Here is a 143373-nt window from a genome sequence, read left to right as displayed (position 1 = left end):
AATGTACTTTATATCGCTTATATACAGCATTCTGTGCAGAATTCAAATGAGTCCGATACCTTTTGTGGTCTGTGCCGATTCGCGCTCTGTGCTTTTGTGCCTCTTGACCAAAGCACTGTGCTCACGCTGCGGCGGTTCATGTGACACTAATGTGAAAAAAATATTTACACTGTCTGAACTGTTCCCTATTCTCTATATAGTGCACTATGTGCCATTCACCATGCAGAAACTAGTAAATGTGGGAACAAATGACCGATTTCAGCCACAGCTTCAGTATCTGTAAGAGTGTAGGAGGAGGTGGGACTTCAGACTCTAGAGAGCATTTGATTGGATCGAGATTTGATGAGAAACTGAAGTGCGATGTGATGTCATGAAAATCCGTGATCCATTTTAGCGGAAGTGAGAGACTATAAGATTTGAATGCTTATATCTCCTAAATGTGAATTTTGTCATTGTTTTGGAACACACCAGCTTATTCATAAACTTAAGGCTAACATATTCATACTAAAAGCTAAAAAACTCAAATTTTGATTTCAAGGGGACTTCAATACGGAAGTGCATTTTCAGTACAGATAATGAAGACTCTAGATGGCGATAGTTGTGTTTGTATATCAGACCACTAACAGTAACAGAAACAGGTGTGGTGAGAGTCCCCCCAGGAATTGTCAGAGATCATATAGAGTGCCCCAGGGATGACGCGTTTTGTAGGCCAACCTGGAAGTTAGCGGCGCACGGTTTCCCTCGATCGAAAGCCTATGCGTTTTCCCCATAGACTTTTGGAAAATCGCAGAAAATAAGCTCTGTGTTTAACAAAGGGTTATGAAACTTACACGTTTTGTCTATCAAGATAATATTTACAAGTTAACACAACATTTATAGATTTTGCAGCCTAAATAAAGTCGTCAGATATAAAAGGCTAACAGTAGGCTATAAACGGACTACAGCACAACATGGTCGTGGATCAACGTCGTCACCACCAAACTTCCTCAAACTGTATTTAAAAAACAATGTTATTTACAAACATGCTCGCTGATTATGATCTGTGCTGTTATGAATACTTTTCCACTTTTTCCATGAAAAATGCTGTCCAAATGTCCCGTTTTTAATGATGACGTCTAAAGTCGCCGCCAAAGGAAGTAGTCCCTTTTAGCAATTTGTTAGCAACCGCCGATTTTAAGACACAGTAAAAGTTTAAAAAATCACAAGTGGGTTATAACTGGTGTGTTTTATGTCAAAGATCAAAACGTGAAAGTATTTAGAGGCTTTTGTTAACCACAGACCTTATTTCAGGCGATTTAGCAAAAAACAATTCAAAAAACCCATAGACTCTACAGCGTTGGAACCGGAACTCCTAAAATGCTAACTCACTTCCGGGTTTTGCCTACAAAAACGCGTCATCCCTGGCACTCTGTTAATATAGGGAGATAAGAGGGTCTGTATCTCTTACCATTGGAGAAAGCGTAACGGCTAATTTAATCATGTGCGGCACCTCTCAGCCTATCGTGTCGCCGTTCAAAACTCCTTCCTGCGTACCGCCAATGCGTACCAAAGCCACTGGAAGGCAAGCCTGCAACATTTAGCCAAAAAAACGTAAGGGCTACTGCTAACGCCCCGCCCCTGGCTGTACGCAGGGAAGGAGACCAGAGGCTGTTTTTGAATGGATGTCAATGGATGAGAGGCTTCACTATGCTGATTAAACAGCTTTTGTGGGAAAACAGCTAATCATTTAATTAATTGACAGCCTGTTTGCTAATTTTCACCATGTTTTACACTAAACAATACTTTCGTTGGGAACTATATGTAGATTTTAGCATGATAAAAATTTATTTATTTAAGAAAAGGCAGACTAGGGAATGTTATGACGGATGTCACTGCCATTACACGATAGGCTGAGAGGTGCCACACGTGATTACGTTAGCCGTTACGCTTTCTCCAATGGTAAGAGATACAGACCCTCTTATCTCCCTATAATATACAATCTCTCTGCATACCGCCCGTACCGCCAGTTAGCATTAGCCATTACGCTTTTTTGGCTAAAGGTTGCAGGCTTCCTTCAAGTGGCTTTGATTGGATCTCCTTTAGGACCCGAGTGATCCCATTGGGTCAACGGACTTTTAATGGGTAGTATTCCCTGCAAAATCACGTTATGACGTACGTTTAAAATGCGTTATAATGACCATTAATGTATTTTAAATTATAGTTCATATACTAGTATATATCTGAAGCAAACAGTTCTTGATGTTTTTTAGTTAGCTTATTTACTAGCATAGCATAAATCTACCCGAATAGCCTGCTAGTTTAGCTTATATTAGGTATGTTTTTTGCTACCAATATTGTTCCCAATTACGTTTCAAATTAATGTTTGTGTGTAGGCTACTTAGCATGACAATTATTTAAAAAAATGTAATAGTAATATTATATACTATACCACGTTGCTATTATTGTGTACAATTTATATTAATTAATGAATTACTTTTACCAAACATACAGTAGGCTAGTATGTTGAATTAATCCTTATCCTTATATATATATAACATTTTTAGGCATGGTTGTGTTTCCAGTTTGTTTTATTCATTTTATATTTCAAGCATGTTGTTTGTGCAATTAATAAACACCATACAATAGTGAAATACGTTATAATTAGTCAAGATATCATTATAACAACTTTTAAACAGGCATTACCGTTGTTTGTGCAATTAATGTAATAAACATCATACAATAGTGAAATAGGTTATAATTAGTCAAGACATCATTATAACAACTTTTAAACAGGCATTACCGCCTAAAGGAGACATTATTCCTTGATTCCTGGGGGGACTCGATTTCTCATGTCTGGTTTCACACCTCTTTTATTGCTTTTATAAAAGGATTACACACAATACAAATATTAAAGGTGCCAACGAACGTTTTTTTTACAAGATGTAATATAAGTCTAAGGTGTCCCCTGAATGTGTCTGTGAAGTTGCAGCTCAAAATACCCCATAGACTTTTTTTAAATAAATTTTTTAACTGCCTATTTTGAGGCATAATTAGAAATGCGCCGATTCAGGCTGCGGCCCCTTTAATTGCTTGCGCTCTCCGCCCCCTCCCAAGCTCTCGACTGTTTCATTGCATAAACAAAGTTTACACAGCTGATATAACCCTCAAAATAGACCTTTACCAAGTGTTCGTCATGCAGCAGGTCTAATCGCGTAAGTATGGTATTTATTTGGATGTTTACATTTGATTCTGAATGAGTTTGATAGTGCTCCATGGCTAAAGCTAACATTACACACTGTTGGAGAGATTTATAAAGAATGAAGTTGTGTTTATGAATTATACAGACTGCAAGTGTTTAATAATGAAAATAGCGACGACTCTTGTCTCCGTGAATACAGTAATAAACATTGGTAACTTTAACCACATTTAACAGTACATTAGCAACATGCTAACAAAACATTTAGAAAGACAATTTACAAATATCACTAAAAATATCATGTAATCATGGATCATGTCTGTTATTATTTTTCCATCTGCCATTTTTCGCTATTGTTCTTGCTTGCTTACCTACTCTGATGATTCAGCTGTGCACAGATCCAGACGTTAATACTGGCTGCCCTTGTGTAATGCCTCGATCATGGGTTGGCATATGCAAATATGGGGGGCGTAGAGATTCGCCTGTTCTTTGGAGGTCTTTTAAACAAATGAGATTTATATAAGAATGAGGAAGCAATGGAGTTTGAGACTCACTGTATGTCATTTCCATGTACTGAACTCTTGTTATTCAACTATGCTGAGGTAATTCGATGGCACCTTTTAAGCCAAAAGATATAGCCTAGACCTATAGGATTATTATAGCCTATGTATTAATATGTCTTTGCAATTAAAACCATTAAAATCATTCAAATTTAGTTTGGAACAAAAATGATTAGATAGATTACGATAGGCCTAATTGAAATAAGCTACTTCCCGGAATACCCCACAAAACGTTCTGTGAATGTTTACAGATAGATCGACATCTACTAGTGTGTGTGTGCTTGCATATGTTATTATTTTGGATGAAAGGGGTAGATAATGAGGTGTAATGGAAGAAATGTGCTATGATGTTCAAGAGAAGCAGTGACTGCAGGCGGAGCGCATATGGAATTCATCAGAGATGAGGAGTGTCTGCAGTCCTGTGCTTGGCAAGGGATCTGCCACAACTACTGCCCCTGGACCCCGGGAGGGCTAGTATGTTTTTACTCATCCTGAGAGAGAGAGAAAAAGTGAAAATAAGTTCAATTTTCCCATGCGCAATGATAATTCGTTACATGCATGGCGCATTGACAGACAGCGTACATCCTACCGTTGATGGCGTTCAGTGTTTGTGGTTTGTGGGACTTCATGACACTAAAGTTTCTCAAATATTTTACAGATGAAGCTATGCTGTGCATTTAGTTAGTTTGTGTGAGATTCCTGACGATTTAACAAACCCTGTTTATCTCAACATTTAGAATAATTTTACATATACAGTAAGATTGTGTGTACAGCTGGACAAAGCAACGCAGGTGGGAATCAGGAAAAAGTAGATGAGCAAGCACTCGATATCAGTAGCTTACATTCCACAAGGGTGTGCTGTTACACTGTGAACTGTGGTGTTGAGTCATTTTTAAAGTTCAGATTTTGAAAAACAGATGTCATGGCACATTCTGGGAATAAATGAATGGCACAGCAATTTGTCCAAGACCATTCAATTAAAATGTGCTTGAAATTTCATTGTTAACTGATGACTAAATGATGACTAACAAAAAATGACTCTAAACAAATTGTGTAAATCTGTGGACAGCATGATGTGCCAAACATGCAGCATTAATCAGTGATTCAGAGCTTCCCGTTTGCAGACATCTGCAGACTATACAAATGTACTTTAAATAATTACAAGAAATGTACACTACTGTTCGAAAGTTTGGGGTCAGTAAGATTTTTTTTTTTTTTTAAGAAATCATTTATTTTATTCAGCAGGGATGCATTAAACTGATCAAAATTTAGAGTAAAACATTTATAATGTTACAAAAGATTTCTATTAAAAAAATGCTGTTCTTTTTAACTTTATTCATCAAAGAATCCTGAAAAAGATTATCACGTGTTCCACAAAAATGTTAAGATGAATAACTGTTTTCAACATTGATAATAAGAAATGTTTCTTGAGCAGCAAATCAGCATATTAGTATGATTTCTGAAGGATCATGTGACACTGAAGACTGGAGTAATGATGCTGAAAATTCAGCTTTACCATCACAGGAATAAATTACATTTGAAAATATAGTAAAACAGAAAACAATAATAATATATCACAATATTAATATATTTACTTTCAAAAAAAGAAAGAAAAGAAAATCAGCTTAAACTGACCCCAAACTCTTGAATGGTACTGTATATGATGGGACTTTATATATACATTTTTATTTGTTTGATTAATGAATGAAACATTTTTATAAAGTAAACGCGTATCCAATTCAATTCAATACAAATACATTTATATTATGTAATGTATAAAGGCTCAAAAAAAAAAAAAATGTTAGTTTTTATGTCATCCACTGGATCTGAAACCTTTTCAACAATCAACAGTGCTTTCAAAGTTCCAACCCCCAACAATAGTGTATATGTATCTAATCTGGGCCTATGGCCTACGGTATATCACTTAATTTCTGGATTCATGAGAATGTCATGTCAGAAATCATGCAAAACAGTCACTGATTGGTTAAGAAATTAAGTTACTAAATCAAAACACGTCAATTTGAACTGAGTACTATTTATCTGTTAATTATAAACTATATATTTTTAAATGTAAATATTTTATTGCCTTTCAGCCTTTCTATCTGATACTAAGACAAAGAAACTTTATCCACTGTGAAAAGGTTAAACTAGTTTGTTATATCCTTAAATTAGTGCTTTGTTGGCTGTTAAATGAGACTGATATTTCTTTAACCCTGAATGTAAAATGAAATTATCATCAGATACCGGTTTGGACTCTTTGGCCTGCTTTTACAGACGGGGCTTAGATTAATTAGGATATTTAAGTAGTTTTTTTAAAAGTGCCTTTGAGAAAAAAGAAGAAAAGAAAAAAAAAACATGACATATTTTAAGATGTGTTGCTTTCAGTTAAAACAGTTCACTCATGAATGTCTGTGAAACCAGGGGTTAAAATCTCATCCAAAACTTGTCCAACAAGTGAATTCAACCAAAATGTCTGCTGACATCTAGTGGTGAAAATATACACATCACAGGATAAATATTACTGCTCAAAATGTCTGTATATTGGAAGCAAGAACACTCTATGTGAAGGGTTTGACAAAGAATTATACCAATTAACTCTCACACTGTAATAAAATCTTGTCAACTAACATTTTGGCACTCATCAGTGCACATTTGAACTCTTAAACACCTCCCCAAAATGCCCTGAAATGAAAACAACAAAGTAATTTAAATGTTAAAGGTTATAGAGAGGATTTTTTCGTCGGCTGAAAATCCAAAGACTGTTACTGAGTTTTTGAAATGAGCGGCACAAGGAACGTCAAAGCAGTGATTGACAAGCCAGAGGGCCAATCGTTTACGCGATGATCGCGTAAACGATTGGCTGATGTTTTTAAGGCCCTACCTCGTGCACAGATGATGTATATTAATATTATTCCTTTCAGTGCGCCTAATAAATAGTCTTTTATCAGTTAGTAAAGACAGTTTCAAGTAATATTGCAAAAATGTATAAAACAAAACATCCTCTTTAGCACCTTTAATCTCATGAACAGCCATATCACTTAATTCACAAAAAGTCAAACAAAAACATTAATATGAAAAACAGGTTTATTTGTGTGTGCACTAATGAAATTGAGTTCAAATTCCATTTTTTCAACAAACATTTAATGAACAGATTTGACGTTCTCATACTGGGGTAGATCTTGTAGATTTCCACCTTAACAGCATGCTGAGAGAGTTACACAGGGTCTTCAGGCCTCACATTCCAGGAACTGGTTTACTGTCAAGCCTTCACTAATGTGCAAATCTACAAAAGCATGAGCTAAGAGGAGTCAGACAAGCTTTACCAAACCAGCACATTCAAAACGCTTCACTATTTTCACTCAGACACAAGATGTATAAAAGCCCTCAGCACATCAACAATTCAAAGACAAAATGTAGCAGAAACATCTTCTCAAAATAAGTACAGTATGCTCTGATCACTTAAACTCAAACCAGACGCTGCTGCTTTTAAAAAAAAATCTAAATTTATGTTTTTAACTTCCATTATTGGGCACAAATATGAATAGTGGTCCTTTAATTCAGTTTGAGATTTATAACAAAAAAAGCAAAATGTGAAAATCTGACTTTTAAATATGAAATGGTGACTTTAAATTCGATCTAACTTCTCACTAAGAAATTCTTCAACGCTGTCTGTGTTCCACTTGAGGATGCTGAGCTCTTCAGCAATGTTCCCGTTATCGTCCAGCAGCTTTAGTACAGGGTCTGAGCCTCTCACATACTGGAAGAAATGCAAAAAAAAAGGCATTTAGAATTAACCAGTGTTTAAGCCAAATATAACAACAATATTCTTTTTTTCTGACAAATATTATTATTTTTGAAACAAATAACACACACACTACCGTCCAAAAGTTTGGGGCCTGAAAGATTTTAATTGTTTTTGAAAGAAATCTCTTATGTTCAACAAGGCTGCATTTACTTGTTCAAAAATACAACAAACAGTAATATTGTGAAATATTATTACACATTAAAATAACTATTTTTTTTTAAATACATTTTAAAATGTAATTTATTTGTGCGATAGCAAAGCTGAATTTTCAGCATCATTACTCCAGTCTTCAGTGTCACATGATCCTTTAGAAATCATTCTAATATGATGATTTGCTGCTCAAGTAACATTATTTTCAATGTTGAAAATGAAAACAGTTTAGCTGCTTAAAATTTGTGTGAAAACCATGATACATTTTTTCAGAATTCTTTGATGAATAGAAGGTTCATGAGAAGAGCATTTATCTCAAAGAGCATTTATTTATCACTTTTGATCAATGTAATGAGTATTTGCTGAAAAAGCATACACTTCTTTCAAAAAACAATCAAACTTACTGACCCCAACCTTTTGAACAGTAATGTGTGTTTATATATATATAACATTTTTAGCAAAAAAAAAAAAAAAACCTTTTTTACCTTGATTTGAAGACCCCTGAACATCTTTGGCTTGTCACTCCTGACAAAAGCTGAAGGGAAATACAGTCACAAAAATTACTGCTTTGTAACAACTGTGCATAAGCAAACAAAAAGCAACAACAACAACAAAAAAATCCTTTGAGGCATTTCAAATAAACTTGGTTTATTTTTCTACATTGCTGTGCCATTTTTTTATAATCATCAACACAAGAAATATGGAGTTTGAAGCAGTTACTCATACTTGAGGCCAAATCATCAATCTACCTTGGACTTGAGGGAACCTCCCCAATTTTCATCCACAGACCTCAAGGATGGCTCCTGGGTAGAGCTGTCAAAGAAAACAATGACAAACGCACATTAATATGAGTTTAAACAAAAAGGTTGACAAAATTAGAAATAAAAACAGGGATGGTGGTGGTGGTGGTGGTGGGGAGCAAACAGCCGAAAACTTTCATTAAAGCTCCAGCACTCTGTGTTCAGTTGGAAATGACCTTGTGATTTGGCACAGAAGTAGAACTCACCTTCCTAGACTCCAGCTGAGCCTCCTCTTGGCAGCATTGTCTGCATGGAAGGTCTAACTGGTTCAGGCTGAACTGCCCCAGGAGGTCACAGGAGCTACACAGGAGATTGCTGGAGAATCCCAGCTCCCTGCACGCCTCAGAGGAGAGCTCTGCTCCATAAGACGCCAGCTGAGCCAGGAAGAATGAGACCACAATTTAGACACTTTTACACAGAAAACAAGCAGTAGATGTAATTCACCAGTTGACCTTTATGTCAACATCTCAAACCTGTTGGAAATTCTCAGCTGTTCGCTTTGATTTGAATGACCCTCAAATGCATTGTCAAAGAAAAAGGCAAATGGAGGGTAGAGCACAGGTGCATGAATTTGCAAGCTTTTTACAGCTACAATAACAACAAGAGTGTACCGTTTATAGCTGGTGATTGACACATCTCTCCTCTACACTTAGTGAACTTGCTTCCTTGTTATGAACAATACATTAATTAATAAATAAAAATGATATCTTTGTTGTTTCTATAAAAGAATAAGCACAATCAAATCAAGGAATGAAATTCTTTTGGGACTTTTTATTTGAATTCCAAAGGCTTAAGAATTGTGAAACGTGATTGAATTTAATTTGTTATACCTCATAATATTGTCCTTTCTAAATATATCAACAAGCCCTTTTTTTCTCCACACAAGACAAATCTTGAGTCCTATTTAAGAATGCCAGCTACTCTAGGAAAATTCCCAAGAGAGGGAAGAATTGTGTAAACATAAAGGAAAACTTATGTAATGTTCATTTTAAAAGCTAAGTAACTATGCTATGTAATTTACTCGTTTTTGTTTCGTTTGTTTTTTTGTTTCTGGGTGCAGGTAAAATAGTTAATAGTTTTAGATCATGAGAAAAACATTGACTTTTTTAGAGTAGGTGCAAAGTTAGTCAATGTCAAGGGTAGAAATTAAATATGCGATTTAATGAAGATTTCCCGTACATTATTTACACCATCAGCCAGTTGAGCCACGTCATTAGCTAACATTAGCGAACCGGCTAACCTTTGCCTTGGACGGAAGTAGTGCAGATTTTACAAAGACATGTGGATTCCTTATCACTATTGAGTATCTACTTTCAAAGATCAAAGTGTATAGATGTGTTTTATTCACCTACCGTTTGTAATAACGGCAGTAACCAAAGCAGGTACACTTCCCCCGCCATGAGTGAATCTCTTCCTCTCGCTAGGTTCAGCAGGAAGTGCGTCAAACACATCCGCTTCACCGAGCTTATTAATAAAAGTCTTAGCATAACCAACTAACTATTTGAAAGAATATAAGCCTGCGTCTCAATGTGCATCCTAAATAGTATATGACATTACTAATATTCAATACTATTTAGGGCGGATAGGGTGGAGAGTATGCACGTTGGGATACAGGGTCAGTTTTCCCTTGATTTAAAAAAGCTCAAACTATTTTAGCATTTGGCAACCAAGAGATTAAACAATTATAGGCTCATTATAGTCTTTTAAACTAAGCTGAAGGAGTTTTTTCATACATTTATCATGTACTGCCACGGGAATAAATAAATAAACAAATAAATAAATAATTGTTACGTTTCTATTGAATGAGCAAGAATGAAATAAGAATGTGAAGTGAAGTGATTCTCCTGTCATAGAGCGACAGCTGACCGACTGACGTCAAACCCGGCGAATGCGCATGCGCACTGACACAACGTGCCTATACTTCCCAGGATTTAACAACAACTGAACGTACACTACAGTTGCTACTCAAGTACGGGGATAGTCTGAGGCATTCTGATTTATTTAACAAAGTATACACTATTTTAAGCGTAACCGTTTTTGTTGGGGTAGTAGGCGTCCATTGTAGAGTAGTTTGTTGTGTTTATATTCGAGCACTGATTATGGGGATCATAAAATAACAGCAACTGCTCGTTGCATCTGTAGAACTGGGTCATAAAGTTGGTATGTCCTCTCTGTGCTGGATTTTTTGATGGGGCTTTTAAGGTTAAAGATGCCGCCGAAGTTTCAGCTCCTGGCTCTGTTGGCCTTCGCCATTGCGATGATCTTTTTGGAAAACCAAATTCAGAAGCTTGAGGAGTCACGGGGGAAGCTGGGTAAGAGTCTTTCCATTAAGTATTTTGAAATCATTCCTAGACTAAAAATCTGCATAGTCTGTCGTATCGCTCCAGTTTGTTAACATTATCATCAAGCATTTTTATAAAAGTGTGATTTGTGTCCTCAGTAGTGTTTTTAGGGAGGTATTGGGCATTCTTGTGTATGTTTGGACTACATGTTCCGTCTTGTGTCAGGCAGCAGCTGCATTTTCATTCAAGCAAGATCCAGTATCAGTCTTGACTCTAGTTGTGCAATGGGCAGCATGTAACTCTTGAACTGCACCACCGAACTACTGCATCAGAACTGATTCTAAAGACTGGGAAAAAACATGCTACTCAACTGAAGAAAAAAAAACAAAAAACAGCATTATTTTTGATTAATCTATTCAACATGTTTGGCAGTATTCTCCTGCTAGGGTTACTGTGCGATTTTTTTTTTTTTTTTTTCCCCTTGCCCGTCACTCAATATGGGTCAACGCTGTCAGATAAAACATGTCAGTACTGTTTAATTTATATATGTTTAATAATATATATATCTCAGTGGCCTGCAGTGGTGTTCTGAAATGAGGAGGCACATTTTTTATGAATCAAATATAAATTCATGTGCATTACTCTTAACGTTGACGCATCTTCCTTGTTAAATGAACATTACTTTACATTACATCAAAAAAGAAAGAAAAGAAACCAAATACAATTTTGTTATTTTACATTAACAATGTATTGTAATAAATGTTCTATTTATAAAAACCAACTCAATCTCATCAAGTTAGTGTTTTAAGCGTTTCTACATTCATTCCAAAATAATAACTAAAGGCTGTAACAATTTAAACAAAATATTTTATTTGTGTATTCATGTTTTTCTTTTTAATAGTCAACTTAGGCTATTTTGGATCATCAGTCATGCACGGAGCATGCAAACACCGTCACAAAGATCACCGACACAAAGATGTATTTTTAATTTCATCAAGCTGATTGCACTAAAAACCCCTGCAGTCATCATGCTTTCAGTCCATTTCAAGTTTGATTTTGATGTTTATCTAACTGATCTGTTTACTTACTTTTCACTTTCAGTCTTCCCATTGACACGTTCATTTTTTCATTCAAACTGACACGCGGAACGTGCACGTCAACAAGAGGTGGGATTTATCACAAAAACCAATCATATCCAATCATAACCAATTACATCCAATCATAGCGCGATGGAGACATTGCCTCCTCTCACGTGACTTTCCCCCATTCATTCTCAAATACCCCCTACAAAACCCACTGCACGCTTTAGGGGTCTAATGGTTTCCTATCAGAGCAAAGGGAGGCATGACTCCTGCTGTAACTTCACCTGCGGGTGTCGCTGTTGGGCCGTGTTCCTTTAGAAATATCTTTTTTGAGGAGGCACTGCCTCCCTTGCCTCCTCGGAGGAAACGCCCCAGATATATAATAGAAATCACTTCAGTGATGAATGAATTGAGACAACATGGTGCTTTCAAACTGTTTTTCACCATCTTGTCACAGTAAATAAACCTTACAGTATTGGCAAAATCACCGTAAACGCATATTAAATCTAATAACACTTTACTTTTGTTTAGTTCTGGTGTTTCTGGTTATTAACATAAGTGGAATTACCTTAAAGGGGTGGTTCAATGCGATTTCACTTTTTTAACTTTAGTTAGTGTGTAATGTTGCTTCTTGAGCATAAACAGTATCTGCAAAGTTACAGTGCTGAAAGTTCAATGCAAACAGAGATATTGTCTTTTAAAGTTATGGCAGTTTAATGCCTACAAAAACGACCGGTTTGGACTACAACAGGCTTCTTCCTGGGTTGGTGACATCATAAACCCTGCAAAACACGCCCCCGGGAACACGCAACAAAGTGGGCGAGGCCATGTGGCGCAGCATGTGGAAGCGGAAGAGTTGTTGTTCAGTTGTTCATGCTAAACAATACCTTTACAAAAATGCTACTACTCAGTCATGTATTCTGCTACAGTAAAGCTTTAATCAGGATAGAACTGTATATTGAAAGCTAACAAACAGCAGTTCAGCATATATAAACACTTTGACACAAATTCTAAATGAAATACCATTAATAAATGTCCTTTCGGGCTCAATTTGATACAGCAATATAATCACCATTATTTACATTTCCAACAAAGCCCATGTAACCGGTTACAAATGGTAAGCGGCGTGGTGTTTCCGGACTCTTCAGCGAATCACGATGGTTCTGGATACACTGGGCCAGCTAACCAATCTGAGCACATAGAGTGCCTCAGGGATGACACATTTTTGTAGGCAAAACCCGGAAGCGAGTTAGCATTTTAGGACTTCAGCCCCGGGTATACTTCACTTTCCGCGCCCGGACGCGTCATGCGCGCAGTCCTGTCCACACGTCTTTCAAAGTATACTACACCACGGATGCACGCGGATGATCGCGTTCGACACATGCGCAGTACATTTTTTCTATGCTCTACCAGACAGAGCAGCACTGAGTCGTGTCATCAACGTGACATTCACTGGGCATGATCAGAGAAGAAATGAAGTGCATCCTTTCCCATATTTTACTTATCCCCCTCCATGAATTTGCTGCCCTAAACACGTCTTTGTACTTTTTAAACATGAATTGTACAAATGTGGTTACTTTCTAATCTCTTTGCACAAACGTTGGTCAAGTTCGCTGTCCATTGCCGTGTTTTTCTCTTTTCAAGCGTGTTGTTTTTAAAGGTCCCGTTCTTCGTGATTCCATGTTTCAAACTTTAGTTAGTGTGTAATGTTGTTGTTAGAGTATAAAAAAAAATCTGTAAAATTTTAAAGCTCAAAGTTCAATGCCAAGCGAGATATTTATTTGAAAGAAGTCGCCTACATCGAACGGCCAGTTTGGACTACATCCCTCTACTTCCTTCTTTAATGACGTCACTAAAACAGTTTTTTGACTAACCTCCGCCCACAGGAATACACATAAAAGCGTGGTCTTGTTGCGCTCCCACGGAGAAGAGCAAGAGTTGCGTTTGTAGAGTGTGTTTGTCGCCATGTTGTCGAAACGCTGTTATTTTCATCCCGCAGTCCAATCACCTTTGTTTGGCCTTCCCAGGGACGCTGTGCTTAGAGATCAATGGTTACAATTTATGTTTAACTCTGTTCCCGAAAATTATAATTGTGGTATCCTTACTGCAATAGTTAATGTTGGACTGCAGTGCACATAATGGCCACAAGAGGGGACTGTTTATGTATATGGCTGTTTTCTGTATGAGGTACTCTTCTGAGTGAGTGCTAACGTTGTACATTTTCTGTCGCTGCTTGTGGAGATTAAAGAGTTCAGTCTCTCGGGAATTATTGTCTTTTGTGTTCATTCGACACAACACCACAATATTCCACATGTAAAACTATGTGCAGCACACGTTATGGGAAGAGGCGTGACCTTTCCGGGCAAGGAGCGCTAAGCTGCTGTCGAATCACAACACAGGAACCGCTGGCACAATCAGAACTCGTTACGTATTTCTGAAAGGAGGGACTTCATAGAACAAGGAAGTCATCAGCCCGTTTTTATGACAGTGGAAACAGCGGTATACAGATAAGTAAATTATGTGAAAAATACTGTGTTTTTTTACACGCGAAACATGAACACATGTTATATTGCACACTATAAACACAATCAAAGCTTGAAAAAAACACGAAAAACGGGACCTTTAAAACGGTCTTTTCACACTCTTCTTTGATGGCTGAACACTGTGCTCAATACTGTGCGTATTGCCACCTAGTGGACTCTTCTATACTGCTTGCGCATGCGCTGTTGCAAGCGGACTGTCCGCGCGGTCTCAAAATTTGGCCTGCATGCGGCCAGGGTGTGCGGCCAGCCGCGGACGGTGCATGAACGTGGACGGCCGAAGTATACCCGGGGCTTTCCGGTTCCAACGCCGTAAAGTCTATGGGTTTTTAAAATTGTTTTTTGCTAAATCACCTGACATAAGGTCTGTGGTTAACAAAGCCTCTAAATACTTTCACGTTTTGATCTATGACATAAAACACACCAGTTATAACCCACTTTTTTTCTTTTTTTTTTTACTTTTACTGTGTCTTAAAATCGGCGGTTGCTAACAAATTGCTAAAAGGGACTACTTCTTTTGGCGGCGACTTTAGACGTCATCATTAAAAACGGGACATTTGGACAGCATTTCTCATGAAAAAGTTGAAAAGTATTCATACACAGCGCATATCATAATCAGCGAGCATGTTTGTAAATAAAGTTGTTTTTTTAAATACAGTTTGAGGAAGTTTGGTGGTGACAACGTTGATCCGCGACCATGGTGTGCTGTAGTCCGTTTATAGCCTACTGTTAGCTTTTTATATCTACCGACTTTATTTAGGCTGCAAAATCTATAAATGTTGTGATAACTTGTAAAGATTATCTTGATAGACAAAACGTGTAAGTGTCATAACCCTTTGTTAAACAGAGCTTATTTTCTGCGATTTTCCAAAAGTCTATGGTCGAGGGAAACCGTGTGCCGCTAACTTCCGGGTTGGCCTACAAAAACGCGTCATCCCTGGGGCACTGTATTGCGTATTTTGGAGGGAGTGGCTTCATAGAAGCAGGAAGTGAAACGAGCCGTTTGAATGACAATGGAAATAGAGGTGTAGAATAAAGTTAAAATATATAAAAAATACTGCTTTTTTTTTTTTTTTAAATTAACCATTAAGACATGTTAAACTGTGCCCCAAAAACACAATCATGCCTAAAAAAAAACACTGAACCACCCCTTTAAAAAATTTCAAACATTTGGTGTCAGTAAGATTTGTTTAAAAAAAAAAAAAGAAATGAAATGAATTCAACAAGGATGAATCAAATTAATCAAAACTAACATTAAAAACATTTGTTACAAAAGATTTATAAAATGTAGAGCACAGCTATTTTCAATGTTTATAATAAGAAGAAAGTTTCTTGAGCAGCAAATCAGCATATTAGAATTATTTCTAAAGGATCATGTGACACTGAAGACTGGAGTAATGATGCTGACAATTCAGCTTTGACATCACATGAATAATTATTTGAAATTGTAAAAATATTACTCTTTAAAGAAATGCAGCCTCAGTGAGCATAAGAGACTTATTTCAAAAACATTAAAAACTCTTAACAACCTCAAACTTTTGAATGGTAGTGTTTGTGACAGAGCTTGCATATCATGGCTGCGTCACAGAAAATGTAGACCTTAGCACTTAATAAGAAATCCTTATGAATTTTATTTGATTTTTATTTTTATTTTTTATGTATAACTCACAAGAGCTGAGTGAGCTGGTGAAGCAGGTGAAAAATGGAATAAGGATCTTAAGAACGATGACTGACTTTTGTCAGATTTATAAAAAAAAAAAGTATTATAAATATATATATAAATATCTGACGTTGTACATAATTATCTAAGGAAGTTAATATCTTCAGCCTGGTATTCTTTAAACGCTTTTTGCAATTCTGTCTGTAAAATTAAAAGGTTTTCTGCTTGTTACATACAACTAATCAATTGAAAAGAACAAGATCAGTTATTTTAAACATCTGTGAAGTACATGCATCAGCTGGGCTTTTGTATTTTGGTTGAGTGCTGTAATTCCAAACACAGGCCACATGTCTAACTAGTGAGACATGTCAAACCCACATGCCTATAGAGCGATCGGATATGGGCTATTTCATGTCCCGTACAGGCTATCCTGAATGTTACTCCGTTTTGACTGTAACACATCACTTCTGCATCATATCTGTTTCACCGTACCTTCACAGAGATATATCTGTGCCATACTCAGGTTATTATAATGCCTTGTTTGTTTGAATAAGCAACGTTCTTTCCACTAAAAATTGGCAAGCTGTTGTTTAGGTTCCCACCATCCACGCTGAGTTACATCAGCTAACAGGTTTTTGCTCTATGAATAGTTGCACAACTGCATAGGAATAAGAGAGACGTGTTAACAGGCAGATAGGTGAGAGGAAGGTTTTCCATCTGGTTAGACCTGGAGAGAGCTGTCAGTCTTAGCACTGCATAAATTGATGATGTTTTTGAACTGTCATCCTGTTGCACATCTTCTCTGTGAACAAATGGGGTCTTCTTTAGTACATATCTAGTGGAAACTGTTTTATAAATTGTGACTCAATATTTCAGGAGTGTTTTATGACTATTTTTCATGCGTCACATCAGTTTGAAATGTTGATTTATTATTTTCCCATTTGCTCTAATGATGGCAGCTGACATGCACTTTCACGGTTCATCAGAATCGGAAAAGTTATTTGATATCTAACCTGGTAGTAGTTTGTCTCCATTTGCTAATGGAAGTTCTGGGATTCCCTTTAAACACACATCAAATTGGTACTGTTTTTAGCCCTGATGAGGCTTTGAAAGAACATAAGCCCATGTGTTATGGCTTGGCACCAACGCATTGACTATTGTACATTTTTAGATCCCAAAATAGCCATGTGTTTATGAAGCTTAAAGACTTTGAAAGCACTGTTAATTGTCGAAAAGGTTTCAGAGCCAACAGATGACATATAAACAAAATGGTAACACTTTGCAATAAGGTTCATTAGTTAAACATTAGTTCATGTATTAACTAACATGAACAAACCACGAGCAGTACATTTGTTTCTGTATTTACTAGTCTTCGTTAATGTTAGTCAATGAAAATACAGTTGTTCATGGTTCATGTTAGTTCATAGTGCATTAACTAATGTTAACAAGATTTTAATACTATATTAGTAAATGTTGAAATTAACATTAACAAAGATTAAAGGTGCCGAAGAACATGTTTGCAAAAGATGTAATATAAGTCTTAGGTGTCCCCTGAATGTGTCTGTGAAGTTTCAGCTCAAAATACCCCAGAGTTTTTTTTTGTTTGTTTTTTTTTTAATAATTTTTTTTAACTGCCTATCATTATAAATGTGCCGATTCAGGGTACGCGGCCCCTTTAAATCTCGTGCTCCACGACCCAAGAGCTTGCGCTTGCCTTAAACACCATAAACAAAGTTTACACAGCTAATATAACCCTCAAAATGGATCTTTACAAAGTGTTCGTCATGCAGCATATCTAATCGCGTAAGTATAGTATTTATTTGGATGTTTACATTTGATTCTGAATGAGTTTGATAGTGCTCCATGGCTAAAGCTAACATTACACACTGTTGGAGAGATTTATAAAGAATGAAATTGTTTATGCATTATTCAGACTGCAAGTGTTTAATAATGAAAATAACGACAGTCTTGTCTCTGTGAATACAGTAATAAACAATGGTAACTTTAACCACATTTAACAGTCCATTAGCAACATGTTAACGAAACCTTTAGAAAGACAGTTTACAAATATCACTAAAAATATCATGATATCATGGATCATGTCAGTTATTATCGCTCCATCTGCCATTTTTCGCTATTGTTCTTGCTTGCTTACCTAGTCTGATGATTCAGCTGTGCACAGATCCAGACGTTAATACTGGCTGATCTTGTGTAATGCCTCGATCAAGGGCTGGCATATGCAAATATTGGGGTCATACATATTAATGATCCCGACTGTTACGTAACAGTCGGTGTTATGTTGAGATTCGCCTGTTCCTCTGAGGTCGTTTAAACAAATGAGATTTATATAAGAAGGAGGAAGCAATGGAGTTTGAGATTCACTGTATGTCATTTCCATGTACTGAACTCTTGTTATTCAACTATGCTGAGGTAAATTAAATTTTTGAATCTAGGGCACCTTTAAAAAATGCTATATAAGTGCAGTTTATTATTAGTTCATGTTAACTAATGTAGTTAACTAATGAACCTTATTGTAAAGTGTTCCCAACTAAACAAACTTTAGTCTTTATATGTAATATAAATATATGTAAAATTTAATAAGTATATGTGTTTATAATAATCCTTTATTTATTCATCATACTAATAAATATTTATATATAAAGTCATCATATACACTGCTGTTCAAAAGTTTGGGGTTGGTAAGATGTTTTAAAGTCTTATATGCTGATAGAGTTTCTGTATTTGATCAAAAGTTAAGTAAAATGAGTAATAATGTAAAATATTATTATAATTATAAAAAAACAAAACAAAAAACATATATACTTTATTCCTGTGATGGTAAAGCTGAATTTTCAGCATCATTACTCCAGTCTTCAGTGTCACATGATCCTTCAGAAATCATTCTAATAATATGATTTGCTGCTCAAGAAACATTCCTTTTTTTCAGATGCCCAATTACAGTCAATAACAACAGACTATAGTTTTTGATTTGTTTTGGATATTATGTGTGAATAATGACTATTTAGTTGTTTCAGTTTATTTGCCTAGTAGTAGGCAATAACATTTTTAGTTTTAAGCAAGTTTTGATAGATTCATAAAATATTTGTGTTCTCTCTTTATTACAGGTAGTCTAATAAGTTTAGCACTGTATGTTTTCAATGTTTCAAGTACATTGGGCAGGATGTGCAAAAATGTGTTTTTTGTCATAAAAATAAAATAAAATTAGGATTTTTATCTGATTAATCGAAAAAATAATCGGCCAACTAATTGATTATCAAAATAATCGTTAGTTGCAGCCCTACTTCAAAGCCCCTTTGAATACCAAAGGCGTACAGCTGCCTGCATTTCTTAGTTGATTTTTATGGCCTCTTTGTACACAGGACATACTTGTTTTTCTTTTTTACTAAGGGTGCTTTCACACTAGCACTTTTGGTGTGCACCCTGCAGTGTTGGGTAAGTTACTCTAAAGAAGTAATTAATTACTACTTACTAATTACATCTTCAGCAGTGTAATTAGATTAATGTACTTATTACTCTCTCTAAAAAGCATTGCATAACTTATTACTAATTACATTCTAAATGCCATATCAACCTGACCAGTTGAACAAGGATAGACATTAAACTGCTCTTTTAATCTGTTTATCTTCATAACACAAATTAAGATATTTTTGATGTACAGCAATTTAATTACCACTGTCAAGGCCCAGAAAGGTAGAAAGGACATTGTTAAAATAGTCCACGTGACTGCAATGTTTCAACCTTAAAGGGATAGTTCACCCAAAAATGAAAATTTGATGTTTATCTGCTTACCCCCAGGGCATCCAAGAGATTCAGTAGAACACAAATGATGATTTTTGACTCCAACCGTTGCCGTCTGTCAGTCGTATAATGCATGTCAATGGGAACTCCATCTATAAGAATGAAAAAAAAAACATGCACAGACAAATCCAAATGAAACCCTGCGGCTCGTGACAACACATTGATTTCCTAAGACTCTAAACTATCGGTTTGTGCGAGAAACTGAACAGTATTTATATAATTTTTTACCTCTAATACACCACTATGTCCAACTGCCTTGAGTATCCGGTGTGTGAGGTCTGAATGCACCCTGACACCGGAAGTGATCTCTCGCGCTCATTGACGTATACGCGCGAGAGATCACTTCTGGCATCAGATCGCGTTTTCAGACCTCATACACCATCTTTCTTGGTGCTCTGTTGCGTGATAGATCGCTGTAGCGCTCGTGAACCAACCATCTCTTCCGCTTTGCTATTTACAACACAAATAAACATGATTGAACATCCAAAGGTATGTTGAAAGATACAGTACAACTTACCGAAATCTGTATCATGTCACATGCAATCAGTGTTTCAACTGCAGAAAGGTGTCAATAAAACAAAAATGTTTGTAAAAATGTCACATTTAGCCTACCTCAGAAAAGCCTTTCAGTGTCCAAAAACTCATTATTTAGCTACAAAAATGAACTTCGAGAAGAGCATTTTGCTAAATATATGCACTATAGGCTATGGCATATTCATTGATTGTATTTGTACTTAACATGTGCTTCGATATTGAATGTGTAAATCCGTTTTATGGCAGCCACCATTTAAATGTTTAGGCCTACATTTAAAAAAAAAGTAGAAAATAACGTTATAATAAAAACTTCCTTATGTGTATTTAGCCTATATGTAAGTAGCTTACAAATTAATTTTAACCTAATATTATAATGATGTACCAGCTGTGATTCCCTGTATAGATTACATCATTAGTTGAGAGAGATTTTTTACTTTGAGGAAATTTGCCATGTACTGTACCTGATAGCCCCCAAATTAATCAATACTGAATCAAGCTAATCAAATCAAATCGCAAACTTCTGAATCAAAATTGCATTGAATTTTGAAATTTGTCAATGTTTAATTTATGCTCAGTTTAAACAATGCTTCAATCTAGTGCCAATTTATTTTTTTTATTTTTTACTTGAAGCAAATGTTGTTGTTTTTCCATTTATGTTCTTGTCAGAGTGCACCAGAATGCTTCGTTTACATGGGGGAGGATGCCCCCAAACCCCCCTACAACTCTTTAGTTCCTACACATTACCTTTTTCACCTCTCTTCACTTTGCAGATATGTTTATAAAGTTATGAATTTCTAAAATATTTGGGAAACTGTTATATTGCACTTGTATAGGCTACTCATACTCGTAGGCTACTCTATAGAAATGCTTCAATACCAACGATCAATACCGACAACAGAGCAAACACTGAATAAATCACAGAAGGATGTCTATAAAGTAAATGTTTCGAATTAATAGACAAATTAAATATTTAACTAAGTCACTACGCCACCCTGTTAAACAGGCAATAAATTAGTACTTGTAGATTAATCCCCAACAAAAGTCACACAGGTACGTGGTTTTAAGAAGAGAAGGGCCTAGACGTGAATACTAAAAACAAAACTCTATTTCATCAATCAAACACTAATTTAAAAATCACTAAAAGACTGTAGGACCCGGACTACAGTCATGAAGCAGAGAAAACACAAGAAAGGGACAGAGTCTTACCAATGGCAGAAATAGCCTGGAAGGAGGTCTGGAAATTTGAGTATGGAAAAGTATGGAATTTTGAAATGGAAAATGTGTAGGAACCCTGGTAAACACAATCCAGCAGGGGAAAGGGGAGCAATCAAACTCTGGTTTTACCGGGCAATCGAACCAACTGTGAAAGCACCATAAGACACTACACTACTCCATTTCTCTCACTCAAGCCTTGTCACTCTACCAAGGCTGTAAATGTTGTTGTGGCCTGATAATGTCACTTTCTTCAAGCTTGAACATAAAAATGACCCCACAGTGACCTCCATTTTTGTAGAGTCTCTCAGAGGCAAATCTGACTGGATTTATTTGTTCTATCTAAGGAAAGACTGTAATCTGATTTGAATCATTGAAAAGACATCAGTCAGAGTATAACGCGTCGGGCTTGGCAGCTGACTGCAATAAATCCCCATCTCCTCCTGAGCAGCTTGACACTTGTAGATATTAAATTTCATTCACTCATCTTATTATTTTTGGCCTTTACTGGAACAAAACAATAACCTTTACCATTTAACATTTTTTGCACTGTCATTTCACATCATGAATTATGTTTTATATCTTTTTATTGTCTGGAAATGTATAATTGGGTCAATGTAAAAAAAAAAAAAAAAAATCGGATTCTTAACTTTTTAAATGTATGTTACAAATACTATAAAATTTCAAATATCTATAATTATGAATTTAAAAACATACTTATCTTAGTAGAGTTGTATTCAAGAAATTGTATGTATGAATTACTTTTTTCCCGCATGTGTTTTTGAATAACATAATAGATCTGGACCAAAAAATAAATGTCATAGGCCAACATTTTAATAAAAGCTTATGACTAGACTTTTTTTGTTTCATACTTATTACTATTCTTAAGGAAAGTGCAGATGTGAAAAAAAAAACACTTGAAAAACACTAGCAACTGCAAAAATTCATTTTAAGTAATGTTTTCAGGGTACAAGTAAAAAACCCCAGTAACATTAGACTTTGTACTTGTGAATTAGTCGCTTATCAGAGAATGCAGTGTGTAAAGGCCAATAGAAGTGAATATCTGCAGTCATCAATAGCATCAGTTACACACAGTCAGCCTGAGGGCTCTCTTGCCGCCTGTCGTTTTTAAATGAGTGCTTTCACTCAGCATAAAGCAGCAGTTGTGTGTCCATCAAGTAGGAAATAGGCAATGGTTCAGGGTGTTTTTCTCATTAACTTGCAATTATATTAGTGCATTAGGCTGGGTATTGCACCAGTAATGAGATGGTGAAACAGTCTGCCACATGCACGTCTACCCATAAATGCTTGAACCCTGACTCCTCTATTACCTCAGAGTCAAACATTTTCCATTACAGCTCATCACACACAAAACAAGTACAAGGTCAGAGGCACATTTCTAATTCTCTAGGTTTAGTCTTTGTTTCAGGAGTGTTTTTTTTTTTTTTCTCAGAATTTTAAAATATTAAAATGCTTTTTGCAAGAGTGAAAAGATATTCTCTGTTGTCGTGGGAGAGTCTGACATCATAATGTGGCATAGCAACAGTTGTCATGGACGATAGCAGTTGTCCACATGTGATGGCTAGAGACTAGGTGCTTTGACTGGAGAGCAGTGGGAGCTGAGCGGGAATGTGCTGTGGTGGTTGGCTTGACATCGTCACCTCACAGTAGCAGCTGCCCGGACTCCAGCTCACATTCACACAGTACTGTCACCAGATCGTGTACACTGTCAAATTTCCATCTCAAGACCTTTTCTATTTCAACCTCTACATTTTGTTCTCTCACTCACACACACACACACACACACACACACACACACACACACACACACACACACACACACACACACACACACACACACACACACACACACACACCCACACCTATATGTGTGTTTATATATATATATATATATATAAATATGCACACACATATATGTGTGTGTATATATATATATATATATATATATAAATACACACACACATATATACATACATTATATATATATATATAATATATATGTATATGTGTATAATATATATATATATATATATGTATGTATGTATGTATGTATGTATGTATATATATATATATATATATATATATATATATATGTATGTATATATATATTATGTATGTATGTATATATGTGTGTGTGTATATATAATATATATGTGTGTGTGTGTATATGTGTGTACATATATATATATATATATATATAATTATTCAGACACTACCTAATTTGTTTATATTTTTTTTACTTGTTGGTGCAGGACACTATAGTTAATTTATGTATGTGAGGATAGCAAAATAAAGTAAACTGTGACCTATTATACCCAGACATCACTTCATACAGTGGACTACCAGACATTGTGACCTGACCATGTTTTGCTTAAAGCAGAACTAAGTAACTTTTTTTTACCTTCAAAAAATGTTTTCTAAGCCCTTACGATTGTTAATTGACTTGTAGTGGTGTGTTTGAGGCGAGCACTAACCCCTCTGGCACGTCTACGCCAGAAAAACAGCACTTGCAAGTTGAGCTGTGCCGACCCGACACAATCTCGCCTCATGTTCAAGTTCACAAGAGAGTGACAAAATGCTTTACGGTAATTCAAAAACAATGTATATTTTATGACTTTATAAGACAATTTCAAAAAATACCCACCTCCAACGAGTGTACTGTATTTGCAAATTACCCACCTCCTCTTTCTTGTACTGTATTTGCAAAACTACTGCGCTGGTGAGCGTTGTAGTCGTTGTATACCAGAGTTGCGCTTGGAGTATTTACGACAGTGTGATTCACTGAAGGAAACTGTAGGGGGAGCTTCGCAAATCTTACTGAGTTCCGCTTTAAGTGTTAATCTGACATAATAGGTTGGTTTCACGTGACGTCACTGCAGCAGCGCGAATGTGTCCGGAGGGCAGGGAGTGATGTTTCTATATAGGAATCCTATCAAAAACTCAATATTCGTATGTTTTGCGTTGTTTATGGTTGCTCAAATCGTTAAAATCGAGAACCGGTGTTTTTATCGTTTACATATCTTATACCGTTTTTTATAACTTATTTAGTTTTTTTAACTTTAAAAGTTGTCGCCTTTTATAGCGTTCCCTTTCGATACTTCACTCGTACTGCGTATGGGGAAAGGTCTCCCTTTTTCCCCGCTGCTGAAGCCTTTTTCAATAACGCAGTGTAACTGCACCGTCATTGGTTCACTCATAGACAAGTTGTTGAACCAATGGCGGCGCGGCATAGCTGAGCGGCCTATGGCGACAAAGCGCGCGAATGTTCCCGGCGAAATGGGCGGGGTTAAGGGCTATATAATTTTTCTCCTTCAGCGACGACCTCTACTTCTCTTCGCTGATCTCCGCCTGAAGCCGAAGAAGCTCGCCGCCTTCCTGCTCTCGCCGCCGTCTGAAGAGGCTCCCGCAACTTCACCCGCGGCTTAACGCCGTTCTAAAAGAGCGATTTCAGCGGTTTTAACCGCTTCCAGAGCTTCCGCGGCCCTCGCCGCTCTAAAAGAGCCACCCAATTGCCGTTTTCACGGCAGCGGCGTCTTACGATGCCCCGCCACTCATGTGGTACGTGCAGGGCCCCCCTGCACGACGACGATGGACACAGCGAGTGTGTCGCCTGCCTGGGCAAGCCCCATGCGGACAGCGCGCTCGCTGGAGACTCATGCCCGCACTGCCTTGAAACCTTGGATGGATCCAGTATGGTTCGAGCGCGGAGTCCCCTTACAGGCGGTCTCACGAAGGACGGTGCTCTCAACAGACGCCTCCAACTTGGGCTGGGGCGCTGTGTTCGAGGGCAGACCGGCCTTCGGCTCATGGAGCCACGACGAAAGCCGTCTACACATCAACTGTCTAGAGATGCTAGCAGTGATGAAGGCCCTTCAGTTCTTTCAGGCTTACTTGACGGGACGTCATGTCCTAGTTCGGTCAGACAGTATGACTGTGGTGTCATACTTGAACCACCAAGGCGGTCTCTGGTCCAGCCGCTTATGCGCTCTGGCGAAACATCTTCTGGAATGGGCTCTTCCGAGGCTTCAGTCGCTCAGAGCGACTCATGTTCCTGGCAGGAACAATCTGGGTGCGGACATGTTGTCATGGAGCAACATCCCCTCCGACGAGTGGATGCTCCACCCCCAAGTGGTCCTCAAGATCTGGGAGTTCTTCGGGAAGGCAGAGATAGACCTCTTCGCCTCAGAAGACAACTCTCATTGCCCAATATTTTTCTCGAAGGAAGTAGATGCTCTGGCCCACACATGGCCCAGCACGCTCCTTTACGCTTTCCCTCCGATCGCACTGATCCCCCAGGTCATCAGGCGCATCAGAGAAGACCAGCACAGAGTCCTTCTGGTGGCCCCGCTCTGGAGGAACCAGGTTTGGTCCTCAGAGCTATTCAGGCTCTCCCTGGGAGCCCCGTGGCCGATTCCCCTGAGACGGGACCTCCTCTCTCAGGCAAACAGAACAATCTGGCACCCACAGCCGGAGCTCTTGGCTCTGCACCTCTGGTCCCTTGATGGGAGCCGACTAGCCTCCCCGGGGACGTCCTAAATACCATTTCTCAGGCTAGAGCCCCGTCCACGAGACGCCTCTACGACCAGAAGTGGTCAGTCTTTGTTGATTGGTGTTCGGCACGCAACATAGACCCTGTGGAGAGTGATGTATCTTCCATACTGTCTTTCCTCCAAGAGCGCTTGGGAATGGGGCGCACCCCTTCCACGCTTAAGGTTTACGCAGCAGCCATTGCGGCGTTCCACGCTCCTATTGCTGGCCAATCAGTGGGACGACACGGGCTTGTGATCCGTTTTTTGAGGGGTGCTAGGCGATTGAATCCTCCCCGCCCTCTCACTGTTCCCCCCTGGGACCTCTCGTTGGTCCTCAGGGCCTTAAAGGGAGCCCCATTTGAACCAATGGGTTCAGCCAACCTCAGGCCCCTAACGCTAAAAACCGCTCTGCTACTAGCACTAGTATCGGTTAAGCGTGTCTGCGATTTGCAGGCTCTCTCTGTGAACCCTGCATGCCTCGAATTCGGGCCTGGTGACTCTAAGGTCGTTCTGAAACCTAGGCATGGCTACGTTCCTAAGGTGCTCTCAACTCCGTTTAGAGCTCAGGTCATTTCGCTCTCTGCTCTTCCTCCCTCGGCGGACGAACTGGAGCTGGAGCTACTCTGCCCAGTCAGGGCATTGAGGACCTACATAGAGCGATCGCGGTCCTTTAGGCAGTCGGATCAGCTCTTTGTTTGTTTTGGCGGCCGCACCAAAGGGTCTCCGGTCTCGAAACAGCGCATCTCCCGTTGAATAGTGGATGCTATTAACCTGTGCTACTCCTCACTGGGTACTAACTGCCCCATAGGAGTCAGGGCCCACTCCACTAGAGGAATGGCTTCCTCGTGGGCTTGGTCCAACAGAGTTTCCATCCAAGACATCTGTGAGGCGGCCGGTTGGTCTTCGCCGTCCACCTTTGTCAGGTTCTATCATCTCGATGTCCCGACCTTACAAGCTCGGGTTCTCTTGGTGTGATTAGCGGCCTCCGACGAGTTCCGCTTCACTCCATCCCAGGAAGTATCTTCCTTAAGTGTAACCATGGGTTCGGTTAGGCTTTGCCTTCTTGCTTGTCTTCTTGGCCCCCTCTTGGTTGGCCAAATGCAAGCTATATCGTTCCCAGCCGTGGCACGGCGTGGTTGAATTTGTTCCCCATACGCAGTACGAGTGAAGTATCGAAAGGGAACGTACTTGGTTACTAACGTAACCTCGGTTCCCTGAGATACGGAACGAGTACTGCGTCACTTGCCGTGCCACGAGGCTGCGGCTCAGGGTCGTCGCTTCAGTCGATTGACACTGAAGTCCTATGGTGAAACGCCCGCTTATATAGCCCTTAACCCCGCCCATTTCGGCGGGAACATTCGCGCCGCCATTGGTTCAACAACTTGTCTATGAGTGAACCAATGACGGTGCAGTTACACTGCGTTATTGAAAAAGGCTTCAGCAGCGGGGAAAAAGGGAGACCTTTCCCCATACGCAGTACTCGTTCCGTATCTCAGGGAACCGAGGTTACGTTAGTAACCGAGTACGTTTTGCGTCTGCTGATACTGAAATGAATATGGATACCTTACCTTTTGTTTTTGAATTGGTTAAATATTCACATTCTTCATGCTATCGTTTGCAGGGAGGAGAAGATATTTTATCCTATTGAATGATAATTTGGTGTTTTAACTTCATTTTTGTAGAATTCCGTTCATGTTGATCTGGTTACCATGAAAACAGTCACGCGCTGCTGCTTCAGCCGTCGTATTGTAGAAAATGTCCAAATAAAATAAATGTTTAACAAGCTGACAGAAGTCGATGCATTTCTTTGTTGGAAGCGTGTAAATGTAACTAGTTTTAATGTTGTTTTTGTAAATATTCACTTTCCCATATGACCACGAAGGAGAATCGGAGGGTCACATTCAGGGACAGACACCGACACGCTGTATTTTTGTATTTATTTCAACAAATGACAACCGAAATCAAACCTAAAGAAGCTCATCAACAGTTTTGAAGTGGCTGTGTGCAAGTTATAAAGCGAGTGAGTCATACTCACAAACAATGTTAATTAAATATTACACAAAAACCAAATACAAAACTCAGCTAAGTACAGTATGTGTTTATTTTGAGTGAAAGATAGTGGGTTTATTTAGTGACATTATTACATTTGGTAGTCGTCTCACCTTCTCAACCAAGGCAAAAAATTGTATTAGCAGTTTTTTTCCCCCGAACGATATAGTGAGTTCCTATTACAGTTCTCGATTCAGCATAAATGACCAACAATGGTGACATTTTTCACAATCATGACAGAAAATTAAAATACTGCCCTTAACATCACTTGCAGAAAGGCAGCGCGATGTAAACAAACCCAGACTAGAACTGAACACGGCGTTACGGCAGCTTAACATCCTCTATATCTACCTCCTCGATGGCAGTCAAGTCTTTCAATTCAGTGGAAATGTCACTCCTCTTCATAACATAAGTATCACGTCCAACATATGTTGTGATTTTCTGCACAGAACGGACTTTTTCCCATCTCTTCCATTCTAATTTTCACTGCTTGCCCTCCACCGGAATTTCGCGCGTCTCGAGAACCACGTGACTGAAATGAACCTATTAAGATTTTTTACTAATAATGAATGAAATGTTCAAGGTGTCTGAAAAATTTTGGTTTGCCTGTATATTACCGGTGTAACCGTACATTTATTCATCCTGAACCGTATGATACGGACGTCATGGTTCAGTTCATGCAGTTAGACACCGAATAGTCAGTCACATGCGATCCACACTCCAATCCAGAAGGGGGCGTGCGGTATTGCAATGCTGTTTTATGCTGTAATCTCTCAACCAGTGTTTCAACCGCAAAAAAAGACACCAATAAAACTGCTTGAGAACTGAATCTCGCGTACCATTACATTTACCTCAGGCGAGTCATTTAGTGTCCACAGTTCACTAACATGATGTGGACCGTGTGTGTGTGTGTGTGTGTGTGTGTGTGTGTGTATGTGTATATATATATATATATATATATATATATATATATATATATATATATATATAAATATATATATATAATATAATATACTGTGCAAATATCTTACGCACATTAGTATTTTCTATTTTCACCAAAAAAAAATGTTTTTTAAGCCAGTTATTTATATCATTTGCTGTAATGTGTCAGTAGGAAATATCAGTTTACATTTTCAGACATTCCTTTTGCCATTAATTGTAATAATCCAGTGAGAGTTTTGTATGCACAAGGAGGGGAAATTAAGTGTTCTTTTACCTTTTGTCAAAAAAATAAATAAGAATACATAAATAAATAAGAATATTATTATTATTATTATTTTTATTATTGAATGTAAATTCCTTACCTGTTGATTATATGTAATATTATATAATATTATTTTATAATATGTAGAAATATAATAAGACATTTTCCTTTTAGGATATAATTATTCATCTATGCAATTCTGTTCCCTCAACATACAGTACTTGGAGTGTTCCTGTATGAATCTGATATATTGCAGGATTATTTGCAGTATTTTGTTGGAAAGTTATTGAAATGAATTATGCAAAAATGATCTTTTTGTCTTGGACATTAGTTTGAACATCTCTCCCCCTCCTTTGCAGAACGAGCCATTGCCAGACATGAGGTACGAGAGATTGAGCAACGGCACATTCAAGAGGGGGCGAAGGAGGCCCGGGTGGAGGAGGACGATTTGGTGGTCATCTACAACCGAGTGCCCAAAACAGCCAGTACCTCCTTCACCAACATCGCCTATGACCTGTGCAACAAGAACAACTACCATGTGCTGCACATCAATACCACCAAAAACAATCCTGTCATGTCCCTTCAGGATCAGGTCAGTTTTGTATCTCCCACAAGTGCCTCCCACTTGCAGCCATCCAAACAACAGATTATAATGCTAGAAGGATCCAAATGTTTACTGAAATGCTCCACACAGATTCTAAATGACACAAAGCATTTCCTTAATAGAGCAATACAGCAGATGTTATGGTATGGTGCCTTTATGGTATCCTGAGGCTTGAGAGGACTTAAAATTGGTACATTTCTATCATGAATCTCTAAGAAGGTTGACTTCTTTTTTCTTTTCTTTCTTTCTTTATTTATTTATTTATTGATGTTTCAGGTACGCTTTGTAAAGAATGTGACATTATGGAAGGAGATGAAGCCCGCATTCTACCATGGACATGTTTCCTTCCTGGATTTCACCAAGTGTGTATTATGCGCTCTTGTTGTTCCCTGTGCAATTTCCCTCAGTCTGTTGCGGCCAATGTATTTGCATGAAAAATGCTCTTTAGAGTTGTTTCAGGTTTTGCATTTGGTGCCAACATCACTGAGGAGTGATTTGCCAACATTCTGCAAAGGCATTGTGATTGAATGGAAGTTTTTTTACATCCCCAAAAAAATGTTGATGCTGCTGACTCCTGGTGGCTTTGAAAAGAATTGCAGCAAGCTTCTAGCAGCTGATTTTGAACAAAACAATCATATTGGTAGTTTCTGGGTCTTGCTATATTTTACAAATCTTATGAAATTGCACCTACTTGCATAAAGTAAATATGTAATCATGCCTTAATCCCAAAAGCATCTGTTAATCCTGCTGTAATAACACATTGTATTTACAAGGAATGATACATGAAATACAGAGCTTGACAGTTCCTTTCCCATCTCTTTATCAGATTTGGAGTGAAGAAAAAGCCTGTTTACATAAATGTTATCCGGGACCCCATTGAGCGTCTGGTGTCTTACTACTATTTCTTACGCTTTGGTGATGACTACAGACCCGGCCTACGACGCAGAAAGCAAGGAGACAAAAAGGTGCGTCCGGTGTCTTTGGTTTGGGAGTTAAAGATGTTTTGTTTACTTTTATTATTCCATTTTTTTAATTATTCTGAATGTCACGACTATAAGGTACTGAAGTTTAACTTCACAAAACAAGTCTATGGTGTTATGGTTCATGGTGTTAGTAAAAAATAGAATAAAATAATAGTAATATTATTAATATTACTATTTATTATTATTATTATTATTTTATACTACCATTTATTATTAATAATTATAAAATAAATTATAAAATAATTATATTATTATTATTTTATTAATAAATTTAAAATATAATTTTTTATTATTATATTATATAAAATGTTATATGTTATTTATTATATATGATTTTTAAATACAATTTAAATATTATTAATATAAGTCATTTTTATTATAAATGATGTTATTTTGGATAGGTTATAAGGTGTTAGTAAAGAATATTATATAATAATAATAATAATATTGTAATATTATAAAATAGTAATATTAATGTTATTAATAAATATTATTTTTTAAATATTATTAATATTATTAATAAACTTTATTATTCAATTTAGATTATTACTATTACATTTAAAAATAATTTTATATTGTTGTGATGTGGATGTATACATTGTAAACATATATCTTGTCTTTGATATACCAGATTGTATTTTGTTTAAAATGTATTTACAATTGCTGTTTACCATTTTTCAAATTATTATTATTATTAATAAATTTAAGATATAATTTTATATTATTATTATTTTTATTATTATTATATTATATAAAATGTTATTTATATGTTATTTATTATATGTGATTTTTAAATACAATTTAAATATTATTTATATAAGTCATTTTTATTATAAATGATGGTATTTTGGACAGGTTATAAGGTGTTAGTAAAGAATATTATAAAATAATAATAATAATATTGTTAATATATTAACAAATATTGTTACTATTAAATATGAATTATTCTGATTTTCATGACTATAAAATTCTGAAGTTTAACTTCACAAAAAAAAGTTATGGTGATAGTAAAAAATATTATAAAATAGTAATATTAATATGTTATTAATAAATATTCTTTTTGAATATTATTATTATTATTATTATTATTAATAAACTTTATTATTAAATTTAGATTATTACTATTACATTTAAAAATAATTTTATATTTTTCTATAAAATGTTATTTATATATTATTTACGATTTTAAATAAAATTTAAATATTATTAATATAAATAATTTTTATTATAAATTATGGTATTTTAGACAGGTTATGAGGTGTTAGTAAAGAATATTATAAAATAATAATAATATTGTTAATTAATATTTATATTAATAAATATTGTCACTACTAAATATTATTAATAAATTATATTTTAAAATAAAATGTTATATTTATTATATAAAATGTATTATCTCTTTAAGTTTAAAATAATATTATAAAATTATAAATTAATTTTATAAATGACCAAAAATTGTATTCAGATGTGTGCTTTTAAACTACCTTGAAAGCTGGCCCTATTAATTTACTTACTATATTATGTGCATTACTGTAACCATAATTTTTGCCTTTATTTATTTATTTTTTTTTGCTTGCTGTCAGTTGAGGTTAACTTTTAATCTTATCAAATATTGAACCCAGAACATACCTTTTAAAGTCTGTTTGTAAACTGTAAGATCTGCGTGCGTTTCAGACATTTGATGAGTGTGTAGCTGCTGGAGGTTCTGACTGTGCTCCAGAGAAACTGTGGCTTCAGATTCCCTTCTTCTGCGGTCATTACTCTGAGTGCTGGTAGGCAGTTCAGTGTCTTTACATGTATTTCGGGTATACCACATTTAGGGCTCTTGTAACATTTTCTTAATTATTTTTTTCAAAGGAACATTGGCAGCAAATGGGCTTTGGAGCAAGCCAAATACAACCTGGTGAATGAATATATGTTAGTTGGGGTGACAGAGGAGTTGGAAGACTTTGTTATGATGTTGGAGGCGGCACTTCCTCGCTTTTTTAAGGGGGCCACCGAGCTCTATCGGACAGGTATGATGCAATGTCAGTTCTTAAGTGAATACGTTAAGCACATTAAAACTAACAGGATCAACTTGTATTTGTCTACTTCTAAAGGGAAGAAATCACACCTAAGGAAAACGAGTGAGAAGAAGCCACCCACCAAAGAGTCTATAGCCAGACTGCAGCAGTCAGACATCTGGAAAATGGAGAATGAGTTTTATGAGTTTGCACTTGAGCAGTTCCAGTATGTTCGGGCTCATGCAGTGAGAGAAAAAGATGGAGAGCTTTACCTACTGGCACAGAACTTTTTCTACGAGAAAATCTACCCAAAGACTACCTGAGATTCCATAACGCTGTATGCTGTGGTCAGAAACACTGGAGGAGGACACATTACATTGATATGTGCATTCTGCCTGACTCTTCTCCATCTGGGTATGTACATTTCGAGCAGCTGAAACTAGTATGTGCCACAGGGAAGAGTCTTTGGGGCAATCAGCTGTCATGAGCTTTATCCTCCAATACATATCATTTCAAAGAAGGGTTAAATGCTCTCAAATGAGCAGTAAAAGTGACTGAGATCTTGTTCATGTCACCACCGCCTTTCTGCCATATGGGTTTTCTACAGGTGCTGTCACATTTCTTTCTTTTATCCTTATTTAATACATTAATGGTTATTGTTTTGATTAATTGTTTTGTTTTTTGACTGATTTATACTGTTTTGGGACTTTTTACATCCTATTTAAAGTGTAAAAAGAGTACAGATGACTACTAAACATTCTTGAAGTTCTTTATCAAGCTGAGAAAGTATAGTATTTTTTTCAGTATAGTAAAATGAGTACTTTATTTCTTGGACTTTTGCTGTTTATGCAATTTTTTGGAAATACATGTGATGTGGATGTATACATTGTTAACATATATCTTGTCTTTGATATACCAGGCTCTTTTTGTTTAAAATGTATTCACAATTGCTGTTTGCCATTTTTAAATCAGAACCTTCTGCCTGCCTGTTCATTTGTGCAGTTTTTCAGCTATTTCAGAAAATATATTTTTATCTAATATTTATGTAAATACTGGTCATTACAGTTACAGTTGGACCAAACATTGAAATGTGGGAGGATAAAGAATTGAAGATAAAAACAAACGCAAACATTTCTATATCTGCATGTGGATCATTATACTGTTACTGTTTCTTGGTAAGCAGTATTTTTTTTTTCTTTGAAATTTAATTTTATATATTTTACATATTAATTATCATGCTTTTTTTATACATATTGTTCAAACATACTTTATTTCAAAGACTTTTCAAGCCTCTCATGGAAACCTACCATTAGTTTGCTGCTTTATGATTTAGAGATCTTAGACTTTAAATGAGTTCATTGAAAGACTGTGCCTTTTTTTCCTATGACACAAAGCTGTTTTTACGGCCAGTGTAAATATGACTTGACATCTCAGCATGTAAAAAGGTGAGTAATTGTTTTACAAGGTGAAATGTTGGTATAGTTGCATAGATTGCCATTATCATGTGGAAATGGGCAACCATCATATGAAATTGTTTGCCTTGTTAATGGTACTACAAGAGTGGAACTGATGTCTTTTTGAAAATGGAAATTTGTCTCCTGAGTACATTATACAATTTCGTTTTTTCTATGTACATGACCTTTATTAACCACACATTTGTGCATGAAATGGGGGCTGGATTGCACATTTGCCACTAAAATCTCCAAGACAAAATATAAGGAGAACTGTAGGTCTTTGTTATTTTCACGTGCTGCTTCAAAAAATATATATATTTTGGGGTTTTACAGTTTCTTTTGAATGTTTTTAGAGAATCAAAACCAATCTGTACTGTATATGAATCACTAGAGTACCTATCAGTTTTACTATCTTTCTTTCACAGTGCCACCATGTGAGCCTGTATTTGCTTTGTTTTTCATTTTAAATAAATGAGACTCCAGGAGCTTTGCTCTTTTCTGCTGACAGTGCTGAGGTAGATTTGAAAACAGATTGATTTTTGGATATGTCAGGCATAATAAAAAGAGCTTTTTTTCTTCACTGTTATTCCCTTATCATAATTTTGATAAAATGGCACAGTCTGTTTCTCTAAAAGTAGTTTCTTTTTAAACTAAAAGGAAAAGCTCAAATATATGGAGGGCCTTAAGAAGTAGCTTTCATTATGAGAAAATTGTATTAGTCTTTTTGTTACTAACAACACAAACACAAATTAAACCTACACTACTGTTCAAAGGTTTGGCGTCGGTATTATTTTTTAATGTCTTGTATATTTTTCTCTAATTTTTGTTTGATCAAAAATATGGTGAAAACAGTAATCAATTTAAATTATTACAATTTAAAGCTGAATTTTCAGCATCATTACTCCAGTCTCCAGTGTCACATGATCCTTCATAAATCATTCTAATATGCTGATTTGCTGCTCAAGAAACATTACTTATCAATGTTGAAAACAGTTTAGCTGCTTAATATTTCTGTGGAAAACGTGATATATTTTTTTCCGGATTCTTTGATGAATATAAAAGTTCAAAAGAACAGCATTTATTTGAAATGGAAATCTTTTGTAACATTTTAAATGTCTTTACTGTCACTATTGATCAGTTCAATGCATCCTTCCTCAATAAATAAAAAAAAAAAAGCAAATCTTGTCTGTGCCGATAGCCTCGTGGGCAGCACGCCAATATATAGTACCGTTGCCTTCAAGCAACCTGAGTTGAGTTTAGGGGAATCACCCTAAACTTTTGAACGGTAGTGTACCATCATTTTGCTCAAGATGTATGACATTGTGACACTACTTAACACGTATGAAAGCATACTGGATGAGAACACAATCATATTCATGTTTACACTCAAATGTATTAAGTGGGAAAGCGACATCAATGTCAATCAGAATAAAGTACTTTTAATGCATCCCTGCTGAATAAAAGTATTTATTTAAAAAAAAAAAAAAAAAACCTTACTGACCTCAAACTTTTAAACGATAAATCTTTTTTTAACCACCACAAACTTCTTTGATATAGAATAACTGGGTGTAACCCATTGGTCTGTAACCTCTCTTCTTCCACAGAGGAGCTCACCGCTGACATTAACACACAAGATCGAGATATGCTCAAGCAGTGATGTGCACCAGCGCAATATCCATGTTATCTCATCGGAGCACATACATTTAATAAACATCAGAGGGGTGATATGCTTATGAGTCCATCTCAGTGGAAATGTAATCAGCAACACAATTAAAGCATTATTGAGTCATTCTTTCAATGGCATGGCCTAGATAATAGTGTAAATAATTAATTTTTCTATTAACTCATTGTTGTCTCTTCAGCTTGTCTCTCTCAACACACTGGGAACAGATACCAAGCTGCCTTTCAGAGATATAATTTTTCTAATTAGCACTCAAATGAAGGGCTGTCTGTAGCCTCTGATGGTCATTGTCGGCGGTTTTTACCTCCCCCCGGTTAGATCATGACGGGTGATTGAGCTGTCACAGCAACAAATAAAGGGCCTTTCAAACAATCCCTTTCTGTGTTTGATCGACAGTCGAGCTTCCCTTCATTTTTAATGAACATCATAATTGTTGGCTATAGTTGGTGCGGAAAGGATACATTAATTAGAGGAAATTGTTTGATTAAAATAACCAGCTAAAGTAATTTGGTAGATTTGTTTGGAAATGTTCTTCTAATTACCAGGACAGGAATGCACATCATCGTCGAATATTTTGCAGATTTAATTATTGAGCAATAATGAAAATCTTGTGCTAAAAAGACAGCGGTCATTTCCAGCTCTATATAATGAGGCCTCTGTCTCACGGTTTCCATGTTTATCTAACTGTATATGTTCAGACAGCTCACTCTATTTGTTAATGTGACTCCTGCGCTTTACCTGAAACATCACAACATGCCTCTGCTCAGTAAACAATTAAAGTAATGGAGCTGTGGAGAAAATGACTTATTTTCCATTACGCCCCCCTTCCTACACACATTTCAAACTTTGCGCTCCACCATTAGATCAACGACTGTGACCTCATTACATAAACATAATGATTCAGGAGATGGGGGGTTGCTAGTCTCGTTTACAGGAAATCTAGACAGGCAAAACCAACAATAGGGGCTGAAAAAAGTAATAGCTCATGCAGAACATTGATAATTACATTTATGCCAAGTTTAGTCTGGCTTCATTCACATTCAGTCCATATGTCTCTTTTTAACGTACACTGTAAAAAAATATGTTTGTAAGTTTGTAGCTGTAAGTGACCTTCAAAAACTAAACGCATTATATGTAATTTTACTGTAAAATACTGTCAAATGTGTAATTTACAGTGAAAAACAGTAAAAGGACATTCCCAGAAGTCCCTGAAGTCACATCACATCACTCTCAGAAAAAAAGGTACAAAAGCTGTCACTGGGGCTGTACCCTTTCAAAAGGTACTCATTTGTACCTAAAGAGTGCTTATTAGTACCTTAAAGGTACATATTTGTACCAAAAGTACATATTAGTACCTAAATGATACATATTAGAAGCTTTTGAAAGTGTCCCAGTGACAGCTTTTGTACCATTTTTTTCCGAGAGTGTAAACTCTAAAAAATGCTGGGTTAAAAACAACCCAAGTTGGGTTGAAAACGGACAAACCCAGCGGTTGGGTTAAATGTTTGCCCAACCTGCTGGGTAGTTTAATTTAACTCAACTATTGTTTAAAAATTACTGTATTGCTAGGTTAAAATGAACCCAAAATATACTGGAAATAACATTTATTAATATGTTTAATAAATGAACATTTATTAACAAGTTTAATTAATAATAATTAAACAAAAAACATTTATTAAATTGTTTATTAATAAATGTTCACATTTTTATTGTTGCCTCTAGTAATTATATGTCTGATTTTTAATTTCCAGCCTATTTTGGGTTAATTTTAAGCCAGACATATAGTAATTTTTAAACAATAGTTTGGTTAAATGAAACTGCCCAGCATGTTGAGCAAACATTTAACCCAACCGCTGGGTTTGTCCATTTTCAACCCAACTTGGGTTGTTTTTAACCCAGCATTATTTAGTGTATGGTTTTTGTACTCTAAAAAATGCTGGGTTAAAAACAACCCAAGCTAGGTTAAATATGGACAAACCCAGCAGGTTGGGATAAAGGGCCAAGTCTCTGGTCTGGTCAAGTTTCATCTTAAAATACCCCACAAATTTGACCATATTTGGGGGTGAGCAAAAACATGCCTTTTACTATATTACTATATTGCTGGCTACAAAAATAAATCCAAAATTGGTTGAAAAAAATGGCTGGGTGCAAACAACCCAATCACAGAGTTTGTCCATATTTAACCCAGCATTTTTTAGAGTGTATGAAGTTTTTCTTTTATTTTTGATATCAGTATTGTACATAAGGAGTTACATTTTCTGTTATGTGTGCTGCCCTGATGGTGTTTTGTTATTGTGTGTATGCACCGTCTACTGGCCACATTTCTTGGGCAGGCCACTTGTGATGAACTCGGATTCACTGTGTGGTTATCTATTGTTTTTTACATACATTTTAAAGTAAAAAGCAGATCAAGTCCATTCCTACATTAACATTACATCTCAATGCACCAATATGCCATCCCATCATACCTGAAACACTGTCACTGTACATTTGATGGTGAATTTCTTTTTTAAAAAGTAAATTAAACAGGATTTTATGGTAGTAAGCTATAATGCAACAGAGAGCAGTTGCAGACATCAGCAGCCTCAAAATAAAACCAAACCTTCCGATAGAAGGTTTTAATTCCTCAAAGCAAACAGCACATATATCAACACTAAGCCACCCTTACGGCTTTGTCATGTCATCAGAGACTAATTTTCTGCATTGAATAGTGACATAATACACCATAATGAGTGACAGAAACCAACAAACACAACCCTCTTTCCCCCCTCTCAGCTCCTACATCTGTGTAATCTAGAGTGTGCATGTCTGAATTAAGATAAACTGTTTTCCTGCGTTCCCATGACTACCACTTTTCAACCAAACTGCTTTGATTGCATTTAATCTGATGGTAATCATGGCTAAATGACAGACAGATGATAAGAAAGGCAGGATCCTTTTCTCACGGATGATTTTCTATTACCTCCCAATCAGACTGCTGTCGAGGTTTCTTTTCATAGTGATTTGGCCATGACGCTGTGTGTGTGTGGTGTAATTAGGTCTTTAATATGGGTGATTAAGGCTCCATTGTAAATGAGAAATGTGAGGCAGTTCTTCTAAACTTCAAGTCACTTTGACAATTCAATTTCTGGGAGACAATTTTGTGAATTAAAATTTAAATAGTACATCAAATATAGTCAAACGACGACTGCGCCATTCAGATAGCATCAATAATGCAGCATCTAAATACTGCATCTGAGAAGAGCAAAATTTAAGTGAGTGCTGATTGGCTGAAGCGCGCCTGACGTCAGCTCACGGATGTTTAAAGGGGATTGAAGTCTAGTTACAGAGCAGCGTAAAGAGCGCAGTTAACTTAAAATGCTCAGACCTCATGATGATATGCCAACAAGACGTAGTTTAAATGTAGGTAAATTAAGTTTTATCGGTGACATTTCTTTTTCCAAAAGACAAGATATGGTCCGGCGTCTGCGTCTATCCGAACTGTCAGACTGAACGCTGTCCTCGGTTTGTCGCGCGACCAATTGTTCTGTATTTATGAGCCTGTGAAATGATCTGGAAGTTGTAAAGCAGGTAAGTGCGCATGCTTTTGCCAAACAAGTATAAGTGTGTGAACTTGTTTACTTTAGCAAGATTGTTTATACAGATAGAGGCCCACTGGTTAAATGAATGTATTGCCCACTACGTTAACTGAAGACTGTCTGTGTTTCTGGTCCAGTTTTATAATTGAAACATCTGTTCAGTTTCACTCTGTCCTAGGTAGTGACCCATTTATTATGGTAAACACTGCTTGTAATACACAACCGCCTCATGTCAGAATGGGGGCCCTGGCATGGAAGCGGTGTGTTGGATGTGGATGCAAGATTTTGGACCGCTTCCTCCTGTTTGCTTTGGATGGATACTGGCACTGCCACTGTCTCAAGTGTTCCTGCTGCCAAGCCCAGCTGGCAGAAATTGGCTCATCATGTTTCACAAAGCGTGGCTTGATCCTCTGCAAAAGTGACTATATAAGGTCAGACTACAGAAACAACACTTTTGTTTTGTTATCTTCATCCTTAATATTTTACCAGCATTCACATCAAATGTACTAGATAAATGAAAGCAGTTATTTTGTTTGTCTAATGTAGTCCTATGTCACTGTAGTTAATAAAATATGAGGTTAGACTTAAAGAGATAGTCCACCCAAAATGACAATTCTGTCATCATTTACTCACCCTCATGTTGTTACAAACTTGTACGACTTTCATTCTTCTGTGGAACACAAAAAATATATTTTGAGGAATGATGATAACCAAACAGTGTGGATTATTCCTTTAAGGGAAAACAACATTGGACCCCACTAACTTTCATTTTATGATACTAAAAAATAAAAATATCTTTGTTTTTGTTCCAAGTGGGGTGAGTAAATGATGACAGACTTTCATTTGTGGGTGAACTATCCCTTTAGGAAACAAAGTGGTTCAAACAGCAATATGATAAGTAGGCTGTTAATGGCTTTCTGTGTTTGTGAAAGAGGAAAAAGACTAATGACTTGCTTATTAAAAGACATCTGTGATTCTGATATACAGATTATTTGGTAACAGCGGAGCCTGCAGGGCTTGCAGTAAGTCTATCCCAGCAAATGAAATGGTTATGCGAGCACAGGGCAATGTTTTCCATGTCAAGGTAATTTACTCTATTAAACGGACCTATATAAATACACTTCATTCATAAATTATCTACATTTTTACTCCTAGTTTATTGGCTGATATGCTAAAGTGTGTTGTTGGGGGGCAGGGTGCCTTGTAATGCGTTTTCTTCACAGTAATTTAATTTCTTTCTTTACTCTTGCAGTGTTTTGTGTGCTCTGTCTGCCAAAACCAGCTAGTACCTGGCGACCGTTTTCACTATGTGAATGGAAAACTGTACTGTGAGCGAGACAGGCCAACAGCTTCTGCGCGCAGAAACGACCACTTGGATTCACTCAGGGAGCACAACATATCCGAACAGGAGTCCTGAGCTCATCGTTTTTTTGCTGAGCTCTGAGAAAGAGACACTAATGGAGCACCTAGTTTCATATTCAAGACCTCATATAACCCAGTAGTTGCTTTGTCAGCTACAGTCCATTTTGTGAAGGTCTAATATTGTGGAAATTCAACGTATATGGTAATATCTGGCAGTTTAAATGAGGTTAACCATTGGAGCTGAAAAGTAATATCAGCGAGCATCCTTGCGTATCATAATCAATTATGAATTGGTTTTGCACAGAATGACCTTTCTTATATGTTGTGGACCTGCAATTTAGTTGTGGTGTCTGCTAGTTTTGAAATGGTGATGTGTGCTTCACTTTCAGGCAGTGAAAACACACCATCTTCCACTGGGGTGTGTGTGTGTGTGTGTGTGTGTGCGTGAGAGTGTGACATTTATCTTTTGGTAATGATACAGATATTGTTCCTGGTCTGCAATTACAGTATCATTGCACTTAACCTGTCCATAAATCAATTCTAGCAGCATCCAGGTTCTCCGCACTACAGATGATCTCTTGGAGATCAAAATGTTTAGTTTGTTTGTTTTAAATTAAGTTTGCTATAAAGGACCGATATTTAAAGTGTGTTGTGTATGAAGTAATATTTGCTTTGTTTAAAAAAAATGATTAAAAACCTTAAAAAAAAAAAAGTGATATGAGCTGTTTTCAGTTACTCTGATACATTTTAATGGGTTTCTATGATATATTGACAGAATTTATGGAGAACACCACCCTCTGTTGGCTGAAGGTAATTCTGTCACTCCATAATAACTCTAGAAATGTCTGTAAATAAGCCTTTGTTAAAAGATAAAAAGCATTTTCCAGTAAAACTGTGTTATATATGCTTGGGTCCATTTCATCATGTCCTAATCTGTAATTATATGAATGTTTTTCCTTGTGACCCAGCTAAGAATGATTAATGTACCTCCTCTTCTCTGACAGTCTGACTATTAGTCCATATTTCTGATGAGTATTATTGATTAATTTATCTAGATTCTATAGTAAGGATTTGTCCTTTTTATATGAGTTGTGTTCTGCCTATAAACTAAAATACATTGGGTGCTTCTATAAAATTGAATGAAATGAAAGTTGCTGCTCCTGCATAGTAAATCCAAATGAACTGAAATTAACCTATAATACTAATGAATGTTATTCATGCATCCATAAACAAAATTACAAAGGAATGAGTTGCACTGCTTCAACAGCACAAGTCGCTATAGAAGTCCTAATACATAATGTGGTCCTTGCCTTATAGAATCACAATGACTGTTGTGCTACTTCTTTAGAATAATGTCTATGCAATAAATGTTGCTAAACCAATAGAATAAGAAGCTTTTTACAGTCTATGATAAGAACCAATATAATTATATAATGTGTTGCTACTTCTATAGGCAAAAATCGCAATAGAATGAATGTTGTGTTTAGTCAAATAAATACTTGAAGGATCCTATTTAAGTCATTCTGTGATGGGGGGCCCCCTAATGGACCCCGGCCCCTAGTTGAGAACCGCAAACAATGTGTTACCGTGATAGAATACGTAACGACAGAACAAATTTTTGTTACTTGTACATAAAAAGTCTATAGAATAGGGTGACCAGATGTCCCGTTTTCTGGGGACAGTCCCGTTTTTTTGTGTTAAAATGTGTCTAAAATGCAAAATAATAGTTCAAAATAGTTAAAAGTGAAAAAAGTATAGGGCCTACAGTGTAAACAGCTTTTGAAAAGGAAAACATTAAAGCAGAACTAAGTAACTTTTTTTACCTTCATAAATAGTTTTCTAAGCCCATACGATGGTTAATTGACTTGTAGTGGTGTGTTTGAGGCGTGCACTAACCCCCTCTGGCACGTCTACGCCAGAAAACAGCACTTGCAAGTTGAGCTGCGCCGACCCGACACAATCTCGCCGCATGTTCACGTTCACGCGAGAGTGACAAAATGCTTTACGATAATTTAAAAACAATGTATATATTATGACTTTATAAGACAATTTCGAAAATTACCCACCTCCATCGAGTGTACTGTATTTGCAAAACTACTGCGCTGGTGAGCGTTGTAGTCCAGAGCTGTATTTACGACAGTGTGATTCACTGAAGGAAACTGTAGGGGGAGCTTCGCAAATCTGAGTTTCGCTTTAAATTCAATTATAAATGCTAACATTTGTTGAATGCCGTTTTATTTATCTTATGTTTTTATATTTATGTTGTTTTATTTTTTGTAAAGTGCTTTTGTAAAGTCATACTTTTGTTATAACATAATAGGCATATTATTTTGAACTGCTTTTATTATGGTTACTATTAATAGTTTTTTGGTGAATTGTATCAAAACCAGACTAAAAATCAAAAAATTATAATAATCAAACTAAATCATAATTATTAATGAAATAATAATAATAATAAAGCATTGTCCCGGTTTTTATAATTATTAGATAATAACAAATGAGATTTCTGCGATATTTGGTCACTTAAATAGGAAATGTCCCTGGTTTCCATTTCAGAAATCTGGTCACCTTAGTAGCCTATACAATGAATATACGGCTCCAATAAAATAAGCCCTCACACCCTACAGAATAAATCGCAGAACAATAAGTTGTATTATTTCTAACATAAAGTCCTTATAGAATAAATCCTAACAGAATTGGTGTTGCTGCTCCTATAGAATCACACTGTTGTGTTAGTTCAAGCCTCTGTTTTTGTGAAGCTGTTATTGATCACATGATCGAGGGTGGACTATCCGTGGCTGAACTGGGTGCGGGAACAGAAACTTGCACTTGGGTCGTTCTGCCACCCGCCTCCCCTTGTTCCGATATTAGCAGCAGAGCACTACGTTCACCCCAAATGCGTGGATCTCCTCTCTGAGCCCGGGTCTAAACCCCTACATTTACAACAAACCATCAGCTCAACCATGGGACCCTCTCCTTCTCCCGGCCATGCAAAGGATCGTACGCCAAATAAAAAGCTTTTCGCTTGAGACGGAAACATAACAGCCTTGTTTTTTGGGAGTGACTCACCTCCCCTTCCCCAGAGTTTGATTCAAAAGAGTTCACAACCAAGATGGCCGCCGATCCCATGCAGGTAGGAAAAGTTTTTTATCTCGTGCAATATTGATGTAAGGAATCTTAAATGATGTAAAGTGTGCAGGGCAACTTTTATGCTTTGGAAACATAGTATGCGCACTTTCAAACCACTACTTTTCTTCCTTTGGGACGAGATTCTTCCTCCGCCGTAGAGCTCATGACACGGGAAAACGGGGAATGGGGCATGAAAAACATTAATGACAGGAGTTCAGAGCATGTATTTTCTCTCCTGCAGTCATAGTAGTGTTTCCACATAAAATCGGAGTGATTTTATGCGGTGTTGCCTAGTGGAAAACACAGAGTTTTGATGGATTGGAGTTGAAATCACTGGCTGTGTCTCAACTCAGTGAGCTGCCTAACTAGTCTGCAAAGTAGGTTGAAGACAAAACCTGAAACATATTTAAAGAAAGCTAATAAACAGTAGTTTAGTAAGTCCACTGCCGCCCTCTACCATTATTATTACCACCACTCAGCATCCCTGCAGTGAGGCGTAGTATGGGAAGTTGTTGAGTATATGAAGTTCTGTTCTGTTTATTTATGCTTGTTTTGAGATGTGTTTTCTACAAGTTATTTTGTAGTTATTCGGTTGGGGCTTGTCTTGCTTAGTGCTGAACTGTAGTCTTGTTTCTAACATTTTGAAACTAGTTATCAAGATGAATGTGTTTACAATGTAGGCTACACTTGTCTTTTAACACCATGGTTTGTTAGGTGATAAAAACTAACAAACTAAACAATTTAGACTATATATTAACTGTTCTAATTATTTTATTTATTAAACAAAGAAACTCTGCTTTTGAGACATCATAAATGTCAAGATAATGTTTTTGGCAAATGGATGGCATTTCCATAACTGCAGTGAGCTGTCATCCATTATAACTCGAATTATAAAATGCATTATTATTTGCTCTTACTATAATAGTTATTTGTTTGAGTCCACCTATTATCAACTTTTATGTTGTTCACATACGATATCTGAGCATTTGAAAATTCTGTTGTCTGGTATGCAAAACCATGCCCAGGCAGACATCATTCTGACAGTGTATTCAAATTACGAACAGGATTATAGAGTGTTTTTCAGCTATTTTAAACTGGAAATGACACTGTTGTTACCAAAACATGTTTTGTCAGCATTGTTCCAAGAACTGATAAGTCCAAGAGAATAATGGAAAGTGGAAGAGACACTGCTGTATAATTTGTTTTATGTGGTGAATAATAGGTCTGGTGACATTGTTGTTCATTAAAGTGCTCTTCAGGATTCTCTTCAATGTATGAAGGGAGATTTTCACCCCATCAGTTTGAGTTTTAATAAGCAAAACACATTATTAATGAAACCATTTTTTGTCCTATGGCGTTTTAATATTGATTTTGTGTGTGTGTGACCGTTGTCCTGAGTGTAGCACAGCGGGTGGTACAAGGGAGGAACTGGAAGAGTTGAGGTGCAACTAGATTTTCCTATAAAATGAAGTACAGAAGTTGCTTTTCCATGACCTTCAGTTGACCCATGAATCAGTGCTGTATGTGTAAGCATAGTGTCAGTTATTTTTTTTATTTAATTTTTTTGCAGGCAGTATGAAGTCATGCATGAAGACTGTAAACAAGAGAGTCATAAATTCTAAAAATTTCAGAAGATTCACCCCCAGTTTTGCTTTTAGTTATAACGGACAGGAAAAACGTAGGTCCTGTTTCCACCTGGTATTAAGATGCGTTGTGGACGACACTAAATACAGGTGTAAATGGGGTGTAAAACGTTTGGAGCTTGTCCACTTTTGACCACTTCCAGAGATAGTCGAAAACGCATTCAACCAGATTGATTTTTTTGTAGTTAAAGGAAGCCCTCATGTGGTCGAATGTGTTCGAACAGCCACTGAAGACTGCCTACTCTCTACCTACTGACCTAATGCATAAACATTATGGAAAGCGCACTAGACGGACGGGATTTTCACTTTGTCGGCTGAAGACCCAAGTTTGGTTTGAAGATGGAAAATGTACAAAGCACAATGTTCTCTCACCATTCCTGATTTCTAACATGCACTTGCCGCATTCGGCCGTATGTTTTTCCGTCATCATGGGCGCGTTCATATGTAAATTGCGCAAGCTTATTTTGACCATTAGAAAAGATCTGAAAAAACCCTTACATTTACCCGTCCATAGACCCTCCCCTTGAAGAAATCAGGACAGAAGTGGTTGAAAGTGGACAAACGAGATGGATTAAAATACCAGGTCTAAATGGGTGTCTCCCTCGTCCACTTGTGATCCGATAGACCAAAATGCATATTATTAAATCCAGGTGGAAACGGGGCCTTAATCAGCATATTCAGATATACTTTGAATTAATGACGCATAATTTTTCTGTACCATATTGGTTATCTGCCGATATCAGATATATTATTTGATCTGTTGATTGTTTTATTTTTATATATATATATATATATATATATATATATATATATATGGGTCATTGATGAATAAGGTTTTTAAAAGTGTAAAAAAATATTATGGAGACATAATTAAAGTTTTATTAAATGTTAACATTATATGTTTTATGTGGTTTGTATGTATGATTATGTGGCTTTTATAATCATGTAACACTGCTTTTGTCATTTTTTTTTTTTTACAAGATGGACAAAATTCGTCACCAAAAAAGTCATTAGGTTTAACCAAAATTTTGGTTTTACCGAATGACACTTTTGAATACAGAATGCCGATATTTTCAAACAATGCTAACAGGCTGATATCTAGCTAGCTAGCTTTCAAATAGTTAAGAGAGAGTTAGTTACTTTGCTTCATGACTATGTGGTCCTTTGCAGGTGTCTGAATGATGTCACATCCTGTCACATGATATCGATCCAAAATGGTCCGTTTATATTGGTTACTCCAAATGACATCAATGAAATTCATTTTTCCAGACATTCTTTCTCATAACAAAGCAACGACTTCTACACATAATTTTAATACCATTTTCCACTATGATGGAAAAATCATGCCAGAATAAAAAATATAAACATTTATCACATTTTAAGATATTTAATCACAAATGAAATGGCCTTATTGGCCTTTAAACTGAATAACCTTTTGACACTTCAAAATCTTTAAAATACCTTTATATGTAAAACCTTTTGGATTCAATAAAAGAGATCTAGTACATACTTCGAATATCATATCTTTGTTTTTATTATTATTAATAAGGCCTTTGGACAAAAAAAAAACAAAAAAAACATCACGTCATTGACCCATATATATATATATTTAGACAAAATAGTATTGAATTTTGAATATAAGTCGTTTATCAGTTATCAGCCATAACTGAAAATAAATTGACATATCAGTATCAGCCAGAATATTATTATCAGTGCATCCATATACATGTTCAGATTTAGACGTATTTGAATAATTCAGAAATATTTTGCCAATTTGTCTGTGCATATTTGACGAACCTCACCTTCACCCTTCCTTGGACCTGAATGATCACATTCTGCTGAAAGTTTTCAGTGCTTTGTTGTGAAATTTATTTATGGCTCCACTTTCCCCTGGAGGAAGATTAGAGGAGCCATGTCAGTTCTCTTACATGTTGTCATGAGCTCATGAAGAGCTGGTCTAAGCAGGATTTGGCTCACCCACTCAGACCAGTTATCCTCCCTGCTGATGTCAGTCATACTCTGTTTCTTAATGTGTATGTGTACCTGTTTTCGTTCATGCTTAGGTGCACTGGAAGATGTTAATGCAATAAAGAATGGCTCATGTTACTGCAAGCAACAATTAATCCTTATGAGGGAATTTCCTTAATATATTTTTGACTAATAATGTATTATTCTTTTATTTTTTGAATGGATAGAAGACCTTTATGTGAAAGTTGTAGGCTATCGACAGCGAAATATGCTAGTATATTTTGTGATGACTATAAAAGCTTTATTTTGTACAGGCTCACATGGTTTCGGAGCAGCTGGGCTTGGGGCACAACCTTGACCTGTCTGATACCATGGTGCAACAGAAGCTAGATGAAATCAAGGAGCAGATCAAGAGAGAGATCCGCAAGGAGCTGAAGATCAAAGAAGGGGTGGAGAACCTTAGAAAGGTCACCACTGAAAAAAAGAGATTGGCATATGTTGATAATATGCTCAAGAAGTCTAACAAGAAGTTAGAGGAGCTGCATCAAGAGCTGCAGGAACTCAACGCTCATATTGTGGTGAAGGATCCAGAGGATCTTCTCTTAGGTATGAGAAAAGCTATCATAAGTAATTCAAAGATCTGTAGCACTGAATAATATGACTATTATGTATTCAGATATTATAATTTTTTTTTGTGTATGTGTGTATAGTTTGGGGTAACTTTTTTTTTTTTTTTTTTAAAGAAATGATTACTTTTATTTAGCAAGGATGCATTAAAATCGATCAGAAATATTTTTGAACTTTCTATTCATCAAGACTCCAGAAAAGGAAATGTATCATGGTTTCCACAAAAATATTAAATATTGATAATAATAATAAGAAATGTTTCTTGAGCAGCGAATCAGCATACTAAAATGATTTCTGAAAGATCATGTGACACTGAAGACTGGTGTAATGATGGAGAAAATTCAGCTTTGACGTCACAGGAAGATGACATTTAAAATGTATTAAAATAGAAAACCTTTTAAATCTTTTTTTTTTTTGTCATTTTTATCGTCATGTTTGTCATTTCGTAGTCATCGTATTTCACAATATTTACAGTTTTTTCTGTATTTTCAAATAAATGCAGCCTTTGAAACTTTCAAAACCAATAAAAAAAATATGACCCTCAATTTAAAATATTACCACAAACATACAAATATATATATATTTTTTTATGTTAAGAATGTTTCAAAGGCTGAATTTTGTCAAAAAAAAAAAGTTTTCTTTTTTAATTGGTGCAATTTAAGATATTACCACAAACATACAAATATATGCAGGTTATATATATATATATATATATTTTTTTTTTAAAGGTCCCGTTCTTCGTGATCCCATGTTTCAAACTTTAGTTAGTGTGTTATGTTGTTGTTAGAGTATAAATAAAATCTGTAAAATTTTAAAGCTCAAAGTTCAATGCCAAGCGAGATATTTTATTTAACAGAAGTCGCCTACATCGAACGGCCAGTTTGGACTACATCCCTCTACTTCCTTCTTTAATGACGTCACTTAAACAGTTTTTTGACTAACCTCCGCCCACAGGAATACACAAGAGTTGTGTTTGTAGAGTGTGTTTGTCGCCATGTCGTCGAAACGCTGTTATTTTCATCCCGCAGTCCAATCACCGGGTCTGATTCCGGCTCAAATTGATAGGGTAAAATTAAAGACATGTTCACAATAACACTGAGCGCGTGCATCTCCACGTTATGGTAAGAGGCGTGACCTTTCCGGGCAAGATGCGCTAAGCTGCTGTCGAATCACAACACAGGAACCGCTGGCACAATCAGAACTCGTTACGTATTTCTGAAGGAGGGACTTCATAGAACAAGGAAGTCATCAGCCCGTTTTTATGACAGTGGAAACAGCGGTAAACAGATAAGTAAATTATGTGAAAAATACTGTGTTTTTTTTACACGCGAAACATGAACACATGTTATATTGCACACTATAAACACAATCAAAGCTTCAAAAAACCAGGAAAAACGGGACCTTTAATGTTTAGAAAGTTTCAAAGGCTGAATTTTGTCAATTTTTTATTTTTATTTATTTTTTTAATTGGTGTAGTCTTGGTGTAGTCAGTTTCCAGTGTGCCATCCTTATTGTTGCTATTTTTGAAATAATGTCTTGCTCCACAGTGTCCACAAAGACTTTTTTTTTTGCTTTGAGGATAATAAATAGCTATTACATGTGAGATATGTGAGCACCGTAACACAATACAGGTGTAACGGGTGTAGCAGTTCATCTAAACCGAATGATTACAGAGCAACCCTTTTTGAGCTATAATATATTATGAAGATATCTGCCAGAAGTTTGATTAAATCTTTTGCCCTGCTAACCACATCCTTATACGGGACAAGATTTAGCCTGGCATGGAAACATCTGATGTGAAGGGGTTTTTGTTTGGTGACTCAGCGCAAGAGGAATGTCGCCGCGTGTCACACCTCTGTGTTGACCTCCTCAGTCTGTGTCCGCTGAGCAGAAATCAGCAGATCTGCTTCCAGACGTGACTGGGAGACAACAGCGCTCCAGTGCCAGCGCCTCAGTGATGATGTCATAGGGCTATCTGTTGCTCAGCACTTGTTAGGAGTCCAGACAGTACACTTGTGAGGCTGTTGCCCTCACTGCTGACCCGGGTCAAGCCTTCTGCACCTCATTACATTACTTCTTACTTCAACGGCATAGACACAGTTGGTTGTTTTTGCGTGTCGCATGTACACCACTGGTTCAAAGTTTGCAATAATTAAGTTTTTTTAAAATGTTTTTCTGATCACCAAGGCTGCATTTATTTGATCAAAAATACAGTAAAAACATTAATATTGTTAAATATTATTACAATTTAAAGTAACTGTTTTCTATTTTAATATATTTTAAAATATAATTTATTCCTGTAATGTCAGCTGAAATACTCCAGTGTCACATGATCCTTCAGAAAACATTCTAATATCCTAATTTACTGCTCAATTGTTGTTAGCAATTATTGTTGGTGCTCAAAAATGTTGAAAACATTTTTGTTGCTTAATATTTTTGTGGAAAAAAATCTTTTGTACAATTTATGTACAATTAATGTGCCTTGCTGAATATAAAGTATTCATTGTTTTTAAAATGGTATTTGCCTCAAAGTTTTGAATGGTACACTCTTTAAAAAAAAAAAAAAAAAAAGCAAAACAATTGGGTTGTTTTAACCCAGCAGTTGGGTTAAATGTTTGCCCAACCAAAGTATGTTGGAAATTAACATTTATTAATATGTTTAATAAATGAACATTTATTAATAAGCTTAATGATTAATAATTAAACAATAATCATTTATTAATTTGCTCATTAATAAAAATTCACATTTTGATTATTGTTGCCTCTAGGAATCATGTGTCTGATTTTTAATTTCCAACCTATTTTGGCTTCATTTTAAGCCAGACATATATTGTAATTTTTAAACAATAGTTGGGTTAAATAAAACTACCCAGCAGGTTGGGTTAAATGTTAAAACAACTCAATCGCTGAGTTTGTCCATTTTCAACCCAACTTTGGTTGTTTTTAACCCAGCATTTTTTTTGTAGTGTATCATGGTTTCCACAAAAAATATTAAGCAGCACAACTGTTTTCAACATTGATAATAATAAGAGCAGCAAATCAGCATATTAGAATGATTTCTGAAGGATCATGTGACACTGAAGACTGGAGTGATGTTGATTTGCCACCACAGGAATTAATTACATTTTAAAATATATTAAAATAGACAACAGTTATTTAAATTGTAAAATTTCATAACATGATCGTTTTACTGCATTTTTGATCAAATAAATGCAGCCTTGGTAAGCTTAAGAGACCTCTTGCAAAGACATTAAAAATCTTTTGACCTGTAGTGTAAGTACAAAATAAATTGCTAGTCCAGTATGTTATAGGCCTATAATCTACTTTTAAGCACCTCTTAAGTCCCCTTGTAATAGGTTAGTAATACCTGCTGTGTGTGTGTGCGTTTTTCTCTTAACCTGCGGACTCTGTTTATAATAACCACAACAGAGGCATCTGTATTTATGCCTTGTGTAATGATGTGACTCAGGATTCTCCAGGTGCTCAACAAAAGACAATTGTTCCTCATTAACATGTGCTTCCCACACTAAGGTGCTCTGTGAAGATTTATTAATCACAGACAACCTTCTCGCTTCCGCTCTGAACTTCAACCACCTTCAAATTTTATATGTGCTGCCTATGAAGTAGTTTTGTTTAGATCAGTGCATTTTTGGAGATCTATTTTGGAGATCTATTTTTAACTACAGACTAAATGGTTTAACTCTCATTGATGGTTCATATTGTTTGAGGTTGACTGTAGAGCCATAAATAGAGGCACATATATGGCCAGGTGATATAAACAATAATAATAAAATTATAATAATAATTATATGTCAATATTTTTTTCAGACTTTTAAAGGTGCCCTAGATTCAAAAATTTAATTTACCTCGGCATAGTTAAGTAACAAGAGTTCAGTTCATGGAAAAGACATACAGTGAGTCTCAAACTCCATTGTTTCCTCCTCCTTATATAAATCTCATTTGTTTAAAATACCTTCGAAGAACAGGCGAATCTCAACATAACACCAACTGTTATGTAACAGTCGGGTTCATTAATCTGTACGCCCCCAATATTTGCATATATGCCAGCCCATGATCAAGGCATTACACAAGGGCAGGCAGTATTAACGTCTGGATCTGTGCACAGCTGAATCATCAGAGTAGGTAAGCAAGCAAGGACAATAGCAAAAAATAGCAGATGGAGCGATAATAACAGACATGATTCATGATATCATGATATTTTTATTGATATTTGTAAATTGTCTTTCTAAATGTTTCGTTAGCATGTTGCTAATGTACTGTTAAATGTGGTTAAAGTTACCATCGTTTCTTACTGTATTCACAGAGACAAAAGCTGTCACTATTTTCAATTTTAAACACTTGCAGTCTGTATAATTCATAAACACAACAAAAATCTCTCCAACAGTGTAGCATTAGCCGTTAGCCACGAAACTCATTCAAAATCAAATGTAAACATCAAAATAAACACTGTACTTACGCGATTAGACGTGCTGCATGACGAACACTTTGTAAAGATCCTTTTTGGGGGTTATATTAGCTGTTTGAACTTTTTTTATGTTGTTTAAGGCAAGCGCGAGCTCTTGGGGCGTGGAGCACGAGAATTAAAGGGCCAGTAGCCCTGAATCGTCTCATTTCTAATTATGCCCCAAAATAGGCAGTTAAAAAAATGAATTTAAAAAAACCAATGGGGTATTTTGAGCTGAAACTTCACAGACACATTCAGGGGACACCTTAGACTTATATTACATCTTTTAAAAAAAAGATCTAGGGCACCTTTAATGATATGAAATATATACACCACTGTTCAAAAGTTTTAGGGTTGGTAAGATTTTTTTAAGGCTTAAAGCCGTTGGAAATTAACAGTTTTTGTGGTTCAATTAAATTTAATATGGAATACAATGATAGTGAGCTCCCATTTCTGGACACCAACATTTTAAAAGTTGATCAAGTCTTATCGACAACGCTATATAGAAAACTGACAGATAGAAACAGCCTATGCATACCTCAAGTAGTCATGTGTGACCACTAAAACAGGGTTTACCCTACAGTCAGTTCCTAAGAATAAGACGTATCTGTTCAAATAGAACAGACTTTGATATTGAGTCAAGAAAATTGTATGATAAATTTTTAGCGCAAGGATATAAGAAACAATGGTGGGATTTGGCTTTGGAGAAAGTTAATATTTTAGACAGTGTCTCGATTTAAACATTCCAAAAAAAAGAAAAAATCACTGTTATGATGTTATGTTGGACCACATATACACCTAATAGCAAGGATGTCAAAAACATCATTAAAAAACACTGGAATATTTGAAACATAGATGAGAAATGTAAAGAACTGTTTAATGATGGACCTCTGTTTGCGTATTCTAGGGGAAGAAATTTGTGTGATTACTTGGTACATGCCAAATGTCCAGTGGGCTTTTTTCCATTCAGACATTATTTGGTTTGTCGTGACATAAAAAAGTTAATACGTTTTGAGCTGTTCTTAAAAACAGGAATTGGAAATCAGACATTTTATTTTTTGTTATTCAGCAAATGTGATATATTTACTTACTTTCCCTTTTGGCCTTCAATATGTGGGTAAGACCAGAGATTCCGTATTAGTGAACACAGAAGTGCTATAAATAGAGCTGATAGTAAATCACCAGTTACTCGACATTTCACAGAGGTAGGTCATACAGGTAATGAATTGTTTTCTTGTGCAATTACAAACTGAAATCAAATGGATTTTTCATCTTAATACTTTACTTTACAATGGTTTGAATGAAGACTTTAATTAGTCTAGTTTTTATATATTGTGAAGCTGTTTTTCCCCTCCTTCTTCCCCTTCAGATATATTGTTTAATTGTCAATTGAGTGAATGGACTATAATTGATTGACTGAATACACGTGTTGATATGTAAGAAACTCTATATAAAGATAAAATATTTCAAAAGAATGTGAACACCGAGGAAGGTCCTGTGACCAAAATATTTGAGTTTTTTTAAATGCCCTGAGCACTTTTTTTAAGTTTTTATTTATTTATTTATTTATAATAGAACATAAAAAAACCTTCAAGGTCCTTAAATAACATTATAAATGTTTTTACTGTCACTTTTGATCAGTTTAATGCATCCTTGCTGAATAAAAGTATTGATTTATTTTTCTTTTCTTTTTTTTAAAAAAACTTATTGACCCTAAACTTTTTTTTTCCTTCTCTCCAATCATTATTTTTAACAACCATTCATTGTTGCCAAGCAGCTTTAAAAAGTTTAATGTAAAACAGTAAAATATAGTTTAAAAATAAAGGCTTCGATTAATGAGCAGGAAGGAAGAAAAATTGTTATGCACCAACAGTGATATTGATTAACATTTCTTCTTTTTCAATTTATTTAGCCTTTTATTATATAGAACCTTGTTGATTCAACATAAAAGTAGAGGGAGAGAAAAGTGCTTCATGTAAATAAATTGACTATACCAACTGATTTGCTATTATTTCTGTTGAAGTTTAAATCAAAGATGCTATCAAAAACATCTTTGTGTGTGTTGCCAGCCACTATATTTTTTAATATTACCCAGCTCTGCAATCACATAAAGTGCCTTTGTGAGAGCTGATGTTTTTGTTTGTTATTAGCAGAAGTCTAACTGGTTTCATTTATCTGTAGAGGTGGGGGAGTTTTTTTTTCTAGTCTGGACATGTAAAGTAGCGCTGTGCTTCACTGAAATTATTTCAGTTTTCATAGTCCCTTATCACAGCCACACAAAAACATTCCTGGAAAACAGCAAGGCTTACGCAGTCACACTCATGAGAGTGCTCGCACCATATGGACAACTTATTTAAACTTGCTGCACCAATAAAAAATAATGATATATGAATTCAAAGCATAAATATTCATTTTTCAATTAGTGCAGCTTCTAAATGTGACTCTTAATGGTTCTCAAAGGTCAAACAAAGAATCAGGTACTTTTGTTGCAATATCCTTCCTCTTATTTGTGGTTGAGGCAAAAATCTGGATCTCGGCAGAGAAAACCGTATGAACTTAAAGGGTTAGTTCACCCAAAAATTAAAATTCTGTCATTAATTACTCACCCTCATGTCATTCCACACCCGTAAGACCTTCATTCATCTTCAGAACACAAATTAAGATATTCTTGGTAAAATGGCTCAGTGAGGCCTACATTGCCAGCAAGATAATTAACACTTTCACATGCCAAGAAAGCTACTAAAGACATATTTAAACCAGTTCATATGACTACAGTGGTTCAACCTTAATGTTATGAAGTGACGAGAATACTTTTTGTGACTTTATTCAACAATATCTAGTGATGGGTGATTTCACTTTTTCATGAAGCTTCAAAGTTTTACAAATCTTTTGTTTCGAATCAGTGGTTCGGAGCGTGTATCAAACTGCCAAAGTCACGCACCCCAGTGGTGAACCACTGAAATTTCAAAACACTTGTGACTTAACGAAGCCTCCTTTACTGAAATCACGTGACTTTGGCAGTTTGATACGCTGTTTTAAATATGACTTTAGTAGCTTTCTGGGCATCTGAATGTGTTAAAGGTGCCATCTAATTGAAAATTGAATTTACCTTGGCATAATTGAATAACACGAGTTCAGTACATGGAAATGACATACATTGAGTCTCAAACTCAAATTGTTTCCTCCTCCTTATATAAATCTCATTTGTTTAAAAGACCTCCGAAAAAAACAAGTGAATCTCAACATAACACAGACTGTTACATAACAGTCGGGATCATTAAGATGTACGCCCCTAATATTTGCATATGTTCATATAGCATATAGCTCATGTTCAAGGCATTACACAAGGGCAGCCAGTATTAACGTCTGGATCTGTGCACAGCTGAATCATCAGACTAGGTAAGCAAGCAAGGACAATAGCGAAAAATGTCAGATGGAGCGATAATAACTGACATGATCCATGATATTTTTAGTGATATTTGTAAATTGTCTTTCTAAATGTTTTGTTAGCATGTTGCTAATGTACTGTTAAATGTGGTTAAAGTTACCATCGTTTCTTACTGTATTCACGGAGACAAGAGTCGTCGCTATTTTCATTTTTAAACACTTGCAGTCTGTATAATGCATAAACATAACTTCATTCTTTATAAATCTCTCCAACAGTGTAGCATTAGCCGTTAGCCACGGGGTACTATCAAACTCATTCAGAATCAATGTAAACATCCAAATAAACACTGTACTTACGCGATTAGACGTGCTGCATGACGAACACTTTGTAAAGATCCATTTTGAGGGTTATATTAGCTGTGTGAACTTTATGCAGTGATAGAGTCGAGAGCTTGGGAGGGGGCGGAGAGCACGCGATTGAATCGGTGCATTTCTAATTATGCCTCAAAATAGGCAGTTAAAAAAAATTATAAAAAAAAAACGATGGGGTATTTTGAGCTGCAACTTCACAGACACATTCAGGGGACACCTTAGACTTATATTACATCTTGCAAAAAAAACGTTCGATGGCACCTTTAATTATCTTGCTGGCAATGGAGGCTTCCCTGAGTCATTGGATTTTATCTAAAAATATCTTAATTTGTGTTCTGAAGATGAATGAAGGTCTTACGGGTGTGGAACGACATGAGGGTGAGTAATTAATGACACAATTTTAATTTTGGGGTGAACTAACCCTTTAATTTTTGTTGCTCTCATACTACTCACTTTCTTTGGATCGGGATTCAGAAGCTATTACTATTTAATTGGTCCTTTCTAGTGGTGGTTGTGTGGTGAAATGGGTTCAAGCCCCCACAGGGGTCATCCATCATCACATTTGTGCCCTTGAGCAAGACACTTGAATAGATAATCCACCCAAATGAAAGCCATCTTCATGTCGTTCAGTCCGGTCTGACTGTCAAAAGAAGAACGTTGGCAAACAAACAACATTGTTGTCCATTGACTTCCATTGTATGGAAAAAACAAAATATATATTTCTCAAAATATCTTCTGTGACATGCATGTTCATGTTTGAATGATAAAAGGTGAGTAAACGATTATGGAATTTTCATTTTGGGGGGAAACTATCTTTTAAACTCTAGGCTGCTCCTAGGTTTCTCTTCAGATCCTACTAACTTTCTGTCATGTGTTTCCCAGAGTGCCCTCTTACGCTGGACAGCCCTAAAAGTGAAGCACGAACATGCACTAGCAGCAGCAGACTAGCGGCCCTGAAAAAACAGAACGACATTGAATTGAAGGTGAAGCAGGGGGCCGAGAACATGATCCAGATGTATTCAAATGGCTCCTCAAAGGTATAGTACCATTTGGTTTTATTTAATGACTCTTTCTGCCTGAGTTTTTTTCTTTTTACCAGTGATGTAGAATCAGTGATTCTGTTGTTTTGGCCCTTTTTTGAAAGAATTCTCTTATGCTCACCAAGGCTGCATTTATTATTCAACAGTGAAAACGGTGATATTGTATAACAGTATTACAAATTTTAAAATAACTGTTTTTGACTTGAATATATTTTAAAATGTAATTTATTCTTGTGATGTCAAAGCTGACTTTTCAGCATCATTACTGTGTTCTGTGTCACATGATCTTTCAGAAATCATTTGCATATGACAATTTGATGCTCAAGAAACTTTGCTTATTATCAATGTTAAAACCAGTTGAGCTGCTTAATGTTTCTGTGGAAACCATGATACATTTTCCAGGATTTTTTGATGAACAAAGTTCAAAATAACAGCATTTATTTGAAATAGAAATATTTTGTAAAATTATAAATGTCTTTACTCAAACTTTTGATGAATTTATTGCCTCTTTGCTAAAAAAAAAAAAAAAAAAGCATTAATTTCCTTCAAATAAAAAAATCTTACTGACTATAAACTTTTGAATGGAAGTGTATGAGCAAAAAAAAAAGGCCAACATATAAAATACATCTAAATTCACTTTGTTCGAAACGCAGACCCCAGAACTTCTGCTTTTCTTTAATGACATGTTTGAGTGCAGCTTGCCTGAGAGGTTTGGCCACAGGAGTGGCGCTGACGGTGAGCTTATTCCCTTTGGCTACACGCACACACACACACACACCACCGTCAGGATGTGGAGTGTTAACAGGCCTGAAGCTCAGTGTAGCCCTATGGGAAATTAAACAAGGGCTGATGTCAACCAGGAAATGACTTGTAAACGGAAGCCTTTCCTTCTCACAGTCTCTCAGACGGGACACAATCCCTGGAATATGTTTAGCCTTTGACCAGCCTGCACGAGAGTCCTCTCAATGTTAAAAATATTATTATAGGTGTCTAAATGTCTAATAAAATGAAGTGAAAATTTCCTGTCAAACATTTCATCACATAAAATTTATATTTGTATTTGCATGACTTCTATGACTGTTGTTGACTTCACAGGACAGAAAACTGCTTGCTACAGCACAGCAGATGCTTCAAGACAGCAAAACAAAGATCGAGTTCATCCGAATGCAGATCCTCAAAGCAAGCCAAACCAGCGAGCTCAGCTTTGACAACAATGATGTCATTGGTAACACTCAAACGTAGATCCTCCAGCATTAGCATTCACAGTTCAACAAAACACAAACTAATAAATGTATTTGTGGCATTGTGGTGCAGCCAAACCCATCATCAGTCCACTGGACCTGCGGGTGGAGGAGCTCTGCCATCACACACGGATAGAGTACGCTGTAGCCGAGGGGGCCAAGAATGTCATGAAGCTGTTGGGCTCTGGTAAACTGGCCGAGAAGAGGGCGCACTCAGAGGTATTTTCAACTTGTGTCATCATCGTCTAAAAATGGCCTCATGGTGCATCTGCACTATTTTTAAGTTTTAACATGTTATAGCTTTCACCTTCTGACCCTTGCAGTCTTTGAAAACAAGGTGGTCAGAGAGACCACCAGCACTGTACGAGCTTGGAGTTTGAGTTTATTTGACATGAGAAGTAGCAATACAACCACGTTAAATCTTCTTTGTTAAGGATAACGCAGTAAAGTTGCATTCAATTATTTCCGTTGTGGTGTGAGTCATTCTCATGACGACGGTTTTGTTTGCATCTCCTCACATACAACCAATTCATACACACAAAAAATAACTTCAAAAATACATATACACAACAACAACAATACAAATACGTTCAATTAGACATCCTATCTAAAAGCTTGACATAAAATAAATTCTGTTCTATATTCTATAAATCTACTCTATTCTATTTATTTGTATTTTATTTTACACAAGTAAGGAAGATTACCTTTTATTATAGGGCTGCAACGATTAATCGCGATTAATCGTTTGCAAAATAAAAGTCTGTGTTTACGTAACATATATATGTGTGTGTTCTGTGTATTATAATTATGTATATATAAATACACACACATACAGGTATAAAGTTTAGAAATATATGGATGTATTATAAATATATATATATATATATTTATATATTACATATAAACATAAATATTTTATATATAAATATAACATTTTTCTTAAATTTATACATGAATGTGTACGTAATTATATACAAAATTATTATACACAGAACACACACATATATATTACGTAAACACAGACTTTTATTTTGCAAACGGTTAATCGTGATTAATCATTGCAGCCCTACTTTATTATAAGATTATTAATTTCATTTCTGAGCTTACTTGTGTGAAATAAAATAATTTAATTTCTAAGCTTGTTTGTAAGTTTGAAATAAAAAGCAAATAAAAATTATTTATTTCTGTCATGTTCTTTACAAACATGGTCACTATCTCCTTGATAGTCGTGACGTAACAAATACTGGTAATTAGTAATGAACCGCACTTCTACAGGATTTATTCATCTTTGTTTGTTAATTTCAACATGAACAAAGTAACAAATGTATTGCTCATGGTTAGTTCATGTTAGTTAATACATTAACTAATGTTAACACATGAACCTTATTGTAAAGCGTTAGCCAAATACTCTTTCTGGGTCCAAGCTTCTACACCATTTCAAGTGAGAACAGCTGTATATGAGCACTATTAAATTATTTAAAGCACAAATTTAAGCTAAGCTATAAAAACTCACAATGTACACACTATTGTCTCTGGTCTCATGGCATCCCAGACACCAATATTTTAACGATTCATTAAGATGAATCATTGTCTGGCCATCTGAGATTTCAGTATGGAGATAAAGGTTAGGATTGTTTTTTTTTTTTTTTTTTTTTTTTTTTTTTTTTGATAGTACTACTGCACGCCATGAGAGTGTATATCAGCATAGTGTTTGTTTGATTTTGGGATCTGATAGACTCTGTGACGTGATGTCAGACTTAACAACCGCATGAAGAGCTGTATGAAAATTCCCTTTTTGTTTTTGATGTAAAAAATATTAAACAAGTTTGGAACGACATGAGGATTAGTTAATAATGACAAATTAATTGTTGGTGAACTGTTCTTGTAATGCTGTTGTTTTCAGTTTAGCATTTACAAAGTAAGGTTCATGTATGCATCCATCTAACTGCCGTTAATCTCTCCACTGTAATTCTGTGAAATCCAGGCCCAAGCCAGATTCAATGAGTCCAATCAGAAGCTGGATTTGTTGAAGTATTCCCTGGAACAGAGACTCAATGAGCTTCCTAAGAACCATCCCAAGAGCAGTCTAATCATGGAGGAGTTATCGCTCATGTCCTCTCCGGCCCTCAGTCCCCGCCAGAGCTTCATATCCACACAGAACCACAACAGCACTGTCAAGAACCAGTACAGCACCAAACCAGCTGCACTCACAGGTGAAAATAAAATTGAACATTTATGATCTTATAAAAGCTTTCTATTTCAAAATGCTGTTCTTTTGAACTTTCTATTCATCAAAGAATCCTGAAAAAAATGTCACAGTTTCCTCAAAAGAAATTAGCTACTGTTTTCAACATTGATAATAGAAATGTTTCTTAAGCAGCAAATCAGCATATTAGAATGATTTCTGAATGATGCTGAAAATTCAGCTTTACCATCACAGGAATAAATTACATTTTAATAATATTCATAACATAAGAGACTTCTCTCAAAAACTTTTTTTTTTTTAAATCATACTGACCCCAAACTTTTGAACAGCAGTGTATTTTAATGGTGACTGTTATTGACTAAAACAGGCAAATTAGAGGTTCGACTCATGGGATGTCAGGACCTGTTAGACAGTGTTCCTGGCCGGTCAAAAGCCACATCGGTGCCGCTGCCCGGTTGGAGCCCCAGTGAAACACGCTCCTCTTTCATGAGCCGTGGGAACCGCAGAGGAACCAGCGTTCGAAATCTCTCCAAAAATGATGACTTGTCCAGTTGAGTAGTTCTTAGTGCTTACTTTCAAGTGGCTTTTCACAAACCTTTTATTTGACTTTATGCAATTAAAAATAAAAGCACTGTGGATTTGAGGAGCTTAATATGTGTGTCGTGTGTGTATGTGTTTCTGTTTGTCTCCAGATGAGATTAGTGCTGTACTGAAGCTTGACAACACTGTAGTTGGTCAGACCAGTTGGAAACCTGTCAGTAATCAGTCGTGGGACCAGAAGTTTACATTAGAGCTAGACCGGGTAAAACTCGCAGTACTTGTTTATTTATACATGATACATTCATAACACTCCTGCATCTTATTGTATATGCTATGGCAAATGTTTTTATTATACCATAGTCTCGTGAGCTGGAGATCTCAGTGTATTGGAGAGATTGGCGGTCTCTTTGTGCAGTGAAATTCCTGCGACTGGAGGACTTCCTGGACAACCAGCGGCACGGAATGTGCCTTTACCTTGAGCCACAAGGGACTCTGTTTGCAGAGGTACCTTTACAATATTGTCTCTCAGCGATCAATACTTTCTCACAAAGAGCCCTCTGATTAGCAGCCCGGAGCTCTGTGAGAAAGTCAGAGGAATTCCTCACGCTCAGTGGCCCCTGAAACCCCTGGGCAGGTTTTCCCACCTTTGCTTCTTTAAAGAAACTGAGCCTAGTAGATCTGAAGTGGAATTTGATTAGTTTTAAGAGCTTGATCTAAAAGCCATTTTTGTTACAGGTTACCTTTTTTAATCCAGTCATTGAGCGAAGAACCAAACTCCAAAGGCAGAAGAAGATCTTTTCAAAGCAACAAGGTGAGGGCATCTACTCTACATAGTATCATGGTATTATGATATTTTTGTAATTGGGCAATTCATCAGACACTGTAAAGGAGTCATTTAGGGTTTCTTGCACCAAAAACAATTGGATTAATCCGTCATTGAAATGCCTTATTTTCAAAAATGTCACTTTAGTCAATTCATTGGTATTTAACAAATTTGACTGTCTTTTCTGGCAAAACCAGCTAAGTCCATGTGTGCTACCTCTTTGGACAACAAGACATAGTAAAACATCAGTTTCTGTCAGTTTTACAGCAGCAAAACTTGCAAAATCCTGTCATCGCCAAACATGATGATAACTTGCAGCTCGGCAATTGAAAGCCGGCTCATACGCACACCGTCATCTTAAAATCATATGATTTGATGCACGTCTTCCAAATGGTTCTTCTGCGGAGGCTTTTGCTGACAAAGTGAAGTGGCGTTTAGCAGTTCCTGCCAACAAGCCGGTATTTCAGAATGGGCTGTAGCTGGAATTAACAGATATTTAGAATTAGGTGGTATTTAGTGACCTTTGCATCTGAACTCTTCAAATGTTTTTACACAAAATTTGATTAAAAATGCAAAATAACCTTTTTTTTTTTTTTCTTCTTCTTTTTTTACACAAGTTGACAACTGGACGCCACTAAAATCCTCATAAATAGATGGGGTAAATATTAAAATTGCCAAAAAAATAACTCATAATGGGCCAATTATAAATGCAGTGTCTTTTTCATGCTGGCGCATTGCTTATAGTAAAGCAAAACAGTGATTTATTCCCACCTGTCAACAGACCTGGGCTTCAATCCCAAATCTGCACCTGCCCTTTCTTCCTTTATTTTTCTTTGTGAAACACCATTTGGTTCAAGTTATGTTATTGTCATTGTAGCTTCTTGTTTATATTACCATTTATCTCTGTATAAAGTAGTTTATAGGGGTCTGATGAATGTGTTTCTTCTTGTCTCCCGTGTCTGCAGGGAGAACTTTTCTGCGGGCCCCTCAGATGAGCATCGGTACATGGGGCCGGTTGGTGAGGAGAGCCATCCCTTCTCCCAATAACTCATTTACTCCTCAAGTGGCTGAACTGGCAGCTGAGACTGGACACAGCAGTCAACCAGGAACCCCTGCTTTGAGGAGGTATGAACATACAATACACGCTTACACTGGTAAACAAGTCACTTTTGTCAAAGCAGTGCTTTTATGTGTTTGTATTTGTCTGCCCTCTCTAGTGACCCAATAGTGACAAAACTGGTCTTTGACAAAGACACTACACCAAAGCATTACTCTCCTGTTAGTATAAGAGAAGTCCTGCCTGAGAACCAGATCCCCAACAAAGAGCGAGAACAGGTAACATCACACGCTCTCATGTGGTTGTTGTAGAGATAAGCCACACGGGCATCTGAATTGATGCCATCTGTTTCCTTGAAAGCACAGTTAAAGACTCTGAGGATAAAGATCTGAAGCAAACGTGTGATTCATGTTCAGTCTCTCATCTGCCCCCTTGCATTTAAAGGGAATAGGAAATGCCTTCACCGTTACTTTTATTAACATAAAGATAACAGCTATCCAGTCTCATCTTGTATAAACAGTGGCAGCTGAAAGGCTTTTTTCCTTTTACAGGACACTTTGACCACATTTGACTACCGAAATGACAGGAATAGCATCATTGTTCAGTCTGACCTTGAGGAAGTCGTGGAACGTGAGACTCAACCGTCAGCATTACAGCTCATAACTGTCCAAAAGAACACAGAAATAAGGTGAGCTGTTTATAAGTCTTATGTTTTTTTTTTTGTACTAACAAATACACTTGGCTTACTGAAGGCCTTTTGTTTTTTAGGGAAGAAGAAGAAGAGGAAGAACAGTTTCATTTCAGTCTTAAAGACTTTAAATGTGTTGCAGTGTTAGGACGGGGTCATTTTGGAAAGGTACAAGGCAGTTTATGCTTATTAGTTTAATAATAAACAAATAATTTAATAACTGTTAAATGTAATCTTTATCCAATCTCAGAATGAATATCTTATATGAATATTTTTCATACTGAACATTATAATTTTGTGTTGCCTAAATTCAGTTTGTGTGTGTGTTTATTTACTTATTTTACCATTTATCGGTTATTGTCCATAACATAATAAGTGTCAACTTGTCGGCATCTGTTTTAATATTGATAAATCCCAAATCTTTTGCTATTAACCTCTTTAGTAAGTGCTTTCCAGGTTTTTTTTTTTCTGTGATAGTTCATAAAAGAGACTTGTGGATGACTATACAACAACCACCCAGAATCCCCTAACAACACCTTAGCAACAGATTTGGTGCCCTGACAAATAGCCTAACTAGTTGCGGCGACTTTTGCAAAGGCAAACACCATTTACAGAAAATGTAAACATCTAGTTTTCATTACATCTGTATCACTTTACCTTTTCCCTCAGGTGTTATTAGCAGAATACAGTATTACAGGTGAAATGTTTGCCATCAAGGCCCTTAAGAAGGGAGATATTGTTGCCCGTGATGAGGTTGAAAGGTAAAATGTTCTATATATGATCATTTTTGAGCAACACTTATCAACTACTAGCTCTTTGCTCTTATTTTATCATGTTATATTTTCTATTTTCCAAGTTTGATGTGTGAGAAGAGGATATTTGAGACTGTGAACAGCGTGCGGCACCCGTTCCTGGTCAATCTTTTTGCGTGTTTCCAGACCAAGGAGCATGTGTGTTTTGTGATGGAGTATGCAGCAGGAGGAGACCTCATGATGCACATTCATGCCGATGTGTTTTCAGAGCCACGGGCCACGTGAGTGACACAAAAGTTCTGCTTTTTAGATTATTGTAATCAAGCCTTTATCAGTAATACATCTGTTTTTCTTGATTGTTGCAGGTTTTATGCAGCTTGTGTCGTCCTGGGGTTGCAGTTTTTACATGAGCACAAGATTGTATACAGGTGTGTGGAAAAATTGGTGGTGCCCTGTAGTTAAGACCCGATATACTTCAAGGGAAATCGAAGAACAAACTGGTGTGACTTAATTTCAAACAAAATCAGGTCAAAACAAAGTTTGTTTGGAGTTTGTTTCTGGAGTTGAAAACAGCATGCCGAAGCGAACTTTCCAGAAAAGTTCACTCCGGCCTGTAAACGCCTTCCAACTCCTATTGGTTTGTGCCAATTATGTAATGGGTAGGTGTGCGCTAAGACCCATCTTCTTCTCCGGTTTATTTCTTCTGTTCAGTCCATCAGGGTCAGATGTCCTGTAAAAATTTGGGTTATGTATATGCTTTATTTTTAAAATTAAGTTTTTTCCCAAGGCATTGTTAGATGCAAGTGTTTCCTGTCATAGCTATACAAAGATTTGATTTCAAAAACAGTATCATAGCTATTACTTGTTATGATTTTAAATCTGTATCTAACCTCAGAACAATCTCAAAGTAAAAAGGTGCTAAAGTCTGAATTTGTGGTTGCTGTGCTTTAAAATTAAATTCATATAATCTTAATTCAAGTGATGAAGGATTTTGAAAGTCTGACAGTAATCAGTGTTGAGTACTACTGTAAGGATAACCCTGCCTGGTTTCAACTCAAAATAATTAAGTTGAAAATATTCATTAGAAAAGTAATCAAAAAGTAATCACATTTAATCAGTTACATTACTTTAGTTAAGTAATTGAAATAGTTACACTACTTATTACATTTTAAATAGGGTCATTCAAAAAGTAATCAGAAGTAATCCGTTACATTAATAAATTGAAATAGTTACACTACTAATTACATTTTAAATAGGGTAACTTGTAATCTGTAACCTATTACACTTCCAAAGTAACCTTCCCAACAGCACATGCAGTGCACCGCATAAATGAGTACACCCCCTCTGAACAAATACAAAAGATGTATTTTCTTTATGATCACTAATACAATTCATGGAAAGATGGCAAAACTAAAATGTATATTAAACATATACATAATAAAACTATAAATAGTAAAAATAAATAGTAAAAATATATGTCATTAATAGCCATAAAATAAGTAAATTAACCAATTTTGTTTAAATTAATGATTGCAGAAATGAGTATACACTAGATTTAATTCAACAAATGTATAATATTCTAGTACTTAGAATGCCCTCCATAATTTTGAATATACTGCTCTGACCCTTCTTGGCATGGAGTGTACAAGTTCATGACATCTGTCTTGTTTAACTCCTGGATGATGAGCTCCTTAAATGCCCTGATCTTTAATGGGGAGTGTTGCTCAACTCATCTCTACAGAATCCCCCACAGGCGCTCAAGAGTTTTAAGATTGAGTGCAATACATGTCCACAGAAGGTTTTTCACCTTGGGAGAATGCATATCCTCATTGTCATGTTGAAAAAATGCCAAACAATGCCGGGAATGAGGAAAGGGTAACATCTTTTGTTTCAAGTTTGTGTATTAAATTACACAGTGGTATGGGAATTCATGAAAGCATTGATAAAGCACAACTCTCACACACCTTCAGCACTCATACATCCCTATATAAGAGCTTTAGTACCACTGAACTTTACTGTGGGAACCAGGCACTTCTCACTGTACTCCTCCTCTAGCAACACCATAACATTTTGGATGCTGTTAGATACAAAATGATGGATTTGGTCTCATGAGACCAGAGTATTGATTCCCAGAGTCTATATTTTGTAAATATGAGCTTTGGAAATGGCTAACTGACTTTATTATGCTTTGGCTACAGTAGGTAGTTCCAGTGAGAACAACAACCATGCATGTCATTTCTCCAGGCTGCATCTTACTCTCACTCTTTTCATAGCTTTTGCTGGCTCTGAGACACTCACTTGATATTTCTCCTGCTCTTTGTCTAGCAAAAAAATCCCTCATCACTAAATGAAAGCTTAAAATGAAGGCCTGATTTTTCAGGGGCCTTGTCACAAGTCCATTGTTTTTGAATTTCTGTGTTACTTTTGCTATATTTTCACACTTAAAACAATGATTTGGTAATCCTCTAATACCACTGTCCTCTTTTGTGCTAAGAAATAAGTCTCCTGATAGTTCTCTCTCAAGTGATTCCACTGTTGTCAGCATTAAGTCTGAGAATGATTCAGTTGGCTATATAACACTTTTAATGGTCAAGAAATGACTTCTCTTTAAATGTTTTGGTTCAACATACTTACCTGTTGATCAAACATTGCCTTAAACTTACACCAGAAAATGTTTTATTTTGTTTTATTTAGTAACTTTTAAGAGGGTGTACTACACAACATTTTATCAACTTGAAAAGAAAATCTTATTTTCCTGAATAATTTTGACATGCTTCTTTGGTAATTGATTAATCAGACTTGCTGGAACATTATATCTCTAAAGAACCCTAAGATGTCTTCTAAGTAATTGCTGACTTTCAGAAGTTTCAGAGGGGTGTACTCATTTATGCTGTGCACTGTATTTACAAATTCATCTAAACGCTGCTCTTGTCAATGTGGCCGGCGGTAAGATGTTGCTCGCTGGTAACGTATTTCAAACTTCTTTTATACCCCCATGCGAAAAAGGAAAAAGAACTTCACCACAAGTATATCGGGGCCTTTAACTATTCAAATGTTGATACAAATGTTCATTGTTTCTCATTTAATTAATTTGAGGATTAATCAATGTATTCTTCAGAGATCTGAAGTTGGATAACTTACTGCTTGACACAGAGGGATTCGTCAAGATTGCTGACTTTGGTCTTTGCAAAGAAGGTAAGGGTATGTTTGTTGTTGTTGTGTTGCCCTCTGTACAAGCACCAGATGCACATGTTCTACCTGTTTCTGTGTTAGGAATGGGTTACCAGGACAGAACGAGCACTTTCTGTGGCACTCCAGAATTTCTGGCTCCTGAAGTGTTAACTGAAACATCCTACACACGTGCAGTGGACTGGTGGGGGCTTGGCGTGCTCATTTTTGAGATGCTTGTTGGGGAGGTCAGAGCTCATCCACTTCAGTTTTTCATTTCTTCTTCATCTCTCCAAATAAACTATTGTTTAAAAGTTAGGGGTCTGCAAGATTTTGTAATATTTTTGAAAGAAGTCACCAAGGCTGCATTTATTTGATAAATAAAAAATGATAGTATTGTGAAATTATTATTACAATTTAAAAGAACTGTTTTATAATTTAATATATTTTAAAATGTCATTTATTGCTGTGATGGCTGAATTTTCAGCATCATTACTCCAGTCTTCAGTGTCACATGATCCTTCAGAAAGCATTCTAATTTGCTGATTTGGTGCTCAAAAAACATTTCTTAAAATTATCAATGTTGAAAACAGTTGTACTGCTTAATATTTTTGTGAAATCTGTTATACGTTTTTCAGGATTCTTTGATTAGAAAGTTCAGAAGAACGGCATATATTTGAAATGGAAATCTTTTGTAACATTATAAATTGCCTTTTACTGTCACTTTTAAACAATTTAATGCATCCTTCCTGAATAAAAGTATATAAAAAAACAAATCTTACTGACCCCATACTTTTGAACGGTAGTGTGCCTCATAACCATAATTCTGATCAAGGCATATGGAAACAACATCACTATCAATCATAAATCATCTTTAGGTTCAAAAAGAGTTTGTGTAGCCATTCTGTGTGACTAAGTGGATTTATGTTTCCATAGTCTCCATTTCCCGGTGATGATGAAGAAGAGGTGTTTGACAGCATTGTGAATGACGAGGTTCGGTACCCAAGATTCCTCTCAACCGAGGCCATCTCCATTATGAGAAGGGTTGGTATCAAGAGCAGCTTTATCAGTGTGGATTTACCAAGTGTAGACAAATTTTGTAGTAGTATCAGTCTTATCAATTTATTTAACTTTTGCACAGTTATTAAGAAGGAATCCAGAGCGACGACTTGGAGCTGGTGAACGCGACGCACAGGATGTGAAGAAACATCTGTTCTTCAGGGTAAGTTCTGAACCATCTGGCTACATATTTTGAATCCTCCTTCCAAGAATTTTCCCCCCTCTTTCTGAATATAAATATTACTTGTAACTTATTCTTCCAGAATATTGACTGGGATGGATTATTAGCAAAGAAAGTGAAGCCACCATTTGTACCCACAATCCAAAGTTCCAGTGACGTTAGTAACTTTGACGATGAATTTACCTCAGAGGCTCCGGTGCTGACACCGCCCAGAGAACCCCGGCACTTAAACCAGGACGAGCAGGACCTGTTTGTAGACTTTGACTATATTGCAGACTGGTGTTAGCTATGTGTCGGCATCCCTCCCTCTACACACACAGATGCAGATAATGTGAATCAGACCATTTGCAGATATCCCAATTCTGTTTTCAGTGTTATTTTAGAAATACCACAACCCCTTCTCTGTTTTGACATTTCATCAGAAATGATTGGACCTTAGCAGTGATTGAGGAAAAACATGAATTGACCAGTATAGTTTTCAACTATACTGACAACTAACCACAGCTCATGATGAGAACCATGTGATCCGGTGTCTTACTGGCACCCTCTAGTGTTGTGGAGATCAGTACACCACATCCACATTCCCACATAATTTCATGTTACACTGAGAATCATGAGCCTTGATTTTGATATTTTTGTATTTGAAGCATTTACAATGTGAGTGGTTAAAAAAAAAAGTCTGTCAAATGTCAATGTTAATTATTTGGAAGTATTTTAAAGCCATAGACTGAGATGATAGGTATCCGATACATCCAGTGAATGTACAATTTGCCACCATTACCAAAACATCTAGCCATTTTTAAGCAATGGAGTCTATACTCTTCCCTACAGTACAGTATTAATGCATTATGATCCTAGTTACAATGAAAACTGCAAATATTTACTACCATAATTACAACTCTAGTCATATATATATATACACATCATAGTGCTCTGAAACAGGAAATGTATCTTCTTTTATTCATTAAGTTATTTTTCTGTCAGAGAGTCATGTTTTTTTTTTTTTTTAACCAGACTTAAGCTGTCAGTGGATTTACACTACCGTTCAAAAGTGTGGGGTCAGTAATTATAAATATATAGCACTTTAGACCGGAGTAATGGCTGCTGAAAATTCAGCTTTGCCATCACAGGAATAAATTATATTTTAAAGTATATTCAAATAGAAAACTGTTACTATCATCATATTACCAAATCTACCAAATAAATGCAGCCTTGGTGAGCATAAGAGACTTTCAAAAACATTTAAAAAAAATCTCACCAACCCCAAACTTTTGAATGGTAGTGTGTGCGTGTGTGATAAGCAATCACATTACCTCATTTGTTGAGTTAGCACTAGTTGTTCCCTACTGAAATTCATTTCGAGGGCTTTTGTTCACAAAAAACTCATAAATGATGGACATGAGTCATGACAGACTGGAATCCATGCTAGACACCAAATATCAACATGAATATACAAATAACTCTAGTTGTTCAAACATGCGCTAGAAGCATCATATGTCTAATGAGCAATCCAAATGGAGGGGTTGATGCTAGTTTGAGGTTTGGTGTGTTATATAGGTCACACTACATGAACACTTTCAAGCTGGAAGCACTAATTATTGTCTGAAATATCCGTGTTTTATCTAAATTGTGGGAAACAATGGAGTGTACAAAGGTTTTCTACCCACTACTTATGTCTAAGCATGATGCAAAGGAAATGTTTCAATGGTACAGTTGTGAAGTTTGACTTGACAATGGTGTAAATAACAGGTTTTGCTTAAACTGTCAGCCATCATGAATGCAAAAATTAAATGTTTATTATGTAAATTGTGAGCCTCTTTCTGAACAATTTGTAGAGGTTTTAAATGATGTCACTTCAAAAAGGATTCTCTGACGTTTCATGAAAATCTTTATAATAACTGAACTGTGAATACAGGAACAGAAACACAAACAGAAACTCACTTCATACCGTTTCCCTCGTGAAATAAAAAAAAGAGGGAATAAAACCATTTGTGAGCTACACGCTTTCAAATCTCAAGGTATTTGTAAACCTGATTTTGGGATTTCCAAGATGTTCATCATGCTTTTCTGAAAAGCACTTTTTATTAAGTTACTAAATATAATGCAAACAAGCTAACAAAATAATTTCCTACAAAAGAAAATGTTACAGTAAGAAATATGCCTAGTTGGAACCACCAATCAAATTCCCACTTGGACATATGTACAATATTATATACACACAAATGAAAGTACAGCCTGTAATCTGTGTTTAATATTGGAATGTGTCTTCTGCACTTTGCCGAATCCTGCCGTTGTCTTTTCAAAAGGCTTGTGCCTTCAAGGCAAATTTTAAAGAGAAAAGGGCAAAAATTCTGAAAGTACAAAGAGCGGTGAGCGTGGGGCACATGGGTGTTCACAGTTGAGGCAGTTTATCCACAGGTGTGTCAAATTTGAAGTCGGGAGGAAAGAGATCGGCAGCGCGAGGGTAAATGAGACGGTAGGACTGACGGATGGTGACGTCTGCCACTCCAGCAATGTCCCCAATCTCTGCGTTAGAGGAAAATAACGTCACATATCAAGGACACCAACATAACGCTATTTGTTTTTGATTATCACAATACACGACTGGATTGTTTTCCCTTACCTTTCTGTGTCTTCTTCTCAGCAGACGCTTGCGAGGCCATGTAAATGGCTGCGGCTGCCACTGAGATTGGACTGCGCCCTGGAACCAAGTCCAGTTCCACGGCCTTCCTGGCGATGTAAGTGGCCGCCATTTGCACCTGTTTGGGCAAGCCCAAGTTGGAGCAGAAACGTGACATGAAGTCGCCGGTTGTAATGAGGTCCACACTCGTCTCGAGAGCCTTCAGGATAAGCTTGAAGCAACGGCCAATCTCCTTCTTTGAGATCCGAGATACGGCACAGATTTCTGGGATGGAGGGAGGTATGAATTATTAAACAAACTTGAATGAGACCTGCTTAAATATTGATAGCTAAATCATCAAGCATAGTATTTTGAGTTACTAACATCCTAAATTTAATTTCTGCATTACTAGCATCACCAAATGAAGTTACAAAACTAAGAGGTTTTCTAGAACACTCCGTCTGCCTTCCATTGGTTGCACAAACAAATAAACTCACACTATTGAGAGCAACAGTGCCCGCCCACTTTTTCAGAGGCATTGGTTCCAGAAGTATTTTTCCCATAGGGATTTTTAAAAAGTCTTAAGGGTTAAGCCATTAACCAATCCAAACCAACCAGCTACGAGGTGAATCACAACATTACAAACTTTGATTTGAAACAAAAAAAAATCACACAATCACACAATATATATATATATACATATATAAACAAAATATATATCCATACAAATATTTAGGTAGTTTGAGTGTATGGGAACCGGCTCTACGTCATTTCGCAGTGCTTCATAGGAGTTGGTGGGCGTTACATTAACAATTCTCTAACTGGTGCAGATTATTCTGCAGAATCATATTTAATTAAGTTTTAATGAAATTTCACCAGGTGTTCTGCTGTTAAATTAAAAAAATAAGTTGAAATAATGCAGATTGATGACTTCAACAAAAGCATTTACCATCGATTAACAACCTTGTAGCTCAAAGTAAGGTCTGTCTTTAAAGTTTTATAATTTACTGCAAAAAATCAATTCCCCTAATGAGAAAATAAATGGGATTTTTACTTCCTTAACCCAACTGTAGCACTCTAAAGGGTTGAACCAATGTTGCTGTGTCGGACTGGTCACAAAGCTCAAACAAACAATGCAATGTTTTTTAGCATAACAAAGCCACAAAACTCTTTTCAGCAGAATTAACCTACAAATGGCTCACTTATAGTTGTATCTGCATATTATGATGGGATAAGACGAAGTGTTTTAACACTGAAAAAAATACTATACTTAACATGTCAAGGTCAAATGCTCAGTAGATTCAGTGCAGTCTGGTTTATGAATTAGGTTTTACCTTTAAATGTTCTAGGGACGCCCTCCTGTCTGCACGCTATGTAAAGGCAGGCCGAAGCGATCGCATCATTACTTCTGCCTTTCAGACTCTTCTGTTCGTAAACCTGTTTGAACAAGTTGTTTGTTCGGTCCTGTAACAGAGGAAACCATTTTTAAAACAGAGGCACTTCACTGATGCTGCATCTGAAATCAAACACTTCCCTACTATATAGTATGTGAAAAACAGTGAGGCCACAGTAGAGGATTAATGAATGGCAATGAAGCGACTCAACTGACGCTGGTGGGTCACGTGACATTAACAAAATGGTGGATGTAGTATGTCTGAATTTCATTCATACTACCCATATTTATACTAAATAAGGTGTAGTTTTTTTTTTAACTGTCATGAAGTAAATGACATATTTACAAGTGGGAAACTCGGAATTATAGATGATATCCGAGTTGCCGACGTCGTAAGAAGCGTGTCAATGTGAAAACACTGAATTATAATATATCATGTCGAAAATAAAACATCTATAAAGATCAGTGAGCAGAAAGCAAGTCTATAGTGAATGGAAATTAATCATTTTGCAAATTATTTTACATTTACATTCTGTATTTCAATCATTTTAATGATGTGATGTACATAGCAGCGTATAAACAACAAATCACTGAACTCTCAAGTTGTGTTTTATTTAAAAAACTAAGATTTTTGTTTTGATACCATTTATAAATATGTGATAGAAATGAATAGGTTGCATAATTGAGATGTAGTTATTTGGGTTTATTGTTCACAATATAATTCTTTGGTTTGGTTTAGGCTACTTCCATGTTGTGCATAATTACATTGCATTATTACATTACCCTCTAATTCAATAACAGTAGGCTAGGACACTCACAATGATGTTTCTGGGAAGGTTGATCCTGTCGGCCATGGTGCTGATCTCTTTGAAGGCATTCAGCATGGCTCGATCAGAGCTGCTCATGGTTCTCCGATTCTGGTACTTGGAATTTCCAAACTCATCAAAGCTCGCCGCACCTGTTCCCTAAAATGTCAAATGGAAAATTGATTCAAAATTAATGACACCAAACCTTCAAAATACAAAATCAGTAGGAGGACAAGTTCCTTACTTTGCTGATCATGGTGGTGAGGTCTCCTCCATTGAGGAGAGGGTTCTGAGCGTCACCAACACGAGACGGGTCTTTAGTTGCTTTCTCATTGGTGAACGTTCTCCACTCTGACCCTACATCGATTACACGGTCACCTGCAAAAGAAAGGAAATGTACGCTTATTGTCTTATTATTTAAGTAAGTGATGAAAAACGTCCACTCAAAGCTCTAATATTCAGGTGGAAACACATACCTACTACAAGGCCACATTCAGGACAGATCATGTCTCCTGCCCTGTAGTCCTCCACCAGCTGTGCATCGGGGTGATTGGGGCATTGCACCTTGGGAAGAGAGTCTCCACTGAAACACAGACAAGATCCCAAAGGTCAGGGAAAATGTACATGAACTCTGGTGACATGAGAAAACAATTAATTTTCTGTGGATTACGATATAGCAAACAATTCAGGAAGATGCCAAACAAACCAGCTAAAACAATCTAAAGCAGGTGCATATAAAAATTTTTTTTTTTTTTTTTTTTTTTTTTTTTTAAAGTGGAACTCGGTAAGATTTGTGAAGCTCCCCCTACAGTTCCCTTCAGTGAATCACTGTTGTAAATACTCCAAGCGCAGCTCTGGACTACAACGCTCACCTGCGCAGTAGTTTTGCAAATACAGTACAAGAAAGAGGAGGTGGGTAATTTGCAAATACAGTACACTCGATGGAGGTGGGTCATTTTCGAAATTGTCTTATAAAGTTATAATATATACATTGTTTTTGAATTACCGTAAAGCATTTTGTCACTCTCGCGTGAACTTGAACATGAGGCGAGATTGTGTCGGGTCGGCGCAGCTCAACTTGCAAGTGCTGTATTCTGGCGTAGACGTGCCAGAGGGGGTTAGTGCTCGCCTCAAACACACCACTACGAGTCAATTAACCATCGTAAGGACTATTTATGAAGGTAAAAAAAAGTTACTTAGTTCTGCTTTAATTACATAGATTAATTAGGGATGGTTCTTGCTGCATAATTTTGTTCAAACACAGCAGAACCACAGAGTACATAAATATGACAGATCCTTCTTGGCATCTAATATTTGAATTTATTAGAGATAAATAATTGATATTGGCCGATAAAAGCAAATTTTCACACTATCAGCCATCGGCCGATAGTTTAGAAAGTCAATAGTCAGGGCCGATATATCCTGTCAATCAAAAGAGGGAAGGAAAATGCACTGAATTTGTGCTTTATGTAAAGAAAATGCTAAAAAAAAACAGTTTGATGTTCTATATTAATAGTAATTATATGAATTAATAACATTCAGAAAGTTAAGAAATTCATTTAATCTTCAGAATTTAGTTAATGTGTTAATATCAATTTTAGTAATGTTTGTTTTAAACTGATAGTTACTCAGAAACAAGTTGATGAAATGGAGAGAATAAAGTTTTTATTTACATTTTTCAAAATATAATAACTAAATATATAATTTAACTAAAATTATAATGAAATTATCATTAATTTAAAAGAACGTATAAAAGGCAGAAACCCCAAACTATTGGTATTGACAGATATCACTCTGAATAATCGGGTACCGGTGGAGAAATGTAATATATACATCTCTAGAAATTGCTATTATCATCATTGTTATTTGAATTCAGCATATGCTCAGTTAAGGGCTTGTTCTATTATTTGCATATCTATACAAAAAAATCAAACTAAAAAATATCTGTTTTGAGCGTTTTCACAATTTATCAACACCACAATAACTTGTTAATTTATTATTAAAGAATCGCAAAATATAATCTCAGCTGTTCAATTTTTATTTTTTAAATAACAGTGGATTAAAGGGGGGCTTAGACTGTTAAAGCAGATAAATGCTAATAAACACTGATACTGTAGCCTCAACAACGCAGACATGAGTTACCTTACCTAAAAATAATTATTTACTGGATAAATAATAAATGGGAATCACTTCCTGAGAATTTTCAAGTGTCCCTCTTGTTACTTCTGTCCGTGCAGTTAGCGCTGTTAGCTCTGTGACGACTGTGTTATTTGGCTCGGTTTTGACAGGCATCTCAACCTTCCGCGCGGATTTAAAACAAATCTCTTACGGCTAGTCTTTCAAAATCACCTACTGCAATCAGCTCTCATTTGGTTTCGTTTCATGAGATGCGAAAGTCTAGCCGACATGCGCTAGCAGAAAATGACAGTGTTCATTATCTAAGACCTCCTTTATACGCATCAACTCACGATGACAACAAACTTCGAGTGAAATCCTATAGAGGGCCACACCGGAAAGATTCAAAGGTAGTCTATGCCATGCGTTTACAGATCGATATCAAAGGGGAACAAAACCAGAAGAAATGTAACTAACCGGCTCGTCGACGCCATACTGTTAGTATCAGTTGTCCACGGCAGTGACTCTCTGGTGAACACAATGGGCGCTCGCTACCCCTATTTATAGGTTTTCTAGGTCACGTGTACAGGGCGAAGACGGAGAGCCACAAGTGCCAAACTTACGATTTTATGATTCGGCAAATTTATTCATGATCAACAACATGTGAATACGTTTCAAATGGGCAATTTAAACCTTAAAATGCAGGAATTAAATTGTATAATTTCACATAAAGTAGCCTCTTCATCTGACATCCCAGGAGTGTCCCAAGGTGTCTACTTTTCACAATTGATTTGCTTTTTTTTCCCTTTAAAAATCTTTATATTAAAATGAGGTTTTTAATAGTTTAAAGCTAATCTAAAATGAGCTAGTGAAAAATGTTATTGCAAATATTATGCATAAACTACCCATATTTTTTAAAGGGACAGTCCCAGCTTCATCTGGGACTGTCCCTTCAATAAATATGGGTAGTTTATGTGTGTGTGTGTGTGTGTGTGTGTGTGTGTGTGTGTGTGTGTGTGTGTGTGTGTGTGTGTGTGTGGTTTGTTTTTGTGAACTGTGGGGACATTCCGTAGGCGTAATGGTTTTTATACTGTACAAACCAAATTTTCTATCACCCTAAACCACCCCTACCCCTACACCTAAACCTACCCATCATAGGAAACACACTTTTACTTTCTCAAAAAAACTCATTCTGTATGATTTATAAGCCTTTTGAAAAGTGGGGACATGGGGTAATGCCCTCATAAGTCACCCTCTCCTTGTAATACCTATATCGTACCCATGTCATTATACAAAGTTGTGTCCTGATATGTCACAAAAACATGCGCGCACACACACAATGTAAAATATAATTAAAATGTAACAAGTTATAACCCAACAGACATGTTAGTGTCTGGCCTAGTACAATATGACTCTAATTGTTTAATCTTTACCTTAAATTTGTTCTTTAAAAGTACATAATAATAAATGACATTGTCTGGACTGAAACATAACACAGGTGCAGATTATGACTTTATTTGACCACAATTGAAAATTCACGTGATTTGCAGTCTCATTTTAAAACTATTTATCACATTTCTGCTGTTTACTGACAAGGCTTTTAAAGTTCCAGCAATAATTACCCTATGCTTTATTTGAGACTTATATACCATCCCTAAATTCACTAATAATTTGTGCTTAATGTGTCATACAAAGTTATTATGGGTTTAATTCCAGTTGTAGTGCTCTCAAAAACCCAGGGTTGGGCCCTCTTATAATCATGCTCTTGTGAGAACACTCATATCTCTCTAAAGGGATCATCTGTTCCCTTCTAATGACACTCAAGAGCTCTAAAGAAGCAAAGTCACTGATAAACAGGTGGGGACATATACTTTTATGGCAAATGCATGTGTTGAACTTGCATAAAGAGTAGAAATGTAATTCTTATTGCCTTGGGCTTCTGTTCATTAAAGTAAGCATTCATGCCATGTTATTTTGTGAAAAAGAATGATTTAAAGCATTCAAAACACTGGTTGGAAAAAAAAATGACAGAAGAGGAAGAAAAATAAGCGTGTTCATGATTTCAGCCAGATAGCAAAGGGAAAAAAAACATGTTCCTCTTTCAAACTAGCTGAAACATGAAAATTAACATTTAGGTGGGTTGGTTTGTTACAAAGACATTTCCTGCACACTGTGCCAGCCAAACAATGCTGCACTATTCAAGCATCTGGGTCCTAGTTTCCTCATAAAAGAAAGGAAGAAGAAAAAAATAAGAAGAGCGTACGGGGTCTTAATTATTAAAAGATTATGGCTGTCAGAATTCACCTAGGCTCCACCTATAATTGAAAAAACACCTTTATCTAGATATTGCTTTTGGTTCAGGGCGTCTTCAGCGCTATATGACTTTCTGGTGATAATTCACCTTATCCGGCGGGTTCATAAACGCTGCGCTGTCATTGTCCAATGAAATACGCAGTTGACGAGCGGAACAACTCCGTCATTTTGACTGCTGAACTACAAGTCGTAGCAAGTCGGACGAAGAATCGCATGTTTTAAACCTCTTGCCGAGTTCAGACTTCTGTGGATAGAGTGTGCAGTGGTTGACGGACATTACATTTCTGTGCTGAAAGAAGATTGTTTGTTGGCGATTTTGTATTTGACTTTTGTAGTCCGTTTCCTGCTCAACGACAACTTTTGTCAAATCTAGCGTCTACAGCAATATGAGAATCGAGATAACAGCGCGTGCTCTTCCATCCCAGTGAAAACGCCAGCTGAGACAGTAAGTCGATCATTTTACTCTTTTTATCTGGGTCTTTGAGGGTCATTTCTTCCTACTTCCTAGAAATATATTATTCCCATGGGTTGCAGGTTATGTTAGTGCAGTTTCGCGTTTTAAGACTCGGTCTACCTTATATGTAGAAACTGACATCACATTACTGCATATGAATATGAATATTTCTATATTTAGATGTTTCATTAGCCTGATAAAAACCTTTTTAGAACAACCTGGAAACGTTTTCCATTTACTGGGTCATCGATTAAATGCATACATTTCCATTCTGAAAAGGTTATTTAAAAAAAAGTTTATTATTAATAATAATAATTTAATAAAATTAATGAATTCATTACTTAAAAGGGTTGTCATTTTAGCCATTTGTCCTTTCTCTTACTAATTAAAACAGTTTAGTTTTCTGTATTTTTTTTTTTAAATCACCCCTTTCTGAAAAATGTAACAAATATGAATTGAAGTGATGGAGGAAGCCTGAAAAGTTTACTATGCCTTCAAAATAAAGGCACATAAGACACTCATTTTGTGGAATGACCAGCTATGTAATCAAAGTCTGAATAATGGGATTCTTAGCTTATATATTTCTTAAAACCAGTAAATAGTTAACGTAGACAATTCTAATGACTAACAGCTGTTATGTGTTTCCAGACTCTATTTCTCACGCAACACTGAGAAAATAGCAGGCAAATAAAGCAGCACTCGAATTGTGTGCATGCCACTGGGAGTAAGTTTAAAAACAGAACTGGTATATTAATACCACATTGGCTGTTAAAAATGTTTTAACCTGGAATCAGGAAACATATCCAAAGTGGATGGACACATGTTTCTCTGGCCACACGAACATGTAAGACTTCGCAGTGAAGTGCCATTTCAAACATTGAGATGGTTCGGACCTTTCATGTTGTAACTTGAAGCCACATGTGGCTAGGAGGTATTTGACGAATAGTGCACACTGCTTAGTCAGTACATGCACTCTGCGTGGTTTAACTCACTCATTTATAAACACATTTGTACATAAGTCGCTTTCAAATAAAGAATCTGTTAAATGACTAAATGTAAATCTACTCTTTTAAATATGTTTATTTTATCTTGGAGTAAACACCCAAGACTTTCAAATGTGTACATCATTAACATTTGAGACATGAAATAAAAGACTCAAATTAGTTGTGTTCAAACATGCACTGGCTTCATATGCACTGACTGCACTCCTCTTTATTACAGGGATGTTTAGTCTCACTGAAGTTGCCTCCCTTAATGACATTCAGCCAACCTATCGTATTCTGAAACCATGGTGGGATGTGTTCATGGATTATATTGGGGTGGTAATGTTGATGTTAGCCATCTTTTCCGGGACTATGCAGCTATCCAAAGACCAAGTGGCATGTCTTCCCTTTCTTGAGAAAAACACTGAGGCAACACAAAATCCACCAGATTGTTTAACACCCCTTCTGGGGACTGGACCCACAACAACTACAGACCTTCCTGACAGCGTTGCACATGAACTTCTTAACACTCAACCTACCCCCTTAAAAAGAGAAGGTATGTGGTCTCAACCTGAGCCCAGAGGACGTAAAACAAACCTGGACTATCAGCAGTATATTTTTGTCAACCAAATGTGCTACCATGATGCCCTACCATGGTATAACAAATACTTTCCTTACCTTGCTCTCATACACACCATAATGCTGATGGTAAGCAGCAATTTTTGGTTCAAGTACCCAAAGACCAGCTCAAAGATTGAACACTTTGTTTCCATTTTGGGGCGGTGCTTTGAATCGCCATGGACAACGAAAGCTTTGTCCGAAACCGCTTGTGAAGATTCTGAGGAAAACAAGCAAAGATTCACAGGCGGTGCCGTTTTCCAGAAACATGTATCCTCAGAGGACAGCAGTCAGTCTACTCCTTTGATTGAAACTCCAACAGTGCAGTTTCCTACCGAAAAGCTCATTGCAGAGGCTCCCAGCCTGACCACCTTAGACAAAAAAGATGGAGAACAAGCCAAGGCTCTTTTTGAGAAAGTGCGAAAATTTCGAGCTCACATCGAAGACAGTGACTTCATCTACAAACTCTATGTGGCTCAGACAGCAATAAAAGCACTGAAGATCATTTTGATTTTGAGCTATACGTCAACATTTGCTGCAGAGATCAGATTCTGCCATATATGCAATCCTAAAATCGAAAGTTTGACCGGGTATGAACAATTCCTTTGTACGCACAACATGGCATTCATGTTAAGGAAACTTCTCTTCACCTTCATGGCTATGATATGTCTCTATGGACTGGTGTGTTTATATACACTCTACTGGCTCTTCAGGAGACCACTCAAGGAGTACTCTTTTGAAAAAGTCAGAGAGGAAAGTAGCTTTAGTGATATTCCTGATGTCAAGAATGACTTTGCATTTCTCCTACACATGGTCGACCAGTACGATCAGCTGTACTCCAAACGATTTGGCGTATTTCTCTCTGAGGTTAGTGAGAACAAACTGCGAGAAATTAGCCTTAACCATGAGTGGACGTTTGAAAAACTACGTCAGCATGTAACATCCAATGCTCAAGATGAACAAGAACTACACCTCTTTATGCTGTCAGGACTCCCTAATGCAGTATTTGACCTCACTGATCTGGAAATCCTCAAGTTAGAGCTTATTCCTGAGGTCAGGATTTCAGCCAAAGTTTCTCAGATGACCAACCTACGGGAACTACATCTATATCACTGCCCTGCTAAAGTCGAACAAACCGCTTTCACTTTTCTCCGTGATCATCTGCGATGCCTTCACATTAAGTTTACTGATGTTGCAGAAATCCCAGCTTGGATTTATCTGTTGAGGAGCCTCAAGGAACTAAACCTGATTGGGAACTTGAACTCTGAACACAACAAGATGATCGGTTTGGAGTCACTGAGAGATCTGAGACACTTAAGGATGTTGTATCTCAAAAGCAATCTCAACAAAATACCTACAAATCTAACAGAACTGTCACCACATCTCGTCAAACTGGTGATACACAATGATGGGACTAAATTACTGGTACTGAACAGTCTCAAGAAGATGACCAGCCTGGTTGATTTGGAGCTCCAGAACTGTGATTTGGAGAGGATCCCCCATGCCATCTTTAGCTTGGCTAGCTTGCAAGAACTGGACTTGAAGAATAACAATATCCGGACCATTGAGGAAATCATCAGCTTTCAGCACCTGAGAAGATTGGTGTGTCTCAAGCTGTGGTACAACAAGATCACTGCCATTCCACCATCGATAGGCCTAGTGAAGAGTCTGGAGTCCCTCATTATCTGTCACAATAAACTGGAGACCCTTCCTCCAGCTTTGTTTCATCTGCCCAAACTGAGGCACATTGACCTCAGCCACAACTCCATCTCAAGTATACCAGTGGAGATTGGACATCTTCACAACCTTCAACATTTTGCTATCACAGGGAACAAGGTAGAAGTTCTGCCTAATCAACTGTTCAAATGTTCCAAACTGAAGGTTTTACTTTTGGGTCATAACAGCATCACCTCCATCCCAGACTCCATTGGGCAGTTAGCTCAGTTGTCCCAACTTGAGCTCAAAGGGAACTGCTTAGATTGCCTTCCATTCCAACTTGGCCAGTGTCGCCTTCTTCGGAAAAACCTCCTCTTCGTGGAGGATCATCTTTTTGACACACTGCCTCTTGAGGTCAAGGAAAGTATGAGTAGTGACTAATGGAACTCTTCAGAATGGATTTAAGCATTATAAAGAGTACTTCACTCTTCTTGGTAGATGAAAATATAAAAAAAATAGCCAAAAATATTTCATAAATGAATGTGCAAGGGGCGGAATGTGTACACTTTTTTGAATGATGGATGTTTCAGTTCTTTGGAAAGAATTGCCTATGGGCCTGCTAGTATGTCATCAACATATATGGTCACAAACACTTGTTGCAAAATATAACAGGAACGTTGCAAACAACAGGTTTGGTTTGCTTCTGTTTGCCTACTAGAAGGTATGTTTAGTTTAAATTATGTTCTGTTACACATTTACATGTGTATATTGTGTTATTTATATAATACCATATTTAATACACAGACTGATGAGTAGGGACAATGCACACAAAAATGAAAATTCTGTCATCATTTACTCACCCTCACCTGTATCATTTTCTTACTGATGTGGAACACAAAAAGATAATATTTTAAAGAATGTTTCAACTGTTATTTTGTCCATAAATGGGCCCAAAACAACATCCTACCCCTCAGACTTTCATTGTAAGGACTAATAAAACACTAAGACATTTTTCTAAAAAATCTTCTTATATGTACCGCAAAAGAAAGAAAGTCATACCGGTTTGAACAACATGAGGTTGAGTAAATGATGGCAGAATAGGCATTTCTGGATGAACTATGTATAAAGGTCAGTAGTTATCCTAAATATCAAGTGTCCTAAAATTTCAAAAGTGTCTATCGGCACCATTTAATTATGGAAGCAAACTTAACTTAATTTTTCAATAAATGTTTTATATGTATCATGTATTTCATACGATTTTTTTCTGAGTTTAGGAGCAGCGCTTACCAACATTTAAACACTCTCAAAGACGTGATGTGACATGAGGAAAGATATTATGAAAGTTCACGTTTTCTCTTTAGCAATAACAGCACTATTGCAACACACATTTGAGTTTGAGAATGGTTTGTATTTCCTTTGTTAACACTGAAACATATAAAGTGTTTTTGCTGTATTGTGCTGATAAAAAGCATATCAAGGACTAAGTACTGCCAGATGGGGGGGATGTACATGCTGCACCTCATGATTACAACCACAGTGACCTTGTAAAGATGCTCGAAGTTTACTTATGCATTGTCGTAACGATTGTATCTTAGAATATGCCACATGCTTGGCAAAGAACATACTGCCCTTAATATTCTCTTCAATATAATTATTAATATCTTATTTTTTTCTGTTTTTGATTGTTATTCTTATTAAATGTTGTGTATAAGTTTGGATACATGTTACAGTGTTTTAAAAGTACAACGGTACAAAGGTTTTAACCTGTATTTTGAGTACTAGAAACTGATAGACAAAGAACAATACCTGCAAATATCACAAATTAAAAGAATTCGATTTACGAGATTGTGACCTCGTTTTTGTACTCTAATTGATTTTGGCTTGCCAGTCAAAGATGCACACTCCATTTGAGTAAATTCAGGGATTTACATATTACACTTTTGCTTACATAAATGTTTCAACTTGTCTGCCTTACTTCAAACATGTTGGTTTACAGAGCATTTGCCCACCTCCTTCTAGTTGGTTTTGCTGTCGTTTCCCCTAGACATTTCTACACCTTGATAACATTGTTTGTAGTTACAGCAAAATGCCCACACTGAGCTCTTCAGTTTAATACAATATGCCACTGTTTGTGAATGGAGGCTGCATTGTTCTTTATATTTTTACATCCTTCAGCAATGGGTGTGTCTGGAGCTGAATGTGATAATTAGGACCCTTCTGCTCATGTATCATTAGAAGAAAAATGGAGCCTATGGGGGGAAAACTACTAAGAGAATTTATATACCCCTAAACTTGATGAAACCAAACTTCTCAGGATCTGCTCTTAAAACCACTGATTTCTTTCACATAAGTGTAGGTGTACCTCAGAAAAGTTACACAGTAGAAGCTTTCTGCATGTATTCCAGTATCACTTGTAATTTAGCCTTTTTTTAAAAGTTTCTGTGAAGATTATCTAGGTTATTAAACTACAATACGTCTTGCTAGCATTGCTAGCAATATGCAGATTAAGTGGTATAAAATGACAAATCAAGTTACATTTTATAGCTTAACATAGCAACAAGCTGAAGACGACAAAAACATTTTATTCCGAACAGCAAAAATGTTTATAGTGATTTACATTTTTTCACATAAATTACCTAAAAAGGTTTATACACAAAAATATCTGAACTGTAAAAAAATGGCCTACACAAGTAACAGTTAATGTTTTTTTTTTTTTCTTTTTCTTTTTTGCACACGTGGCAAACTTACAGATTTAAGATAAAATCAAAACAGGGTAATAAGTGAAAACCAAAATGTTACCGGAGCGGAAATGGTGTAAACAGGGGAGTTATGACATGCATACTGTCTGAACTGCTAAATATCAATAGAACAGGATGTTTCACACAACGACTGATGTGTTGGCATGAGTTAAACTTCTGAATCAAGTAAATATATAGACTTACATTTTTACACATATGCCTTATATGTGCACCTTCCAAGGCTCATGGATGGGACAACAAAAAGACAAAATTGTGTTGGTTCTCAAATTAAAATGGCTTGTTATAAAATCCACATACAGAATTATTTCAGTTTTTGTAGAGCATAAATCTGCAATGACAGATTAAACTCAACGTGAGAAGCATCTGAGGTAAAGGTTGTCTTTTGGTGGTGGGTCCACTGAAATCTCAACATATTCACCCACCATTCGTACGTTCTTTGACCATGTACAACACCAGCACAATGTAACAATATCTAAAAAGCCGTCTGTGATAACAATGGATCCTCATTAAGATTAAAAACAGAAGTCCTTACTGATGGCAATATAAAATTTAAACCAAATAACCAAACAATTTACACACAATTGAAATTACAAGGACAATTTGTGTGTGTTCCTGGGCTCATGAGGATGTTTGCATCACTGAAGGTTGTGCCTGTGGTATGGTGTTGGAACAAGAGTCCGTGGGGAAGGAGCTGACTTCCACCATCCCTGCCCCTGTGTGCGGTACAGCGGTATTCATAATGTGCCTCTGTAAATGCTTTATCCAGTCCTCCTGCACTGACAAAGGGCCCTGGAAGACTAGATCACAAAACCTGCATGTGGAAACAATTACACAGTAGATTAACAATAATGCATTGACAAATGTGAATGGAATGGAAAAACAAGATTTTTTTTGGTAACACTTTATTTTACAGTGCTGTAGTTACACGTTACTACGTGTACTTACTATAGTAATAACTGTAAATTATTATTATTAAATTACAAGTAACTAAGCCTAAACCAAACCCTAACTCTATAGTAAGGACATGTAGTTAATTAATAGTTTGAGTTATTTGAGTAATTACAATGTAACTACAGCACTGTAAAATAAAGTAACCTTTTTTTATATTTTATAATTACAATATGTATTTAAATTAGATTTGAATTAGATTTTATATTATATATATATATATATATATATATATATATATATATATATATATATATATATATATATATATATATATATATATATATATATATATATAAAATCTTGTGTGTGTGTGTATATATGTATGTATATTACACACACATATCCATTTACTTTTATCTTAGATGCATTTAATCACAATTGACCAATTTGACAGGACTAATTGTAATATTATATTAATTATACATTTACATTTTGTAACGGAGGTTACCTGCAAGTAAGTGTATAGATTTCCTCTGGAGTGTGCAGCAGCGGGTAAGTTTTCTTCTTTGACCCAGACCTTGATCTTTGCTTTCTCTGTTTACAGTCATAAGCTGCAATAATGAACAATGCATTTATTAGAAACTATATAAACAATATATATATATTTGCATGCTTTTAATGTTTAGCAAAATATGTTAAAGCACCTATTCCATATATTACAAATAAAGTGTTACCCTTTTGGTGGCTGGCTCATGGCCGAATACCACTCACTTCATCTCAATAACGCTCTATTATTGGACATTTGATTGTGAATAAATAAAATCAACTGATAACAATACTTCTACAATGGCATCAAGCAGCAACTACAATTTGATAAACCATCAAACATCACTATAAATCTCTGCTACTAAAAGCACCTGAATTATCCTTAAATTCAGATTATCAAAAACAATTCAAAATGTTTAAGTTACTTCCATGTTACTTTTTATGAGAAATTCAAAGAGTTGAAGCAAAGTTTAGTAAAGGGAGTGAGCATGCAACATGCATTCTGTAAAAATCTAAGCCCAATGAAAGTAGAACAAGAAGCCTAACGCCAAGTACACAGATGCATTTACATAGGAGGAAAGAAAGGTGCATACTAGTTCCATCCAGAAGAGCTTTTTTCTTTCTATGTGCATATGCCCTCAAATGATTGGAGAGACTAACACCACTGTGGAAGGTGGCATTACAGTGCACGCAAACTTTTCTATTGAGTTCACTTTTCTCTGTAACAGAAACACAACACATGAAAATTAACCAATTATAGATACTGTAACACAACTATATGTACTCTTCATGTTCAAGTCACTAAAATATATAAATCTTTTCATGTTGTTTAAAAAATAGTTACCCTGAAAATTATAATTTTGACATTATTTACTCACCCTCATGTTGTTCCAAACCCGTATGCTTGTTCTTTTTCTGTATTTCAAGCATATGGGTTTGGTCAAACATAAGACTGAGTAAACAATCCAAGAATTTCCTTTTCTGCAAGAACTGTGCCTTCAAGGAGTGGGCCTGCTTTACTACAGCTGATCAGTGGTACAAATGAAACATTACCTGCTAGTGAATTTGGCACTGCTTTGAAAGGTTCTATCTCCAGGTCACAGTCTTTGCCTGAAGATAAATGGAGAGCCTTTCTCGCCGTGTGGGATGAGTGCTTTGCTTTGGTCTCTTCATGGGCTCTTCTTTTCTTCAAAATTCCAATCAGATCACTTGGTGGTGAACCTTTATTAATATCTATCTTTTTCTTTTCGTCCTTATCTTTATGCCGTTTGACAGTAGATGCGAAGGTTAGTCCGTTATTCAACCTAATAGGATGGAAAGAATTGGTGGCACGGCACTTCTTCTCAAGAACCTGTAGTTTCATCTGAAACTGTTTCTTGTCACGCATCAGTTCTTTCAATATGATCACTGGAGATTTGGACGCGGTGGAAGTAGGTTTGCCCAGTCGCTTCAGGTGGCCTCGTACATGATTGGACAGCCCAGTCCTTGTTTCAAACCACTCCCTACAGAGAGGACAGATGAGGTGTGTCTGTTGACAGTCAGTTGACATCTCTGCAGAATTATCAGTCTGGGATGTGTCCTCCTCTGTTGGGATCAGAAAGCAAAAAGGGAAACCACATGAAATTTGTAAAAAAAAAAAAAAAAGATTTGTAAAATTAAAAATTATGTAAATTAAATATGTACAAACTAAAACTGAAAGGATCCACAACCACAACCTTTTCTGACTGTAAACAAATCAAGGGGGGACCGAAAAACAGCTTGAAGAAGATCATAAACATCATAAACTGCAAAATAAAAGGGGCTATCACAGGAACACCTCAAAGAAAAATTGTATTTGCCAACTCTTCTACATTGTATTCTCAGTGAATCTCCAATGTTTCCACTTACAGTGGATATAACTAATGTCTTTTAAATTAGAAATTATTATATCCTTTATCCTTTGAATTGTTATAAAATCTTAATGATGAGTATGTCTGATTCGAGCACTTCACACCATACATGAGAGTGGTATAATTATTCTAAATTTGTTGTGGATGGTGTGCACAATTTTGCAAATTTTTTATTTTCTTTTATAAATCTTGATACGTGTATGAAACAGTTATAAATACATCAGGACTCTGAAATTTGGGCAATGCACACGATACATTGATTAATTTGTCATACTTTTTTTTTTTTAATAAAAGTATAATTTACCAAATGCACAACCAATTTCATGCAAATTGGGATGCGAGTCTATGAGGAGTATGAAAAAGCACTGCAGAGAATTCCCTCAGTGTAGCACTCCTATCTGGCCAATTATCAGAAAATTGGGTGCACTGCTTCCTGTAGACAAACTGTGTGTATATAAATATAATGATGATAGTCCATTCAGAAAAATTGGCATACATCTTTAATATGTTCTAACATGTACACCAAGTTTTGTTAGGTTTGGACTTCGGTAAAAATAATTTTGGAAATTTGGACCACAACTGAAAAATGCATTGGGTTGTACCTGCTAAATGACCCAAGTTCACCCAAAAATGAATTACTCGCCCTCACGTCATTCCAAAACCGTAAGACTTTTGTTCATCTTGGGAACACAAATCAAGATCTTTTTGATCTGACTACCACTCTGACGCTTCAAAAAGTTCATAAATAGATCGTAAAACTAATCCATATGAATTGAGCGGTTGAATCCAAATTTTCTGAAGAGACACGATCACTTTATATTATGAAAAGTTTGAATTTAGGCTTTTATTCACATATAAACATTCATCAACTCACACATCAGTTATGGTAAATGGAAGCTCACGCATGTTTGCTTGATGTGTAAGAACCAATGAGGTTCATTCTCGTGTGTTACGCATCACATTTGAGCCTCCGGAAGAGGTTTGTTCTCGCGCGTCATTCAGGTTCGGTTGAGCTTCGGCTGACCAATGTTTATATGTGAATAAAAGCCTAAATTAAATCTTATCATATAAAGCAATCTAATCTCTTTAGAAAAATTTTGGTCTAAACCACTCAATTCATATGGATTTGTTTTACGATTTCTTTATGAACTTCTTCAAGCATCAAAGTAGTAGTCGCGTAGCTGTCTATGGACGGACAGAAAGCTCTCCAATTTCATGAAAAAGATCTTAATTTGTGTTCCTAAGATGAGCAAAAATCTTACGGGTTTGGAACAACATGAGGGTGAGTAATTAATAACAGAACTGTCATTTTTGCGTGAACTAATGCTTTAAACAACTAAACTTCAAATGAGTAGCATTTGTCAAGTTCAGCTATATGCCTAGCAGTATACACAAAATATTCTAGAGATACTCCAAAATAAAAATTCAGACCTATACTGATCATTTTCATTTTATGGTTGCTAAATGGTAGAACCAGCTACTAAATAAAATCCCTAGCTTACAAAGTATTTTTTTGTCTTTTTCCTACCTTTTCTTTTTTTAATTCTTAAACCTTAAAAAAGAAAGTCTCATAATTAAAGATTTTGCTGAATAAATACTACCTAAATTGATTTGATTAAAAACTCTGTATAGATGCAAGAAAGTCTATCAAGCACAAGAGAAGCATCACCTGTTTTGATCTGTTGCAATGTTCGTCGTCGAACTGGAGGTACTTTGTCAGGAGAAGTCACCTTAGCTGCCGATACAGCATGGCGTACTTTTAGGCCCACTCTGTGCAAATGTCCTCTTATATGATTAGAGAGGCTAATTCCTGACTCAAATACAGCAGGACAGTACGGACAAGCCTTCAGATCTGTCTCAACATCTGAGCTCTGTTCACGCTTTACAGTGGAGTTTGACTCTGAGATCTCTTCTTCCTTGTATTCGTCTTTGACAGAAAACTTCCTCGGGGAACCATGATTTCTCTCAAAGTGACTAGATGAGGCAACAAGACTTGCCTTTGCAGGTGAAGTCTGTTTTCTTACAAAACGTGCATTAGCATTCTTATTGTTTTCACATTCTTCAGGTCCAAGATCATTAGAATCACAGATAAAGTCACCATTGTTAATAAAGACTTTTCTCCTCTTGGATGCTTCAGATTTCTTGAAATTTTGTCGAGATTTTGGGAAATCTAAAAGAATATCTTGGCCCTGCATATTGTGGAATGGAGTGGACATTTTCCTTTTGGAAGGTGACTTCTTCAGTGTTTGCTTTTCCAAATTTAAATGCATATAGTTGGTGTTTCCAACATCTTCTGAACAAGTAACGTTTCCATCAGACTTAAAAGTTCTTTTAGTGTTCCCTTCTTTAGAATGAGCTGATCTTTTCAGAAACTTTGAGGGGGACAAACTAGTTCCTGTTTCAGAGAATGTGGTCTCATTACTGTCAAGAAACTCCTGAGGCTCCTGATGAGTGTTGCATTCTGAGGCACTCTGGTCATTACGTTTCTTTCTAGATAAAAGTGTGTGAATTGATTTGTCAAGTCTTGATTGGCTTTGAACACTTTTGTGCATCCACATTTTTTTCTTTCGTGACAATTTTGGTGACTTTGCTGTTGGTTTTGCACATGTCGAAAGAGCAGAAGTCGGCTGTTCAGTCAGTGATAGTTCTTCATCACTGCTGTCAAGGGAATGTGAGGATGCCTGTTCTTCATTAAACTGTGTTTGACAGGAAGCCTTAACATGATTTCCAATGTTTTTAGTTTTTCTTTCAACAGAACAGGAGTAGGAATTTGGACATGTCGATTTATTGACTTTGCGCTCCTGAAATCCATCTGATTTCCAAACAGTCAGATCAGCACCACTGATGCCATGTTTATGAAGCGAATGGCGTCTCAGTTCAACTTCATTCATTTCAACAAAATCACACTTGTTACAACTATAGTACCGCTTGTCCTTCTCATGGGTCTTGGCATGTTGCACAAAGGTGTTCGGACAGTTCGTTCCAAAGGTACATTGGGGGCATTGCAACTTTGCATCTTTACCTTCATCTTTAATTTGATGCAACTCATTTTTTTCTTCCATAATTTTATGTCGCTTGTCCCGATGAACACTTATGTGATGCAACATCGAACTATGATCTTGATAACACTGCCCACATTCCTTACATATGAATGGCTTTGAACTAGTTGTATCTTTATTACATGTAATTTGTCGGTTTTCTTGTGATTTTTCTTTAAAACTGCTATTACGTTGAAAAAAAGAAGGTTCCTCCCTAGAACATGAGTCTGATGGCAAACTATCTCTAATCAGTCCCATCTTTTGTGTCTTGCTAATAGGTTTTTTGGCTGGTTTGGGAAACAGGTGTTTGACCGCCTTAGCAGCTCCATTTAAATACTTGGTATGTTTTACAATGGTTGACTGTAATTTGGATGGTTTTCTTGGGGAACGTTTCTTCTTAACAGGACTGCACTCTGTCCGGCTTCCTTCACCTGGATGATCTTTTTTTGAATCAAAATTCAAATCAGAGTATAGGTCCTCGGAAGGATCGACTTTTAACACCAATTTTTCTTTACGTTTTCTTCTTTTATGGCAGAGTGGTGACGGAACTCTTCTTTTATGGTTGATGGGTGAAGGAACGGGAGACAGTTTTTCCTCCATTTCGAGACCGTTATCATCATCCCACAGGAACTTCATAAATTCCCTTTGGGGATTCCAGGTAAGGTCATTTCCATCATCATAATTATCTAATGAACTTTCTGGAGATTCTGTATCAAAGCCCCATATGCCCCTATTCTCCACATCCTCCGCAGTCAACGTTTGCCTGATTGTTATTTCCCCCTCTTTTCTGAGTGGATCAGATCCTTCAAAGTGGACGTTGGTTGTGACAGAATTCTGAGCTTGTAATGATTTGGGAAGGAATACTGGTACGTTTTTTGAAATATCCAGCAAGATTTCATCTGATATATGGGGTGAGGTGGATCCATTGACGTAAGCAGCCTTGGCTGGTCCATCTGAACAAATGGAGTCCATAAACCCGACACTGGTCAGGAGGTCTCCTTGGTCATCGAGTAGTGCCATGGTTTCTTGAGGACAATGCGCTGATGGTCCTGGTGTAGCCCCCTCTACAGAGAATGTCTCGCTGTTCAAAAGGTCCTGAGAGATTCTTGACATTGAGGTGTCATTCTCCTCTACTTTGGCACTCTCCTTCAAACCAGACATTCCTAAGAGTCCTATGGACCGTTTCTGGGGACAAAACAAAAGAAGGAAAAAAAGAAAAGATGATAAGCATGAAAATCGATATTTAATTGAATTCATGTTAATGTTAATATTGTCAAGTTGTGAAGTTACCTGCAACCATAAATAATGTAAACTCTGCTTTGTGCCCAACAAATACCACTAGTGTTGTCAAAAAGTACCGACCGCAATACCAAGTCGGTACTGAAATTTTAAATAAACACCTGATTGGCAATTGTGTTCACACTCTCATCAGATATGTCGGTGATTGGCTACAATGATCAACACTTCAAAAACATGTTGTAAATAGACATCCGTGATACTCTTGACCGAGTGGATACACACAGGAGCGTTTGAAAGCAGGCGTCTTATCAGCGGAACGTCCACTGATAGATGCCTGCTTTCAAACACTCCCGCTCCCGCTTTCAAATTCAAACACTTCTGTGTGCTTTCAAACACTCCCACGCATTGATCATTGTAGCCAATTACAGACATATCTGATGAGGTGTTTACAAATCCGCTCAACTGTGCTCAAAGTGTCACATTTTGAAAACGTCATTACCGACAGTCAGTACTTCTGACAACACTAAATACCACTACTTATAAACCAATAGAATAAGTTCAGATTTATGATTTAAAAAAAAAAGTTAAAGTCTTGAAAAGATATAAGTAATGCATGCATTTTTTCTTAATTTGCGTTGAAACAATTGCTTTCAAACAAACATTTAATAGTGATTAAGGTTATGTTTTGTGCTACTGAACAAAGGTAAATTTCTATAACAGTACTGTTTGCTCACACTTTTGTCTTCTCAACAATAAAATGATACATTCTCCTCTAATAACATTTCACAAAGCACACAAAACAATATTAAACTAAATAAAAACATCTGCTTTTATTCTTCTCAAGGTCACTTTGGATAAAATTGAATTTGATAGTGTAAACAGTTTAAAAATAAACAAATTCTACATTTCTATAACTAAATAGAATTTCTATAACTATAATTAAACATACAGGAAATGCAAACTGAATTCAATGCTACGCTTTATGGACTTTGCCATTTACATTTGTACATATGATAGTTTTGCTCATGTTTGATAGTCATACTTACCTCGAGTATATATGATAATTAAACATCATAACTGTGACTTAGTCCTAACTGTATTTAACTTTTTTGTTATTATATAAGTGCACCTCCAGGTTTCTACAAAAATACTGCAATTATTATTTGTAAAAATAAAATATATATATTTCTGTAGCTGATCATTGCTGCTCCTGACTATTGCTGGTTAACAACCTTAATGCATACTGCCCTTGATAGATGGTTAACAATGTCATTAAAATTCAAAGCAAGTTTCAACATGTATAAATTTTGTATGATAATCAATTCCTATTGCACATGCAATTTTTGGTAAGCACCCCAACTAGTTGGTCTTGCATGCTTAAAGTGATAGTGGAAATGACATACAACTAGGAAGAGTTTTAGCTTAATAATGCTATAATAATATAAGAGTATGCATTATATATTATGGCTGATCCTGAGCAGGAACAGGGACACCAATTATAGGCACTACACTGTGCATACAAGATATAGCAAGGAATTCAGATTATGCTTATGTGCATTATGACACTGTGACTGTATAAATAAAATATAAAACACCTGATAATACTGTACAAAGAATCACCAACAGATAGCAGGGGAAATCTCTTCTCTTCATGTGACAACGGTATGTAAATCACATGCTCTCAGAAAAGAAAACATTCATTCCTAAATGTATAAATAACACATGAACAGTTTAAATAGCATGTTAAAAGTATTAACAGTTGTCATGATATATAATTGTTATGATGCAATTCCTGAAAAGCACATTATATCTTTGTGGATCAAGTTCTATATATTTCATAAGTAGTGGTTCACAAAACATCAAATGCTTTCAACCCTGCAGCCAATTTTTCAGAAACAGTCATTTTAATAATTCAAACTGGCAGTGCATACCAAGAATTGCGTGCATTAATAACTTGAAATATATTTCTGACATCTTTCTGTTTAGGCATTGCTGTTACTACATACTATGAGTGTGCTAGCAAGGTAGCAATCAAGCCCATTATGTTCAACATCAAGCTTAAAAACACTTGCCCCTAGCAGAATGTTGGGGACACTTTGATGGTTTTACCTTTCAATGCTGTTGGTAAATGCATTTTAGCCTACCTTTCTGCGGATGCGATTGTGGACAATAAAACTGAAGTGAAATCATTTCATTTTTGCTCGCTCAAGCTTTCCATCTATTGCGAAGCCGCCATATTTGCTCGATGGTCCACAGACAAAGGCATTGCACCTCATTGAGGGGGACACCAAAAACTTGACAAAGTGTCTTTAAAAAATGGTTGATATTATCATTGCCTAACAGCAACTACTTATTTATGATACAACTTTACACAAGAAAAACATATTGGATACGTTTATTCGGGAAAAAAATAACCATTTGTATGAGTCATGTAAATAATGCCCCCCAAACAAAAAGTGGACTATTCCAAATAGGTGGCAAGTAGAAGTACTGACGGTAAAGTGAACAGAAGAAGATAAGCAGAAAGAATGACAAAGGCACTCCCAGCCAGTTATTTTGAATAAAATAATGCTGATAGCACGGTATATCAGAGTAAAATGTTTTATCTTAAGTCATATGTACATCAAGTTTGAACTAGGGAAACAAGAAATTCCTTCAAAGGTGTTTCCCAAAAATACGTCTAGTCAGACAGCTATCAGTATCATACTGAAGAAGAGCGTAAAGGCGTAACATTTATTAATTTAATTAAAATATGGTGGCTTTCTGTTCTTTAATCCTGTGAAATACCGCGTGTGGAACCTTATAAGGGACACTCCCGTTTATATTATCTTGTTTCTGTAATAAAACGACCATGTTTAATGCCGTAATGATGATTTCCATGACCTTGCGCGCGATTCACACACGGTTCACAGCTCGCGCGGTCGATTGCCGCCATCAAGAGAGCGACAGTTACCAAGTATTCCTCACAAAGTGCAACCCAGGAAATATATGTTATGTTTTTAGACTTTTTATACTCACTTTAATATTTATGTTAACACAAAGTGTACCAACAGACCTTCCATTGCATACCTTAGTCGTTCAGCTAATAATTTTTAACTCAGAGAAACATTAGCTAACCGGCTAACAGCTAAACTCGAGGGTTTGTAACTTGCTTTACATCAGTATTTTGCTTAATAACAGCTTTATTTCTCAATGATATATATTACAGTTGTTCTTTTAGGATATCAATGACACCCACAGGATGTTAGACTCTGAAGAAGCCGTTTTGTCGCTGGACAACCTGTTTTATGACGGGCCAGTGATTCATAAAGTGTGAGTAGGCCTTTACACATGATACCTGATCAGAGACACGCCAGATATACGAGAATTAATTAATACACGTCGAGAAACTGGTTATTACTTTTATGACAGCATTCATCTATATGGCTCTGTTTAGGAAGCCATTATGTCAAGGACAAGGCGCGTGGATCTTTGATGCTCCACCCTCATTATCGCAAATACCTGCAACACAAGACATCCAGGGAGAGGCAGCAAACGTTCCCTCATTTAGTGAGTGTTGTTTGGGTTGAGGCTAAAATAAGGTTTGGCTAGTTGAAGCACATCATGTCCATTTTTTTTAAATCAACATCTAGATTTTAGGTTAAAGGATTAGTTCACTTTCTAATTAAAATTTCCTGATAATTTACTCACCCCCATGTCATCCAAGATGTTCATGTCTTTCATTCTTCACTCGAAAAGAAATTAAGGTTTTTGATGAAAACATTCCAGTATTTTTCTCCATATTGTGGATTTCAATGGAGCCCAAACGGTTGAAGGTCAAAATTACAGTTTCATTGCAGCTTCAAAGAGCTCTACATGATCCCAGACAAGGAATAAGGGTCTTATCTAGAGAAACCATCGCTCATTTTCTAAAAAAAAAAATACTTTTTAACCATAAATGCTCATCTTGAACTAGCTCTCTTCTTCTCTATTTGAATTCTGGCAGTGTATTACTGCCCTCCACAGGTTAAAGTTTGAACTAATTGTTATATACTTGCACAAGCATATTGTATATGACAATTTAGTTCAAATTTGACCTGTGGAGGGCAGTAATACACTTAGCAGTGTGGAATTCAAATAGAGAAGAAGAAGAGAGCTAGTTCAAGATGAGCATTTATGGTTAAAACGTATAATTTTTAAAATTTATTTTAGAAAATGAGCTATGGTTTCTCTAGATAAGACCCTTATTTCCGTCTGGGATCGCTGTAAACTGTAATTTTGGGCTCCATTGAAGTCCACTATATGGAGAAAAATCCTGGAATATTTTCATCAAAAACCTTAATTTCTTTTCAACTGAAGAAAGAAAGACATGAACATCTTGGATGACATGGGGGTGGGTAAGTTATCAGGAAATTTTTATTTGAAAGTGAACTAATCCTTTAAGTTTAAACACACACACACACACACACACACATCATACATATATTTATATATACACAAATTAATAAATACATGTAAAGAAACTGGTTATTATGTTTATGACATTAGTAAACAACATCTATCTGAATTTGTTAGAACAGGTTGCTACAAATTTTACAACGAATTTCACTGCCAGTTTAGTGAGCAATCACTCCCTTGTTTTTGGTACATAAAAAGTAAAGAAAATCTTATTAGAGACTCAAATGACAAAAAGGCTGTTAAATTTTCATTTCATTCCTTATTTATGAAGGTTACTCACAGAGATCAAAGAAATTTCTGGCTCCAGCTCAAAAACCATTTCACAATCCTAACGAAAGTGTCCAAGGGCAGACTGTGAAATCACATGAGCTGGAGGAATCTGTTTTGTGGACCCATGAACCCTCTAAAGAAAGAAATCAGGCTGTCAGCATGATGGGTTTTGTGGAATCGAGGCCTTTACCTACTGCCAGTGCTCCTCCCTTCAAGACTCGGTACTCTTTGCTACATCTTGATTGAGTTAACAAAATTTGCTGATGTAACAAGCAGTTCTTTGTGTTTAAAATGGATATTGGCATGGCAGAAGTACAATAAGTGGGTAAACAAAGTGCATTTATCTCCCTGTGGTCAACCTAGGTTGTTCAGAGCTCCCACAAGAAGGATCTCAGGCAGTGGTGAAGACGGTATCTCAAATCATATGATGTCAACAACAAATGACACTGGTTTCTTTGGTCAGGTTGCTATGACAACCAGCGGCCCACAGACTACACATGGTGTTGCTACCTGTAGTCCCTTTATTGGCTTGGGCCAAGCGGAACAAACATGTGATGTACCTGCAAAAATAAACCATAATCTCCATGTTGGTTTCAAACCTGCAGAATTTGAAGGTAATATAATACTATAGCTCTATTAGTTAACAGCGTACCATGACATAGAGCTAGTTCATGTGGAGCAGTCCATGTTTCTACAAATGTACTACATTAAACAGCTATTCTATCTGAAATTAAATCTTTGTATGGTTTAATAAAGTTAAATATGCAGTCTATTAGGGCATTCGTAAAAACTGCAAAAAAAATTCCATACATAGAGAACAATCAGTGTTAGATTGAATATTGGTCCTGTTTCTAATATTGATGCTTTTTTTAAAGGGTCGTCTGGAAAAGGAACACTTCGCTCAGTCTCTGAAATTCGTATCCTCCATTCAACCCAGCTAATAAGAAATACAGTTTAATTATCAAAATCAGAGTTTTGGGGTTTTAGTCCATGTTCATTAGCGTTGAGCTATATGCTAGTGTACTCCTAAACGCTGACAAAATTCAGTTTTAGATGATATTCACATAAAAAAAGATTTTCATCTGGGCATACAAATAAAAAAAAGCTTTGATGATTCATGTTGCACTACACACACCCAAAGTTTCTGTTTCAAAAGGAATTTTATTAACATAGGAAGGAAAACTCTGATTTTATGGGGACTTTAAATGAACAGTTCACCCAAGAATGAAAATTTTGTCATCATTTACTCGCCTTCAAGTTGTTCCAAACCCGTTTGAATTTCTTTCTTCTGCTGAACACAAAAGAAGATATTTTGAAGAATGTTGGTAACCAAACAGTTGATGGACCCCATTGACTTACACAGTATTTTTTTTCCTACTATGGAAGTCAATGGGGTCCGTCCATCAACTGTTTGGTTACCAACATTCTTCTTTTGTATTCAGCAGAAGAAAGAAATTCATACAGGTTTGGAACAACTTGAGGGTGAGTAAATGATGACAGAATTTACATTTTTGGGGGAACTATCCCTTTAAGTAATTTCTGTAAGTCTTCTTTAATGCACATTTATACTTTTTGACTGTGAATGATGTATTTATTGTCATGTTGATTGTTTTCCTTGATATACGCGTAGCTGCTAAATTCAGAAGTGTGTTTAAAGAATTCCCTTACTTTAACTATGTGCAGTCCCGGGCATTGGATGATGTAAGTCTTTAGCATTTATATCTATATAATGTAAAGTTCATAAACACAGTATGTGACAGTTTATTTCTCTATTTCAGGTCCTGTACACCGATAAAAATTTTGTTGCCTGTGCTCCCACGGGCTCTGGGAAAACTGTGCTTTTTGAGCTGGCCATTGTTCGACTGCTGATTGAGTCTTCGGAGCCCTGGCACAATGTCAGAGCGGTATACAGTGAGTTACAACCTATACTTAGTATTATTTGAGCTGAATAAGATAAATAATAAAAACTAAGTATTCTTTTATTCAGTAATTTATGGCAAATATTGTTTAACAACTTTTGTTTATGCTTTAGTGGCACCAATTAAGGCTCTTTGCAGTCAAAGATATGAAAACTGGAAACAGAAGTTTGGACCTCTTGGACTAAACTGCAAGGAGTTAACTGGAGACACAGAGATTGATGACATTTTTGAAATCCAGGATGCTCATCTTATCTTTACAACTCCAGTATGTTGCCACATATGGTACAGTCTAAACATCAAACATCTTTCCAACAGGTCTGAATATTTTTTTTCCTTCAAAGGAAAAATGGGACAGCATGACAAGGAGGTGGAAGGATAACTGTTTATTGCCATCTGTTCGTCTCTTCCTCATTGATGAGGTCTGATTTATTTACTCCCATGTGATTGTCATTACCAATATTTGAAAATAGATGGCAGTGTTTTGTTAATTTATCAATTACATTTTTGTCTATATACCCTCTCTAGGTACATGTGGTGAAAGACAAAACCCGTGGAGCCACTCTTGAGGTTGTGGTCAGCAGAATGAAAACCATGCACTCGTATCACCTGGCTGTAAATACAGAATCAAAAGCATCTGTGAGATTTGTGGCTGTCTCAGCTACCATCCCAAACATCTGCGACGTACGTAGTTTCATGAAATTTCCAAGTCATTCAGATAAATCTCTTTATCTGTGTTCAGGTTAATTTTGATTATTCCTGTGCTGTTCTCTACAATTTTGAAGCTATCTGAATGGCTTTCGGATGAGTCAGGGCCTGCCACTTGTCTGGCGATGGATGATAGTCACAGGCCAGTGAAACTGAGGAAAGTGGTGCTTGGGTTCCCCTGCGGAAGTAATCAGAATGAGTTTAAGTTTGATCTTTCTCTCAACTACAAAATTTCCAACGTTATTCAGACCTACTCTGATCAAAAACCAACCCTTGTGGTAAGGGAACTTTTGTGAATGCAAATGTGTTGGGTTGTGCATTTTAAAATAACATTTTGATATAATACATTTATTTGAAATTAACAGTTTTGCTCCACAAGAAAAGGAGTTCAACAGTCTGCTGCTGTGCTTGCCAAGGATGCCAGGTTCATTATGAGTATTGACCACAAACAAAGGTACTATAGTCACATTACATAGACCGTAAATATCCATTTTGAAATGAATGTAACATTGCCACTTATATCATATATCAATTTTGGTCTGGAGAATAAAGCTACATATACATCAGTATTAATCAGGGGTGTCCAATTCTGCTCCTCGAGATTCCTGCACTGTCCTGCAGAGTTTAGCTCCAACCCCAATTAAACACACCTGAACCAGCTAATCAAGGTCTTACTAGGCATACTAGAAACTTCCAGGCAGGTGTGTTGAGGCAAGTTGGAGCTAAACTCTGCAGGGCACTGGCCCTTCAGGACTGAGTTTGGACACCGGTGATATGAATGCATATTTGAGCATATTGTTGTTGAACTACCACAGATGTTTTGCCAGATATTAAAGGGTTAGTTCACCCAAAAGTAAAAATAATGTCATTTATTACTCAGCCTCATGTCGTTCTACACTTGTAAGACCTTTGTTCATCTTCTGAACACAAATCAAGATATTGTTGATGAAATCTGATGGCTCAGTGAGGCCTCCATTGTCAGCAATGTTACTGCACCTCTCAAGATCCATAAAGGTACTAAAAACATATTTGAAACAGTTCATGTGAGTTCAGTGGTTCTATCTTAATATAAAGCGACAAGAATACTTTTTGTGCGCCAAAAAAACCAAGATAACGACTTTTCAACAATATCTATATGGGCCGATTTCAAAACACCGCTTCAGAGATTTACGAATCGAATCAGTGAATCGGAGCGCCAAAGTCACGTGATTTCAGCAGTTTAGCTGTGTGATAGGAGATCTGAATCACTAATTTGATACAAAAGATTCATAAAGCTCAGAAGCTTCATGAAGCAGTGTTTTGAAATCAGCCCATATAGATATTGTTCAAAATCAGTTATTTTGTTTTTTTGGCACACAAATAGTATTCTTATCGCTTTATAATATTAATATATAACCACTGAAGTCACATGAACTGTTTCAAATTATGTTTTTAGTACCTTTATGAATCTTGAGAGGTGCAGTAACATTGCTGTCTATGCAGGCCTCACTGATCCATCGGATTTAATCATTATCTTTTTCATAGACTGGTGAAATATGCAAACTCTCTGCTTGATGCCAAACTCAGAGGTGTGTACATTAATGAGATTTCTTCTGCTGTACGACTTTGATGAATATATTGGTCACTGTTTTATCAAGGTAAACTAAACAATTTTCCAGATCTTTTTATTTGTGGGATTGGATATCATCATGCTGGCATGGATGTTTCAGACAGGAAATTGATTGAAGAAGCATTTACAGTGGGTGACTTGCCAGTGTTATGTAAGTTCTGCAAATATATTTTCACTCATTTACGTTTGTTCATTATTCAGTACCTAATGTATTATTAAACAAAAGCATATGTAGGAAAACCTTTTTTTCTCTTTAGTCACAACCAGCACCCTAGCCATGGGTGTGAATTTGCCAGCCCACCTTGTGATAATCAAATCCACATTGCATTATGTTGGTGGTGCATGTGAAGAGTACAGTGAAGCTGACCTGCTACAGATGATTGGGAGAGCTGGCAGACCACAGGTACTGCTAACAAAATTCAGAGCATGACTTCAGGAGGTCTCTCCTGGCTCTCAAGTCTTTATGTGTACATTGGAAGACACATACCTATGAAAACAATCTACAAAAACATGCATATATTACATCTAAAATAAGTGGCAGCTCCATAAGCATCAGTATATGAAGTCAAGCACTTTGGCTAAATCTCAACTGGCAATGCAAACATAGAGCTGTTACAGTATTAAGTTTGAGACTACAGCGCATACTGGCTTTGGTTTTTGTTTAGTTTGATACGACAGCAACTGCAGTGATCATGACCCGGACTCAGACAAAGGACAAATACACACATTTCTTAAGTGGCGTAGACAGCATAGAGAGCAGGTATGTACCATCTAAAACACATTTTGTTCAGTTTTAGAGGAATTTTTATATTCTTTAAACACGTAAATAGGCTATTTGATTTATGTGTTTTCAAAAGAATGACTATTTTCAGCTTGCATACAAACTTGGTGGAGCACTTGAATGCAGAGATAGTTCTCCACACCATATCTGATGTGAACATGGCTCTAGACTGGATCCGCTCCACCTTCCTGTACATCCGTGCTCTGAAAAACCCCAACCACTACGGTAAATCCTAAACATTGACCACTCTAAAGTTATAAACATCAAGTGCTACTAGCTGTTTTTTTTATTAATCTCATATTTTGTCACAGGCTTTCCCCCTGAGCTTGACAAATGTGGAATTGAGACTAAATTACAAGGTATGAAGAAAATGATTTAAATCGGTGAATCTGTTGATAATCATTCATTTGAAAAACCTACTAGACTGAGGAACTGGTGAGAATACGATTTACATGTGTGTTTCAGAACTGTGCTTGAAGAACCTCAACTCTTTGGCCTCTTTTAACCTGATTACCATGGATGAAGACATTAACATCAAGCCCACAGGTTACTGTTAATACTCTTTTTCCCATTAAAAAAAATCTAAAAGTTATATAGTTTTATGAGTATTTTAATTAATTTAACTCTACCAATCTTGACTTTGATTTGGCCATATAAATTAAATGTTCATACACAGAGACTGGAAAACTCATGGCTAGGTACTGTGTTGCCTTTGACACTGTGAGGCAGTTCAGTATGGTGACTGGAACAGAGACATTACCTGAGTTGGTAAGAAAAGCATTGTTGTTCTTCCAGCATTTCCTGATCCATTGTTATTTACTTCTTCAGAACAACATATACCCCTGGTTTCACAGACAAGTCTAGTCCCAGACGAAAATGCATATTAGAGCTGTTTTAACTGAAAGCAACTTGCACTGACATTTCTTAAAGACCCCTGTGGTGAAAATCAGATTTGTAATGTTGTTTATATATCTATGTGGTGTTTTAATATGCTTTAAGACAAACCATGTGCAAATTCATCTGTCAACAAAATTGCTGAGTATTTTCTCCTTAAAACTGCAGTTTACCAAAGACAGTCTCAGAAACGCGGTTTGAAACTGCACCTGTTCTCTATGTCTCAAACAAGTTGTAACCAATTACATTTACGTGTGAGGTGGGCTTTAGAATATCATTAACTATTCTGCGAAGCGGGGGGTCTCAAGAGAAGCCAGGTTATTGTAGTATATTTTTCTGTTGATATGAAAAATTGGGTACATTCCACTGACGTTCTAAGTTGAAAGCATTTCTAAGGATACTGATTTTTAGAAGGCAGCTGTCTGACTCTTAGATGGCGAATAGGAACATGGTTTGTGTAAAATTAACAACACATTATTAGCTGTTTGATAATGTATTCAAGCCAAAGGCTAATCATATCAAATCATATCATACCGTTATGTGTCCAACATAGAGAGGAATGCATAAAACTATTCTACCATTCTGATATATTGACTTGTAAACGAGCCTGTGTAATTTGCTCTTACACTTCTTCTGAGTGAAATTCTGGTTCAAACATATGTGACCCTGGACCACAAAACCAGTCATAAGGTTCAATTTTTGAAAGCTGGAATCTGAAGGTGCAAAAGAATCAAAATAGAGAAAATCGCCTTTAAAGTTGTCCAAATGAAGTCCTTAATAATGCATATGCCCTCACAAAAAAAAACATTTTTTATATATTTCCTGTAAGAAATTTACAAAATATCTTCATGGAACATGATCTTTACTTAATATCCTTATGATTTTTAGCATAAAAGAAAAATTGCTTATTTTGACCGATACAATGTATTGTACTGGCTTGATCTAAGCCCTGTTTGTGAAAACAGGCCATAATGACATATTTTTTTCTCACTTTATAGATTGAAATGATATCAAAGGGTAAAGAATTTAGTGATGTGCAATTGAGAGTAAATGAGAAGAAAACCTTGAACATGTTGAACAAGGATAAGAACAGAACCACCATCAGGTCAAAGTTATCTTTAACTATCTAATTCTCATAGTTAACGTACTGTGTAGAATGGACAGGTGGACTAAAGCATGTCATATATTTTCTTTTTAGGTTTCCTATGGAAGGAAAGATCAAAAGTAATGACATGAAAGTGAATTGGTAAGGTCTGGCTTGCTATTACTGTTTGAATGTACAATTTTACCACTTTTATGGTCTGCATATTTGTTTATTTATTTATTTATTTATTTATAATTTATTGCTGCATTTATAATCTCATCCTAGTCTGATTCAAGCTCAGCTAGGCTGCATCCCCATTCAGGAGTTTGGACTCATACAGGACACTGGAAAAATATTCAGAAATGGAAATCGAGTCAGCAGATGTATGTTACTTGCGTGATCTTGTGTAATGTCTTTCTTTGTGTGTTTATTCTGGTCTGATGACATCCATGAAATTGCAAATGTACAATTCTTTCTCATGTAACTTTTTACTAAGGTAAAATGTAAAATGCTGCTTTTGATCTCTGCCAGATCTGACCGAGTTTCTCAGTCATCACTCCAAATTGAATTTTTCTGCTCAACTCAACTCTTTAATTCTTGCCAAATGTTTTCGAGCTAAACTGTGGGAGAACTCGCCTTACGTCTCCAGACAGCTTGAGAGGATAGGTCAGGGAGCACATCTAAAAGTTTATATATCATCAATAAAAAAAGGATAAGTGGTGTCGTTCTATATTGAGACAAAAGTGAATTAATGGAACCTACTGATTAAAAATGTAGTGTATTTGTTCTAACGGATGTGTGTGTTTTTATATTTGGGGTCTTCTTTTCTAGGATTAACACTCGCTACTGCCATGGTGAATGCAGGGCTTACAACATTCAGCAAAATTGAGCAGAAGAGTCCCAGAGAACTAGAGCTAGTAAGCCAAAATATCCTAGATAATTGTTTAGAAGTTGAGAGATATGTTTATTCATGATGAAGTCATAATGTCCTTTTCTCTTGTTACAGTAGTAGTACTGACACATATTTATTTATTTGTTTGTTTGTTTGCCAGATTCTGAACCGACACCCTCCATTTGGGAACCAGATTAAGGAAGCTGTCAGCAAACTTCCAAAATATGAAGTTAGTTTGGAACAGGTAACTTTTATATATAATTACATTGAAGTCTCCTACTTGGGTAGTTGACATGGAATAAAGTTTTGGAAAGTGGAAAGTTGATGATATCCATATGAAATTATTTTAAATAGCCCTTTGAGCTAAAACTAATCGAGAGACTACATGAAATATTTGTACTACAAAATTGTAATACTACAATGAACTAGTGAAGACAAAAAGATGGTGAAATTTGGTGAAAAATGTCTCCACAAAAATAGCAACCTATTACAGGGCCGAGAATACCCAGAATACATATTTCTGCATATACTTTCACACCAATTTTAATCTGTTATCTTTATGATGATTAAAAAAACTCATTATAAAATCACAATTTTACAAGTTCATCTATTTATATTTTATATAATCAAATATTTTTTCTAGATTCCTCGATACAGTCTGTCCACAGCTGAGATTGTGGTCACAGTGAACCTGCAGAATTTCAAGGAGGTGGCATCGAAACGGACAGGACCAGACCACCATTATGTTACTCTCATTATTGGGGACTGTGACAACAATGTAGTTTTCCAGCAGAAAATAATGTAAGATCTATGTGATTTAATAATCATAGGCAAGTTATCTTTAAACAAATATAAAATATGTAAGAGATGCATAATTTGTTTTTCCAGGGACACACTGCTCTTGAGGTCTGGGAGCTGGTCAAAGAGAATCGAGGTGACAAGAACACCTAAGGGAGAGGAGCTCAGCATTCATTTGATCAGCTCTGAATATGGTTAGTGGTCATAGCATAGTGTCATTCAATAAAATATATAATATTTGTTTTTCATAATCATCTACATGTAGAGTGATCTGTTTATATCTGGTAATGATTTAGAATAATTAATAATTGTTGATTGTGTAGTGGGTCTGGACATACAGCAGGAGTACAGCGCCTATTACTCAGGCGCAAAGATGTTTGGAGCTGAGTCCTGCATCAGTGAGAGACCTACATGGAGAGTGCAGAGGATTCTCGACACAGCGAAGAGACAAGGCCCCATGTCAACAACTCCCTCTTCTTCAAACACAGGTCAGACTTCTTTGACAGTTTAATCAGACCTTAGATCGTTACAATCAGTGTTGGGGGTAACTCATTACAAGTAACTTGAGTTACCTAATCAGATTACTTTTTCCCCCAAGTAACTAGTAAAGTAACACATTACTTTTTAAATTTACAACAAAATATCTGAGTTACTTTTTCGAATAAATAACGCAAGTTACTTTTTCACATTTATTGACTGACAGCTCTCTTGTTCCCATGTTGAGAGAAATAAAGTGCAGAGGTGTTGTATGCGGCTGTGCGCTGTGTGAAGATGGTTTTTGTAGTTTTAGACTAAGAGCCCGTACACACAGAGACTAGTTTAGCTGTAAACGTCTGGATGGATCTGGTGTTTTGGGCACCTGAAACCGCTATTTTTTTTTAAACCGGGTCCCAGAGTGGATAAATCTGAAAACAACACCCTTGCGTTTTCCTGTGTACAACCAATCCGTATATTTTTTTGAAAAGATGATGATGTCATCACCCCACGTCTCAACCCTAGTCAGACACCGCTATGTCACGTAACAGCAACAACAACAATGGCGGACTACATACTTGTGTTCGTGCTGCAGAAGCTACTGAGCCTATTAGCTTTACTAAGGTAAAGCTTCATTACTAAGCTTTGCAAAAGTTTGTATACGGCACGCAAGGTTTATGCCCATGCTCCAAGTCTTCTTCTCCGTTTTTAGAGTATCTCTGTGACAGCACCACATACTGGTCTGGCATGTATACTACATCATTTTGAGTCGGTTTCAGTGGTTTGAGCTCTGGCATCCGGTGGATGTGGCCTAAATGTGAACATGCATTTACTTATCTCACTTGCCTCACCACAAACCTGTAATAATTTAACTATACTAAATTACACAAATATATTTTATGTATTTAATCTCACTTTATTAACCAGTGTCTTTGCTGCTGACCTTCAATGAACTAATTCAACCATACTAATAAGCAAAAATTACTTTAGATTAGATTTAGAAATAAGAGTGTTGAACTTCCTTCTCCTGTATCCCATTTTTCTTTAATCCAGAATGACAGCACAGCTGAAAGGTTTGTTTGAGCTGCGCCCTTTACTGTACAGGCGTAAATATGCATTTCGTTTAGCCTGGGGCTTTTTCATTTCACTTTTGATGTGAAAGGGCCTTAACATTTGCCAAAAATAGAACTTTTTTTGTTGTTATTAAAAAACAAACAAGCAAGCCCAGCCTAGGTAAGAAAAATTAATGTAACGCATTACTTTTTATAAAAAGTAACTAACAATTAGTTACTTTTTTAGGGAGTAATGCAATATTGCAATGCATTACTTTTAAAAGTAACTTTCTCAAACATTAGTTACAATGCATGTGAACTAGACTTTGTGACTTGTTTATACATGGTATTAGAATTCATCTCACAAGCAGGCAGGTGAGACACATTAATGATGCATACATGCATCTCAAAGACATCTTCTGTAAACACTTGTGATCTCCTGAGATGAATGTTAATACCAAAGATCTGATAAATCTGCTGAAACTAAATTAACTATACAAATGCTTTCAGCTCAAACACTGACACTTAATAAAAATTATGTTTAACTTAATGTAGACATTCTCTTCATGGATCAAGTTGCTCCAAACACAGTTAAGAGACAGTGCAATCATCTCTGCAAAAACAAGGAGCTCTGTGGACATGAGTGCTGTGAGTATGAGAAATTCTAGATGACCTTGGATTGTGCTGTCATTATCTCTGCTGCTTGATTCACCTAGTTTCCCTTTTAGGCAAAGTTGGAGTCACGAAAAGGGCTCAGTCTAGTGTCACCTCATACCTTAACAACCTAAAAATGAGGAATGAGAGACTTTGTGAGACTCCTGTGAAACGTTTGAAGGTCAGAATTCTGACTATCAAGGGTTACATGTACATATTTGTCAGAAAATAGGATTCAGTGTAGTCTAATAATAGTACACTTAAATAACTGGAATTTATTTTTGTAAGATATATTGTATTGTGTCAAAGTCTCAATCCAGTTTTCTTGATTTTCCCTTTAGATGATGATGAATAAGGGGACAGCAGCTGTAAGCATGCAGCAGTTCTCATACAAACCCAAAGACACACTGCCTGTTGCCAAGAAGTATTTTGGTTTTCTGCTGACAACAAAAGTTGTCCTATTAATGTTGTCATTATTGAGATTGTATTATTTCCTAAAGTAAATATTTATTCTTTAAGGTTACAGGGAAGTCAGTGTTACACTCAAAGTACATATGAAATCAAAGAGTTAGAGGCCAATTTTGTCACTCCATGCGAGAATTCTTCGTTTGAGTCATACCATGATGGTATGTTTACTTTCATTCACATATACTAAAAATTTGTTAACAGAAAATAGTTGCAGTTACAGTCAATGTGAGGTTAGAGTTTAATAAGAAATCTCAGAACTCGGATGTTTCAATTGTCAAACTGTAACGGGACGGGACTCAGGCAGAGATCCATTTGCAAGCTTTATTACAAAAGTAAGCGTGGTCTTACAGGCAGGGTCAAAGCAGGGGCAAACAGGGACAGCAAGGGACAGGCAGAATTGTAGTCAGGATACAGGCAGTAGATCAGGGCGGGCAGATATCGTTCACAGTACAGACAACAATAACCAGTCCAAAGGCAGAAGGCAGAGAACCACAAACTGGAAACAGGCAGTATCAATAACAGACAGGCAGACAGACAGGACACAAACGCCCAGAATTGCCACAGGGTGAACCAAGACTTCGCAAAGGGGTAGTGTGTGTGTAGGTCTTTTATAGTCCAGGTAAAGTACTAGGCTGTATGTGGGAACAGGTGATTGGTGTGGAGTGTGCATGTGACTGGCAGGGAGGATTGTGGGAAATGTAGTCCGGGAACTGACAGGAACTAATGGTGATCGTGACACAAACTCTACAGGTTTCAATGACGAGCTGGGAGACTTTTATTCTGAAATTGGAGACCCAGCATTAGAACATCCTCAACCTTCTGCTTTACCTCAAAGTATGGTACTTTAGAACTTCTGGTGTTTGCCTCATATTGTTCATATTATTAATAAAAAATAATAATTCCATCATATTTTCAGGGGTTTCGATATACAGTCAGCGTGAGCCACACAACGATGGACAAATGCACAGAGTCAGTCCTAAAGAAGCCAGTGTTTATTCTACCCATGCAAACCCAGACCACAGTACTGACATTGATGACCGCTGGTCTGGTTCCCTGGATGTGACCTTTGACCTGGGATTGAATGATTGGGATGATTTTGATGATGGTAACCTTGTTGATGCTAGTGAGGTGTGCTGTGAATCCCAAATATGTAACCTGATGACAGACCATGATCAACCTAATTCTGGTTTGTTTGTTTTTGTATATCAGATATTAGTAAAATCATTTTACATTTTTGTAATTCAGAAACATTTTAAATGCTAAAATTTTCTTTCTTTCTTTCTTTCTTTCTTTCTTTCTTTCTTTCTTTCTTTCTTTCTTTTTTTCTTTCTTTCTTTTTTTTTAGTTTCAGCCTCACAGTGTCCAGACCAAACCTTGCAAGTCTTGCGACAAAGGTAACTGAAAGGAGACTTTTTTCCCTCTTCATTCACACGCTTCAGTTCAGCTGGCATAGATGTCGTGGGGCATTTTTAATGTCACTCACAAAGTCACCCACTTCCCACTGACTAAAAGCTTGTTTAATAGGGATTCAAGAGCAGTTATTCTAGGGTCCAGAGGGTGCATTATTATATAATATCTGCTGAATTACTTGCTTTTGGCCTTATGCCTCTAAAAATAGGATCACTTTTTTCAGGATCCAACCAATGGCTGTTACACCTCAGACTGTAAGTATACATAAATACTTTTAACATTTCTCTAAATTTTTTTTAAGACAAATATGGTACCATGCATTTTAGTTACTCTATTTAGAAAGCATACAATGATTGTGTTTCAGTCAAAAATAGCTAGTTTTATAATTCATTTCACAGGCAGTGTACGTAAAAGGAGTTAGTATGAACTCCGTCTCAAACCAGAGTCAAGCCAAAACACCTTCAGTCCAAAGAAGATTTGATTTCTTTTCAAGGGCAGATGCAGCTCTAAAGGAAAATACTGTTAGCAGGTATTTGAAGAAATAATTACCTTTAGTTATCATAGTACCAGTTTACTGTGCTAACATTGATTAATAATTGCAGGGATCACACAGAGGAAATCAACAATGAGACCAGTGTTTTTCTCGGTATGTTTGATGGCCTTTTTTAAGGTTGTTATGAGGGATTCCTGACACATTTAGCACTATGTTGTAAAGAATTCAAGTTCCTCTGTCATTTGTTGATTTTCTGTTCTAAAGATGTTCTTGGTTTAACAGCACTCACTGTATGGATAATTTGCAGCAAACAACTCGAATGTGAAATAGAATGACAAAAAAGTTATTTTCTTTTGCATTGCAGAAGATAAAACTATATTTTGATGTTCAATATTTTAAGTCTTAAATATATTAAAAAAATTTCATTTTACCAAAAATATAAGATTGCGCTCACACATGAAATGTAAATGGACTGTCAAAATTGTAAAGTCAGGAATTAATGAGAAAAATGTTTTTAATTAGCTATATATAAAACAATAAATGTCTACTTTAAGATTAGTTTGTCAGGACACTTCTTTTTTTCACCCTTTCTTCTCCAGTCTAGGCCAAACAATTCAGCTGCTACATGTCAAGTACAGTTGTGGCAAAAGTTTATTATAATTCTAAACAGCAAATGATTTACAGTGTTTGACTGTTGAATCTATGACATTCCAACCTCATCTGACCGATTTACCCAATTATACAATTAAGACTTTTCAATAGAGACATTAAAAAGACAATGATTAACAATGACAATGACAAACATTTTTTTTTTACTGCAATTATTGAAAACAGCACCCCTCAAAAAAAAGACTTCATTTCATCAGTGCAAAGCATTACATAGGTCTGACATTATTATTATCTTTTTATTGTTCTGTTCTCACTCTCTGGACTTGGCACACTTCATCTTCCACCCTGCACTGGGCTGGGGCGTTGTAAATATATCCTTCTCTCGTATCAGTCTTGCTAAAATAGAACATGCTAGTTAGTTTACAACCCATGTATTTCTCAACTTAATATGTCACAGAACATCTATTCACATTGATTGATAGATCTGTTACACTTTCAAATGCAGTGACTTACGTTTGCATTATTTTGAATGCAATGCATTTCAAAATTCCTCCCAGAATTAACAAAGCTCCTCCTACCCAGGCTATATATAGGGCGGGACCAAATGTGTACCTGACCATTCAAAACAAAGATGGAGAAAACAGGAAGTGATGTGATCAGCACATAACACCATTGAACATTTGCCAGTGAAAAATCAGTGGTTTTTCATCTTACCTGGAAGCAAATGAATCATTTCCTCCTATGCCGATGCCAGTCCCACATTGTATCCCTCCCTTCTCTCCTTGCTGTTGATTGTATGGGGTAATCATGAAACTAGGCACAATTTGATCAGCATACACTGATGCTCCAGTAATACCACAAAGGCCTGAAAAGAACAATGATTGATATGGATCTTGTGTATTATAATGGGAATTATTATAATAAAAACAGTAATAATTACATCTGTAGCCTAATATAAATGAATAACTGAAAGATCAGTGGGTTTTAGATACTTTAGTTAGTGAGTAATGAATAAGCTTTTGTTTACCAGCAATGATAAACAAGATCCCTGAGCTTAGCATCAGTTTGGCCCTGGTCGATAGCTCCATACTTCTCATTTTGAGACACTTCAGGCAGAAGAATCCGATGAACACTGCGATCACACTCACTAAAATGGCTATTACCATCAAAGCTCTTATAGCCTGAAGGAGTCCTGAAAAAGAAAACAAACAGGATAGTTAAAAACACAGGATAGTAGAGGGTCTTTACTGCCTTTGAGTCAGTGCTTTTTGTTTGATTTCTAGTATTATTAAATGTTGACCAAAGCACATGATAACAAAATCGAGTGTATATTTATTTAACTTCTTATTGAAAATCATTTCACGTTTCTTATCGTCCTTCATTGTTAGGCTAGCAGTTCCTGAACAGTGCACACAATAAGAAATATTTGGTGAAAAGACCAACATTCTGGCACAAAGTTCACTCTCAATGTCATAGGTTCAGAAATAAACTATAATGTCCATTTTGGGTTTGTACAAAATTCAGTTGGATTTGTAGTAAATCTCCAAAAATCTCTATCTCAACCCACCTGAGTAGTTCAGATGGCTGTAGAGAGGTTGGCACTCAGTGAATCCAGAGCTGGACACGTCGCAATCCTTCCACAGGCCCTTATAAGGGTAGATGGAAGTTAACTTGTGCTCCTGCTGGTTCCTGGTGCACCAGACATCCATAAGCGTGGCTGCAAAAACCCCAACCATACCAATGGCTCCCGATACAAAACCTGTGGTTTGCAGCGCGTTGGCACTCATTCTGCTTCTGTCTTCGTTTCTCGGTTAAAGATCTGGTGAAGCTGGTGCTGTCAAGCGTTGAGTTTAACTGAAGCTGGATGGGGTGAGACTGCTTTTTAAAGTGTTGAGGCTCACATGCACACTCATAAATTGAGGCTCTTAAGCTTTGAGTGGTCATAGTTCCACCTACTTCAGAAACATAAAGGAGGAATTTAATCATCATAAGCGCTGTCTGAGCATTAACTAACACAAATTATTCCTGAGGTCACTTGATGTGTAATATCTAAGATCAGTTCAGACAGGCCTTAAATTGCACACCTAATTGTTTGACCATTTTGTTTGAGTGAGTAAACATTTAATTCAAGATGAAGTCTGCATTATTTTTTCTTCACCTCTGATTGTTCCTCCGCTGAATACTTTACTAACACTGATGCATGAAGAATCAGCAGATGATGAAAAGAATCTGACAGAAATTACTAATTAATTACATTTGTCAGGACAGAAAGCAAAACATGAGACATTATAAATGGAATGAGTAATAATTTAAAAATGTTTTATAGCATTTAAGATGCACGTGATAAGGTGTACTTTCCAATAAAATTATGGAAAAAACAGTGAACACCTCTATGATTGTGCGTGATATTATGCAGTTGTAGCTTCTTTATTATAGTTAATCACTGGATTTGTTCCAGACACAGCATTTTCTGTTGAAAGGTAAATGGTAAATACAAGAAATTCACATTTATATATATATATATATATATATATATATATATATATATATATATATATATATATATATATATATATATAAGGTAAGAATATTACAATGAGTTGGACATTATAACACAAAAACTAAAGAAAAGCCTATAAGAATCATATAAACGGTTAAGACCGGTGATTTTTCGCCTGCCCCACCTCTTGTTCCTCTATATTATTCCACCTATTACAATTACATGCATTTATAAATGATTAATACTTTTATGCTGAATTGTAGACAAATAACAAAAATAAGGGGTTGTTCCCAAAATAACCCATACAGAACTTTATTTAGGCTAAATGCATACATGTTACTGTCTATATAGAACATCAATATAAATGTATTATAATGGACAGGGTCGGAGGGCAGATGAAGGACGGAGAGAATGTGAAAAAAGGTTTCAGGACATGAGGGAGGAAAAAAGAATGGCGAATGCAAATCTGCACTGCATCTGAAAACAGGGAAGGCAAAAAACAGAACAAACAAACATTTACAAGACGATTTGTCTACATTTGAAAAGTTTTTTTTATTGATGCAATGTCTTTTTCTTTTAGGATTTCAATCACAGCTTTTGACTACAGAGGATTGTTGCTGAATATAATTCATGAATCATACAAAACCGTATCAATAACCAGCAATACTCAAATAAAGACAGCAGTGAAATTAAGACATTTTAAAATTAAATAAATAAACATTAAGAAGAAAATTCTAATAAGTCAGTCAGAAGCAATGAACAAATAATCAATAAATGTAATAAATCAATAAGTAAATAAATAGCATACATGACTACATTTTTAAACAAGAAATAAGAAAATAAAGACAATTTTAAAAAATAATAATAATAAAATACTTTGTACATTTGTAAGTAGATTCAGACAAGGTAAGAATATTTCTGAATTTAGTTTTGTCTTTTGGGTGACTCTCTTATAGTTTGTGGCAAGCTGTTACATATTTTGCTGCTGTTGTGATCAGGCTGGAGTTTTCACCCAAAATATGACTTATGATTTGTCTGAATTTGGAAACGCCATAAAATTTGGTGATTTTAATTTTGTGAAATGGGCAGATCTGTTTTGAGTAATCACAATGTAGCGGGAATTGTTCTTCTGTCTCTACCTCTTTCTGAGAGCACAGTGAACTCTGCAAACATACACCTGTGACTGCATTACATCAGCAGAGCAGCTTTTAAACAAGTTTTATCTGTGTATGCTGTAGGCATATTTGCTTTTAAAAATAGCCTACAGATACTGAACACTTTTACAAATAAGCAGGCCAAATGAAAATAGGCTTACACATGATCTTTTAAAATTTTTGTTGTTTTTGGCATTTTAGACTGTAGAAAATGTCTTTGAAAGAGTCTTTCAATTCGGGTGAAGGTAAAATTTCAATACACAAATTACGCTGTTCAAATCATCACATGATGTCTGGCATTTGACTGTGTTAAAATTCATCTTTGGCTCTGATCATTAAAGGATTAGTTCACTTTCAAATTAAAATTTCCTGATAATTTACTCACCCCCATGTCATCCAAGATGCCCATGTCCTTCTTACTTCAGTCGAAAAGAAATTAAGGTTTTTGATGAAAACATTCCAGGATTTTTCTCCTTATTGTGGACTTCAATGGAGCCCAAAGGTCAAAATTAGTTTCAGTGCAGCTTCAAAGGGCTTTAAATGATCCCAGACGAGAAATAAGGGTCTTATCTAGAGAAACCATCACTCATTTTTTTAAAAATAAAAAAAAATTATATTAACCATAAATGCTCATCTTGAACTAGCTCTCTTCTTCTCTATTAGAATTCCGGCAGTGTAGACACTGCTAAGTGTATTACTGCCCTCCACAGGTCAAAGTTTGAACTAATTGTTATATACTTGCACTAGCATATTGTATATGACAACTTAGTTCAAACTTTGACCTGTGGAGGGCAGTAATACACTTAGCAGTGTCTACACTGAATAAAGAAGAAAAAGAAGAAGAGAGCTAGTTCAAGATGAGCATTTATGGTTAAAACATTATTTTTTATTTTTTTGAGCAATGGTTTCTCCAGATAAGACCCTTATTTCTCATCTGGGATCGTGTAGAGCGCTTTGAAGCTGCACTGAAACTGTAATTTTGACCTTCAACCATTTGGGCTCCATTGAAGTCCACTATAAGGAGAATAATCCTGGAATGTTTTGATCAAAAACCTTAATTTCTTTTCGACTGAAGAAAGAAAGACATGAACATCTTGGATGACATGGGGGTGAGTAAATTATCAGGAAATTTTAATTTGAAAGTGAACTAATCCTTTAAGTAGGCTAATTCATCACTAATATCATTTTTAATTATTACAATAATCCCAAATCGGCTTCATAAATCAATGCGAAAACAAAAGTGAAATTCCAAAACCAACTAGCATAACAAACTAACTAAACAGACCCTTTTCACATTTCCGGGTTTCTCAGAAGCGGAAGTCGTCATAGTTGAGTAAACTTTTATAGCGGTGAATTAATTTAATATATTTTTTTGTGTGTTTCCCTTTGCCTCATATAGCAAAAGAAAAACTCCACAATAATGTTTTCAAAACTTTAAAAAAGAGGAAAAAAATAGAGAGCGATTGATAACAGTAGTTAGAGAATGGTGTCATTTTTACCCTCACAGGAGTTTTGTGTAATTTGATACAATGGTAATATAATACATTTTTAAAAATGAAAATTTAAAAAACTTTGCAGGATTTACGATACTGATGACCGTTAAAACACGTCATCAGTTTGTGAAAAGGGTAGGTATTATTATTGATATTATAATTAATAATCAAAGTGTTATCCACTTTTAATCAACATATTAAAGCTGCACTTAAACCTAAAGTAAGAAAAGACCAATCGTCTTCTCTCTTAAAAAGCTTTCCGTGATATATTAATCACATCTTAATGACTGAGTCACAGCGCTGAAGAGTTCATTGCAGTCTTGCTCATACCTGGAAACACTATGTAGGCCAGTGGAGGTGTGAGACTGGAAGAAGACCAGGGCGAACAGTTACAGGGCAGCAGGTATCCGGGGTTTACAGGTGACAGGTGAGTGTGCGCGTACTGACCGGGGCATCCCACACTCCCGATGGACCTGTGTCCACTCTGATAGCCTAAAGCTGGAGAAAAAACCAACGAGCCAGGGGTTACAGCAGGTTTTTCATGTTGGAAAGCAGTGGTATTGGGTCGGCTCGGCTCAGTGAAAGGATGTTGCATGGACGCAGCTGAATGGAGAGGTCCTGGTTTGTTCAAAGTTGAGATGCTTTGAAAGTCTCGCTCGCTGTGAAGCGCGAAAGACAACAGAGTGTCCTTCCTCAACAGTCCTTTAGGTTTGCGTCTCGGTCGGTATTTATAATCTGGATGCTCTCTCATGTGTTGGGCGCGAAGTCTTTTGGCCTCGTCGATGTAAGGTCTTTTTTCAGACTCGGAGAGCAACTTCCACTCGGCACCGAGTCTCTTGCTGATCTCAGAGTTGTGCATCTTTGGGTTCTCCAGTGACATCTGCCTTCTCTGACCTCGCGACCACACCATGAACGCGTTCATTGGTCTCTTGATGTGCTCCACGGGTTGCTTCACCATGTTCCTCAAGTTCATTTGCTGCTTTGCGTCACGGAAGAAAAAAAAAGTTGCTATAACACCTGAAAGTATATTGAAATCATCTATGGAAAGAGAGGGTTCCTCCTCTGGTGAAGAGAGATGAGATCTGCACGTCTATTTCATGGAGATGCAGCGGAATGAACGCCCTGTTTGAAGGGCAGGATTATTTCTTTGCAACTAACAGTGAAGTGTGTGTGTGAACGACCTCTTGGTTTGTGAGATATTTGTTTCAAATCTCTGTCAAGTGTAGAGAGTTTCAAAGAAAGCTTTGCAGCAAGGAGCGCGCGCTCTGACACATCACCTTCCGCGCCCAATCAGCGCGTGAGCGACAAATACAGTTACAATGACACCAGAAAACCTGTCATTTCTGCAAAAAGGGGACTAAATGAAATTAAAATGACTTTAAAGCTGTATATAAAAGTTTAGGTAAGCCGCTCTTCTTAAAAACACGCACGCGCGCGCGCGCACAGCCTTAATCTAACTTGATTTTACACTGCGAGGACACTATTAAATGCCGTCCTTGGTGCTGGATTAATTACAACAAAAGCTGTCATAGGCATAACACGTCCATGGACTTTTTTTTTAAAATCAACAGTTTAGCTTAAATGCACAAGGTAAATTGTAGATGCTAGCCCTTTTTTCTTTTAACCACCTTCTTGCCTTGGTCAGTTCATTTCAAATACTCCTGCAGAGGGAATGAGATTTGATATTATTTGATGATTAAATGGTGTTTTACAATTTTGACGCATTTGCTATTCACATCTGAACAGAATTATCTTTTGTTTTTAGATATTCTATGAAAATTGCACATTTTACAATTTTTTTACATTAATTTAATAATTGATAATACTTTATATTCATGCATGCATTCACAATTAATCATTCAACCTTAATTTTATGAAACCATAAGAATACTTTTTGTGCGCATAAAGAAAACAAAAATAATATTTGCGTCCCAAATGACGCACTATACACTATGCACTTATACACTATGTACTTGTGCATTATGCACTCATCCATGTAGTGCGTGAATTGTATAAGGTTATTTTGTCATTTAACAACGTAGTCCGATCCTCCCTTCTCCTCCGCTACTTAATTAAAGCTGCGACATTTGAGTGCACGAAGTGTCCAACATTCCACACTTCGTTTTTTCCGTTAATTTAGTGCATCATCCGGGTATTTAAAGTGCACTTTTTTTTTTTGAATTCTTCTGTGTGAATGCACTACTCGCACTATTTATACTTAAAAACGTGATAGAATAGTGCACAAGTACGCGAATTGGGACGTACCTAATGACTTTATTCAATCTCTTCTCTTCCATGTCAGTCTCCTACACACTTGACATAGTAAGCACAGTGCAGTGCTTCCATGTTTATGTCAAAATGCCAGCACAGTATTGGCCAACGCTGTACATGTGAGCACTGAGCAGCACGACGCATGTGTGTGATTCTGACACAGGAGAAGGCCATTAATGCAAGTACAGGTCAGCGTTCTGACGTAGAACACGCCACGGAAGATGAACGAAGGTTTGGAACAAGATGAGGGTGAGTAATCAATGACAGAAATTTCATTTTTGTGTGAACTAACCCTTTAAGGGGCTGTTTACAAGATACCGTTTTCAACTAAAATGTAAAACTTTTAATGTGTTTTGGCTGTTCATTAACACGAAGATGGCATTTTGGGTGCCTGAAAATGCACGTTTTTGAAAACGTCTCCATGTAAACAAAAACGACGACGTCATTCACATGCGTATTACCAAAGACGAATAACATAAGACACGTCATTCATATTATTTTGAATGAGAGGCCCTGTCCCAAATGGCACCCTAAAGGCAGGAACACACCGAGCCGATGGTCGGCCGTCGGGCAGTTTTTGTTCATCGGCCGACTAAGTTTTTTCAGTGTGTTCCACACCATCGGCTGAAGTTGGTCCTCGTCTGCTTTTTTCCGGCTGATTCGACATGTTGAATCGGCATCGGAGCTCGTCAGTCCGTCGGACCATCTGATCATTCTGATTGGCTGTTCAAATACTGCCACCTGCTGGTTCGGAAAGGCATTTCATCTTGCGCAGGCGCAGAACAGACGTGCTACTTGGCCATCAGCTATCGCACGTTGGTTTGATGTGTCAAGGCAGGAACACACCAAGCCGATGCCGGCAAACTAGTGGCGACGAAAGCAGACTGTGGGGTTGGCTCATGTCGGCAGCGTCTGTGTCCAAAGTTGGCCTGACACACCAAACCGACGCACGACAGCTGACAGCCAATTGGCACGTCGGTTCTGCACCTGCGTAAGATGAAATGCCTTTCCGAACCAGCAGGTGGCAGTAGCTGAACAGCCAATCAAAATGATCAGATGGCCTGAAGAAAAAATGTCAAATTGGCTAAAAAAAAAAGACGACGACGACCAACTTCAGCCAACGGTTGCGGAACACACTGAGAAAACTTAGTCGGCCGATGAACAAAAACTGCCCGATGGCTGACCGTCGGCTTGGTGTGTTCCTGCCCAGGCCAACTTTGGACACAGACGCTGCCGACGTGATCCAACCCCGCAGTCTGCTTTCGTCGCCACTAGTTCGACGGCATCGGCTTAGTGTGTTTCTGCCTTAAAATCTCACGGTCTTCCACTGAGTCCACACTTTCACAACGTAATGCCGCTTTGACTGCCGGGTAAAGTCCTCTGTGTAGCTCACAGTCTTACGGGCTCAGCTGAAGTGCGCAACGAGGGCGCATAGCAGCTGCAAAAGGGGCACTCACGAGCACCCTTCTTTAAGCTTAAATGACGAATGGGACACCCTACGGTCTTGTGGACTTAACGAACACGCGCACGCAGCGGCCTTTGTAAGTCCACAAGACCGAAAGAGCACATGAAGTGTGCCATTTGGGACAGGGCCAGAGAAAGCGCAATATGCGGAATAAGTCCCGCCTTCTAAATAATAGCCAATCGCCGATTGGTAAAGTAATTGCGTCACTGCAGCGGCTGTTATCCACCTGTTTCCACGGGGCGCTACTGTAAAAGAGAACGTGGGTACAACTTCCGGTAAGGCGGCGGAAGTAGCATACCAATGGTATTTTGTGTGCTAATTAGCGAAGAGGCTAAGTGTTTTTTGGATCATTGTTTACTTTGTAAAGTTGCAAATCTTTGAGACATGTCGTTACGGTGTTCAGGGACAACATCTCAGTTTACTACATTCTTAGTTAATAATATCACAATACAATAAACAGTTTTCGTGTCCTTAATTGCTCTTTACTTTACTGACCTTCCACAAAAGTGCTGCTGCATGACTAGAGCATCCTGACCCTGCAATACTTGAACAACCCGCTGTCTGTACTTCACCCGTCACTGATGCACCAAAGCGATGTGATATTTTACTCCTAATGTGTCGTGCGTGCCAGAGCCAGTCGCGTTTCCACTGTCATATATGCGATGCTAAAGGCTTCTTATGTTAACCACTGCGAAAATAAATACACACGTTTATGGAAAATATCAGAGACTGCTTGAGGAATGAAGACAATTCTTATGTTATTATAATCGTGTATTTATTTGGTTTAATGTTTTATCTGTCTCTTCCATGCCTGTTGATTCCTGACAAATGCATATCTTTCACACACTCCGGTTAACTCGTATAACTCATAACTCCTGTTGACTTCTCATGAGCTCCCTCTGTTGCTCTGGCTGAAAGGATCAGGATCAGGATAGAGAGATCCCGCAAACATCCTTGGATAGCAATCATCGCATAATTTAGAGGAAAAATTAAATAGAAATGCTCAGAAAAGTGACGTAAACATAGGGCATGTTATCAATATATTTCTAAATGTGTAAGCCTTTGGATTTAAAAGCCTTAGTGGAGTTGTTTTTTGCGTTCTTGTGATCGCAAATAAATGGAAGCATGCGCAACTGAATAGGTCTGTGTTTTCTTTTTATGTCAATATAAATATCAGTTAGATTTAGCATGATTGATGTGCACTCCTGACATAAATTAATACATTACTATTACTGTAACTTTTTTTATTGTAAAACATTGTTGAAATATTGATACCGGAATCTTAAATCTTTAAGTACAAAAACAAACGTTCGCAAGTTTGGATCGTTAAATCTTGAATGACTGTCAACTGTTGAATGAATGAGTGTCACGTCCAGCTTGTTTACTTCGAACCGGAAGACGCTCCCACGTTTGACGCAAGGCCTCATGGGGTGTAGGAAACTTGTGGATAAGCTCCGGTTCCTATAGAAACAGTCAGACGCGCGCCTCCGAAATGAGGCACGAGACGCGCATTTAGGACTGCACATGCACATTAGCTTGATCCAGCCTGAAAAATAAAAAAATCCAAAAAAAAATCCAGCCTGTTTTTTTAGTCATGATTCGAGCGTTTAGAAACAAAATTTATAAGAGAGTTGTTGTCAGATTTCATTTGTGACTTCAAATATGAAATTTAATCGAAAGCTTGGCAAACAGCTTTGGAGAATTTGATGTTTCCCCATTCAAAGAAATAGGAGATGCACTTGAATGCCCGAGAGGCGTTTCAAAGATGGCCGCCGAGTGAAATGACTTGTCTTAAAGCAGAACTCAGTAACTTTGTTTACCTTCATAAATAGTTTTCTAAGTCCTTACGATGGTTAATTGACTTGTAGTGGTGTGTTTGAGGCGAGCACTAACCCCCTCTGGCACGTCTACGCCAGAATACAGCACTTGCAACTTGAGCTGCACCGACCCGAAACAATCTCGTCTCATGTTCACGTTCACGCGAGAGTGACAAAATGCTTTACGGTAATTCAAAAACAATGTAAATATTATGTCTTTATAAGACAATTTCGAAAATTACCCACCTCCATCGAGTGTACTGTATTTGCAAATTACCCACCTCCTCTTTCTTGTACTGTATTTGCAAAACTACTGCGCTGGTGAGCGTTGTAGTCGTTGTAGTCCAGAGCTGCGCTTGGAGTATTTATGACAGTGTCATTCACTGAAGGAAACTGTAGGGGGAGCTTCGCGAATCTTGCTTAGTTCTGCTTTAAAGGGATTTTGGTATTACATGTTCAGTCTATGGTATTTCATCGCCATCTAATGGCCACAGCAGAATACAGTGTTGTTAGTCTTTTTCGCGGATCCGTGTGAATGGGGATCGTTTTGGCAATGGTGTCGTCTGTACGCAGAAAATTCTCCATTTTAAGCATATCGTTGTCGTGTAAATATACCCTGAGTTGATATGTTTGCCACAGCTGATCGAATGAATTTAATCACTGACCATGTTTTGTTTTTAAAAGTCAAGGTATTTTTGCCTTTTTTTTTTTTTTTTTTTTATCTGCATAGCTGTTAAAAATGCAAGTATGGCAAAAAGGAATTTAGAAATAAAGAACAAAAATACTTAACAATCAACAGCATATTTTTGTTTTCATTGATGCGCTGGAAACCCACCCACCCCACCAAAATATCAAGACATTTTCTGAATTTACCCCTTATTTTAACATGTAAAACTATTGTGATTTGGCAAGTAGGGAAAGTGCATGAGAATGACTGAAGTCTAAAGACATGTTTTTGCGTTATGTTCAAAAAGGAACATCTGCAGACGGACGCCCATGGTCCATGGATAACAATGTTAACCATGAACAATCTTTTCATGTCAAAGAAATGATACCTTCCTAATGTAGCTATGTCTCGAGCCCACTGCTTGTGTAAATTGTTCAGATAAATGAGAGAGAGGACAGTTAGTGATTTGCTGTGTCCAGCATGAGATTATATTTTCTGCACTGAGGGATTTCTGACACAGGGGGGCACTGGTCATGCTGTGAAGCTGATTGCTTTTTATTTGCCTTTTACAGGGAGATAATATGCCCATTGAAAGAGCTATCAAATCTATATCCTGCTTTTAGATGCCGTCTTTTACTGCCTCAAATGACAAGTAGGATGAAAAGAGCTTAGCATACACCTTTAAATATATAAAGACAAAATAAACTATCTATTGTAACAATGTAATTTATTTCAAATAAGTATGTGTGATATGTTTACTAAAAATATTTGACCATTGAATCAGGTAAATGTCAAGGGTCAAATTTATTATCATATACAAATATGGCTATATTCATATGTTTTGTACACTCTCAGGGAGTGAAATTAAGTGCCAGACAATATGCTCCCCATGGAGAGTGATTAGTGAGACTTGTTGACAAGTATGCCAAGAGCACAAATTGACCATCATAACCTGTGTTTCCTCCAAGCAAAAGTGATGCTGTACCCCAGGACTCAAAATACTATTTCTTTGATATATCATGTCAGAATACATTTAGAAGAATTAGATGGAAAATGCAGTGCTTTAGAAAAAAGAGATAGTTATGAAATTATTGTGATATCCACTGTACAGTTTGATATGCACCAAAATTCTTTGATTGCTCCAAATTATTTCAAGCAGTTGCAATTTTTCTTGCAAATCTGCATGTTGCATGAATTTGTAAATACACAGATATTTAGGCATGAAATAAACCTCTGTTACTCTCTGACCTTTTTCGGTGTGGTAAAGAACTGGTTGACACCTTCAAGCTGTGCATTTTGAGAACCTCTTCCAGAGCAATCCTACAGATTTCCTCTGCTCTGGGGGATAAAGCTTGTGCTTATTTTAATCATATTTGAGAGAAGTCAAGCTTTGCTTTAATAGCCTTTCATGGAAATATTGGTGGTAAAAATGTGTTGGAGGAATGAAGGAGACAGCTCAAATCCTGAGAGGTGTCATGATCTATCCCTAGCCACTCTCTCGCCCCTGTGAAATTAATACTGCAGATAAAGCTGGTAGACATTATTGCCTGCCTATCTGCAAGCCCCAAATCACAGCAGTCAGCAGTCAGTTAGAGACATTTGCAATAAGGCATTTCTGCGAAAAGCACTTAATGCAGGCTAAAGATTTCAAATGTGCCACAGCAAATTAAAAGGAGCTTTTACGTGAAAGGTGCCCTGTAAGCATGGCGATACTTACTCAGTATGAGTTGATGGGGGATGTACAGAATGCAGAGAGGCAGTTTTTTTGGTGGTCACATATCAGTGTCATATGTCATTACAATTAAATGTTTACTCCAGAAGGTCTTACCTTATTTTCACTACTTTTTTTTTTTTTTTTTTGCTTTAACAAAAGTTGTGAATCATGGAATGCTACTTGCTTTGACAAGACCTTGTTTTAGTTTAGTTTAGTTTTATTAATTTACATAATAATGAGTCGACCTAAGTTCTGCACAGACAAGTAAGTAATACCCAGGGATTTTGAGAGGATGTTAGCACATTCAGGACATCCAAAAACCAACACTTCAGTCTTGAAATTGTTTAAATGAAGAAAGTTTTTTTTACCAACTTTTAACGTCACTCAAGCAATCAAACAGTGACTGAAGAGATTTGTTCTCATGTGGTTTCATTGGAAGATAAATCTGTATGTTGTCTGTGTAACAGTGATGAGATCTAATGCTTACCAAAGATACTGGCTAAAGGAGGGAGATAAAGGTTCTATCCTTAAGGTAGGATGAGAACCACTTTAAGGCTGTTCCCTTAAAGGTGCCCAAGAATGCTTTTTCACAAGATGTAATATAAGTCTAAGGTGTCTCCTGAATGTGTCTGTGAAGTTTCAGCTCAAAATACCCCATAGATTTTTTTTTTATAAATTTTAACTGCCTATTTTGGGGCATCATTAACTATACACTGATTTTGGCAGTGCGCCGCCCCTTTAATTCGCCTGCTCCCTGCCACACGAGCTCTCGACTATATTACAGTGCATTTACAAAGTTCACACAGCTAATATAACCCTCAAATGGATCTGTACAAGATGTTCGTCATGCATGATATATGCATGCTTCGAATTATGTGAGTAAAGTATTTATTTTGATGTTTAAGTTTGATTCTGAATGGATTTGAGGGTATTCTCCGTGGCTAACGGCTAATGCTACACTGTTGGAGAGATTTATAAAGAATGAAGTTGTGTTTATGCATTATACAGACTGCAAGTGTTTAATAATGAAAATAGCGACGGCTCTGTGAATACAGTCAGAAACGATGGTAACTTTAACCACATTTAACAGTACATTAGCAACATGCTAACAAAACATTTAGAAAGACAATTTACAAATATCACTAAAAATATCATGATATCAGGGATCATGTCAGTTATTATCGCTCCATCTGCCATTTTCGCTGTTGTTCTTGCTGGCTTACCTTGTCTGTGCACAGATCCAGACATTAATACTGCCTTTCCTTGTCTAATGCCTTGAACATGGGCTGGCATATATGCAAATATTGGGGTCATACATATTAATGATCCCGACTTTTACTAACAGTCGGTGTTATTTTGAGATCCGCGTGTTTTCCGGAAGTCTTTTAAACAAATGAGATTTATATAAGAAGGAGGAAGCAATGGGGTTTGAAACTCAATGTATGTCTTTTCCATGTACTGAACTCTTGTTATTCAACTATGCCAATATAAATTAAATTTGATTCTAGGGCACCTTTAATACCAACATACTGTTCCAGACATTTCAGTAAAATAAAGTGATCGACAGTGTCGAAGGCTGCTCTTTGAACTAAGAGAACCAATAACAGATCATTTAGTACTTTCAAAAGAGCAGATTTTGTACTGTACTGAGCTCTGAGCTCTCTCATGTTTAAAACAGGATTGAACGTAGCCATTATTAAGACTACTATTAATTAAAAACTGGATACATGGACCAATAGTGTCCAATATCTTCATAGTTAGAGATGTGGGAATAGGATCTAGAGAGCAAGATGCAGGTTTCACATGACAAATAATATCTATTAGAAATGGAAGAGACACAGGCTCACAACTAGTTAAAGTAGCAAGATTGCAAAGATTGCGAAAATTAAAAAAATTGCATATTGCAGAAGATGCCCCAAATGTAGTCGTAATAGTGTTTAATACACTGTTAATGGTGCTAAATAAAATTTTAGGTCTACCAGCATTCCTGGAGATAAAATTGGAAAAATATGATGACCTAGCAGTCCTAACAAATTGCTGATAAGTGGTCAGAAAAACAAGAGTCTTCAATCTGAACAATTTGAAACGGAAATCCAAAAGACAAAATCAGAGTGTGACCATTTTTTTTAACAAAGATAGACTGGGAAAGATTAAAGGTGTGTTTTTTAAATGTTTTTTCACAACATGTAATATAAGTCTAAGGTGTCCCCTGAATGTGTCTGTGAAGTTTCAGATCAAAATACCCCATAGATTTTTTTAAAATAATTTGTTTAATTGCCTATTTTGGGGCATCATTAAATATGCGGCGATTCAGGCTGCGGCCCTTTTAAATCTTCGCACTCCCTGCCCCCTCAAATGGATCTTTACAAGATGTTCGTCATGTATGCTGCATGCATGCACCGGATCATGTGTCTTTAGTATTTATTTGGATGTTTACATTTGATTCTGAATGAGTTTGATAGTGCTCCGTGGCTAACGGGCTAAAGCTAACATTACACACTTTTGGAGAGATTTATAAAGAATGAAGATGTGTTTGTGCATTATACAGACTGCAAGTGTTTAAAAATGAAAATAGCGACGGCTCTGTGAATATAGTAATAAATGATAGTAACTTTAACAACATTTAACAGTACATTAGCAACATGCTAACGAAACATTTAGAAAGACAATTTACAAATATCACTAAAAATATCATGTAATCGTGGAGCATGTCAGTTATTATCGCTCCATCTGCCATTTTTCACTATTGTTCTTGCTTGCTTACCTAGTCTGATGATCCAGCTGTGCACAGATCCAGATGTTAATACTGCCTGCCCTTGTGTAATGCCTTGAACATGAGCTGGCATATGCAAATATTGGGATCGTACATATTAATGATCCCTACTGTTGCGTAACAGTCGGTGTTATGTTGAGATTTGCCTGTTCTTCGGAGGTCTTTTAAACAAATGATATTTATATAAGAAGGAGGAAACAATGGAGTTTGAGACTCACTGTATGTCATTTCCATGTACTGAACTCTTGTTATTCAACTATGCCAAGGTAAATTCAATTTTCAATTCTAGGGCCCCTTTAAAAGAATCAACAATTTGTAAAAAATCAGAGACTAGTGGTTTATCAGGGCAGCTCACATGAATAATAATATTGTTCTGTGAAATTCATAATAACCAACTGTCTACCATTTATCACCACTAGGCCACTGCTAGTTTTGTATCTGTGAGATTCTGAAGATCTAATCAGATCTAATCAGATGCATTGGATGTTTAAAAGACTGTATGCTGGCTGTATTATTTCTTAAACTATTTTTGAGTCCTATCATGATGATCATATGAGATTAAATTATAAAAACTGAAATTTATGATATGAAATCTGATATTGCATTCAGAGAATTTACTGAAATAAATGTTATGTTATAGTTGTTGAAAAACATTTTATTCATTTATAAGAAAATTTAGAGCTAAAGTATTAAAATACTATATATACAGTACAGTCCAAAAGTTTGGAACCATTAAGATTTTTAATGTTTTTAAAAGAAGTTTCATCTGCTCACCAAGGCTACATTTATTTAATTAAAAATACAGTAAAAAACAGTAATATTGTGAAATATTATTACAATTTACAATAACTGTGTACTATTTAAATATATTTGACAAAGTAATTTATTCCTGTGATGCAAAGCTGAATCTTCAGAATCGTTACCCCAGTCTTCAGTGTCACATGATCCTTCAGAAATCATTCTAATATGCTGCTCAAGAAACTGTAGACTGTAGGCAACATTTACAATCACATTGTCTTCAATACGGAACTGTGACGGGACTTTTATTTTGAAAGATTGAGACTTTTATTTTGAAACATTGAGACTAAACTTTCTTACTTCACACTTTTGCTTTGCTGTCGGCGTCAGGGAGAGTTCCGGAATCTCAGGAATTTGGGCTGTTCTTCTCCACAACCTCCTGCGGTACCGAAGTCAAGATTTTCCGCGCCTGAAAAGGTATATCTAAGCATTTTATTCAATTCATTTCTGTGTCTCAGATCACGGGTCAGGTTTTATCCGATGCGTGACTTCTGCTTCTCCGAAGATTAGCGCGTCACTCACTCGTAACCTCTGAATGAGCTCCGTTAACAGAGGTGTGTCACTAGTGCGCGAGAAAGATCAAACCACCACAATCGTGCATCATCCTACAACAATAAGCACTTTGTTATACAATACAGATTCATACTTTTTCCGCGATAATATTAAACATATGTGTGTTTTTCCATTGCCAAAGTCGTTTTCTGTTTGAACTAAGATGCTGTTTTCATGAACTGTAAAAAGCGATATACTGTACGAGTAAAACACTTTGAGTGCATCATATCAGTACTAACCATTTCATGTTTTTATAATGTACGTTTATTTAAAAAAAAGTGTACTCTACAATGTCTGCACATTGATTTATATGGTCTCTGTCTGTCCCCGAGTTCTTATTATGCCTGGGGTATTTCATCATAGTCCCAACCGTGTCTCAAACTAAGCTTCACTTCTACAATGATATATAGGTATAAATCAGTGATTCTCAGCCTTTTTGACTCCAAGACCCTCCAATGTCCTCAATGATATTCAAAGGACCCTTAAATACTTTCATTTTTTTTTCTTGCACTGCATTCAACAAAAATATATGCACCAAAATTTTGAATTTACATGACAAAAACAGTCTTGATTTTAGTGCTCTTACTGGTTAATGTAAAATGGCTGGTGCAGGTTTGTGGTGAGACTGATGCTCTCATACAGGAACTGACTTCCTGTTCCTGTAGAGCTGTTAAACCTTTCACTTTGTCGACAGCTTTCTCGTGAGTATAAGTTCAACTCGTTCTGCGACATAAAGATGGTCCATTTTTTTTAACACAATTTGATCTCTGATGTAATGTGGTTAGATCCATTTTGTAAATAAGCCTGGTTTTAAAAAAATATTATTTTTGCAGGTTTGGTTCGAGCTCAAAATGTCTCAAGCTGAAAAACTCAAGGTAAGGAAATGAGAGCTGACGGGTGGATGTTGCACTGGGTTTCAGTTTTATGTGGAGATTGATGTGCAAAGAAGGGGAGATGTTTAGATTTTAATTGCATTTGAGAGAATTTTAGAGAGCTTTGTAGTACAACTTTTTAAATAAGTGTGTTCATAGATTGTTCTGTTCTCTTGTGATCAGCAGGGACAGTTTACAAACCCAGAGACTCCTGGATATGTGGGGTTTGCCAATTTGCCAAACCAGGTGCACCGGAAATCAGTGAAAAAGGGCTTTGAGTTCACTCTCATGGTGGTGGGTAAGTAGCGTTGATGTGATATGTGATGTTTTGAATGTGCCTGATGAACTTTGAAACATGGGAGAAACACCAATTAGATTTTTGAACAACTTTTTTGTTTCATAATAATAATAATAATAATAGTAAAAAACTTATATATATATAATATATATAAGTTTTTCATTTTATGAAAAGCCATCTACATAATACCTCTAAGCTAAATATTACAAATTATTTTTTGTCAGTCATAATACAGTGGCACTCAGTCCCTAACCGAGCGTGAAAGGTGTACGAATGTTTTTGCAAACAAACCGTGATTCACCCGTAATTTTAGTACTAAAGTTTATTTTAAATTTACAAAATATAGGAAAAACTTTAACCACTTATCTGCAAAAATCACATTCTCAAATAAATTGTCACATCATGAATGAAATCTGTCACTTACGGAAGAGGATTAGGACCAAGCAATAATAAAAAAATAAAACCATCTCAAGATTAAAGTTGTTGACTTAATGAAAATTCTATCATTTATTACTCACCCTCATGTCGTTTCACACCCGTAACACCTTCATTAATCTTCAGAACACAAATTAAGATATTTTTGTTTAAATCCGATGGCTCCGTGAGGCCTGCATAGGGAGTAATGTCACTTCCTCTCTCAAGATCCATAAAGGTACTAAAAACATATTTAAATCAGTTCATGTGAGTACAGTGGTTTAATATTATTATTATTATAAAGCAACGAGAATATTTTTGGTGCGCCAAAAAAAACAAAATAATGACTTATTTAGTGATGGTCGATTTCAAAACACTGCTTCAGGAAGCATCGGAGCACAGTGAATCTGTGTATTGAATCTGCAGTTCAGAGCGCCAAAGTCACATGATTTCAGCCGTTTGGCGGGTTTGAACCGCGATCCAATTCATGATTCGATACACTGATTCATAATGCTCCGATGCTTCCTGAAGCAATGTTTTGAAATCGGCCATCACTTAAGTCGTTATTTAGTTTTTTTTGGCGCACCAAAAATATTCTCGTCACCTTATAATATTAATATTGAACAACTGTAACAACTGTTAATTTGTGTTCCGAAGATTAATGAAGGTCTTAGGGGTGTGGAACGGCATGAGGGTGAGTAATAAATGAGAGAATTTTAATGTTTTGGGTGAACTAACCCTTTAAATTTCGAGAAAAAAATCGTTAAATTTCGAGAAAAAAGTCGAAATAAAATGTTGAGAATAAACTCAATAAATTACGAGAAAAAAAGTTGTTGAATTACAAGAACAAATTCGTTAAATTATGAGGAAAAATGTCATTAACTTTCAGAAAAAAGTTAATGAATTTATTCTTGTAATTTAACGAATTTGTTCTCGTAATTTAACAACTTTTTCTCATAATTTAATGAGTTTATTCTCAACATTTTATCTCGACTTTTTTTCTCGTAATTTAACGACTTTTTTCTCGTAATTTAATAACTTTATCCTCAACATTTTATCTTGACTTTTTTCTCGAAATTTAACAACTTTATTCTCGAGATGGTTTTATTTTTTTTATTATTGCTTGACCCTAATCCTCTTCCGTAGTCACTTCTATGGTTTCATCGTGACTTTATTTAGAATCAGGTTAACAAATTAACTTGTGAATTAGGTGGAATGTTTTCCTTATGTTCTCCTGTGTTTAAAAATATGAATAATCTCTATAATAATTAGTCTTTGGCTTTTGCTCATGCTGTTTGTGTTTTGAAGACTATATAGGCAATACAGTATTTTCTTCTTCATGTGATTAATGTCCTGACCACAAGAAACCATGTTCTGTTTGTATTTTTTTTGGGTGACTGTGCTGTTTTCTTGGCAATAAAAATGTAAAACCATGCAATCAGAATTATCATAAATATAAGCTTCCTAGTTGGAAATTGGAAATGAATGCTCTCTCAAGCAGATAATTTTGATACCCGAGTTTACAAGTTTGGCTGGCCATAAACTTTAAACATTGCGGAGAAGAATTGCTGCTGTGACTGGTATGCTGTTTTATTTTTTTCACAACCGCTGCATTGCCTTGTCTTTTCGTTAAAGTAGTGCATATTAGAGGTCGACCGATTGATCGACTGGCCGAATAATTGGGCTGATTTTTGGCATTTCTTTTAATTAATCAGCATCGGCCGATTGTGCTGCAAATTAGGCCGATTAATAGGCAGGCACATCTGCGAGCAGCTAGTGTTGTTGTGAAACACGTGACGCTGCCTCTTGCGGCAAGCAGATTGCCATTCCACCGACAAAAAAGGCCTGGGTACACTTCATTTTCAGCGTTCCACTGCATCAGACACAGAGTTAAGCGCGCAAGCCTTTCAAAGTATACTTCTTTGACCAAGAACATGGAAAAACTCATTCGCCTTGTGGGCACTATCGAGTGGATTGCTGTTTTCAAGTGCTTAAGTCACACTCACTAAATCCTTGAGGTTGAGCCTTGAATACATATGGAAAATAGCCTGTATTTAAACGAAATTCAAGAATCATCAGCAAGCTGACTATAGAGACAACACAGTGAATGTTTATATGGTTGTCAACGAATGGGACATCATCACTAAATATCATTTTGGCTTTAATAAGATTTCCCCAATAAATAGGCAAGAATAACCCTGGTGCCCTCCTTGATTCCTGTTCTTTCCGACAACAAAGCACTTGAATGCGACAACCTCGAAATTACGACTTCAGGTGTGGAAAGTAGGAAATTTCCGATTGAATTATTATAATATGTTCATGTTCTATATTTTATAACTTAGTATTTCATGATTGAGTGGTTATTGAAGTGAAAGTGACTGTGGGAACAAAAGTGTTTGGCAGCAGCACAGCACTGATAAATCCTAGTTGTGTTTTTTTAAGGCGACTGGACTCTCCCCTCAGCCCTGTGAGTGTGTATGTGTACAGCTGTTGACACACAAATGAGATCTGCTGTGGGGGGAGGGTGGCCGTGAGCTGCCCGCTCAGCAGAGCCCATTGTACAGTCATCCCATCGTCTTAAAATAAATCACAGAGGAATGCAGAACCTCGGCCGCGAGCCCTTTCACTGCTGCACAGCTTCAGCAAATGATGGAAGACAGCCTTATTGAGACGCAGGAACAAAAACACTGATTAGAGGAACATATGATTGCATAAAACACTGAAGTCCGTAGTGTTTGCTTTGACGTTATGCCGATAGGGAAATACAATCTGCTTGTCGGAGTGTTTTTGTAGTTGATATGATTCAATGCTTCTTCATTAATACTTCTGCTGTTTTCAGGTGAGTCGGGTTTGGGGAAGTCCACGCTTATCAACAGCTTGTTCCTCACTGATCTCTACCCAGAGAGGGTCATTCCTGGTGCTGCAGGTGAGAGTTTCAACATTGATGATGAAATTACATCAGATGTTTTAAAATGTTGTTCAGGTTTTTAAACATTATAATGGGGAAGGGTAAAAGTAGTGGCCTGATATTTATGAGGCAGAAGTTTGGACCTCAGCCTTGTTTTTTGAGTCTTCTCTGAAGTATGTGCATGTGCTTTTGTTATACAGAGAAAATTGAGCGCACTGTGCAGATCGAGGCTTCAACGGTGGAGATCGAGGAGCGCGGAGTGAAGCTGCGTCTCACTGTGGTCGACACGCCTGGATACGGTGACGCCATCAACAGCCAGGACTGGTGAGGATTGCTTTGATGTTCATTAAAAATACATACAGTCATCATACATATTGTGTATGTCATTGGCTTGATTGGCTTTGGCTTGATTGAAAGTTTGCCAATCTTTATTTAAAGGGACATTTTACCCAAAAATAAATTCTCTCACCTCTGTGAGTCTATGTAATACACGAAATGTTGACGTTTAAAATATTGGTAATTTTCTTAAACACACCTAGTGTTTTGCTTCAGAAGGCAGTGATATATTCACTGGGGCTGTCATGATTATTCAAGATGGCTGTACATGCTTTTTTGGAGTCAATTCACTTGCATTTATATGTATGCTACATTCAAAAATTTGGGGTCGGTAAGACTTTTTGTTAAGTCTTTTATGCTCACCAAAGCTGCATTTATTTGAACAAAACAGTAAAATGGTAATATTGCAAAATAGTATTAACTTAAAATAACTGTGTTTAATATACAGTACAGTCCAAAAGTTTGGAACCACTAAGATTTTTAATGTTTTTAAAAGAAGTTTCGTCTGCTCACCAAGGCTACATTTATTTAATTAAAAATACAGTAAAAACAATAATATTGTGAAATATTATTACAATTAAAAATAACTGTTTTCTATTTGAATATATTTCACAAAGTAATTTATTCCTGTGATCAAAGCTGAATTTTCAGCATCATTACTCCAGTCTTCAGTGTCACATGATCCTTCAGAAATCATTCTAATATGCTGATCTGCTGCTCAAGAAACATTTAATGTGTACAATTGTACAAAATATTTGTGTACAATATTTTTTTTCAGGATTATTTGATGAATAGAAAGTTCAAAAGAACAGTGTTTATCTGAAATCTAATCTTTTGTAACATTATAAATGTCTTTCCTGCCACTTTTGATTGATTTTAATGCATCCTTGCTGAATAAAAGTATTAATTTCTTTAATTTCTTTTAAAAAAAATAAAAATAAAAACTTCTTACTGACCCCAAACTTTTGAACGGTAGTGTATAATGCTACAGAAGCTTTGTATTTCAGATAAATGCTGTTCTTTTGAACTTTCTATTCATCAAGAATCCTGAAAAAAAAAAAAAAAAAAAAAGTACACAACTGTTTTCAACATTGAACAAAATCATAAATGTTTATTGAGCAGCAAATCAGCATATTAGAATGATTTCTGAAGGATCATGTGACACTGAAGACTGGAGTAATGATGCTGAAAATTCAGCTTTGCATCACAGGAATAAATTACTTTGTCAAATATATTTAAATAGTACACAGTTATTTTAAATTGTAATAATATTTCACAATATTACTGTTTTTTACTGTATTTTTAATTAAATAAATATAGCCTAGGTGAGCAGACGAAACTTCTTTTAAAAACATTAAAAATCTTAGTGGTTCCAAACTTTTGGACTGTACTGTATATTTAAAATATTATTTATTCCTGAATTTTCAGCATTATTATTCTGGTCTTCAGTCACATGATCCTTCAGAAATCATTCTAATATGCTGATTTGATGCTCAAGAAACATTTTTTTTAATTATAATTGTCAATGTTAAATGGTTGTGCTGCTTAATATTTTTGTGAAAACTTGATACATTTTTAAAAGTTCAAAAGCGTTTATTTGAAATAGAAACCTTTTGGATCATTATATATGTCTTTACTCTCACTTTTGATTAATTTAATGCATCCTTGCCGAATAAAAGTAATAATTTCTTTAAAAACATCTTAATGGCACAAATCTTTTGAACAGTAGTGTATTCACACAGATGGATTGTTAGATTTGTTTTATTGAAATCCTCTTTTGTGTTCAACTGAATAAAATTCTAAGCATCTGGAATGGTGTGAGGGTGAGTAGATTAGAGGTTTGAAAGAGACACTTGATAGTGTAATTGGAGACGGTCTGTGGTAGGAGACGTGAAGACTAGAGAGTGCGTTGGAGGAATGGAGGAAGAGGTGTTTTTTTTTTTTTTTTTTTTTTTTTGCTCTGGGAATGCTGTTCTGCTAGTGGAAGTGGTGAGACAGGAAACATGTGTGACCTCTTCCTGACTGCTCCCTGACCCACTTGAGCGCAAAAACAGCAAAGAGAGGATATTCGAGTGCTCATGTCTGAAAAAGGAAATGTATGCCCTCACATAACTCTTATTCAAGTGAAACTTGACATTTTAATGCCCTGATTTTGTACCAGTCAATTAAATATATCACTAGATTGTGTATTAAAATCGCTTTAGCCTTTTTACTTGAAGGCCTTTTTCATGTTTTGTTGTTTTTACATAGTGCAACAGTGCCTAAAACACCAGCATTGGGAAAGAACTACAATCCCATGAAGCATTGGAATGACATATTTTAAAAACTATGGATAAGTTAAAAACGAGTGGTTGAAGATCCCTGATCATTCATACAGTTTGTTCTGCACATCTTTAAGCTTGTTATGTGGATGGAGCTGTTAAAATCTGTATTTGACAAACTTCTTAAATGTTTCTGTTGCTTATACATCTCTGTCTCTGTAAGTGTTTAAAGATATGCTCTGTCTTTTCCTGGACAGTTTTAACACCATTATCTCATACATCGATGACCAGTTTGAGCGGTACTTGCATGACGAGAGCGGACTCAACCGCAGGCACATTGTGGACAACCGTGTGCACTGCTGCTTCTACTTCATTTCCCCTCTGGGTCACGGGTGAGATCTTATACTTAAACTCACACTTATGACAGTGAAAGGTGTCAAAAAATGTCTTGAGTGTCACACTTGTCTGGATTTTCTTGTCTCATGCTCTAATTTTGTAGACTGAAGCCTCTAGATGTCCAATTCATGAAGGCCATTCACAACAAAGTGAATGTTGTTCCTGTGATTGCTAAAGCAGATACACTGACGCTGAGGGAGAGGGAGAGACTCAAGCGCAGAGTAAGCATTCAGATTTCTTTCCAAACATGGATTGAATGCAAGTCTGGCTTGTTGGCTTTATGCATCTCTTTACCTGCTCTAGATTTTGGATGAAATCGATGAACACGGCATTAAGATCTATCACCTCCCCGATGCTGAGTCCGATGAGGATGAGGATTTCAAAGAGCAGACCAGGATTCTCAAGGTATGTGGGCCTTATTTTTCTCAATTAATTTAAAAAGACTGGAACAAAATGATGAGAAATTGACAATTTTAAAGCTTGGGTGAACAAACTTTTTCTATGAGTCTTTTTCTATGGAACACAAAGGCAGAAATGTTTTTCTTTTTTTTTTTTTTTACTGATTTGAAACTTCAAAAAATAGAAAAGCACCATGAATATACACTACCATTCAAAAGTTTGTGTTTTTGGGGATGTTTTTTTTAAATTGAAAGTAATACTTTTATTCAACAAGTGTTCATTAAATTGATCAAAAGTGATTATAAAGACATTTATAATGTTACAGATTTCTATTTCAAAAAATAAATGCTGTTCTTCTAAACTTTCTATTCATCTAAGTGTCCTGGGGAAAAAATGTATCATGGTTTCCACAGTTAGCAGCACAACCGTTTTCAACATTGATAATGATAAATGTTTCTTGGGCATAAAATCATCATATTCGAATGATTTCTGAAAGATCTTGTGACACTGGAGACTGGAGTAATGATGCTGAAAATTCAGCTTTTCCATCACTGCAATAAAAATAGTTTCAAATAGAAAATGGTTATTTTAAATTGTAATAATATTTTACAATATTACTGTTTATATTGCTTTACTGTAATAAATGCAGCCTTGGTGAGACTTTTTTTGTACTGACCCCATACATTTGATTGTTTGCATATAATAAAAGTGAACCATATAATTTGTTTATTATATTCCAAGTCTTATTGTAGCTTTATGTGAGGAATAGACTGAATGTTGTGGAAGAATTTCTAGAAGAACACAAGTCAAACAATTTTTTTTTTTTTATTAAAATTTTTTTATTTTATGCTCATGTCCTGAAGAGTAGGAAACAAAACTAAGCATCCAAGCTAAGCTGCATTCTGTTATAGGTTTCCTTTGGTCTTTCTGTTGTAGGCCAGCATACCATTTGCCGTGGTGGGATCCAACCAGCAGATTGAGGCTAAAGGGAAGAAAGTGAGAGGACGTTTGTATCCATGGGGTGTGGTGGAGGTGGAAAACCCAGAACACAACGACTTCCTTAAACTCCGCACTATGCTAATGTGAGTAACTTTGTTATCTGCTGTTTAATGTTCTAAAATTCTTGATTTTACACAAATGAAAATGAGGTTATGAGGAAGTTAAATTAAATCTGTTAATCATAAAAAGTCATTGAGTCTCTCCAGAAAATTTGGACTAAACCACCCAATTCATATGTATTAGTTTTACGATCTCTATATAAACTTTTTTTAAGGGATAATTCACCCAAAAATGAAAATTTGATGTTTATCTGCTTACCCCCAGTGCATCCAAGATGTAGGTCACTTTGTTTCTTCAGTAGAACACAAATGATGATTTTTAACTGCAACCGTTGCCGTCTGTCAGTCAAATAATGGGAGTGAATGGGAACTCGAACAATAAGAGTCGAAAAAACTTGCATAGACAAATCCAAATTAAACCCTGCAGCTCGTGACGACACATTGATGTCCTAAGAAATGAAATGATCCGTTTGTGTGAGAAACCGAACATTATTTATATCATTTTTACCTCTAAAACACCACTATGTCCAACTGCGTTCAACACTCGCTTAGTGAGGTCTGATCACGCTCTGACAACGAAAGTAATGTCTCGCACTCATTGAAGTATAAGTGTGAGACATCACTGCCATTGTCAGACCTCACTAAGCGAGTGCTGAACGCAGTTGGACATAGTGTTTTAGAGGTAAAAAATTATAAATACTGTTCGGTTTCTCGCACAAACCAATTGTTTCCAGTCTTAGGGCATCAATGTGTCGTCACGAGCCGCAGGGTTTAATTTGGATTTGTCTATGCAAGTTTTTTCGACTCTTATTGTTCGAGTTCCCATTCACTCCCATTATATGACTGACAGACGGCGACGGTTGCAGTTAAAAATCATCATTTGTGTTCTACTGAAGAAACAAAGTCACCTACATCTTGGATGCACTGGGGGTAAGCAGATAAACATCAAATTTTCATTTTTGGGTGAACTATCCCTTTAATGTGTCAATGTGTTAGTTGCGTAGATGTCTATGGAGGGACAGAAAGCTGTCAGATTTCATCTAAGAGTCTTACTGGATTGGAATGACATTAAGGGGTGAATAATTAATGACAGCCTTTTTTGGGGGGGAACTATCCCTTTAAATAGACTGTACTTCTGTCCCTCTCAGCCTCATTTTCATTCATAATGTACTGTATCATCAGTCACTGTCATTATTGTCTAATGATGGTAATTGCCATCTGTGCAGCACTCACATGCAGGACCTGCAGGAAGTCACTCAGGACCTTCACTATGAGAACTTCCGCTCGGAGCGCCTCAAACGGGGTGGCAGGTTGTCCTCCCATGGTTACATTCTACCTCTGTCGCCTGCGTACGTACTGCTTTGCCTGTCTTTCTCCACCTCCTCCCTCAGCCTCTATGAAACAGCAGAGCTTTGTGAGTGTAGTCACAGATTATTTGAATATCCCAGAACTGGCAGGACTAAGCAGATGTATTGAAATAGCACAACTTTACATAGTCACTTCTCATTTTTGCTAAAGACACATGTAAACAGTCATTTGATAGCAGAAATAGAAGGAGAAGAGCAGCATTGCTTTGCCTCATTTAGTGTGATTTTAGCTGAATCAGTCTTCCATACACTCTAGAGAGATCAAAGCTTGAGTTTTAATGTGTGCTGTGTTGACTCTGTCTCATGGATCTGCAGCGAGCTGTGGGATCTGTGTTCATCAGAGGATAGGAGGGGGAGGTACTGCTGGGAGCTCAGTCACAGCTCCACCTGTCCTTCAGCCTGATGCTAGCACTGTTTCTGCTCACTAGCTCTTACTGCACACAGACTCTATTTCACTCTTCGCTCTCACAAATACTCGCTTACAAAGTAACTTCCTGCTCCGCTTATTACACGCTTGCACTGTTAACTCGGGTTTGTCTTTTTCTTGTCTTGCCTAAACTCTGCATCGCAAACTGGTGGTTTACTAATACAGTTTTTGTTCAATCACAACAATTTAGCACATGTAAATCTACAGTGTGTTTTTTTTTTTTTGTTTTTTTTTACAAGAAAATAAACAGTTTATGCCCCCTATTTTCCTATCATCGGAATACTTAAATCTTAAATGCCAGACATTTTCTTTCTTTCTTTTTAAAAAAATAAATAAAATTAGATTTATAAAAATTAGATAAATATACACTACCGTTCAAAAGTTTGGGGTCAGTAAGATTTTTTTAATGTTTTAAAAGAAGTATCTTTGCTCACTGAGCCTGCATTTATTTAATTAAAAATACAAACAAAAACAGTAATATTGTGAAATATTCAACATTGATAATAATCATAAATGTTTCTTGAGCATCAAATCATCATATTAGAATGATTTCTGAAGGATCATGTGACACTGAAGACGGAAGTAATGATGCTGAAAATTCACAGGAATAAATTACATTTTACTGTATATTGACATAGAAAACAGCTGTTTTAAATTGGAATAATATTTCACAATATTACTATTTTTGTTTGTATTTTTAATCAAATAAATGCAGGCTCGGTGAGCAGAAGATACTTCTTTTAAAACATTAAAAAATCTTACTGACACCAAACTTTTGAATGGTAGTGTATATATACATTAAAAAAAATCAGTATAATAAATATAAATTATATATATATATATATATATATATATCTATATATATATATATATATATATATATATATATATATAATATATATAAAATATATATATATATATATATATATATATATATTTATTTATTTATTTATTTAATTAATTAATTCTGACTTGAATTGCAAAATTAGCAAAAATGATCATTTCATACATTTTCATATCATCGGCTTAAATGCCAAGCATAATTCTGTGAGAAATTGTTTGTTTATAGTGATAAAGTGATAGTTATTTTTGTTAAAAATGTTTAATATATCTGCCATCCTATTATTCCCTGTCATCAGTGCAGTTAAATCTTAAACGCACATATATATTTGATAGTGATAATATATTTTTAATTATTTTATATGTCTGCTACAATTATTTAATACCTTTTATGTAATGTATTATTATCTACATTTCTGAATAAATGAGTTAAAAGATAGTTCACCCAAAAATGAAAATTATCCCATGATTTACTCACCATCCTAGGTGTATATGACTATCTTCTTTCAGATTAACACAATCCGAGTTATTTTAAAAAATATCCTTGCTCTTCCAAGCTTTATAATGGTAGTGAATGGCGCTTCTGATTTTGAAGTCCAAAAAAGTGCATCCATCCATCATAAAAGTAATCCATACGACTCCAGGGTGTTAATAAAGGCCTTCTGAAGCGAAGCAATGGATTTTTGTAAGAAAAATATCCATATTTAAAACTTTATAAACTAAAATAACTAGCTTCCGGCAGACGGCCTAGTCCTACGCAGATTGAGTTACGGTAGAAGAGTAACCCCTGACCTGACGCATAGCATATTTAAGCAGAAATGCAGAGGATAGAGCAAAACAAAACACCGGTCACAAAGAATATAGTCATATACACCTAAGATGGCTTGAGGGTGAGTAAATCATGGGATAATTTTCATTTTTGGGTGAACTATCCCTTTAAGCTGCATGGCATTTATTTCAATTATAATTGTTCAACATTTGACAGCCCTAGTAATTTTGTTTTGCCAACACAATAAAGTAATTGTGAGATCCATATGTCATAAATGATCATTTATTAAACTTCACTGCTAAGTACTGCTATGCGTCTCTCTCTTCACACCTGCTGTGTGTCATGCAGGAAGGGTCCGGAGCCAGAGGAAATGGACAAGGATATAATCTTGCAGGAGAAGGAGGCTGAGGTACGGTCTCTCAAAGCAAACTCTAGCTGAACGCTAATAACAAGACTGCTTGAGTGTGAAGGTCAATGTGTGAATGCGTTTGTGTCTCTCAGCTGAGGCGGATGCAGGAGATGATCGCTAAGATGCAGGCGCAGATGCAGAAGCAGGGAGATGAATGAGATGGCCCACGCCTCTGAGAAACATGGTAAGAGCACATTACAGACAGACACACTCTCGGATTTTGCTGTTGCAGATGTAAGTTGAGGTCTTTCAAAAAAACGAAACAAAAAATTCCCTGTTCAACATAACCAAATCTGTGGTCACAGTACTGTAAGCAGTTCTGCGATCTGAGCAGTTGATGTTATATTTGATATTGCTGCCTTTTAGTCTCTTTTACTTTGTAAAAATTTAACATTTTGTTAGTGTTTTTGTATGCAAATCTATGTATGTTGCATATCTTGAAATATAATTTAATATTGAGTCACTTGTGTTTCAGAGAAAATTGGTACTTTTTTTTTTTTTTTTGTATTAAATATGCAATTAGGGAGCTTGTTCTTGTTTGTGTTTCTTATAGACGCTGACTTGTCATTCGAGCTTGACCCAGTCCGATGTGGAATGAGAAGAGGAAGTGTTGATAAATGTGGACTGATCCTCAGCTCATCTTGCTTGCCATTTTCTTAGTTTCTTTCAATCTTGTAGGGTTTTTCCCCAGGTTTTTTAAACAGTATTAAGTTTTTATTATTATTATTCAAATATTGTTGCTAATATTCATTCATTTTTTTCCCTGTTCCAGTAACCAAAAATGAAGAACAATGGTCAGTAATTAAACGAAGTGTTTTTTTCTGTTACAAGAGCCAAATTCTACTGTAGAGCAGCTTTAGTATTAGTGTAACTCCAGAACACTCTATCCCGTCTAGCTAAACACTGTGAAAATACAAGCAGCTGTTGAATTTGTCACAGTAGCAGTTGTTGCACCATGTTTTTGGAGAAATCATTTTATACTATTTGCAAGTATTGCCAGAGAGATTGCTGTTCAGGAGGGTTTTTTTTTTAGATACTTTCCTCTTCCCTGCATGAAGTCTTGAAATATATTTGGTGTTCAGTTGAATGGTCCCCTAACGGATGCAAAACATTATACTGTGACCTATGATTCATTTCCTATGCCGTCTAATGAAGGAGAATAGGCATTTCTCTGATGTTAATGCTCATTTGTGCCCGAGTGGATACTATCGACATTGTTTTGGTATGAGTGCAATGTAAAATTTCCTTAGTGGAGTGACACATTGAAATATGCTGTTTGTGACCTTGATGCATGTTAAGATTTTACCTTCTTTTGGGATTGATGCTTAAATCTTTTATTTTATCTTATTCCTGTGGTTAAAGCAAATTTCCATATAAATCATTTCTGAAACAAATGTTACAATGAAATAATATCTGAAATGAGGGTTTATATCTGTTACACAAAAGCAAACATAACTTTTAAACCATTGAGCTTTACTTTCCATATTTGGTCATGAAAACCACAGTTGTCCACATTCCAGTTTTAAAGTTTCACTTGAAAACTTTCTATTAAACCATTATTGTCTATCATCTTGTAATAAAATTTTGTATTAAAACATTTTTGGGGGTTTTCTTTATTGCTGTTCAGATATCAAGTTGCTGGTGATTATAGCAGGAAGGTTTTTTTTGGACTTGCTGACTAATTACAAATCAGTAACTCTCGATGGCCACTAGAGGTCGTGAAACAAGATTAAGAAATCATCTCACCGATAAAGGGTTAGTTCACCCAAAAATGAAAATAATGTCATTTACTCACCAGCATGTCGTTCTACACCCGTAAGACCATAGACGTTGGAACATATATATATATATACACAGAATCTGAATTAAAATGTGTTTGATTTAAGCCTACATTTCAAAATTTTGTGTCATAAAATTATAGAGGGTATGCATCGACATCACTTTCCCGCCGAAAGCGCGCTCCCTCAGCTGGACTGAGTGGCAAAAGAACCTGCTGCATGACTGGATTTAATAGAGGAAACTGCGAAAACGCGAATTACACTAAAGGTTGGACTCGAAAGTGTTCCTTACAACTTGTCAAATAAACCTAATCCATAGATATTGACATGCAGCC

The 143373-nt window shown here is 36.3% G+C and overlaps 11 protein-coding genes across 16 annotated transcripts; 6 read left to right on the top strand and 5 right to left on the bottom strand.

Annotated features, from left to right (window-relative positions):
* Window positions 1-6801: 6801 nt before the first annotated feature.
* Window positions 6802-9938, bottom strand: selenof (selenoprotein F). Its single transcript, XM_067363069.1, has 5 exons — window positions 9843-9938; window positions 8697-8864; window positions 8440-8503; window positions 8176-8225; window positions 6802-7492 (listed from the first exon to the last, which is right to left on the bottom strand). Exons 1-5 carry the CDS (start codon window positions 9888-9890, stop codon window positions 7361-7363), a joined length of 462 nt encoding a protein of 153 aa, XP_067219170.1. The 5' UTR covers window positions 9891-9938; the 3' UTR covers window positions 6802-7360.
* A 477-nt stretch (window positions 9939-10415) lies between these two features.
* On the top strand, window positions 10416-35907 carry hs2st1a (heparan sulfate 2-O-sulfotransferase 1a). Its single transcript, XM_067362571.1, has 7 exons — window positions 10416-10802; window positions 29782-30014; window positions 30303-30388; window positions 30853-30991; window positions 32684-32781; window positions 32867-33024; window positions 33109-35907. Exons 1-7 carry the CDS (start codon window positions 10679-10681, stop codon window positions 33333-33335), a joined length of 1065 nt encoding a protein of 354 aa, XP_067218672.1. The 5' UTR covers window positions 10416-10678; the 3' UTR covers window positions 33336-35907.
* A 3588-nt stretch (window positions 35908-39495) lies between these two features.
* lmo4 (LIM domain only 4) lies at window positions 39496-41711 on the top strand. 2 transcript variants are annotated; one of them, XM_067363353.1, is made up of 4 exons: window positions 39496-39717; window positions 39888-40156; window positions 40713-40809; window positions 40978-41711. In XM_067363353.1, the coding sequence occupies exons 2-4, from the start codon at window positions 39921-39923 to the stop codon at window positions 41140-41142; spliced, it is 498 nt and encodes a 165-aa protein (XP_067219454.1). In that variant the 5' UTR covers window positions 39496-39717; window positions 39888-39920; the 3' UTR covers window positions 41143-41711. The 2 variants fall into 2 exon arrangements, with proteins under 2 accessions (XP_067219454.1, XP_067219453.1); XM_067363352.1 differs by lacking the exon at window positions 39496-39717 and having other exon boundaries at window positions 39796-40156.
* A 2221-nt stretch (window positions 41712-43932) lies between these two features.
* On the top strand, window positions 43933-71068 carry pkn2a (protein kinase N2a). 2 transcript variants are annotated; one of them, XM_067362389.1, is made up of 22 exons: window positions 43933-44220; window positions 48142-48433; window positions 57561-57715; window positions 58814-58943; window positions 59033-59178; window positions 60944-61172; window positions 61533-61715; window positions 61858-61967; window positions 62066-62209; window positions 62441-62516; window positions 63494-63653; window positions 63746-63863; window positions 64137-64273; window positions 64354-64441; window positions 64943-65034; window positions 65130-65306; window positions 65391-65453; window positions 68144-68220; window positions 68299-68441; window positions 69130-69237; window positions 69335-69415; window positions 69516-71068. In XM_067362389.1, the coding sequence occupies exons 1-22, from the start codon at window positions 44200-44202 to the stop codon at window positions 69717-69719; spliced, it is 2934 nt and encodes a 977-aa protein (XP_067218490.1). In that variant the 5' UTR covers window positions 43933-44199; the 3' UTR covers window positions 69720-71068. The 2 variants fall into 2 exon arrangements, with proteins under 2 accessions (XP_067218490.1, XP_067218491.1); XM_067362390.1 differs by lacking the exons at window positions 43933-44220; window positions 48142-48433; window positions 57561-57715 and adding an exon at window positions 58398-58453 and having other exon boundaries at window positions 58819-58943.
* Window positions 71069-71293: 225 nt separating this feature from the next.
* On the bottom strand, window positions 71294-76925 carry gtf2b (general transcription factor IIB). Its single transcript, XM_067362391.1, has 7 exons — window positions 76845-76925; window positions 74729-74835; window positions 74497-74630; window positions 74265-74411; window positions 73388-73517; window positions 72057-72338; window positions 71294-71959 (listed from the first exon to the last, which is right to left on the bottom strand). The coding sequence occupies exons 1-7, from the start codon at window positions 76859-76861 to the stop codon at window positions 71826-71828; spliced, it is 951 nt and encodes a 316-aa protein (XP_067218492.1). The 5' UTR covers window positions 76862-76925; the 3' UTR covers window positions 71294-71825.
* A 1713-nt stretch (window positions 76926-78638) lies between these two features.
* Window positions 78639-84226, top strand: lrrc8da (leucine rich repeat containing 8 VRAC subunit Da). The gene is made up of 2 exons (XM_067363495.1): window positions 78639-79125; window positions 80356-84226. Exon 2 carries the CDS (start codon window positions 80358-80360, stop codon window positions 82830-82832), a length of 2475 nt encoding a protein of 824 aa, XP_067219596.1. The 5' UTR covers window positions 78639-79125; window positions 80356-80357; the 3' UTR covers window positions 82833-84226.
* Window positions 84227-84912: 686 nt separating this feature from the next.
* On the bottom strand, window positions 84913-94996 carry znf644a (zinc finger protein 644a). 3 transcript variants are annotated; one of them, XM_067362650.1, is made up of 7 exons: window positions 94898-94995; window positions 94349-94456; window positions 90146-92699; window positions 87641-88171; window positions 87181-87306; window positions 86550-86652; window positions 84913-85961 (listed from the first exon to the last, which is right to left on the bottom strand). In XM_067362650.1, the coding sequence occupies exons 3-7, from the start codon at window positions 92673-92675 to the stop codon at window positions 85769-85771; spliced, it is 3483 nt and encodes a 1160-aa protein (XP_067218751.1). In that variant the 5' UTR covers window positions 92676-92699; window positions 94349-94456; window positions 94898-94995; the 3' UTR covers window positions 84913-85768. The 3 variants fall into 3 exon arrangements, with proteins under 3 accessions (XP_067218751.1, XP_067218750.1, XP_067218752.1); XM_067362649.1 differs by lacking the exon at window positions 94349-94456 and having other exon boundaries at window positions 94898-94996; XM_067362651.1 differs by lacking the exon at window positions 94349-94456 and having other exon boundaries at window positions 94863-94970.
* A 998-nt stretch (window positions 94997-95994) lies between these two features.
* On the top strand, window positions 95995-111137 carry hfm1 (helicase for meiosis 1). Its single transcript, XM_067364065.1, is given in 39 exon segments — window positions 95995-96065; window positions 96190-96302; window positions 97462-97681; window positions 97824-98074; window positions 98336-98377; window positions 99091-99161; window positions 99239-99371; window positions 99493-99644; window positions 99721-99798; window positions 99905-100060; window positions 100162-100362; window positions 100450-100538; window positions 101609-101652; window positions 101743-101844; window positions 101951-102096; window positions 102359-102453; window positions 102566-102699; window positions 102786-102833; window positions 102940-103020; window positions 103151-103242; window positions 104367-104473; window positions 104567-104614; window positions 104738-104835; window positions 104984-105118; window positions 105284-105369; window positions 105505-105588; window positions 105988-106145; window positions 106233-106336; window positions 106466-106630; window positions 108224-108316; window positions 108397-108503; window positions 108664-108746; window positions 108842-108948; window positions 109541-109648; window positions 109707-109976; window positions 110136-110184; window positions 110424-110454; window positions 110599-110729; window positions 110803-111137. Coding segments are annotated over 39 exon segments (4350 nt in total). The 3' UTR covers window positions 110870-111137.
* A 301-nt stretch (window positions 111138-111438) lies between these two features.
* On the bottom strand, window positions 111439-113089 carry cldn18 (claudin 18). The gene is made up of 6 exons (XM_067364064.1): window positions 112870-113089; window positions 112330-112494; window positions 112017-112167; window positions 111816-111914; window positions 111617-111698; window positions 111439-111444 (listed from the first exon to the last, which is right to left on the bottom strand). Exons 1-6 carry the CDS (start codon window positions 113087-113089, stop codon window positions 111439-111441), a joined length of 723 nt encoding a protein of 240 aa, XP_067220165.1.
* Window positions 113090-116741: 3652 nt separating this feature from the next.
* LOC137003270 (transcription factor Sox-14) lies at window positions 116742-117422 on the bottom strand. Its single transcript, XM_067363367.1, has one exon. It carries the CDS (start codon window positions 117420-117422, stop codon window positions 116742-116744), a length of 681 nt encoding a protein of 226 aa, XP_067219468.1.
* Window positions 117423-128254: 10832 nt separating this feature from the next.
* Window positions 128255-142855, top strand: septin2 (septin 2). Of its 2 annotated transcripts, XM_067362426.1 has the most exons (13): window positions 128256-128371; window positions 129340-129381; window positions 129562-129676; window positions 132930-133016; window positions 133199-133322; window positions 135853-135987; window positions 136095-136212; window positions 136295-136396; window positions 137327-137472; window positions 138675-138758; window positions 141200-141260; window positions 141353-141444; window positions 141814-142855. In XM_067362426.1, exons 2-12 carry the CDS (start codon window positions 129358-129360, stop codon window positions 141416-141418), a joined length of 1062 nt encoding a protein of 353 aa, XP_067218527.1. In that variant the 5' UTR covers window positions 128256-128371; window positions 129340-129357; the 3' UTR covers window positions 141419-141444; window positions 141814-142855. The 2 variants fall into 2 exon arrangements, with proteins under 2 accessions (XP_067218528.1, XP_067218527.1); XM_067362427.1 differs by lacking the exons at window positions 141200-141260; window positions 141353-141444; window positions 141814-142855 and adding an exon at window positions 139131-139519 and having other exon boundaries at window positions 128255-128371; window positions 138675-138797.
* Window positions 142856-143373: the final 518 nt, after the last annotated feature.

This window comes from Chanodichthys erythropterus, chromosome 16, assembly GCF_024489055.1.
Source record: "Chanodichthys erythropterus isolate Z2021 chromosome 16, ASM2448905v1, whole genome shotgun sequence".
NCBI lineage: Eukaryota > Metazoa > Chordata > Actinopteri > Cypriniformes > Xenocyprididae > Chanodichthys > Chanodichthys erythropterus.
Note: the sequence above shows the minus strand (reverse complement) of the source record. Positions and strands in the feature narration are given on the sequence as shown.

What these genes read in the sequence shown, in the direction of transcription:
- LOC137003270 (XM_067363367.1), bottom strand. Translation starts at nt 117,422, where the DNA reads ATGAACTTGAGGAACATGGTGAAGCAACCCGTGGAGCACATCAAGAGA.
- hs2st1a (XM_067362571.1), top strand. Translation starts at nt 10,679, where the DNA reads ATGGGGCTTTTAAGGTTAAAGATGCCGCCGAAGTTTCAGCTCCTGGCT. An exon ending in TCCTTCCTGGATTTCACCAA is followed by an intron (nt 30,389 to 30,852) that starts GTGTGTATTATG and finishes TCTCTTTATCAG; the next exon opens with ATTTGGAGTGAAGAAAAAGC. An exon ending in GAAAGCAAGGAGACAAAAAG is followed by an intron (nt 30,992 to 32,683) that starts GTGCGTCCGGTG and finishes CGTGCGTTTCAG; the next exon opens with ACATTTGATGAGTGTGTAGC.
- lrrc8da (XM_067363495.1), top strand. Translation starts at nt 80,358, where the DNA reads ATGTTTAGTCTCACTGAAGTTGCCTCCCTTAATGACATTCAGCCAACC.
- cldn18 (XM_067364064.1), bottom strand. Translation starts at nt 113,089, where the DNA reads ATGAGTGCCAACGCGCTGCAAACCACAGGTTTTGTATCGGGAGCCATT. An exon ending in CAGCCATCTGAACTACTCAG is followed by an intron (nt 112,495 to 112,869) that starts GTGGGTTGAGAT and finishes TTTCTTTTTCAG; the next exon opens with GACTCCTTCAGGCTATAAGA. An exon ending in GCATTCAAAATAATGCAAAC is followed by an intron (nt 111,699 to 111,815) that starts GTAAGTCACTGC and finishes GTTCTATTTTAG; the next exon opens with CAAGACTGATACGAGAGAAG.
- lmo4 (XM_067363352.1), top strand. Translation starts at nt 39,810, where the DNA reads ATGAATGTATTGCCCACTACGTTAACTGAAGACTGTCTGTGTTTCTGG. An exon ending in TGCAAAAGTGACTATATAAG is followed by an intron (nt 40,157 to 40,712) that starts GTCAGACTACAG and finishes TCTGATATACAG; the next exon opens with ATTATTTGGTAACAGCGGAG. An exon ending in GCAATGTTTTCCATGTCAAG is followed by an intron (nt 40,810 to 40,977) that starts GTAATTTACTCT and finishes TTACTCTTGCAG; the next exon opens with TGTTTTGTGTGCTCTGTCTG.
- znf644a (XM_067362649.1), bottom strand. Translation starts at nt 92,675, where the DNA reads ATGTCTGGTTTGAAGGAGAGTGCCAAAGTAGAGGAGAATGACACCTCA. An exon ending in AGCTCTTCTGGATGGAACTA is followed by an intron (nt 86,653 to 87,180) that starts GTATGCACCTTT and finishes TCATTATTGCAG; the next exon opens with CTTATGACTGTAAACAGAGA. An exon ending in ATCTATACACTTACTTGCAG is followed by an intron (nt 85,962 to 86,549) that starts GTAACCTCCGTT and finishes TTCCACATGCAG; the next exon opens with GTTTTGTGATCTAGTCTTCC.
- septin2 (XM_067362426.1), top strand. Translation starts at nt 129,358, where the DNA reads ATGTCTCAAGCTGAAAAACTCAAG. An exon ending in CTCAAGCTGAAAAACTCAAG is followed by an intron (nt 129,382 to 129,561) that starts GTAAGGAAATGA and finishes TCTTGTGATCAG; the next exon opens with CAGGGACAGTTTACAAACCC. An exon ending in TGCAGGAGAAGGAGGCTGAG is followed by an intron (nt 141,261 to 141,352) that starts GTACGGTCTCTC and finishes TGTGTCTCTCAG; the next exon opens with CTGAGGCGGATGCAGGAGAT.
- gtf2b (XM_067362391.1), bottom strand. An exon ending in TGAATGTGGCCTTGTAGTAG is followed by an intron (nt 74,631 to 74,728) that starts GTATGTGTTTCC and finishes TTTCTTTTGCAG; the next exon opens with GTGACCGTGTAATCGATGTA. An exon ending in TGAGAAGAAGACACAGAAAG is followed by an intron (nt 71,960 to 72,056) that starts GTAAGGGAAAAC and finishes CCTCTAACGCAG; the next exon opens with AGATTGGGGACATTGCTGGA.
- pkn2a (XM_067362389.1), top strand. Translation starts at nt 44,200, where the DNA reads ATGGCCGCCGATCCCATGCAG. An exon ending in TCCAGAGGATCTTCTCTTAG is followed by an intron (nt 48,434 to 57,560) that starts GTATGAGAAAAG and finishes TGTGTTTCCCAG; the next exon opens with AGTGCCCTCTTACGCTGGAC. An exon ending in CTTTGGTCTTTGCAAAGAAG is followed by an intron (nt 68,221 to 68,298) that starts GTAAGGGTATGT and finishes TTTCTGTGTTAG; the next exon opens with GAATGGGTTACCAGGACAGA.